Here is a 144,179-nt window from a genome sequence, read left to right on the forward strand (position 1 = left end):
CCGCAGGCACAAACATCCTCCACTGCAACCACTGAACATCCAAGGTATGGACATCGAGGCTGTGGACAGCTACAGGTACCTTGGTGTTCATCTGAACAGCAAACTGGACTGGACTCATAACTCAGACGCCCTCTACAGGAAAGGGCAGAGCAGACTGTACCTGCTGCGGAGACTCAGGTTGTTTGGAGTGGAGGGCCCACTCCTGAAGACCTTCTATGACTCTGTGGTGGCCTCAGCCATCTTTTATGGTGTGGTCTGCTGGGGCGGCAGCATCTCTGCCGGGGACAGGAAGAGACTGAACAGGCTGATCCACAGGGCCAGCTCTGTTCTAGGATGCCCTCTGGACCCAGTGGAGGTGGTGAGTGACAGGAGAATGGTGGCTAAGCTGTCATCCCTGATGGACAACATCTCCCACCCATGCATGAGACTGTGACAGCACTGAGCAGCTCCTTCAGTGGGAGACTGCGGCACCCACGGTGTGGGACGGAGAGATTTCGCAGGTCTTTCCTCCCCACTGCTGTCAGACTCCACAATAAAGACCTTGACTGATCTAACACACACATCCACACATGTGCAATAATCTTTTCTGGCATCGTTGTATTTTTACTCAGTTGTATATAGCATTTGTATTCTATTTTTATCTCATTGTATATTTTATTCTATTTTATTCTGCTGTATATAGTATTTTATTTTATTCTATTCTGTACAGTTGTGTACTGTATTTATTCTTATCTTATTTTATTCTAATTTTTCCTTCACAACTTTTGCACTGTCCACTTCCTGCTGTGACAAAACAAATTTCCCACGTGTGGGACTAATAAAGGTTATCTTATCTTATCTTATCTTATCTTATCTTAACTTTCTTTTCGTTAAGGAATTGAAGTTTCCACATTTGATGTTGATACAGGTTAAGTGTATTGGAGATTTGGCTATTGCAGAAGCTATCACTGTTACATGAGTATGGGGCTAAGATTCAGAAAGTAAATGCACAGACGTACATAGCTCAACACACTTGCATGCTGTTGTTCAAGCATTACTGAACATTGTGCATGGTTTTATATGTGTAATGTGATAGAGTTGTGGGTATTTCGTGATAGCCTCTGATGTAAGCTTTTCAGTTGATTAAAAAATAGACGTGCGAGACAGTTTGGCAATCTCTTGCTAAATATATGATAGCAGTCCCACCTTCTAATAACACATATTTAAGAAATATTAAGGGCCACAGTTTCAAATTGTGGTCAAGTCAGCTCACACGTGGAGAAGCAACAACCTCAGTTTGTATCTTAAGGCAGTCTCTGCTGCAGCAACAACAGGAAACAACATCTTCTCCCCTCCTCTCGTCTCGCTGCACCCATGTCTTCCTCATTTTTATTTTTTATTTTTTCCATTGTGCTTTAGTAAACACCTCACTTTATAACAGCTGCTGGAGTCCCACACAATGAGGTTTATCAGACCAGTCGACAGCTGAGGCTGGTTCTGTTATAAGAGTGTAGGATCTACTGTTTGAATAAAATCTTTATCAAATTTTGTGTGATGGTAGATATTAATAGAAGCTCAAGCTGATTCAGTTTTGGTCGTCACACCAAAAATGAAAATTAGCAAAAACGTTATATTATCAGTCATCAAATTTCACAACAATCTACTAGGCCTTGTAAGTCCTGCGAGTATAACATATTATATGAAAGGACATGGAGAAAGCTTGCCCTTTGGTGCGGGGGTTGCTCTGTGTAAGTAGTCTTGTTATGGCTGAGCTCAGCTCCTGAAAAACAAGCCCCTGTAGCGACTGACTCTGCAGAAAGTTGGCAACTTCTGCCTCAGCATCCGTTTACCCCACTCTGTGGCTTTACAACTGTTCATAGCTGCAGTGCTGTCGTTCCCAATCACTTCTACTTTGTTAAAATTCTGTTCCAAGCTGGAATTCACTGAGTTCCTGAGAGTGACCCATTGTTTCACAAATGTTTGTAGAAGCAGTCTGCATGCCTAGGTGCTTCATTTTATACACCTGTGGCCTTCGGAGTAACTGGAACACATGAATACAATGAATTGGAAGGCTGAGAGAATACTTTCTGCAATACAGTGTAGGTCAGAGTCGCTAACAAACAAACAAGCAAATTAAAAAAATAAATTAGTGGTCAATGAAAATGGTCTGGACTGGACTGAAAGTGAATGAAAAAGCAGCCACTGTCCAAAGAATTTCCTCTTCTTTTTTTTTGGCTTGTGTTTTACCCTCAGAAAGCCAGGAGAACTATTCTGCTAACCGCTTGGTTAGTTTGTACTTCCTTTTGTTTGTGTCTTGAGGTTTGAAGGTGGGGCTAATGAAGTTTCACATGGTTTCATTTTCAACAAATATAGTTTTGAAGTCCATTTATGAGTCCTGCCATCTATACTCCCATAATTCTCTCCAGATCTTATTAACTGCTTTGTGGTAGTGGACCAGATGTCTGGGATTCAGTACCTGGCTTACTTGTGGGTTTTTGTCATCACACAGACTGGTTTTGGTAAGTTTTTTTTTTTTTTTTTTTTGGGCACAGGCTGGCAGTTTGATCGTTTGCTTTTTTCTGTGACGCTGAACCGCAAAATCACTGAATAACTTCTGGGCTAAGCCACTTTTTAAAAGTTCTGGTGGATAATCTCTTACATTTGTTATAATATGATGTTAGACTATAGACTGTTCACTGCTGTTTACTGTTTATTTATATGTATGTACTGAATGTATACCATTGTATGCTGTTACTGTCATTCCTGTTACACAGCCCAACTTTTTTGGAAATGTGCTTCGTATTTAAGTAAGTAAACAGAGTTTATTTATATAGTGCTTTTCAAGATGAGGAACAGTTACAAAGTGTTTTACATAGGTATCAGTAAAAATCACTCAGGAAAGTGAAATGAACACACACAAACTGTGCAAAAGGTCACAAAACACAACCACAACCCAAATGTCTATTGAACAAAAGTTTTGAGCTACTTTTCAAAGGAGGCCACACAGTCACGGGTGTGAAGAGTGAGTGGTAAGTCGTTCTAAAGTTTTTGAGTGAAGTTTTGTCTCTGTATGTAGAATCACAAGAAGGACCCTATCTGAGGGCCTGAAAACCCAGCTTGCTTTGGTCAGACGAGTAATAAAAAAGTGAGAGGAGATTAAAACACAGATAAATTACAAATATATTTGGGCTAAAATTAAATCACGTGTGGTTCTTCTCTGTTTGTGATGCTTTTCTTTTTTTTCCTTTTTAAATTTTTTTATCCAGTTTGCAGTGAGATTCACTTCTTGAAGCAGTATGAGGGTGAATCCGTTGTTCTTCCCTGTGAGATTGAACAGAGGTACCCAGCGCCCTGGGGAGTCTACCTCAAACGATCCTGGCTGGTTAAAGAAGACGTGCTGTTCAAGCACACCAATAACAATTTCACAAGTAAAGATTCTGACAAAAAACGAATTAGTGTCAGTGGAGATCCAAGCCTTCATTTTGTGAATATCACCATCTCTCAGCTGACGGCCAACGACACAGACCGCTACTACTGCGAGTTTGTCGTGGAAAATATTTCCTCTGCAGATAGCCGCATACGTGGAAAGACAGAATTCTTCCTTCTTGTTGGTGCTGGTGAGTGCAATTTTGTTTTTTATTTAGACCAGAGGGTTTTTTTTGTTTATGTCCGGGCAGCTACTTTCTAAAACTGTTGAGTATAAAGGTAAAAATCTCTCTACTCTTTTCCAAAGGAAGTGTGCGGTGCTGTTGTATTGGGAATTGGACTTGTTTGTCTAGCACATCAAATCAACACGTCAGCTTCGTTGTTGTGCTCATCAAACCTTTCCTGAACCTTTTTGCTTTGTGGCAACGGCACTTTATCCTGTTGAAAGAAGCCATGGCCACCAGTGAATACTATTTCCATGAAAAGTTGTACATGGTCTGCAAAACCACTTAGGCAGGTGGCATGTGTCAAAGTAAGATCCACATGGATGCCATGACCCAAGGTTTCCCAGCAGAACATTGCCCAAAGCATCACATCGTCTGTGTCATGTTGCTTTCCACTTCATCCTGGTGCCATGTGATGTAAATGAAAACGTGATTCATCAGACCAGGTCACCTACTTCCATTGTGTCCAGTTATGATGCTTTGGTGATTTTAGCAGTCGACAGGGGCACTCTGACAGGTCTACACACAACCAGCATCAACTTTCTTTTTGGCCAATTTGAGTTATAGTACCTGTCTCTTGGAGTACAAAGCATAACACGGTGTCTCAAACATCTTGAAATTTCAGGTCTGAATTTAATATTTGAGTTGCCCAAGTTTCTTCTTTTTTCATATATGCAGTTTTTATCCATTTTTTGTGTAAGAATTTGAAATCAACGATAAATTTGCTCATTAACACATGGTGCCAGATTCATACACAAAGTAACAATATCAAATGAAGAACCAAAGTGTAAACCTAGCTTTTTAAAAGTTTAGAACAAACATCCTTATTGTTGGTACCCATGTGTGTTACTTCACGTTGTTTGCCTTTCCCTCTGGAGATGGAGCTGAGGACAGAGGTCAGCGGACATGGAGGTGACAGAGATGTGTGGCTGGGGTTCAGCCATGCTCCCCTGCCTCCCCAAACATGGAGAAAGGCTTGGCTTGGGAGGGATGACTCTAAAGAGGCAGTCCTTCTCCTCTTTTCAGTTCCCAGAGGGTCCTGGATGATTTTTCATTGATTAGATCAGGTGCTACGGAGCACTTAAAGGCTCTAAAACATAACCTCTGTATTCCAACAGCACTGTTCACCTTTTCACAAGTTAGTCTGTGGGCATGTGGACAACTGACGAAACAAAGTCTGTAAATGACATCAAATGAGCCAGTGTTGAATGTGAGAGACAGGTTAAATAAGTAACTGTACAAATACATCCGGTGGCACTGCTGATATAAATGGGGATGTATGACTCATTGCCTAGAACAGTATATAGTAGTGAGGGATTTTTGTATCAGTGATGTGTGAAAGTTAACCTGATTACAAAGAATGGAATATGAAATAAACATTCAATAATTGTTCAAAGATGCACTCACCATTTTTCTTAATGTTATTACATTTTTGCAGATGGCAACAATGAATGAGAAATGATCTATAATGTATTCACAAGTCAAATGTTTGTGAAGGTGTTTGTGTCATTTTGAGACTTGGAGTATCAATCAAGAATTGTGCCAACTGTGCGATAAGTATGATGTTAGCACAGGGTCAGAGGTGCTGAACGTCTCTGTCTGGTTCCTGGCAGGATGCTTCGACCTTGTGCCTACAGGTGCGCAGCGTGGTGGCTCCAGTAACTCCTTTCTGGTGTACGCTTTGTCATCAGCTGTGGTTGTTCTCCTTCTGCTCTTCACTGGATTTGTTGTGATTTCTAAAGTGAGTAGCTTTTTATGTGCCACTTTGAATATACACATAGACACGAGGCAAGAGGTGGAAATGTGTCACAAGTATTTCCACCTACACTGCCTGTTTGTTGCCTTCAAGATCCTCTGCAGCTAACCACAGAAACCCCCACTGGTTTCAAAACTTTGTGCAGCCAGTTGGCACCTTTGTGTTAAACCCCCACCTCTTCTTGCTAGTTTATTTTAGTTTATTTAAGCACTAATAAAATGGTATTACAGGACTTTTCTAGCCGAGTAACTATAAGTCATGTCTGAGTCAGGTTAACACTTGCTCTTAAATCTCCACCGAGGATGCTGCATTGAGAGAAAATGATACATTTTGATTTCAACACAGGAAATTGTGAGTGTATGAGTGTGTGTTATGTTATGTGTGAGTTAATTCTGTCTGTCTTTTTTCTCCTCCTTTCAAAATGACTGTCAGTGCAAAGGATCTCAGAGTATGAAGTCACAAGTACCCGATGTCTATGAGGAAATGGGTAGGGCAACATCTCCCAGTCAAACACAAGCCCCTGCCCATCAGAGGGAAATAACAGAAGCTTTCCAACAAAGTAAACCTCACCTGGGGAACCCCTATGAATTTTAAGAGTTGCTATCATCAACATCATAAACTAGAGTGTCCAAAAACGCTGAACTCCAGCTAGTGTGCAGAATTCTTTTCAGCACATCTTATGTCTTTTAAATCTCCTGCATATTGCTAGACAGCTTGTATTCTGCCATTTTTATTTTTTTTTTTACCTTATTATAAAATAACTTTGGCTGCTTTTGCTGTGATCATAGTGATTAAATGCTCTGTACATTACTGAATTTTATTCTGCACTCCGTTACATATCCCAATATACATATTCTTTCCAGATCCTTAGCAGTTGTCTTGGTTTGGCGTAGATAGTGGTAAGTTGATGCGTTTTAGCAGACAAAGAGCCAAATAATCTGTCAAAGGGCTTCATTCTGGTGAGCGTTGACTCAACTCAGAAGAAAGCCCGAGTTGACAAAGGAAGTAGATAATCAGTGTTGCAATACTCGTTATCTCTAACTGAGGTTTTTAGGTTTTGTGAAGACGGCTAACACAAAGATATACTTATCTTGTAGTACATTCACTCACTTTTTACATGTTAAACTGAACATGTGGGTTACGTAACAGGAAGAAGGAATGACGAATGCATGGTTACACTGCAAAACTGGTTCTTTAAGTAAGTAGACTAGCCAGTGTAGGTGGAAGTAAGCTGTTACATATGGAATGTGAGTGAGTCTCTTCACTCAGAGAACCAGCATTACATTTTATTATTGTATGGTTACATTGTAACATTTTGAAGAAAACCAGTAAGAAAATGTTGATGGAAAATAATCAGACATGAATGGAATCTGGCAAGGTGTCATCTACACCCTGCCCTGCACCAGTCCACCACAGAGCACTTTAAACATCACCACAACACAGAAAACTAAGCAGTTTAGCCTAAAGCAAAATGTACCAAACTGCTAAGTACTTTGAACCTTTGAACAGCAGAAAATTATTATATTTCAGTTAGCTCAGAAACTCAATTTCAAAAAAACTTAAATCAGCAAACGTAATTTTCTTATTGGGCAAGGGAGGAGAAAAAAAGGAAGACCACAGAGAAGATTCATGATATCTGTGAGAATTAATTAACTACATGAATAAATAAGACTAACAATTTAGACTTACAGTAATTAACCGAGAAGGAATAAGTACAAAAACGTACAAGCAATAACTGTTTAAAAAGGTAGAAATCTGTACTTGTTGCAGGGAGAAATGGGAGAAATGTTTCATCACTCATCCAACTGATTTCTTCAGTCTCAGTTGACCGCAAGTTTCCCAGCTTTATAAACCGAGCAGTTGCATAACATTCGAAACTAGCATCGTTGCCTAACAATAAGCCATAAGATCGGTTTTGCTTTTATTAATTTGTAACTGTCATGACCGTTAGTGTTGTCATCAATGGTAAATACAGTTAATGCAAACAGTCATGGCAAATTACATGTTAACAATAAGAAACTGATGCAGCTCATTATTTGGCAGTTGTGCTGGTTTTGCAACTTCATCTATACTACTGTATTGTTTATAGGGTTGAGGAAACTTGCGATGAAAGGAAATGCTAACAACGAATCAGAAATTTTATCGCCGTTGGGACAAAGTTCACCAACTGTGTCATATGTTAATATGTCATATGTTTTTACGTGCTGCATCATGCTGTTTTCTAAATGTTTATTTGCTGTGATTCACTGTAGCTACCACTGTTTCACTTACTATCGCAGATTTGTTTGTGTGAGCATTGTGCTGCAGTTTGCATTAAAGTCATTTTAAAGAAAATGCAGTCTCAGTTTCTTTTACTATGTTGCGGGTTTAAATATCGTTTATTCCTTTGATCATAGATTTGTTCTGAGACTTCACGCAGCCCCTCCGAAGCCTGATTTCTTTTTTAATAGCAGTTGTGATGTCATTTCTGACATCACTGGGCTAAATCAAGTGGAGGTGGGGTTTTTTCTTTAGAAATTTTTTCTTTTGTTTTATCACTTAAAAAAATACTTTGCTATGAATATTTGTCTCTGTATGGCGCTATTAAGTTATGTAGCAGTCATGAGTTAGTGAGTGTTATTTAATTGTAGGTTTACTGGCTTTAGCTACTGGCACCAGCTAAACTAACTGTGTGTGCGCAGACGGCAATATATACACACAGTCAGTGGTTTCCTCAGATCAGGAGAAGTGAAGTGAGGCTGTAGTGCCCAGAATGTGTTTGTTTCCAGTTACAATGAGCTATTTTGGTCCAAGTTTCACTTCATGGACAACGCTCACCTCTGGGAACTCAAAATGTTTGGTGAGCCTGGCTAACCTATCACACTCCGTGAAGTCGTACATTACATCACTTTGACAACCTTGACTTTCAGTCAAGAACTGAACCAAATTAACTAAGAAAAGAATATTCAAGTTTATTTATATGGTGTCAAACCACAACAACAGTTATCTCAGTGTTTTATACTGCAAGGCAAAGATGGGCTGGTTCCTGTATAGTGCCTTAAACAACATGCCTTGTTCACTTATTCATACAAGCATGTTTTGTCTGCACCTAAGTTCTAACATTTTCAGACATCCATACTCCAGAGAGTGAACCGACAACACCAAACCTCCAATTAGTGGATGACCTGTTCTACCTCGTAAGCTACAGGCATCCCTACAGTTTTAAGATAGCATTATTGGTAAAAAAAATAAATAAAAAATTAATAAATAATAATAATAAAATAAAAAAATAAAAATACAGTAAGTAATATTTTGAGATTATGTAATAGAAAAAAAATGATGTACTCATAACTATACAATGATTAGTGTGTGATTACAACAAATTGATGTGCTCATAAAGTAAAAAACCAATTAATGCATTAAAAATACACAGGAACGAGCACCGGTTTGTGGAAGCTGCCATGTTGTCCTGCTTTATACAGCGGCTGAGACGGACACGTTTTGCCTGATCTTGTTTTATGTATATAACAGGAGATCAACCACGTATGCAACTATTGTACACCTTATAAGTTTTTTTTTAACTGCTTTCAAACTATGTATGATCATTTAAGAATTGTACATGATTATTTTCATCCTCATCATCAGAGCTGTAACACATCAAAACATGCCTAAACATGATTATTACTTATTGTGAGACATGCCACCCTTCCACCTCCAGACAGCTGAAAAGTGAGCTAGACAATAACTTAAAACAGCTGGTTTTAAGTTATTGTTATTGGTGCTACATAAATAAAATTTAAAATTTAAAAGCGCTTACTAACAAACGTTCAGGATACCATCAAAAGCAGAAGTGAGCTTCTGCAACTCATTAGTTTTCACGCACTTCACCCGGCATTGCCAGCTGAGGTAAACAGCGGACTAACAGCCTGCATTTATTACAGATAAACTACCAAAACTACCACAGTTTGTTTTTCCCTACAGCAGCCACTGTAACTAGGATTACGCCATTAAATTGGAAAGGGTAAGAAACCAGAATTCAGTTGGGTGCAATCTAAAGGTGGTGAGATTTTACACATGTACCTTCAAAATACCTCTTGGCTGTTACTTTGGAGCATTATAAAAATGTTCACCAGACCATAAAATCTGCACGTATGGAATCGCAAGTAAAATATGCTAAAATCAGCTTTAAAAAGTTTGATTTTAGTTGCCACCCAAAAAGCAGTTTTTCCTTTTACTATTAAAAAACAAACAATCAAACAAAGAAAAAAAACAGGACAAGATACAAAATAACAGACAAGAAAATTTGCAGTTTATTAATATAGTCCGAAAGAAGCTCCATAATCCATGGAAACATTTTTTTTTTTTCGGTGCATGTCTTTAACAATCACATTCTATGAGGAGAAAAAAAGAACAACATTAAAAGCCACAACTTTGTATTTCAGTTACAGACAATTTTACTTCTTTTTTTTTTCTTCAAAGTAAAGAGAAAGGCAAAGGCAAAGTACCCCCACTCCCACAACCCACCCGCCGTCCTCCCCTTAAAAAACAGACAGCCTTAAAAGTAACGGGCTTCTTTTTGTTTTTTCCTCAGTACAACCCACAGTGCTTTAGCAGAAGGATAAGCGCTCATTGGTTAAGGATTACACAGCATGACGACGCAATGTAAAATTTGCTAAAACATTAGATGACAATGGGTGGGATGGGAGTGGAAGAAATTTCAGCAAAAAACACACAAAAAAATGAAAACCCTCCATCAAACCCTGAACCCCAGAGTCTGAGTCGACAAACGCCCGCAGTACAGCAGCAGGGTTCGGACTCCTCCCTCCCACTTGTGCATAGATCATGATCCATTAAAAACCAGCTTTATTCCTCCTCTTCAACATGCCTCTGAAAATCATCTGTTACATGTTAAGAAATCTCTCAGCTATCGAATACCTGTCACAGGAACTGACATGTTAACAGGCAGGAGAGATGATTTTAAAACAAACAAACAAACAAAAAGTGTCTTGCACGTGCTCCTGAACTACAGGATGGAAACTCAAAGTCAAAACATACAAATGCATTTTTCTGTCATTGTCATAATGACAAACCACTGATCGCGTTTAAATGTAAAGCAATTTCTACTTCAAATTTCACATGTAAAGCGCTCCACTTTTCTCAAAGTTGATTCTTAGTCTTATTTGGTAAATATGTGACTTGCTACGAACATTTTTTGTTGTTTTAAAGAAACAATGGTACTCTCTATATTCTGTTAAACTCATAAACTTCAGTGCTTTCTTGGAGTTTAATAGTTCTCAGTTGCTTATTTTCACACGAACATCAAACCTAGAAATGATGGAGTTGGTATCTGGAACCCTGGCCTTCCTGAGACAAAATCCACATCTTTTTTGTTTTTTTTTAATGAGTGTGCAAGATAGTGAGTAAACTGCGTCGCAGTATTACAGAAAACATAAAATCACCACGTAACACATACAGAGATAGTCCATCGACACTAAAAGAGAAATTAAAAATTGAAATATGACAACACTGATCAATCCCAGAGTTCTGAAAGTAGCATAAATCTTCATTTTGCAAGATTTTCATGTCCATATTTGATGGAAGATAAAATTTGTCCTTAAAAAACAAAACAAAACCAAAAAACATTCCTGTTTTAAATTCCTGTTTCCTTGAACTCAGACAATGAAATGCTTTGTAAACGACAGGTGGCTTTTGCAAAAGAAAAAAAGAAAAGATAGGCACCTCTGAAATGAGTCTTATAACAAACTCACCTCCCACACTTTATCCCTTTCCGTCTCTCCATGAAGTTAAAATCGGGATTACTAGTCCTTCTACAGCTATCTATGGCCACAGTTCTTTGTTTTTTTGTTACTCTTTTTTTCTTTTATCATTTTTTTTGCACATTTTTCTTTTTTTAATTTTTTTTCCTATTTTTTTTTATATAATTGGAACAAAATGGTGCAATACTCAAGATAATCCTTGTATTGGATTATTCCACAATAAAAGCCACTATAAGGTAGATAAACTTTTTACAGAATGGAAAAACAAAGTCCTTGAGTAAACATGTACACATGAATTGTCACCATCGCCCCTCCGTACTTAGACTCGTTTAACTACGATTAGCTGAGTGAGGGGTAGAAGACACTCAGTGCAACGTTAGAAGATAACAACGTCTATCAGAATAGTTTTTGACAGATCATCAACAATAACAACAACGAAAAAAAGAAGATATAAACAGACACAAAATATAACGTACTGAGTGGAACATAACAGCAGGCCATGTGCCCTGTACACACAGTTTCTTGAGCACACATTCATACAAACATCTGACTTTCAAGCACACATCGAAGATGACTTTGTTTTTTTCAAAGATTTTGTATTTGTAACTTAATGCAATACACATCTGATATTCTCTAAAAGCCCCTAAGTGTACCTGTCAGATGGAAAGAACAAAAAAATAATAATTACTGACTTCACATTATGTTATTGGCGTTCAATGATTCAAGTATTTCTGTTCAATGTTTTGTTTTGTTTTGATATGTTTGTGATTTCTTTTTTTTTTTTTTAAATCAACTGGGTAAAATATGCATTAAACCAGGTGATTCAGGTTGGGCTTTTAGACAGCCTAATTAACAAACAAATAACACACATATACAGTACAAACACTTCATAGTACTGTAATATGTCATCAAAACCAGAACGTGCATATCTGACTCCGTACAAGAAAGACTTTGCTTTCAATCAGTCAAGTATCAGTTTACACCCGACCCAAATTCTTTCCTTTGTCTCACTTATTTGCGGGGAAAATACATATTGCTCATTTTCAGCTGTGTTAAACCAAGACCTTTCAAACTAAAATGAAAGTTTCAGAGGTTACGATCCAAGAAGTCTGAAGAGGTGATACCACACACCGTACTCACAGTATATATATATATATATATATAGATATATATATTTATATGTAGTGTATACATATACTGCTATCTAGAACAGAGCTGTAGAGAGGAGAGCCTCTCGATGCTGGTGCAGCATGGGAAACCCCCTTCACTGTCAGGGTTCTCCAGTTAGTACAGGATGCTGGGAGGTCCTCGGCTATTGGGTCTGTCTGAGCTTGGATCAAGGCAGTTACAGAAACAGGCAATAGTGATTTTTGCTTGTGTGCTGAAGGACTGCAAGTCCTGAAAGGTAGCCTTTTCCCGTTTTCTTATTTTTATTTTTTTAATATATATTTTTTAAGCTTTTTTTTTGTTTTTTTGTTTCATTTTTAAGACTTTGTACCTCTTGAAATGTGCCTCTCTGCTCCTGCTGATGCAGAATCAGAGAGTGAGGCTGATACAGTGGGCCCAAGCCATCTGGGTCTGTGGAAATGTACAGTTCAGTGGGCCTGCTTTGAGCAGGACACAAAACGTAAAACGAGATAAATACAGCATCCACAAAAAAAGGCACCCCAGCCACCGCTCTGCTCCTTTAGATGTTGGTAGCAGAGGCTGATGACCAGAGACGTTTCAGCTAGAAGTGCAGAGCTTTTAACATATTATAGATCTTTTTTTTTTCCATTTAGATTTTTTAGCATTTTTAAGATTTTTATGTCAAACTTCATAAAAATGACGTTAAAATGCGATTTCATTTTTGGTTTTTAAAAAAATATGTACCCGGGATTACCCATCATCAACTGTGCACTGTAGCAAACTGGAACCCCCAACTGAGTAAAGATTTTCTCCTTAGCTTGGGGCATTCCCCACAAAAGCATAAAAAAAAATCTCAGTCGCTTCAGGGTGTGATGCTGCCGCCCTTTTGTTTGATCCCTCCTGTCCCCCCCTACACCCTCTGCAAAGGTCATCAAAGCTCCTCCAAACAGGGAACAGACGTGCTCTCTATAAATATACAGTATGACACAGCAAATTTATATTGGCACAATACATTGGCATCTTTTTACATGCAATAATGTCTCCCCAAACAGTAACAAGAGGCCATCTTTTTGGGAAGAGGATTCAATGCGAGCCTCTTCCCCCTACAATAAGGATTCAGTTTCGAGGCATGAGGTCTGTACGTCCTGCTGCGTGCAGATGGCCTTCGAAGTTTTAGACTTTGCTCTCACAGTAGAAAGGACAGATACGGAGAGGTGCATCTCATACTTTGTATCATCAACTCCCCTACCCTGAGATCAAGCTGGACAGAAGCGTCTTCAGCTCAGAGAGAAAGGCCGACCTTTTGATAAAGTGTTCTGACTTTTAGGTACATGACAGTGTTCTGGTGGCTGAGCCTGACTTTACAGAAACTGCGGCCAGTTTGAAGTGCTGACAGGAGCGCGTGGGGGACAATTGTTAGGATATGCCAAGCTCTGGGAGGAGTGCTCATTCCCAAGACAGCTTTGGCGTGCTGTAAAGGGCCCCAGCCTCTCGTCTTTTTGCATAGAAACAGATATGAGGGCCTGTAGGTGCCTGGTCAGGGGAGGGCTACTGGGTCTTCTTGTGGTGGAGGAGGAGGAGGAGAGGAGGTCATAGCATAGCAGCTAGGCAAAGGGCAAGGGGGGACAGCCTGCGGGCAGGCGGAGCAGCTTGGAGCGGCAAACACCCACATCCCCGTCTGAGACACCTTTTTTTTTTCTTACACATCTCAAGATACTACCTGGAAGTACTACAGAATACTGTCAAACGAAGAAAGCATGATCAGTTAAAAACAAATAGACAATCATTAACGGTCTGTAGTATTGATCCTCATTTTGCATTCAATACACAGGATGAACATACAGAGGCACCTCTGACCAAAGTGTTTCTGCATATGAACAGTGAAGGGCTAGTTCAGCAGCCAGTACTTTGTAGACCACTGCATGTAGATAAAAATAACAATATAACACACTGGAAAAAAAAAAAGTCAAATGATCTTTTCCAAAAAATACAAAGTACACTGGCAAAAATTCCAGAAATATGACTATTACATCTTCCAGCTAAAGTGATCTTTGTGTCAAAGAACTGAGAGATGGGAGGTGGGGGAGAGGGCAGGATGACAGCAGGGTCGAGTGGTAGTGGGCCCCTGTTGGAGATGCCGTGTGTGTGGCAGAGAGCCGTGATTGGCCAGTCCCGGAGGATCTGTTTTTCTTGCCAGACTGAGAGACGGTCAAGTGGAGCCCAGGAGGAAGTGCTGCGCTGTGGGGCTGCCGCTCGACATCCAGAGGACCACAGCAAAGAGGCACTCAGTGGACACTCCCCCACCTCACCCCACTCTGACTCAACCACCGACTGACCGGATTGGCTGTCCAGCGGGTGTCAGAGACCACTGACACTGCAAAGTCTAGAGCCTCCAAAGAGAGCAAGGCTAACAAATTTTGGAGTAACAGTGATAATCACGTTGATATAGTTCAAAGAAGGGGAAAAAACCAAGAGTGAAGTTTTTTTCCCCCAAAAGTCCAATGGTACAGTTCAGTTTTGTTTCCCTTCAGCCTGCTACCAGAGGAACAACGCCAGACACGTTTCCATGGAATAGATACAGTACATAAAAGAGCAGTACTTTTTTTGTTGTTGTTTTCATCGTTTTTGCTGCTCCTTTTTGATTTATTGGATTGCAGTTGAAGCGATTTGCTCTTCATAAGTGCTATGATAAAACCCTTAGAACTCAAAAAAAAATCTTAGTCTCTTCTGTTTGTACAGTACCAAACGCAAGGAACACTCGTAGGTCTACTGCATTAGGAGAAACCCCTCTTATTTGGTATTGTGCCAGATGCCCAGAACCATCCAATCCCGCTGTGGTTTCAGTCTCTGTTGGGTGTGGCTGTGGCACGCAGAGAGGAAGTGTGCATTGTTGTGTACCCCAGTGTCACTTTTTAGTACAATTTGCTGCATACACAGTTCAACAGCTGCTTCTTCCTCTTTGCAGAATTTTCCCAACAGTTTCAAGGGGACTGGTGGTCTGGAGGGAATCCAAGTTTTGAAAAATGGGGGTAAGGTGTTTTTTTTTTTTTGAAGTTCCAAAGTCTTTTTGCTGAAATCAGCAACATTCAAAACAAAAAAGACAAACAAGAAAACAAAAATATTAGACAAACCAGCTCCGGTGGACATCGAGTGTGGACGGAAGAAAGGTCTATGGTGTATATTGCACAATGTAACTGTCACTTGAAAGTAGAATTGAGTTTTTTTTTCCTCCGAAAATTGGCCGACCATAAAGGCCGCTGGGCTTCATAACAAATCTGTCATTAGAAAATTCGACAAAGCACCAGAAAGCAACTGGGTTCCGATTTTAAAGGTGACCAGAAGGATCCGGGCTCACAGAGGTCAATGATTAGGTGCCACCGGACATACGTATTCATAAGGAAACGGACAAACGCAGCAAGGCTGACAAATAATCTTCTCTCAGCTTATTCCTTGTGATGGGTGTCAAAACTTTTGCTTGGATTTAGGCCTACCAAAAAAACTAAACAAAACAACAACAACAAAAAAAACAACTGTGTCAATCCCTTTAAGACAAATTAAAATAATACATAGATGATTGGTAGTGCCAGTCACGTGGCCAGGCCAGGCCTTCTTACTGCCTGGCGACAAAGTCAGTCACCAGTTGTGTCCTGTACCGCTCGCTGGCTCAGAGGTGAAACTGTGCAAGATTTCAGCTTTTTCTTCAGTTACAAAACAAAAAAAAGAACAAAAAACAAAGACGGCTTGGGAAGGACCTGGGCCAGAGAGCACTTAAGGCTAATATTAGTGCTGAGAAACAAACATTAACATAACTAGTAAAGGTCTTTGAACAACATCATTGGCCATGGATATGCTGGGAATGGTTGTTGTAAGTCTTATTTTGGGATGATTTTTTTGTTTGTTTGTTTTTAGGAGGGAAAAGGAAAGTCTCAGATGGCAGCTTTGATTGCTTCTCCTAAAAAGAAATCCTCCCACAGAATGCCATGTATACTTATGGAAAAACTATTAAAACAGTTAAAAGGTTTCTTTGTGTTGTGTCTCACTTCAGTTTTTTTTAATATAATGCATTTTAAAAAATACCAAGAGGAAAAAAGGGCTGTTTTTCCCTCAAAAAAAACAAAAACAAAAAAAGGCAAACCAAATGAGAAAAGGACCAAAGTAAAACAAAAGGACTGAGGTCTGCAGTCTGTGGTAATGACCCCAACCTTCTGATTTACAATTCACAGTTCAAACAGTTCAAATTGATACTGATTATCGCCACATGATTTGCTTGGGTTTTGCTCCTGTTCACATTGATTTTTTTTTATTTTTTTTTTTTTAAATCCACCCCACCCTCCACCAATGGCTTACATGACATGGTGGCGGTGAGTTAGTTGGTTGGTTGGTTAGTGTGTCGTGGCATCATCCTACATGGACTCCCCACTCAGCAGATCTCCAGGCAGCAGGGTGTTAATAGGGGTGGGGCTCCCAATCACGCGTGCGTCCTCTCCACTGGGCGGACCCCACAGGCTGGAGTACTGAGGCACACCGCCCCACAGCAGGTCGCCTCCGCTGGCCTTGCCTCCGCCGGCGCTGCTGCTCCACTGGCCAATTGAGTGGGACTGCGCTGCCCCGCCCATTCGGTTTTGATTGGTTCCCGGGTTGGCCTGCCAGCTCGTGGTGTTTGCCCCCAGCGACTGGCCTTGTGCAAAAAAGCGGTTCACTTCCTCCTCGCCGGCAAACTCCGCCAGGATTGTGGTATTTCCGAGCACGCACCTTAACGCACAGAAGAAGGAAAAAAGGAAAAGAAAAAAAAAAAATATGAATGGTTTTTATGATCAGGAGCAAACCAGACATGACATGCTTTTAATGTTCTTCAATTGTTTTTGTGCTTAATACCAACATTATGCTATAACCACATTTAATGCTGCTGATAATGAAAAGTGGGTCACAAGTCTTGCATTTTGTTTCCATGGCAACAAGCTATTAGCTAAACCGAATCAGGGAACTCTCATGACACTCACAGAAATAACAAAGCGAGCGTGCAGCGTAAACATGCGTCTCCACACTGCTCTTTTCCCATGATGAACTAATTATCACAACAATCTCTGTAATTTTGCAATACATCTGACCACGGTGTGACTCCCCACCCCCATGTGACTATCCCAGACACAAAAATAACACTGCTTGGAATTACTGAGAATGTTGAACTGTTCTATTCATGAGAAAAGATACTAAAGAAATCAGGAACACTGTGTTTTCCCCCAGAATTTGTCATTTTTTTCACTGTTATAGTGGCTCAGCTTGGGGACAAAATCAGTGGAAGTTAAGAGGAGAGAAAAAAAGTGAGAAAAGTGCCCTTTTCCCCATTTTTAAGTCCACTTTTGCTGATGTAAGAGACTTGTGCTAAACGCTTACATGTGCAGGGACTTCTGGGCCTTGGCAGCCTCGTCCTTGGAGCTGTAGCGCACCACAGCATTCCCCTGGGTCAGGTTGAGATGGAATGTGATCAGGGGGCCATGCTGCATACACAGGGTCCGCAGAGTTGAACCATCAATCTGAAGCAAAGAACAAGACATTAGCACACAAAAGTTGCAGTCACAACTATCTTACCATTTTATCTCTAACATAGTCTACCTTCTGCTTTTATTCCTTTTTCTTTGTTTCTTCTGTCTTTTGTCATTGCAACTATATAAAAAAAGTTACACCAGCAGAAATCTACAACTGCAGATTCGAATGTGAGCAGACCAAACTCGAATTCCTCATACTGGCCCGAGACATCAGCAAAAAACTAGCAAACAGAAAAAAAAGAAAGAAAAAAAAAAGCATACGTACTTGTGGGGTGAGATTCCTCAGCACCAGCCAGCTGCTGGTTCTGTTGGAGCTGTCTGTACTCCATGTGGTTCCCTCTGTAACACCGATGCAGACAGAGTTAAAAATTAAGAGTTTTCTTGAAAAATGATTTGCAGAAATACTTTGATTACAAGTTATTTGACTCAACGTCAAAACTGAATCTTGGTCAGGCATAGGCACGCATTGCAAGAAGCCTAGATCCCTTCTTTCTAAAGATAAATCAATCATGTCTTAAAACATATTTATTTACCTTGGCTTTCAGCACAGCAGGACTTGTTGATGTCTCTTAATATGTTTTCTTATTAATTATATTATTTTTAATTTTAAGATATTTTATATGTAATTTAAACTGTTTTCTCTCTGTTTTATATTTGTAGCACTTTGGTCAACATTTTTGGATATAAAGTGCGTTATAAATAAAGATGCTATGCTATGCTATAAAGTGAGTGTGTATCAAAGTGACAGTGCCCTTGTAACAGAAAGAGAAAAAGGGCTGTGTTCAAAATACAGCGCCCTCTGATATTATGCGACTTTTTACGGAGCCTGGGCCTTGAGGTCTAAGAGCTCAACTACTAAGGAAAACATGACACCAGTTGCTATCTATTCCACACACTAAATTTATTTCCTCTTTGCTGCATATAGTATAGATCTGTCATGTCAAAACGAGGTCACGCGAAAGCTGGTAAACCTCAAGATGTCAGTTTGGCAGGGTGTGTTCAGGCAACCTTTACAATACCAAGAGTTGAGTTGAGCAGAGTCGCAGCTGTGAACACCACACCTATGCATAGGCAACCATGTCTGTGGCTTGCGTGAAATACATCATAGAGATGTATTCGCCTGTATTCGTGGCGACGGCAATCTGCTCATATGTCCTGATTTGTCCTCTGTAAATTACAGGCACTGTACGCGGCTTAAGCTCAGCAATTTCAGAGAAACTGTTAGAAGCAACCTGATATTTATTTGTTCATGAAGTAAATAGCCAATATTGGAATTATGATGATACACTGTTCTTTAAAAAAGCGGTTTAACCCACATGATGATCGTTAACTAAAGCTGAAATGAAAATTAAAACTAAAACTAGGCATTAAAAACCATTTTAGCCACCTGAAATAAATATAACTGAGACTTTAGAAAAAAAAGAAAATTACTTGAATTGATAGTGTGTTATTAAAAAATAAAAAAGGAATAATGTTTTTACTTTATGTTACTATAATCAAATTTATAAACACAACCAGTCTGAGCAGGCTTTGGTGAATCTGGTTATTGAGACTGTCTACATGACTGTGTTTGTATAGCTTGAAAAGAAACGTCATATTGTTATAAACTTTCTAAATCACACAATCTGACTCTTCCTCATATAGTAAAAACAAAACTAAAACTAACACTGAATAAAAACTAAACTAAAACTAGACACAATAGATACTGAAATGAGAAGTCTCACTCAGGAAACTCATTGAAACTAAAGTCAATTCAAAACAGAACGACACAAAATAAAAATAAGAACTGAAGAAAAATGCAAAGTGGATTAACTCTGGCCTGAATCACACACTAAACTGTCAATACTCGTGTTTTTTTTCTCTTTTTCCAATAGTATGCTTATTTTCAATGAAAACTCATAAGTGATGATGTATCAGATAGTTTCACATCACTATTTCTGATAAAAAGAAATTGAATGCTCACCAGAGGAGTATGAGCCGCTCCAGCCTTGAGACAAACCCAGCGAATTGCCTCCCCAGGTGGAGGAGGGCTTGGTGTTAGTGAGGCCTGGCGGAGGCCGTGATGGGGCTGTGGTGCTGCGTGGCCCCTGTGGGACTTTCCAAAGCTCGTGGGACAGAGAAGCTTGACTCTGAGAGATGGGCCCTGGGGACCAGGTGGATTTCATGTCAGACAGTTTACCTTTACATGGAGAGCAGAAACAGAGAAAGAGAAAGAGGAGACTGTTAAAAAATGTTTTTTAATTAATTAATTTTTTTATATGTAATATGACCGTTCAACTGGATCATCTGGAACTTCTTTATAGTAGCTTCAAAATGTGGAGATGAACAGCAAAACAAGTCACAAACCCACCTGTCTTCAGTTACACCATACTTTGCAAAAATGTCTACAAATAAAAACTTCAAACATCTCTTCTTAAGATTTATGAACACGTAGGGTGTGTACCAATGTCACAACCAGTTAGGTGAGGCTTGTTTTTTTTTTCTTTGTGGGTTTGGTCAAAGAGTTTTGGCTGTCTAAAGGCACTGCAGGAACATGTTTTTAGGTGTGACTGAGGTAAGGACATGTATAAATAAAGTTTAGAGGTTAAGTAAGGTTGAAGATAAGGAGAATCTTTTCTCCATTTGGGCAAGGAAAGGTCAGCAGGTCCACACATGAGGGGGAATACGTGGATGTGTACCTGAGGCATCTCCATCACTGGACGACAGGCTGAAATATCTAGAGTAGCCACTGACGGGCCAGTCGCTGCTGATTGGAGACAAAGAGCCATTCTGAAGTGGAGAAGCTGTGGCTATATGGTTGTAGAGAACAAGTGTTGTAAGCAGACACAAAACCCCAAAAAAAGGGTAATTTCATATATGCTGTGCAGCATGACGCTGGGGTCTGTGGTGACGCAGATATGGTAGCGTGGGTGAGCTTGTGGAAGTGGTTACTAACGTATATTCATCTAACTTTAGAAAGCACGGTTTTTCTGTGGGGCTATTGGTTGTACTGATATTTGGGCCCTTGTCTGTTGTCATACCTCCATTCCTGTCTCGCAGCAGGTAACGGTTGACGTCGTGGATGTTGGTGTTGATGGTGGGACCGCTGGGGACGCTGCCAGGGGTCATATTGGGGTCATTCTCAGGGTCGATGTTCTGAAGGCCTTTCCATGGCACCCCTGGGCAGAACTCTAAAACACAAAACACATGCACACAATGAAGGACTGTTAAAATTTGAAGGTTAGATGTAAACAAAGGTGTGAAGCGAGGTGTTAAGCTGAATTATACGTGGTGCACTGCAACTGCTGCAATTGGGGTACATGAGATGAATTGCAAGATGGCTTGCAGATAGAGATCCACTCTGGACAGGCTAAGTTTAGCAGTAATACAGTTTAGCCTACTTTATGTGAGAGCTGCCATGTATATGTGTAAAATGGTATTGTGGTAAACCAACCCGAACTAATGCTATGCTTGACAGGATTTGTATTTAAATCTTCCTCTGAATTTTGTAGACTGAATACCTGCTTCCTTAGCAGCAGCCTTAATTGACGCAATTAAGCAATTACGACAAAAGAAAAGCACTGTTTGTGTTTTATTAGTTCAGTGAGATTGCACTGTGTTCTAGATAAACATCAGACACGTTCATAAATGCCTTTGGTTCCAAAGATTCAGAGAACTTTTCACGCAATTTAAGGAAAAACACCTGTCTGTTCTACACCTTTATATACCTGCATCTCATTCTCACCTGGGGGCCAGTTAATGTTGGTCCCATTGGAGATCTTTTCACTGGGACTCTTGCCCTGGCCCCAATCAGGGGGCACGAGGGGGCTGGTGGGAGACTCAGAGCTGGAGATTAGATTGTAAGGGCTGTATGAGTCCTCCAGCTGAGGAGGCTTCCCAGGAGGGACCAGGGTCGAGGCAGCAGATATGGCACCTGAAACAAACAAGGAAAAAGTAAGAAAGTCACCTGAACCTAGTTCAACTTCGTATGAAAATATACACATTTTTGCAAGTATTAATATTATAAATGCACATTTAACACCTCCCTAAAAATGGTGTCTACATTAAGTCTATTTTTAAATCTACTGATGCTCCTAGTGAGCTTCAGTAGACATAAGATTAAGATCTTCAATAAACATTTCCATAGTGGGAGAAAAAAGAAGACTATGAGCTAAGAATAACTGTTTGCAGTCCACAGATTGTTATCTACGTATAAGCTGGAAAACAGATCATGTGTATGAAATGCAGACCCTGACGAAATCTTAAATGCTAAAATGAAAGTAATGCAGTAGTTCACAAGTCTGCGCCAGTTAACTAGTTTCTCAAAACATTACAGAAATTGTTTTTATGGAAAGTAACTGACATGATTTCTGAGTGCTTTGTGTACTTCAGTGGTTTCAAACTGACACAAATATAAAACTGCATTTTTCTTCTCGGAAATCACCGAAATGTCACAATTATATTCAAGGATGTGAAATTTCCACACACTTAAGCAAGGGAAATGCAGTATAGAAAGAGTTTAAACAACTGCAACACCTGTCATTGTTATTGGGTGGAATTATGACACCTCAGACTCAGGGATTCTTAATGAGCTTGCAAAAAGAACATGCAAAAAAAAAAACCAAACGTACAGTCGAAAGTCTTGCATGATACAAGTGGCAAAAAGCTACTGTCAGTTGTTGAGTTACTCATTGGGAAACAAGTCAACGAGTCCTAAGTGTGTTAGGAGGTGTGGCATTTGCAATAGTGCCTTATAATCACTCCTCAACAAGTGAAGCATGTCTGCACAAAAATCTCAAGATTATTTTTAAAAAGGCGTTGGAAAGTATTTATGCAAAAAAACAACTTAATATTAAATGTCAGGCTGGTTTCATCTAACAATTTTCTCAAAGCCTCTGCATTATGTGAGCATGCTTGTCTGTGTTATTGTGCAAAGTACCGTGCTTATTGAGGTTGTTCTCCAGATTTGAAGAGTTGCCAGAGAGGTTGTCCATGGAGTTGGAGTGTGTCCACTGGGACAGGCGGGATTGGGGCTGAGGGGGCTCCTTAAGGGACAGACCCCCAACCTCCATGCAGTTTACATTCATGTTTGGATTCAGTCCAGCTGAACACAAAACACAGGAATCTTTTGTTAATATTTGCACAAATAAAAAGAAATATTTCAAACACACAACACAACGATACACTGTTTGATACATGGTGTTGCACATGCAAATATAAGACACAAGATGCAAGCATTTTAGCAATTGCACGATCATTTTTTTTAAGAGTTGCTGATTTATTTTTACTTCACATGACACAAAATCAGGTGCTACACAGGCTGTAACACACAATGAGGGTTCTTCTTTTATTTCTGTGTCATGGGAAAATTTTAGTTTTAAACAAAGTGACCATAGTGATGTTTTTTTCAGCCCTGTGTTGTTGCTAGAGCAGACTCACAGAGAGGATAGGTGCTGTAGGCGCTGGGCGACGACGGCGGCTCTTTGGTGTGCAGTGTATCGGCGAGGCTCGGAGCCTGGTGAGTGCCTGTGAAGGGGTCCAGGGTTGATTTGCCAGAGCCGGGGCCTCCGGCAGGGCCACCGGGGGGATGCAGACCAGCGGAGGAGGAAGAAGAAGAGGAATGAGAGGGAAGTTGTTGCTGCTTCATCAGCAGTGCTTGGTACAGCTGACGCTGGTGCTGCTGGATCTGCTGCTGCATGTTGGTGATTGTACGTGCAACCTGGGAGAGAAAAGGAGGACCGTCATAATTATGTATTTCAAAAGAAAGCACTGGGAAATATAGGCCAGGAAATCAACAACATTAATCAAATTATGGATGGAAATAATGAAACAAAAGAAAAACAAAGAGGAAGTTCAGGCAAAGTAGAGAGTAGAAAGGAAAAGCATAAAAAAATAAAATGTTTCAAAATGTGTTATAGAGAAAGATGCACAAGCAAAAACAAAATAAAAGAAGATGTAGGGGTGGTTTGTAAAGATAAGCTTAAAGAGAAAATGTTAGATAAATAAGATATATCTATATCTCTTGTATTTTGTGGGAAATGTCTAACAAAACATACATTTTTTACAAAAAGGAGAACAAACTCTATCGCATTTTGCAAAATGGAGAAGCTGTCAGACAATGGGAAGTAACAAGTTCCTGTGTTATCTAAATGTTTAAGCAACTCCTGTTGTTACAAAGCATATTCTTTTCGCTATTGTAATGATGTGACAAAAAATAAGTGAGAAAAAAAAAAGGAATAAATGAAGTTGGGTCACAGTACGATGACTCATGGCCCACATGTAGTCACACACATGAAATTTTAAAAGACCTTCACAGTCATACTTTATTTGTAATGACACATTTATTGACTCACTTGCTGCTCTTGTTGTCTAATAGGGCCGGAAACATTGCGCTGCGCCTGCATCATCTGGTGCTGGATTTGTAAACGCTGGTACGCCTGAATCGATGAAGACAAATAAAGAAATACGTTGATGTTGAACAATAAAAAAAATATAAACTCACTTTCTCATGCATTGTTAGATATATGTCATTTTTAAAAATGACGATAAGTAAAATCAAATTAAAAAGTAAAACCAAAAATGAAAATAAAAACCAGAAGACATATTCTCCTGCTCAAGCCGTAAAAGTTAAAGCTGCGCTGAAAATCCAATGCAAAGAGCGATGGCACCTCACCATTTGCAGTTGCTGAAGTTGGTACAACAGGGTCATTTGTTGAGGGTTTATTGGTGAAGTTAAAAGTGCAGGGTTCAGACCAATGTTTTTTGCTGCAAACTGCAAGAGCTGTGCTTGGACCTGAAGCGAACAGAAAAAATGGAAGTGGCACAAAAGAGAGATGACAAGTTAGTCACTGCACATCACAATAACTGTGCATAAAAGCACCTTCTGGCAAGATGAAACTAGCCACTGCTGCATTTGTGCAACGATGGAAAAGAAGGGAGGTGAAAGGTCTGGGAGGCAATCTTGCAATTTCAAGAGTTATGGCCACAGTATGTCAACCACATCACTGAAAATGCGCATGAGTTTTTAAGTGCGATTTAAAAAAAAAAAAAGGTAAAAAGCGATCTATGCTGTGGAGATTTTAAGAGGACAAATACGACATATTCAAGAGAATTAAAATGAGGTAAAAAGCACAAAATATACATGTGGGGGAAGAAAAAAATCATGTTCCTCAGCCATATCACAAAATCTTCAAGCTTTAAGCGATGGTTTATGTGTGTTAGGACTTGACATAGTAGCACATAATAAATCTAATATGCGTTATCATGTGTTTGACTACCTGAGGGGAGAGAAACTGAGGCACTTGAGCACGTAGACTAGGCTGGGAGGAGCTGAGAGGTGGCACTGGTGGCTGAGGAGGCTGCTGCTGCATGGCCCGGGTTTGTGCTGCTCCACTACTGCCAAACATTCCACTGGGTATCTGTATGCAGGAATCAAAATGGAACAATTAAATATTCAAGAGTACTGCCATGTAATGGCATGTAATATCACTTTCAAACAAAAAAACGTCAAAACAAAAATACATAAATAAAAAAAAATCTGAAATGAAGAAAAGAAAAAGGTGAAGTGTCTGCAATATTGCAAAATATTATTAGGTCTAGATCACATGTTTACAGCAGAGCATATACTGAGGGAAAAAAGGTGAGAGCAACCATTTGTTTGATCATAAAAATCTCACAAATTGCATTTTTTTAAATTGACCAAAACAATCAGCCTGTAAAAGCCACTTGTTCACATTTCTAACCCCATACTGCTGAAGAGGGCTTTCCTTTCAGTTTGAAAAAAGGCTGCTTGCAGTGCCTTTGTTTGGACTTCAAGGACATCCTGTAGTTTTTCTGGGCCATGCCTGCCTCTAGGGGTGATATTTGATAGAGCATAACTATCTGGTTTCAATGGGCTCTTCAGGCAAGGTTATACACAAAAGTGAGCAACAGAAAAAGGGAGATGTGAGAGAGCGTGTGAATAGAGAGATGTGTGTAAAACAATTTAACACATCTTTTGTTGCAGCTACTGCAATCTGTATATTGAAATCCCACAGAGAGCACTGCAAATTAGTGGTTGTGTTCATCACAGTGCAGATGCACAATGTTAAACTTTGTCTGTATCAGCTGTCCAAGTGTACAAAGCCCCAAACCCCCCCTGCCCCTACTACATATGTAGTATGTTATACTACATATATATTTTTTTTTTTTTTAAAGAAAACCTGCTTTACCTGTCTGTTCAAGTTTTGCATGGCCAGCCCCGGGTTGCCCTGTCCCAGACCCTGCCCAGGAAGGCTACTATTGGCCAGGGGGAGCTTCAGGCTGGGGGAAGGCAAAAATGGTGATGGGGGGGTGTCATCTGACAGGACACCATCCTAGACCAGAGGAAAATAAACAGTTAATGGGGGAATAAAGGCAGATGAGCGCAACATCAAACATTACATGCTGTCAATGTTAATGATGTATGTGTAAAGACATTTCTTGTACTAACCAAGAAGTAATCCAATCTAAAAACCTTCCAATGTGATGTGTTAACATATCATAACAGCTACAATCTAAGCATATAATCAGAGAAAAGCCTAAAGTTACAGTAAGGACTTAAACCTTTCCTTTTTGCTAAAGCATATAGTTAGGGCTGGATCAGGTGACCCTGAATCCTCCCTTAGTTATGCTGCAATAAGTGTAGGCTACTTGGAGAGTCCCATGATGCATTGAGTGTTTCTCCTTCGATCACCTTTCTCACTCACTATGTGTTAATAGACCTCTCTGTACTGAATCATATTTGTTATTCATCTCTGTCTCTCTTCCACAGCATGTCTTTCATCCTGTCTTCCTTCTCTCACCCCAATCGGTCGCAGCAGATGGCTGACCCTCCCTAAGCCTGGTTGTGCAGGAGGTTTCTTCCTGTTAAAAGGGAGTTTTTCCTTCCCACTGTCACCAGTGCTTGCTCATCGGGAGTCATATCGTTTTCTCTGTACGTATTATTGTAGGGTCTACCTTACAATATAAAGCGCCTTGAGGCGACTGTTGTTATTCGGTGCTGTATAAATAAAATTGAATTGAATTGAATACCACCATGCCTTTATATCCGACGTACCTTGTCGAGGAAGGCGGTGCGTTCGGAGGGGTCTTTGGAGAGTGCGGAAGGCCGACACACCAAAGGCTTGTTCATGCCATTGCTGTAATCAGACATGCCCATGCCCCGCTTGTCCAGGTCTGTTTTCTTCTCTAAAAGAGCAGCTAGAAGGAGAAGAGGTGATTGCAGAGGTTATGAAATCTAGCAAAATAAATACATTGTGTCACTATAAAAGAGAGTTTTATTTAATCTCATAAGTGGTAAAAATATATATTTTAAAGAAATAGGTCCCTCAGTATTTAACCAAGCGGAACTGAAGAGAATGAATTGATTTATTCAAATAAAAACAAACATCTCAGAACGGCATGCGTAAAGACAATGTCGACACACAAATACGCTGGTGTACTTACTCATAGCCTGGTCAAGGTTCATATTGTTGCTCTTCAATGCCTCCTCAGCAGGGTCTCTCTGTTACACATGAGTACAAAAAACTTGTAATCAGCATAACCAGACTGGGATTAATTTGCCAGAAGAGCTGATATTTCATCATTTGATAGTTTTTCCAGCCTGAAAAGGTTTCATTTATAATGGCCCAAAATTTTGTTTAAGGTCACAATAACCTTTGACCATTGAAATCCAATTAGTTCATTCCAGAGCGCTAGTGCATGCTTGTGCTAAATCGTAAGAAATTTCTTTCTCTGTTGAATAAATATCAAATTCCTGCTTAGAGGTCATAGTGACCTTCATCTCTGAGTATGACTTTCAGAACTGAAAACCTAAATAAATGATGCCTCGCAGCTAAATCTGCCACCAGCGCAGAGGCATTAAAACAAAAATTCCGGAAGAAAGCTTGCGAGTGCTTTGAGTCTGCATTGACACTTAATTCTAAATATGCAGGGTTCATACCGGAAAGCCCATGTCAGTGAGTTGTTTGATGAGACGGTTCATAATCCAGGCCTCATCTGGCTTGTTGCCCATCTTCCCCTGAAAACACAGAACCAAAAATATTATGAATTCAATATTACATGATGTTTCCAAGGTCATAAATGCAACTATAATTGGTGAGTTCACTGACCTTGTTTGGGCACTTCTTGGGTCCATTGCTCCAGGAGTTACAAGAAGAGCTGCTCTCCTGGGAGGTTGGGCTGTTCCATACATCCCCATCCTCAGTGTCCCATTGGCTGGTAGACATGCCCATCTCTTCCCCTCCATTTCCCCAGCCATCTTGCATAGGTTTTGGGCCTGAAAGAAAAGGACAGGAAATATAGGATTAAGTTGTGAGGAATAAAAGAAAAAAAAAAAAATCTTCAATGCGTTATTCTATGCTATTTCCTCTATATTCACAATACCATTTCAGAAGCTGAGTAGCAGGTAACTTTAAACATAGCCACTTGGTGCCACTGTTGCTACATGCCAGTTTGCACTTTCTCCCTACACCGTTTCCAACATTTAAAACCAACAACACAAATAACCAAGCTCCACTGAGGCGTGGAATTGCTTTAATCCAAGCAACACTCCGGCAGCACTAACAAAAACTTTCAAAACTGGCACAAACGGTACAGTTCTGTAGAAACTTCCCGTTTGTGTTCCTTAACTGAAGTGTGCTGTGCAAACATATTTTTGAGCTAATGCCATAAATAAAATAGTGAACCCAAAGCAAACCAGTGCCTAAGTTGACAATCGTGTTCACAGGTTGAAGCAGAAAAACAGCAATTTTGTAATCTGCGTCACAAAACAGTCATGACGTTTATATCTATTATTCTGTCACCAGCTCATTTGGTATATATAACCACAAAAACCAAACTGAGTCAGAACTAATTGATGGTACTGAATATAGCACTGGTGGTATCAGTTAATCAACTCCTATTATTAACATCCAGCATTAACAATAAATTCTGAGTGTTACCTGGCTTGCAAGGTGCAGAACCTGGGGGTCCACTTCCCCTGCCATAGGGGCCAGAGGACTCATGGCCACCGTCTCCCCATCCTCCTACCCCACCTGGGGGCTTGCCCCAGGCTGAGGTACCATTGTCCACAGCTGATGTTGGAGCTGCTGGCTCTCCCCAAGCAGGCTCTGACTTGGGCTGAACACTTGGAATCTCCCCCCAGCCTTGGAAGAAAAGGGCAACGAATTAGTTAAACGAATGAAATGAGCTTCACTACAGCAGAAATTTCCATCAACTTTTTAAAAAATCATTAGTTAATCCTCTTATGTGCTTCCCTGAAAACGAATGGAATAATACCACTGTTCCCATCAAGGCCAGCTTCACATAGTCTCTTTAGACCTTCATGCTAGGTCTTAGTGACATATCAATAAGTGATAGTAAACTTGTCTATTGTATGCTGTGGTTTTATATAATTATATGCCTTTCACCACCCCAGCCTGCCAAGTTGTGTCTATGAATGTGTAGGCGAATTAAACAAGACAAAACATAGCAGTAGATTAGGAAAGGTCTAAGTTAATGACATCAGCAGAAATGGGCACCTATTTGGCTTTAATGTGTTTTAGGAGTGTTCATGATGCTCCTTAGTCAGTGCAGAACAAATTGCAGACAGGAGATGGCAGTGGTCTCATTCACAATTAAAACTGTTTGCCATTAAAGCTTTGGCAAATATCTATGCTTCACATGGCTTTTGTTTTTACAAAGACTTACTGGATCTTGTTAAAGTGCGAACTTAAAAGCTACTATTAAATACTGACGATCACTGTGAAGTTTTTAACTTCTCTGAGACCAAAAACTGTCACTTTGTGAATTCTTCAAAGAAATTATTTTTGAAAGGAAGGACCATAGCTCCTAAGCTTGTTATAATTTTCTCATTTTATGGGAACAGGTGAAAACAAAATCTCTTTTTGTCTTTGTCTGTCTCCCTGGCTTGTTAACAGACAAGAAAATCAGTACCCCTTGAATAAAACACACAAATGCTGTTAGAAAGAAATACCCCCTTTTTTTAAAGTCAGTTTGAAATCTTTAAACATTTCATTTAATATAGTATGGTGGGAGATGACAAGATCCGAAACTATTTTTTAATTCATTTTTGAATTTCAATTACTACTTGAATTTTAAGCACAATAAGATTTTAGGTCATTAATGTCTTTAAGTCTTTAAATACCTGGGTTGGAGAGGGTGGGTCTGCCTTGGGGCCCCACACTTGGATGTGATGCAGCATTGTTGGGCGACCCATTGTTGTTTCCATGGTGTTGCAGGTGAGTTGGGGGCTGGCCATGATGAGGATGGTGGTGCATGTGGTGAGGGTGAGGGTGATGGTGATTGTTGTTGCCAGGTCCAACGGAGTGATTGTTGTTGTTATTGTTGGGAATAATCATTCCGCCATTCTTACTTGGAGGGGGGCCGCTGTTGCCTGGGTTACTATTGGGATTGTTACGATCCCACATGTTGACTGTCTTGTTGTAGGCACTGGGATCCCCCCAGGTGGATGTTCCATCGTCAATCTCCATCTTCCTACGAATGGAGGGAGGAGAGGGCTCTTCCCAACCAGTAGGCTCCATACCTTGGTCCTGTTTGCTGACATTACCCCAGCTAGAGTTGTTCTGCTTCACAGAACTGGGACCTCCCCAAGAACCAATACTTCCACCTCCTCCACTACCAGTGCTGCTGCTGCTGCTTTCTTGTGGCTTGGAGGAGCCCCAGCCACTCTGCACTGGGCCATTGGCACGTGAGGTCTCCCCCCAGCTGCTATTACTCACAGCAGGAGTTTTGCCCCAGCCTCCTCCATTTCCTCCTCGAGGACTTTCCTTCCATCCACTATTTCCTCCATTATTTCCTTCTCCTTCCCACATGCTGCTAGAGGAACCATTATTCTTGATGTCTGGCTCTCCCCATTCCCCTGTGGTGGAGCCATTAGAACCACCATTACTATTGCCCCACCCATGGGCATTTTTGGGGCCTTCTCCCCAGCTAGTAGGCTGGCTTTTCACTAGGCCATTGTCCCAGCTGGATGACTTGTCCTCTGAACCCCAGGATGAGGTACCCCCATTTTTGGGACCATTGGAAGGCAAAGGATCTCCCCAGCCACTAGTAGTGCCATTTGGAGCTTTACTGAGTGACTGTGGGGGGTCACCCCATCCTGATCCTGTCTGGACTGGCTGAGATACTGGAGCTCCCCATCCAGAAGACGAAGAGCCTTCACTGTCACTTTTCCCTCCAGATCCAGGCCTGGGAGCAATGGTAGGAGTTATGGTGCCATTGGTAGATGAGGGTCCGCCATTAGAGCTGGAGGCGCCTATGGTGTCTGAGCTGCTACTGCTCTTTCCATCATCAGAGTTTGCTTCTTCCATCTCCCATACAGTGTTCTGTCGGATGGGGGTCTGTCCCCAACCTGTGTTACTCAGGACTCTAGGGTCAAGGTCTTGCCGTGGTAGCAAAGGGGCAAATTCCATGCTGGAGGATCTGTCTCTACGATGGGATCGACCTTCACTGCTGTCCCCACTGTCCTCACTTGCTGGGGCTGTTCCAAGCTGCTGGCCCCAAGAGCTTAGTTGCTGGTCTTGGCCTGAGCCAGAACTACCAGCATCTATGGAGTCCCAACCTTTAGATGCTTCTCCACCGGCAGAGGATTTCCCCCAGTCACCCCAGCCACCACTTCCACTACTCCCACCACCACTGCCTTGGCGACCCCAAGCAGAGAGGCCTCCAGATGTTGTTGAGTCCCAGCTGGAGTCCTTGGGGGAGTCAGCTGCCTTGGTTTCTCCACTACCCCATACAGAGCTGCCGGTTGTATCCCCATTGAGCTGGGATGACTCAGTGGGTGACTGGCCTCCCCAACCAGTTAAACCATGGATTGGGCTCATAGGCTCCTGAGCTTGTTGTTGTTTAGTGTGGTTTGGTCCATCAGTGTTAAGGTTAACAGGCTCCATATTGAAGGACAAGTTTGTGTTGGTTGAAGGGTGCTGTTGCTCATTTTCTGTAGCACTCATCATGCCAACCCAACTTCCCCCACCGTTATCAGCACCTCCCATGTTCCCATTTCCTAAATTTCCATTGCCATTTATGCCTGGTGGAAGGGATGAAGAGCTGGACACCCCAGTGGTACCACCTCCAACACTCTCATGGCCCAGAACAGGCCAGGCTGAAGGGTTGGCATTTGGGTTGAGATTCAAGTTAAAATTGGAAGAGCCCCAGTTATTGGGCGCTCCAACTCTGCCACTATTCATACCATCTTGTTTACCATCTGAAACCCAGCCTCTATTACCTACTAATGCGTTGGTTGATCCAGGTCCTGTCATCATGTTATTGTTAGCTTTGAGAGAGGGGTAGTGGGCCTGCTGGCCTGCTGCGCCTGTGGCCATACTCACAAAACTACTCCTACAGGTAGTAGTGACAGCACTGGTGTCTAGGTTAGAGCTGGTGGAGCCCGAGGGGCATTCTGTTGTTACAGGGTTGCTGGGGTCACTACTGCGGCTGATGGAGGGCCAAGCTTCTGTATCACTCTTGTCAATAATCACTTTGTCCCAGCTGTTGGCACTTGATGGGCTCTCAACTGGTACAGAGGCTCCCCAATAAGAGATCTCATACTGGGCACCAGGGCCACACTGGAGGGATATGTCTAAAGACAAAGGGGGGGGGGGGAATAGGAGAAAGAAAAAAATTCATAAGTTTATAGTAAGGAAAATCATGTAATGCAAGTTCACTACCAGTCTACAGTTAGCTTCCTGAACCAATTTTGTCTTCTTGGTTAGTTAATGCTAGCTATCAGACTCGGCAGGATGAGATGGTCACACTTGCACTTTTCAGGATTTAATACATAATCAGAATGCACAGCCAAGCGTGCTTGGTGTCATATCAGCTTCGGCATATCCATATATCCTTGCTCTGGTGCAGTCAGCCAAACAGAAACACTGAGATGGAGCCTTTGCTTTCTTTTTACATCGTTCTTTCCTTCTCTTTTTCTCCCCAGTTTTCACTTCACTTCCATTTCCACTTCTTAAACAGAGGTTTACTGATTTACTCCATTTATTTATTATTATCCCACCTCTCACCTATGTCCTATTATACTCATGTCTCCCTCCTCCATTTCCCCCCACCACTTTCTCCATCCTCTCCCTTCTGCACTCCTCCAACACCCAGCAGTGAGAGACCCATCCGTCTCCATCGTGGCTTCACTGGCTGGGACTGTGAAAGGAAGCCCAAGTGGAACGCCGTTCATTTATTGGAATGAAACCAGGACACAGTCTCATCCATCACTCCTTACGCTCTACTGGGCCTACTCCTCCTTCAACTGCACTGCAATAAGAAACCACATAACAGTTCCTCCAAGCTTGTGTGAATAAGTGTGTGTCTATTTGCTTCTCACTACCTGCATATACATAATACTGCACATGCGATTCTGTATATCTAGGAATGATCTGTATGACAAAACTGAAAACAAGGGATTGTCCATAGATTTTGTCCTTCTACTTAACCTTAGGCATGATCTACAAATCTCTCACCAAGCTACCAAATCACAGCTTTTTACAACTCTGATCAAGATAGAATCACGCACAAGCAGATTCGTTAGGCACAAAAGCAGCCACCATCGAATGGTGAACTAATAATAGACTGGGTTGATGCTGCAAAGGGGTAATCAATCTGTGGGAGGCAGCTAATCAATAATCTTATTAATGTTAGTGGGTGAGAGCAGAGAGGCTATTGATCCAGCATCCAAACACTCTAACCAATAGGGTAGCCTCAGGCAAACAGCAGAAAAACTAATGAGAAGTAGGAGCTATGAATATCACAGTTGTGCAGACCAACTAAGCTTATTAATAATTCTGAGAGGCGTATCATAATAATAAAAATTTACACATGAAAACTAGACATCTGAGTTTGTTTTTCAAAATGTCACAATAAATTTAATGTGTTTCTAAAGTAAAACTGTATGCATTGTATTGTAACAAATCATTCCAAACTTGATATATCCTTTAATGTATAAGTTTATGGTATTAACATACATAATGCACTTAAAGACCAAACACACAGTTACTGTCAGAAAGTACAAAGCGCTAATGGACACAATACATTTCAGGCCATCTTTAAGCCAACAGCTGTGCTGTTTGGCTCACTAACCTTACCTTTTGGCCATTTCCAAAATAGTTGCTTTTTTTTTTTTTAAGGTTATCTTCTTTGGTGTCTTTAGCTTCTATCAAATTGTTGCCATACTAACAAGAAGTTATACAAGATATAGAAGGAAAAGTCCATTTATTTGAGGCGTGAAAACAAAGACACATATTCTGCCAGATGTATGACTTTTAGATACTTTGAATGTGCCACAGAGGCTGTGAATTACATTTTCACTTATCTCCACTCCCCAGGCGGCCTTATCGTTCAGGGTCATCAGACTGATGACACACACATGCACACCAACATTAATCTACAGTCAGTTTGCAATCAGCTGAAAACAGAAATAACCAGTGAAACATCACAACAAAAGTAATCCCTATATTTGCTGTAAGTGTACTTTTCTTTTTAAGTTCAACTAAAAGAGGCAGGGAAAAAAGCCGTGTGTGCCTATCATCAGAAAGTTTGTAAATTACACTTGCCATGAGTTTTCTGACTTCTGACAACAGCTTGATATAAGAAAAAAGTTTGGGGTCGAATCTCGGAAGCTGGTACTGTTGTGGAGAGCTGCACCAGCTTATAAAGACATAAAATTAATAATAATAACTTTATTTATATAGGACTTTTCAAAATAAAGAGCTACTGAGCAGAACTGAGTTTAGCTTATTGATGCAACTCTCCACAATAATCCCAGTTTCTCATCTGGCCCCTTAGAAAAGTTTATTGTGCACTCCTAGTATAAAGTGATCTAGACTGCAAAAGTAATTGTCCTTACATGAACCTATTCAAAACAACTTTTTGCTACTAGTCAGTAGAAAAAAAAAATCCTGATCAGAAAAGCCCACTGATTTACTGTTTTCTCTTTGTCCAACTGTCCGTGGTCGATTTCCAAGCAAAGAGGAGCACTACTTTATCACTCTGTGGACCCTATCCAAGAAGCTCAGGGGAAGGCAGTAAAGGTAAAATTTGATTTTGTTCAGTCATTTTCTCACCACTCAGCATATCTTCCTCCTTCATTCGCACAATTTGAAAATAAAAGATTACTTAACAAACGAAACTCTGCAAGGCAGTCCTCTATCACATTCAACACCTTTGTCACAGAGGCAGTGTACAAAGCTAATTTTAAACAAGCCCTCAAACCACACACATAAAAAAAAAATATGAAAGAAAAGGTGAATGTCATGCACATGATAAAAGAAAGGAGGTCAGAGAGCGAGAGAATGGAAAAATACCTGAGGAGAAGTACAGCAGCCTTAGTCTTAAGAGTGCTTACACAGATCCACGCAAGAATAAGAAACAGCAGACATCATTTTAGTACATCTGCAACAGGTTAGTCAGTGAAGCAAAAAAAATCTTTGCAGAGGCAGCACATGTGGACATCTACCTCAACAAAACCGGACCATTATTAGCTCCACAAAAGGAGTGTTTACAACAGGATTACAGGGTTGCATTACACTGCAAAGGTTTTAATGCTTGTGCATCTTTGCCAACATGTACAAGTGGACTAATGCAAAACAGCCTCCCTTTCTTTTCACCTTAATGTGCCTCCATTGTTTCCCTTTCAACTCCCTTTCCAGGCATTCCAGAAAAAGGTACTGCTGATTCTTGGCAAATCATTGATTTGCGGGAGGGGCGTGAAAGCAAGCTGAATATGAAAAACAAAGGCAAGGGGACAATTATTTCCATCTACCATTTGCAATCATATGTCAGTAATGTGTTGCTTTCATTCTGGTTGCAATTAGGAGGGCAGCCTGTGATTATGCCTTGTGAATGAAAAGGGTCAAAAATGGAAAGGAAAAAAAAGTAGCATCTCTGTAGCTCTTCATGTTTCAAACAGAAAGAAAGACAGCCTTTTTGTATGTGTGCATGTGGAGACTAGCTTATTCTTACCTGTACTGAACTACAGAAATAGTGGACATCAGTTTAATAATAAAAACATCGTAATGTAGGTACACAGACAGTGCTTATTATAAAACACGGACAAGCAGCATCAACAATGCAGTGGAGCTGTGTGATACCAGCCTGCCAGAGTTGAAGCACAAATAAGCAAGAGGTGAATTCCTGTTACTGAGACTAGCTGCCATCAAGGAAATGGGCAATAAGCCAAGAATTAAATGCCTTTCCTCCCCATTTGAATGAAATAAAGGCCTGGGTGACAGAAAGAAAGAACAGTGCGGTAGGGAGAGATGGAAGACAGTCTGTGGGGGTGGGGAGAGGTCGGTACATACAGTGGCGAGGGAAAAGAAAGGGAGACAGCAAAAGAGAAAGCATGAACAGAATGAGAATAACTGCAGCGACAAAGTGATTCTTTTAGTTTGAGTGTGAGCAACAGAGACAGCTCGGCTTCTCGGTTAAAACTATGGGATGACATAAACCCAGAATCAAAGGAGGAGGGAACATTTACTAGTCTTTTGTCACCATACTGACCCTCTCCATCTCTCTTTGAGGAGAACTTTATGCTCACTCACATCCAGGACGGCATGCACATGTTTTTCCGGAAGCATAGAGAAAAAGAAAGACAGAGGGGACGGTCTCTGTGGGGTTTTAAAAGCTCATCATTCATGTCTGTTTACCTCTGCTGAGAGAAGAGAGAAAATAGAAGAGCGAGACCATAGTGACTTCTCTGGTTTCCCTGAGAGAGGCTGCATTAATGAAGCCACTAGGGGTTTTTCTCACTTCTGCGAGCCTATGTGTGTGTGTCACAGCTTGAGCATATGGGCCAATCTATACCTCCGTGGCTTCTTTGGGGCCAAGTGATCTTTTCATTTGATTTTAAAAAAGATAGAAATAACTGAGATCTATTTTTTTGATGATGTCAGAAGAGATAAACAACATTCTTATAAGATTATATCTGAAGAATGTAAAAATGCGCAACTGTTCTAAATGTGTCTTTTGTTTTGTTTTGTAAATAAAGCAACACCAACACCTAACAGTTTACTTAAGATGTGTTCAAAATCTAAGCTAATTTACCTAAAAATCAAAGGAAGCGTTATGAAAGGGCCAAGTGTTTTAAACCGCACCCAACAGAGTGCCTTCTGGCTACGCGCGCTGTCTGGGTGACCGGCAAACAGCTGTTGGGCTACAGTTCCCACAGTCTTAAGAGACCCCATTCCAGCACCTGCTACTGGGGAGTCTGTCTGGCTGCTGGATGCTCCGGACTACTTAATGGTCCCCAGTCAGCTGGAGAGATGGGAATGGTGGGTGTGACGGGGGATGGAAATGGGACAGGGGGGGTCTCTGTCTGGTGGGACAATTGAATGGGTTGGGAAAAGAGGTTGTGTGGGAGGGTGGTGTGTCAAGAGCAGACTGCATTTTAGACACTGGGGATGGAGTGCTGTGATAGCCTGTTGGAATCTCAAGCATTACAGATTTACACAGAATTCATATAGATTCTACAATAAATAAACCTGACTTTCCAAGCCAAATCTGGAGTGATCAAAAATGGGTCAAAGAAATAAATTTAAACTGCTTTACAGTGTACTGCTACTAACTACTAACTAAAACTACAGCGTGAGTACACTCCTCTTTAAAGTGTGAGGCAGATTGCAAGGGAGACGCATATCTGAGGGGACACAACTAGGTCAGACTAGTGTATTCTCACTGCTGCACATTCATTATATCTGCATACATGTGTTAGTGTTTGCATGTGCGCAACTACAAAAGTGAACCATCACATCACTGCCGCCCTTAGGGCCTCAGTAACCTCACCAGAGGTTAGAAACACTGTCCTCGAAACAAAATAGAAACACTGTCCTCGGAACAAAGTTCATCTCTAACTTGCAAAATGAAATTAAACTTTACCTCTATATTGCAGACAATGTCTTTGAGATAAGCATTTTGACTTTAAAAAAAAAAGAAGAAGAAAAAAAGATGTTCTCATGATCAGGAAAAACTTCATATTAAATCTATCACAGTCAAGTATTAACTTGTAAATCCAGCAAACATACATGTAAAAGGTGAGAAGTTATTCAGAATTTTCTGTAGCAAAAGTCATGTTTGAAATGAAAGAAGCAACAGACTTAAATAATTGCTCTGCATTGTAGACTTAACTCCAGTGTCCAATCCCTAAATTATGTATCGCAGACACACTGCAACAACTGGGTTACTGGCTTCAGGCTATTAGCTGTGCAGATGGGAAAGAACATGTTGTGGACTGGATGCCCTCAGGACAAGAACATGAGTGGAAAAGGAGGTGAAAACCCAGCCAATGGCTACTTCTGCCACAGGGTGTTGTACAGAGGGACTCCAGGGAAAACCAGAGGTAGGTAAAGGCCAATTAGGACAACAAGTGCTGGACTAGGACGATAATGCAGCATTACAAGTTAACACACTCAGCCAGGGCATCCTAACGTGTCCAGAGCTCAAAGGAGAAACATATGCTTTCAAATCTGAAGGTTTTGACTTAATGTTTCTCTTCAGAGAGTTACGCCTGCAGCTAAATTTTTCCTTGGCCCACAGCCAAAGAAACACTGCAGTAAATAGCTGTGCATAGAGGGAAAACATTATTACCAATGTAACAAAAAAGTAAATAAAGAAAGAAATTTGTGCCAACAGATTGAATCTGCTGATTTTTTGCCACCAATTTAATATATTTACCGAATTTAAAAAATACAGTGATGCAGTTGCCTTGAATTTACTTCCTGTGAATTTTCTGAAAATTCTTTAGACAATATTAAAATTAATGCATTTTATAAAGATTCTGTGTTTTTATATTATCATGTCATAATATTAGAATTATTTTGGATCTTCTTATTTTCCTTTTTTTTTTTTAGATCAATCAGCTCTATTATTATATTTTTAAAAACAATACATTAAAAAAATAATTAAAAAACTAATAACATTATGCAGGATACATATATTTGTGAAACATCATCAATGTCTACATAGTAAAAAATAACATCCAAACATAGTAAATTGACTAAATGGACTAAAAAGCACAATTTGTGGCTGCATAGGCTTAAAGCCTTTGTTTGATGCTGTGACTGGTGGCACAGACTGGACTACAACAACAGCAGCAGCAGAGCATAGAAAGACCAGCTGACTGTAATGCAGAGGACTGTAGCCTCCTGGCTAGCTAACCATACACCGCAGCAGCTGCAGATTTGTTTACTGAGTATCGGTGTTCGCACAGCAAATTTAGAGACAATAATGAAAGGCAGCACAGAGCAGCATGATCAAAAGCTAGAGTGGAAAAAAAAGAGACAGGAGAAGAAGCTCAACAAAGATGCAAGCAGATGCTTGCGCTAGATCCTGCTCAAACAATGTGTGGTGTTCTACAGAGGTAGCCTCACATCTGTGTCTTCAAAGCTATGGCGTGTTACGTTGGGGGATGAGAAGTACCCTCGCTTTTGCATCTGTGTACATTAAACAGATGGGTAAGATTCTTTTAATAAACAGAAGAAAAATAAAACCCTTTAAAAGGAATTCAAGGATATCTTCAGGAAGCTACAATCATGAGTGTCTGTATGAAAAATGCTAATGTCCAAAACCAGAGAAATACAGTTGTAATATTGATATAAATAACCCATAGCCATGATTTAACAACAGATGACTTGCTTACAAATACACACAAACCACTGTATAATGAGCCCCTCAAGGAAGGTTCAACATTAGTGAACTTCAGGGCCAACAAAGAGTTTGTTAAAAGCCTACCGCTGGCTACAGAGGGCTTAGTGTTCTTGTGATTTTAAAAACAGTGCACAAGGCTAAAACCACTTAACCAAGTTCTTCACACACTAAAATATCCCAGATGGCCTTTGATTAAACAACAACAAAAAAAAAATGACATAATTGTCACTGCTATAAGTATCATTATTCACACTAATACACGTGGAAAACACAGACATGCTTTGAAAACATGCACCCAAGTACCAGAAACCTTTCTGAATAGCCACAAAGGGAAATGGGGAAAAAAAGCAGCAATCAACTAAAAAAGTCTGAGGCCTGTTTTAATAAGGTCAGTCTACCCACAAAATTTTAGGTGGCGAGTCTTGTCATTACATTTGCTGACAGAGAAAGTGCAATTATAATCACTGTTTTTACCGTATTGCCAGTACTGCTTTTCTTATGCATCTCTAACAAAAAAAAGGGATGCAAAGTTTGAAATGAAGCTACATCTACAGATGCAAACATCTCTCTCTCACAATCCATCCCAAGATGGATAATGATTCCTGAATGCTTTAAGAGGTTTTTTGTATATTATGTATATGTATTATGTTATGTAAACTCACTAAAATGCACATCCAACAAGGACAAAAGTCACAGCATCACCCTGAAGCAACCACTAAAAAATATATATATATTTATATGAGAAAGCCATTTGGCCGCAATGTTTTTTTTACTAGACTGACACAAACCTTGGTGGCGTTTGCTCGCAGTGGACGTGGCAGAGTTTGTGGTAGTGCTGCTGGTACTCGTAGAAGAAGAGTAAGATGCTGAGGGTGAAGAGGAGGAAGAGGAGGAAGAGGAGGAGGAGAGAGTGAGAGCGCTGAGGGCTCCTGCTGGCAGTGGCTGGCCTCTCTTCAGTAGCTGCTTGTGCTCCTGCTGACGGAAGCGCGGGGGCACCTCTCTGGGTGGGTAGCGAGCACTGGCAGAGGACAACTGGCACTGTTGCTGAGGGGGAGTCTGAGTCAGGAGCTGGCTACTGCAGGAGGCGCGCTTGCCATTGCCAGAAGAAGAGGAGGAGGAGGAGGAGGAGGAGAGGGGCAGCGTGGGGCTGGCAGGGTGGTGGGATGGGCCGGGACTGGGCTTAGTGGGAGCAGGCTCTGGCACTGGACAGATACAATACATGGGCACACAAGCATTCACACACAGAAAGACAGATGCAGGTAGCAAGGTATTAATGTCGGGGTTAAGTCACTATTAATACTACACAGAGCAGAAGATATTTATTTGTCTGGGCAGTACCAACACAGAAAAAGGCTGAAAATATAGAGCTATTCTTTTATAAGAGAGTTGTCAACCTTTTGAACAGAGCCATATGTATAGTCCACAGCATGCCAGCACATAAAACTTGTCATCTTATCAAATTATATCCTAGCATATTTGATGGTCTTAACTACAATTAATGACACTTGAAGTCTGATGAAAAGAGCTTTAAAGACAGAGTTCACTAAAAATGGATGTTCATGCAGTTTCTGTAAATTCAGTGCATTTCATTTTATTTATGGTACTATCCAGGTATTGAGCAATCTAACCTTTTCTCTGCACTGCTCCTGTGGACTGTCACCTTAAGTTAACTGCCTCATGTAGCCTGTTGTTGAGCATATGTTACCGACCCAGATGCAATCTATGAAAAGGTCAGATTTTTCTGCTGGAAGAACACCAACACGCAAACACGACGAGATACCTCCTTTTCTCCTAATTAAACTCGCCTCTCGATCCCTTCTTTTCCCAGCACAGACACGCACACTTACACACGTTTCCCTTCCCTGCTGGTTTGGCCTCAGCCTGAACCTTTCCCTGTGGTTACACTGACCAGCCAGCCATCTAATTGAGTGTTAGCCTGAAAGGTGTTATTATTAGTAGGACTTGGATAGCCAGCAACCAAACAGATTGGCTTTGCTAAAGTTTTCTCTACAGGGTGCTGCAAGATTACACACTTCTTTATCGTCATGGGAACCGAGCAGCTTGTTGGTGTGAGTTTGTGGCTGTAGCATGTATAAGTACTCTACCTCACAATTTCCTGCTGCACAGAAATATTTGCTTTCATACTGACATCAATAGCTTGTAACTCAATAGCTGCTGTGAATTACAGTTTTTTGGTCCATGGGAAAACACATGATGAATAGTTGATGATGTTATTTTCTATAGTCCCTGGATAGACAACCATTCTACACAACAGCTGAGACTGCCTTGACTCAAGGGAGTGGGAGAGGGACAGAAAGACAGTTCTTGTATTTGTAGAGGTAGGTTGGCCAGTTTGTTAAAATGAAAAATAAATAGAATAGAAATTAATTAGTCCAAGCTGCAAATATCTCATTATCTGTATTTACATTCTCTTTCTTTATTACTTAGTTAATTAAATTAGTTATGAATTTCTTATTCTTATCATTATTGGCTGCAAATGTCTATCTACTTAAAAAGAATTGAGTGATCTCATCTTCTTATATTGTGCCCAAGCTAAGAAAAACTATACAATAATATTTGCATCCAAACATTTTCTTTTAACTATCCGGTGTTTAGAATTTAACAGGAGGAAATAAAACAAAAAGAAAAATGTGCATTTTTGGTTACATTAGGCCAGAGCTGTGGCCGCAACTCATTATCTGAGATCTATACTTGGCAACTAATGTTATATTTTTATATTCGTCAAAGAGAACAAAGCCATGTGATCGATTTACTAATGGACAACACCCTGGCATGTCCCTTTAAAAGTTCACTTGCTATTAAACTAAAAAATATGCTGTGTCCTTCCCTGCCTTTGCATTCTCTCTAGTCAGGGCACTGCTGGGGAATTCCCCCAATATCACTCAGCTCTTTGCCCAAAGAGGGTCTCATCCCTTGGTTCTGCTACTGAGATTTGCCGTGAACTAGAAGGCCAGTGCTCCAACCAAAGCTCACTTTGGTGGCAGAGCAGAATAAGGCTTACCAGTTTGCAGTTGCAGTCTAAAAAGGTGGAAATGGAGGTCATCCACAGAGGCAACTGCTTTTATTACTCCGTTACTTGTCAAAAAGTACTTAGCAAATAATATATTTGTAGAGGAGAACTATTTAAGACCTACATTTTCAATATTTAAACATAAATTTAAATACACAAATAAACCTATAATAAACTATAATGCAATAACCCCACCTTATGTGTTGACAACCATGTTTTCGCATTGGTAATTAATAAACATTTTCTATAGTGATAAAAAGATTCAAGGTCCAGTTTGCCAAAATACTACACATGTGAATTGGTTGAATATGTTCAACTTCAATTTAAAATTAAAGTAAATTAAATTTCAACTGAGAGGGAAGAGCTCCAGTGGGGTGAGATGGTACTTTAAGGTCACTCAGATAAGATGGGGCCAAACTGCCCACTGAGATCACCAAACGCTTGAAGGTTATTGCACTCTGACCATAGTTGCTTGCAGCTATATTTAGGGGTTCAGTCTCTCCGGTATGAGAGTCTAAACTACTCCTACAGCAGGCCTATACTGCAGTGGTAGTAATTAACCACACAGTGACATGCACACACCAGCCAACATTACCGCATAGGAGGTTAAAATAAATCAGAGTGCAGAGGTATTCGCTGTGGCTGCCAAAAGCTTGTCCAAAAGCACAGCTGAAAACAGAGGCCCTCTCAGGGTGCCTACCTGCTGAAACACACTAACAGCAGGGGAATTTGCATTTATCTGTATCAGAAAGAAATACAAATTACAACCACTCACTAACATATTTTTTTCCTGTAGAAAGTATTTTAAGTATTTGTATTCGTTTTATTTGAAGTCAAAACATAATGATCTTTTTAAAAAAAATATCCACTTCTCAGTCCCAGACACAAAGAGTGTTATTCCACAGGCATACAAATGCACATTTAAGGAAAGAATTTTATATTTTGCATAGCATTTTACACATACAGGCAAAACGACACTTTCATAGTTGTTTGCATCCAATTCAATTGAGTTTTTAGAAAGAGAGAAAGAGGGAGACTGTGAGAGAGAGAGGGATAAGAAGAACCTTCCCCCTTCCAGCAGTATGTGGTTGGCTGTTGGCTTGGAACTGCAGCTGGTGACGCACATCTGATTTAATTCAGCGCTGCCCGCCTGACATTGTCTCAGCCAATCGTACATCGGTACGATGAATACACGCCGCCCTGCCCCCTTCCCTTTCTGTTCTACCCACTGTTTCCACCCCTGTTTCTCCCCTCATCTTCCCACCAGCAGGTTGCTTCGTAGTCCCAGTGCTCACTCATTCTCTTGCCATTCCTTTTTTCCATGCCTCCCTGTCTTTCACTGCTCACTACGTTATTCTCCCTCAGGGCCTTTATCCATCTTGATCCCTCATCTCTAGCCTTTCTGTCTCTTTTCTCCCGTGTCTTGTTTCTGTCTTTTTTCCTTGCCATGTTCTTGTTTCCACTTCCTTATCCCCCCACTCCAAATCTCACCCTTTCATTCAACCTGCCTTTATGCCTTCTTTCTTCTCTCTTTGGTCTCTCTTCAAACTCCAGCCCAAAGTTTCTACTGCACATCTTTTGCTTCAAGTTCTCCACATTTCTGTTACAAAAAGGGAAATCTTTTATTTTTGTCTGATGAGCTAAATCTGTAATTCTCTCTCTCTCACACACACACACACACACACACGATACAATCTGTTTGTTGTGATAGTAACGAGGGTACTTTAAGACAATAAATGTCTTTCACACATATATAATAACTATTAAACTTTTTTTTTTAAATCATGCTGTCAAAATTTCCTTGCAGGGAAGCTTAAAAAAAAAAAAAAAAACACCACCAACCTCTGCTATAACACTTCCAAGATGGATAATGTGTAACCACCCTTAGTGTAATCTGTATTTAACAAGTACATCAGAATTGAGAATGAGAATTAATGCTCTCCTGAGAGAGGTGTGTGTGTGTGTGTGTGTGTGTGTGTGTGTGTGTGTGTGTGTGTGTGTGTGTGTGCACAGACAGACAAAAATGAGACAGCAAAAATGGCTGTCTGAGTACGTAAGAGGTGAGAAAAATAGTACATGCGGCAGACACTGTTCCCCTCTACCCTGCACAAACATAAATACATTTAATGAGACACGTCTTTCATTTTGCTCAGAGAGATTCCTAATCCATGATGGATGGTTAAGTGCTTTTGAAGAGGTGGGGGTGGAGTTTACAGAAAGAGGGCCAAGGAGAAAAGAGAAAAAAAGAAAAAAAGTGGGGGGGGGGTGTTCCCTTGGATAAGTGTATAACTATAAAAGATTAAAAGAGGAAAGTGAAGCATATGCTGGTTCAATGAGAATGGCAATGAAATTTACTGAATAAATTTATGCAGTTGAACATTAATGCATTTTAATTCAGTTTTGCATAAACAGGATATTTGCTGGGCATTTACTATCAAACTACAACTTTTCCATAATATCTCGATAAGAAACTAATTTTTAAAACTGCAAGGAAAGACATTTTGGACTATTGGAAATAACTGTTTTACTAACAATTGTAAATACAAAACTATCTGAATCTTCAACTAGTGTTGTGAAAACCAAATTTAGGCTTTTATGTTGTGGTGGTCTGGCCTTAGTGCCTCTAACTGAACCTGAAAATGAGAGCCAATTAAGTAAGCATCTGTATCAAGTGCCCTGCAAATTCCATTAAACCCTCCAGCTCAAGGACTCTCTGCAACCCCGCACCGAAGTTTTAATTAAAACCATTCTTTTCACTAAATGGTTAATTACACAATCAAAAGAATCAGTGGCTTAAGAATAGTCTGGAAAAAAAACATTTAAAAAAAACAAAAGACTTCAGCTGCAAACGGGAGTATAAAACAAAATCAGATATAGAACTGAAAATCCACGAATGAAGCACAAAAAAAAGAGGGTATCTGCTATTATAAAGAACTGATTTGCTCCTTGAGCTTAGTGCCAGGCAGTGCAGGTTCACACATCTCTTCTATTGTCTGCTGAGCCACTTTATTATGCAGCCGTGTTTATAGATGGGGGAGGGACAGACGCAACGTACAGGCTTCTATGCCCTATGCTTTTATGCTAAAATTCTCAATGCAACAACAGCCAACAAGCAGAAAAGGTAAAGAAAACCCTTGGAAGGTTACAAAATGCATTATACACAATAAATTTATACAAGCTGTGTTCAAGTGTGTGCGCTGCAGTGTTTCCTCTTTGCATATGTAAACAAGGCAAAGAAAGAAAGCATGTCTATACCCTAGCAAAAGTAGAGACTAAATCTGCAGGCAATATGTAGGCAGAGGCACTAACAGACAATCACCACATCATCAGAGTCAAGTCCCTCCCAAAAAATCTCAAGCAAAGCAGATCTGGACTTCTCTCATTATACTGCTCTGTGCACTTCATCTACAATTCTCACAAATGGCACAATATTCTTGTTTACCTGGAGATGCCAGTTGCTGTAATTGGTTACTTTCTATAGCAAGTGTAATAAATGTCTAAATATAATCAACGAGCATTGTGAGTATAAAGCAGATGGCAATGTTCTCCAAAGAGACGTTGGCGCTACAAAGAAATGCAGTTTGGCTGTTTCGATGAGATGACTCTTCGCTTACAGGCAAATGTATGTGCGTGTGTCCGATTATGCACTCAAATGGTCAAGTGGGTGTGTCTATAGAGAGCTCCATCTGTCTGTATAAGGAAAAAAAAAAAACAAAAACAAAACACACACACACACACACACACAGGAAAAAATTCTCACCCCTCACCCTTCCTATAAAAGGACCACTGTTATAGAGACTGACAGTTGCCTAATGCACCTCCATGTGCCTGTTGTGACCCCTTCTCCCAGCACGCCTCTTCTACCCTCTCTCCATAATTAGTGCCCCCACATTCTGGCTGTGCCAAGTTCATCTCAGCCGTGTCTCACCTGCTTGTTAGTATTATGACAGAGTGGCCTCGAGAACCCCTTTTTGCTTTTTAACCCTAATACCAGCCAACTTCAAACGGGGTAAAAAGCCTTAACGAGATCGCACTACACCTCTATCTGAGGTCAGTGCCTGAGGGCAACAATCGGCTGTGAATCCCTTCTGGCTCTGATAGCTCCATAGTGTGATTCAAGGTTTGTAAACTTTTAAAGGTTGATAACATAAATGAGGAACAAAGTCTCCCGCAGTTACAATGTTAGGGTTATTAGAGTCAAAGGAGCTCAATTTGAGTATTACTTTAACAATCTGAGCAGAACTCATTTGGGGTCTACAAAAGAATGATTTCATACATATGTCTTTTATGACTACAACTCCTAGGCATTATTGCCTTACATTTTATACAAAAGACCACTTACATGGCTAAAAAACAAGTCAATCCCCATAGACTCCTATGCCCAACTATCTAAACAATTAAGTACAGAACCCTTAATTATTAATTCTGCATGCATGGGAGGCACCCATAAAGTCTTTGGATGCAGTATTGGCAGCTGATGATCACTTTTTCTTCATAAAACCAAAATGGGAGGGCCAAAAGGCTAATGCTGAGGACTTAAAACTGGGCTTCCCAAACCTATGGGTCACAGTGATTATGGACATCATTGAACTGTATCAAGTCAAAGTCAGCTATAAGTATAATTTGCCATATGGACAATATCACCTCTTTTTGGGAGCTAGCTGCCATATGAGGGGGAGAACAGACAGTTTTACAATTGGCATACACCTTGCGCTTCAAAAACAGGCTTAAGTGTCATTCATATCCTTCTCGCTACATCCTATTAATCTGCCTGGTATTTGACATAAAGCAGCTCTCCGTTGGGGGAGAACGACATGATGGGGGAGGTGTGTGAGGTTCTCTTGTCAGCAGCTTGTGAGTGATCATACAACATGAATACGGAGGGAGGAGAGCATTGTTTAAGTCTGAGCGTCCCCCTTGTTTTCCTTTATCGCTTCCCTTGGTCCGTTCCTACATCCCTCACTTTCCCCTAACACTTGACATGCATGTGGGGTGAGCACACAGGGGGTAAAGGAAAAACAATTATGCTTGGCAGTCATAAATCCACAGGACGTAATTCACAAGCTATTCACTATTAATTCATTCAGTGTTTAGAAATGTGTTTAACAGCGGAAAAAAAAGCAGCCCAAATGTTAAAGTAAATTAGCCTCTAATTAGATTGCAATTCATGAAATTCCATTTGAGCTGTGTTGACGCAATTAATAGCATGTGAAATTGCCAATGAATCCAATGCGGTATTAAAAGGACACACTTGTGTTTATGTGTGTCTGTTGCCACTTTGAAAACATAATGCTGTTACCACCATGGTGACACCGTGTAAATATGTTTCTCCTCGGATGCGGTCGCTGGGACACGTAGAGGGTAATGAAACAGGCGGAAGTAACAGCATGGTCAAAGAGGAGAGTGAGGAACAAGGTACTGACAGGCAGCACATTAAATTTCCAACCTTTCATCAGTGAAAAGCACACAAGCAGGAGAAACAGAGACTGCAGATTTTCTGATTATCGGGGAGTATGAATGTAAGAGACACCGTGTGGTGTTACTTGTGCCTTTCTGTTTTTGAGTTCCGTTTGTCTAACTTCCTGCTTGGGCCATGTTTTCTTACAAATTCAATCATATTTGTGAGTGTGTCCGCACATGTGTTTGTGCATGCTAAGAGCAATCTTGGCAAGGACATTACTGTCTTGGCAGTTTTGCAGTTAAACAATGTAAGCATTTGCTTCCTTCACTGAAAACATATTGAAAGGCTCCAAGTCGCTACAATGAGCACATTTTGATGGCTGTGGGCATCAAACTCACTATGTACCCTGTGTCTCTGTCTGTGTGTGTGCACATGCTTTTGTCAAGGTTAGCAGATATGTGTAGCAGTCAAATCGACTGATTGTGATTGCAGCAGGAGCAAAGATTGTGATGAAGGTGCGTTTGTGCTGGGGGTGAATAATCAGCGTCTCTCTGAGGTACTGGGGGACCAAGAGGGGGGAGGATGGAAAGGCTCTGTATAGGCAGAGGTCCAGCCTGTGTGTGTGTGTGTGTGTGTGTGTGTGTGTGTGTGTGTGTGTGTGTGTGTGTGTGTGTGTGTGTGTGTGGGAGGGGTGGGAGTGGGTTGGGGCAATGGGACACTGCCTCCTGGAACCTTGCATTCTGTGAAGCTCCATGCCTAATAGGGGGCAGAGAAGTTAATTCCAGTGCGCTGAAGCTTTATCTCATTTTCATACATATGAACGCGCCAGGCCGAGCTCGATTACCGCAAACAAATTGAAATGCCTGGGACCAGGGAGGCCTGCAGAGAGGAAAGCAGAAAAAGGCAGAGAGGGTGGGGAGTGGTAGTGTGTATGTGTGTGTGACTATGAATTTCTGAAAGTGTATAAGGAAGACAGAATGCACTGATATGGATGGAAAGACACAAATCACTACCGCATACCGATTTCCCCCTTCTTGCATGCATACGCGCGAGCAGACACACACACACACACTTACACCTCTATTATTTAGTGTCATGCATGAAAACCCATCTCATTCTAGTCGATGCCACCTTCCTTTTAAAAGGTATTGCAGATGGGAGGTTATAAGCAAACTCACAGAAGTCCTGATTTCTCGATTAGTCTTCTTTCACCTACTTTCTTTATCTGTCTGTTTGCATGACTACCCACTACATAAACGCAATCAGTTTCTCATCCCATGTCCTTTTCCCTCTCTATCTCTCATTAAACACACCATAAAATAAATCTCCATGTCATTAGTCCTCTGCTATATTAGTGTCGTCATTGACTCTTGACGGTCATTTTTGGCACTTGTCTGCTGCTCGCTGCTTCATTACTTCCCTTCCTCTTTTTCCTTTCTTCATTTTTGCTTTTATCTGGAACCAAAACAGCTCGTTACACTTCCTATTTCTTCTCTCTCGCTCCCTTTTTTCCCTTCGTAACTGTGCCCTAATCCATGGGTTTCTCTCCTAAAAAGAGTTTTTTCCCCTTCCCTTCTTGGCATTTCAATTGCTGCTACTGCATCACACATCCAACATCCACAGTTCATACAGCGCAGCAAAAAAATATGTAGACTGTGCTATGCTTTTCATTATTTAGACATTTATTTGGCACACTGGCTTTCAAATCTAACAATGGAAACATCAGTGTAGCAGGATGTGCTTTATATATAGTGCCTACATTTTAAAGCAAGTCAGTAAAAAGGGCTCCTGAACTGAGCAGCACAGTGAAGATGGCTGTAAAACATGCTTTTCAGAGCACCACCGGTGGCTATAGCACATTTCTGCTCATGTATATAATGCATCTAATTACTTTCAGTGCACTAAATTGGAAGGTTTGGTTTAAAAAAAAAAAATAGCAACAGCTGCAGATTTGCAGGGCCAAAACACATTACTGGTCGAAAGGTATTGCCTCATGTTTAAATACAAGATCTCTGAAGACAAATAGGAAGATGCACAAAGAAACAACGCAGGCTTTCACAAGAAAACAGCATGTGACACGTATTGTTGGCCGCATTATCTTGTGGTTATGTGGACTGCTATAGCCTAACATCAACATAATCTTTTTCTTGCTCCTTGTCTAATGCATTATGCGGGTCGTTGGTAAAGTTTGAGAAAACAAATAAACGTGCAGCAGTCCTGCTTGCCTTTAATCAAAATCAGTGACCAAAACAAACATTTGCTGTTGTAAATGCCAGCATACATGTGTGAAAGTAACGTATATTAGAACAAACTGTTTGTTTCTGGAAAAGATCTCAGTGAATTTGTCCTGTGTACACTCACATTGGAAAAAAGAAAACCCACTATAAAATGTGCCTCTCCACTCCTGATGTTCTTTGCTAATATTTGTGACAAGCACCCATCTGAGTACTATGCAAGCAGAAGTCATACAAATGTTGAATTGAATTGTAGCCCTGGAGGAGTCTGATATTTTAATCTCTCACTGAAGCAGAAGAACAGTGCCATTAAATGCTTATTGAAATTGGATGCATTCAGCTTTGTAGGCAGCTTTGAAACTTGGTTAATAGGTCAAACTCACAGGCAGTGCAGTGAAACACAGGGAGGGTAATTAAATAGGCAGGTCAGAGTGCAAGGCAAGCTGTGGTGACCTTTGTTAAAGCCTCACAGTTTCACCCAGATGGCCAAGCTGCTGCTCAAACTGGCAAAGCGCAGGTGCTAACAGACACACTAGGCCGCGCCCCCCCCAAAAGAAACCCCACACAGGATGAAATCTTCTGCCATCTTCAATCCAACACTACCATGCATTAACAGAACCTTTTAGTTTAGGTATTTAGCATTAATGGCATCTATTTATGTGTCAACACAGGAATAACCTCACTGTGTTGCTAAGTGACAACAAAGCGGGAGGGTGTGCTTGATAATTATCCTCGTCCATGATGTATGAAAATTCAGGTTTGAAAGCAGATATGACGATCGCAAATTATGGAGGCAATGGAGCATTTTAGATCTTCTTAACTAACAATTGTTCATTCCTTTTAATGCAGACAGCTGGGACACAACACTTCCATACTTCATTTTATACTAATATGCATGTGGATGTAAGCTACTGCATCAAAGTTAACCCCTTAAGTCCTGCCAGCAGATTTTAAATCTATTCATAAAACAAAAGCATGCAAATGTATTGGCTGTACAGATCGTTATACATGTCTTACTTAAACAATCCAAATTACAAACTTATAACAGGAACAAGAACGCTGAGAAACTCTATTTTAACATCTTAAGAAATCGCAGAGGGGATATGAGGACACTGTTCCTTTAGTTTTGCATTTCAGCTGAACACCATTTGCTTCTTTTATCCCACTCATCCTCTCCCTTCTTTCTATAGCCCATCCCCCCATCGCTTTACCTACAGCACACTCAGTGAGCTGTCTGGGTCCCCTCACGCCTCACTGCCTGGTGCTCCTGGCATACTGAGCGTCACTCTGCATTAAAATGCCCCTGTATTTGCTCTAATGAGCGTGTGCATGTGTGCGTTCCGAGTCAAACAGCACAATTGTGCATGCATGTGCAAAATGTGTGTGTCCATCTGTGTACAAGAATGCTAAATGCTACGTGTGTATAATGCATAAATAATGTGTGTGCCTTTATGTATTAATCAGAGCTGATTAATGCACATCAGTGGCTGGAATGTAGTGTTAGAAAATGAAGTATATGAGAGGGTGTAGTTTGTCTGCTCATGACACTCACCTTTGGGTTTCTGATCAGCAGCCTGCAGAGGAGAAGAGAAACTGATTTAGGAAATGAAGAGTTAAAGTATGATGTTCACAAATAAATCAAACGACTAGTGCTACCGAATAAAGTGAGCCTATCGTTTCAAGACATCAGTGAATAGAAGTAGTCATTTGGTCCTTTAATGGAAATTTGCTGCCTACATTTCAACAAATCAACCAAGGCTGATTCCATTTATTTTATTACCATTAAGCACTTACAATAAAACCACTCCATGCACAGGGGCAACTTAAGTGAAGGCTAGTATCCTATCTATTTTAATAAAAGAAAAGTGTGTGTAATGGATAGCACTGAGGTTTCTCACATGACATCATGCACACACTGTGCGAGACATATCGGACATGATACAATCACTGGTTGTTAGGTCCCTGGATGTTTGGGCTGTTGCTTGGCGAAATCAGTGATAACCAAGGTGGTACTTTGGTTGTTCACAGATGGCCACGGTTGCCTAGAGTTTTTCATGTTCGTTTGCAAATACTTGCCAGCTAGAAGTGGAAGTACTTTATATACCAGAAATGGAGAGGTTTCACCCTCAAAGTAAAAGCTGTACTTCAGGGCTGCAGCCAACATGTTTCAAAGTGTGCAACTTTTACTGTAAGGGCAAACTGTCCATTTCCAGTGTGCATCACACTTTTACGGTTTCAGCACAGCTCAGAGAGTAGCTGGTGAGGCTACAAGGCTGCCACTTCCACTCAAAACAAGAGTGCAGCAATACGCTAGCAACCACAAGGAGGTTTTTACCAACAGGTTGGGGAATATACGTTTCCCCTAGTGACAGGGGGTCACTGACTGGTCTAAAGGCCTGTCTGACTTGCTGGTTATTAACTTGATCATCACAATGATTGTCACATGTCCAAAATGGTGGACAAGTTAGCATCACTTGATTAGCACTCACATGTCTGCAAAGCCTTAATAGGGGTTTTACATTCACCTTTTTCTGAGCGATTTCCTTCTTGGTCTTTTCTTCTTGTTTTTTCTTTTTCTTTTCTTCCATCAAATGGTTCTCTTTCTTCTGTTGCTAGCTTCTCTCAGCTGTTCAACAAGAAGGGGAAAGAATGATGAGTAAAAAAAAGAAGAGCACAATTAAGGAATACTACTACACATTATAATTGTTATGATCTGCATTGCAGACTTTAGACATCAAGAGTTATACAGAAACATCTTGCCCCCCTACTGTAAATTGCTTATTTTGTTTATTTTTAAACTTTAAATGCACTTAAATGGTAATGCAATATTACTGTTACTTTTTTTCATTTCAGAGGATTTCAAGCATGTTCAAAAGCACACATTAACTTCTAGTACCTTCCGTATGAGCCATTTATAAGTCAGGGCCAAAGTGCACTCAGAGAATGTAAAAAAAAAAAAAAAAAAAAACCAATTTCCATCTACAAGCATCACTGCATACAAAAATCATTCTAGGCACTTGTGAAAAACACTTTCCCTCATGATCAGAAACTAAAATGTAGAAGGTGAAAGAGGAGGACTACTCGAGTACAAAAAGGAAAGGGACAGAGGGGGAGATGAAGTGAGTGTGAACAAGAAGAACGAAGGTCAGCACAAAAAGGGTGGCTTAAAAAAAACACCAAATGAGTCAAGGGAAAAAAAAGAGGAAAGGATTTAAAGGAGCAAAAGGAAGAAAACATGAAGGCCAACAGACAAAATAAAGCACGAGTTCTTCTAACGAAGATCTCCTTTTAGTGGGAGTGTGGTTCTAGTGCGAGTCAAACTAGCTAGATAGCCAGCCTAAGGGCTCAGGGGAAACTAAGTACTTCATTTCAGTCTCCATTTCCTTTGGCTCAGCTTTAGTGACAGCTCCTGGAAACTATTAAAGGCATGAGCTAGGACACAGGCAGTGACTGTGTGCATGCTTTTAGGCTTCACCAAGTGCAATGGACATCAATGCATGTGTCATATCCAGTGAAGGGAAATAACGGTGTTAAAATAAACTGTGCTGCTAATGGCATTACTTTTTTCGTATCGTTACAATGCTGTTACCATTACTAACAAGAAAATGCGGTGTGGACGTGTTACCATTTTGCAGCACACACACACACACACACACACACGCACGCACGCACGCACGCACGCACGCACGCAAATAACACATGTAAAGACTGACATTATATCTGGTTTAGTGAAACAATTAGCACAATAATAATCAATATGATGAAAAATCATTAGTTAAAACCCCAATGTTGATAAATGTGTGTTATCTACCACAACTGAACAAAACACTAAATATAAAACATGCCTACATAGCATGGATATGAATCAAAGTCTGAATATATGAATGAATCATAACTCTCCTAACAGAAGATTAATAGAAGGCCTGTCTCCCACTGTGTTGCCCACTGGCAGTGGGAGGGAGCTGTCAATCACAAAGACAGGAGAGGCTTCAATGAGACAGTCTGATGGTGCAGTGATGTCTCTATGGCAGCAATGGAAGAGGAATCATATAAAGGGGTTTGGGCAAACACACAGATCTTGCATTACTGCTCCTTCAACTGTATTTTAGCTTCCTCGTTCCTTTTGCTGCTTCATTGTTCTTCCCTTCTCCCTTACATTCACGCATACACTCAACACAATCCTATTTTTCATTGTGTTATTTCAGCAGCTCACTGAATGCTGCCCTCAGGGAATAAATGGGGGTTCCATTATGTGTGGATGTGATTGTGTGCTCCAGTGTGCATACAGATAACGGTATGGAATATGTGCACTGTGGATAGGAGTGTTAAAGTTAGAAATTCCAATACTGGGATTTCTACATTTGACACAATACCAATAGATTAATGATATTCTATTCCTTTTTCGTGATGTTGGTAATGCTGCATCGATACTGTGGAAAATGACTACTGAAACCCCTTCAAATAAATGTCCAACAAAAAAATTATATTTTGACAACAGTATACTGCGTGTGAAGTAATCTTACTCTTTATTAATTCTCTTCCGTATTTGAGTCCATTATTAAGTATAGTATTAAATCTCTTTCTGGCCACCTAACAAGAAAATAATAGAAAATGCTGCACTGCTATGAACATCTAGAATAGGAATAGGAAAAAAGTGAATGAAAAGCTTTGCCGATGGAGCAAATTGGAGCGACTGGAGGAGAGAAATGGACAAGGGGTTTTAGATGACAGAAACTATTTTTGTTGTCCTTTCATTTGCTAGTGACAGAGTCTCTTCTACTACATCTCATCCTGATAGTCTTTATACACAAAAGATTGCACTAGTGTCTGTTTACAAGTACTGCTGTCACAATGAGGGTTGGACAAAAACAGGTCCAAGTATTAAAACAACAAAGTTATTATCCTGATTTCGTATGTGTCAAACTCTGTATTATCGTTTAGGGTAATGTCCTACCAGCGTGTGACTGTGAAATCAGAGAGCGGGCAGTTGACTTTTGAGCTTATGTAGTCATCGTCAAAGTTAGCTTCCCTCCTGACCTCTGCTGACCCCACATATAGCATTACCTGCCTCTCTCCCCCTTCCTCAGTACTGCTGACACCAGCACTTCCTCAGCAGTGATTCTGGGCTGTATCTGCCGCACTCCCCAGCATCAGGTTTACCCCCTCTGGCAGTATGACTCTGCAATTAGGGAAATATGTCCCATTTTGACATTAATGACCTACAAAGCCAGCGTGCGTCACTTAAGGTTCTCTTAAATTAAAGGGACTTGCAACACCACAGCCAATAACCAGCAATCAGCTCATATTCTTGCCCTTAAAAGGTATGGTTAAATGACATATGGAGATTTGCAGATAAAAAGACAAAAATTAATGCAAAGGTAGTTGCATGGTGCATTTAACGCCAACAAAAGAAAAAGGAAAAAAATGTGTCTCCATGTTGTAACTACAGAGCTCAATTGTGTATTATAACTATTAGTTGCCCTACTCTGATGCCAGAGTTGAGACCAAAATAACCATCATCCCCTCACATTTATTAAAATAATTCCACAGGAAATAAAAAAGGGAAAGGAAATTCATATCTCATCTGCCGCTGACTGTTTCTTTTTTTTCTTTTTCTTTTTGTAACTAGAGATTCTGCATTGGCTTGGTGGTTTGTTTGTTTTTTTTTTACAAATGATAAATGTATTTTCTATCAGTTCAGTCACTGGAAATTCATAATTTCATATCCAAGCAGGATCCCCCTTTCTTACTATGCTAAATACAACTGCTCCATATCTCTATATATGGGGATAAGTTACAGAGGAGGAGACATGACAAGAAACATGCTATTATACAGGAAAGAGGTTAGAAACTCACTACACACACACCAACCTTGCATAAAAGCACAGACACACACACACACACACACACACACACATGGAAGCAGACAGTCTGATGCCTGTCTTCTTCCGCCAGGGATGCAGAAAAGAGGGAGGAGGGAAGGAGGAAAGGGAACAGGCGGAGGATGAAAGCAGACACAGAGCAATACCAATTAAGAACGACAGCCGCCAGAGAACTAGACAGGGCACACAGAGAAAGAGAAAATACTGCTGGAAAAGGGCAAAGACCGAAAGAATCCTCACTGGAGAGGAGTTGGAAACAAAACTGAATGAAGCTCTATTGAGGCTGGCAGACCAAGGAGAGACTGGAGGACAGGGGTGGAGTTGGGGGGGGGCTCAAATATTCGTACACCTTGATCACTAGTGTCAAGAGAACCAGACAGAGAAAATAAGGTTGAGGGGAAAAAATAATGCAAGGCTGGCAGAGAATGGGAAAAATGGTGGATAACTGTGCTAATGTTATTCTCTGCGTTACAATGAAAGGGAGACACAGGACTTCAAAAGAAAAAGAAGGCCAATCAAAACATGGAGGATCATGTTTGGAATGGCCGCAGACAACACCACAAACACAAGAGTAGGAAGAGCAGTTTCCTCTCTTGGGGCGGGGGGAGAATAACAGAGTCAAGACTTGTGACCACAGATTGTGGTAAATCTGCCACCACTGCCATTCAGAAAACCACCCATTCCTGTGGTATTATGGAAGCTATGGGATTCTCCAGAGCCTTATTACATGGAACATTATAGGCAGCTTTTACCTGGGGAATAATTCCTCAATATCTGCTAATACTGCAACACACCCCAACTAATCTCCACAAATGTGTGTGGGAGTGCATTTGTGTTTTCTCAACCTGAACAGCTTGGGGAAAACAAGCCTGTAAATTCCACAGTTGGTAAGTGCTAATAACAATCTTCTTGTGTTTTCTATCCTTCAGCCTCAGTGAGTGCTCGCTTTGTAACCATCCTGTGCATACAGTGCATATCGGCTTTGCTTACAGCCGGTGGTCAAAATGGTCTGTGAAAATATACAGTGCACTTTATTACTATTAGACTAGGCTTGCTCAGTGAATTGTGGAATACATATTGTATGTTGGTAAAACCTGTAAAGAAGAGATGGCCTCTGGAGAGCAGTGTTTTGGTTCGGCAGGGGGAATACTGGGGAGGAAGAAAAGTCAAACAACCACATATTAGGAGAGTTTCACTTGTGCTATAAATAACAGCTTTGAGGTTTGCTTCGAGAAAATTCTCTTTCACAGTCTTGGCTGCTGCCTCTGCCAAGCAGATATGAAACTTTAACACAGTGGCAGCTCATTAAACTGAAAAACAGCACAATACACAAGACTAAGCAAAGCCTGGTCCCTGCCATCGCCACTGCTAAAGCTTAGTGAATTCAAGAAGAAGCTGTCAAGCTGAATGTGTTGGTGTACGTGTTTATTTTTGAGTGCTTTCTCTAGCTTGACTGCACTGTCGGCATGCCAGCAATTCTACCATTGCCAGTGGCACTTGTCTCTGTCAGCTAGTACATCTGGCTACCTTACCCACACCTAGAGCTGGGCGATATAAGATTTTTTCATATCACAATATGTTTTTTTCATTTCAGGCGATAACGATATATATCACGATATAAGCCAAATAACTATATTTGTAAGATTTAAATGTGCCGTTGCTCACAAGTAAAATGTGAAATAATCAGCAGCTTGTTTTGATTTAAATATTTATTTCCCATAATAAGTTCAACAGGGCAGATGTACTTAAAGAACATGAGACTTCAGTTTCAGATAAATAAAGGCAAATATTGCAAACTACACAAAAGGTAGCCGCTAAAGCATTTAAGTTTCAAAATAGAACAAACAAAACAGACCACTAAATTGTCAATTCCACTTAGAAACAAAATATTAATTCTAAAAATAAATCTTAGTTTGTTTTACAGAAGAACAGACAAAATTGACTAACTTTTGTCAATATCAAATAAACTGAGAACTAAAAGGAAATTCTCAATCTCTCCTTGTTGTATAGCTTAGCTATTACCTCAATTAGCTGCTTGAATCCTTCATTTTCGACCGTGTTTATTGGTAGCATGTCTTTAGCAAGACGGTAGGCTATGGCATTCGTTATGTCGCTATGTCTCTTAGCTTTTTTGTCATATGGTAAGACGCTGGAGAAAGTCGACTCAATTGACTGTTGTTGCTTCGCAGGGATTCTCCTGGTTGTTTTCGATGACGAATTAGCGCTTTTAGTCTACGGAACTTCTCTGGCCCTTCCTTTCAACAATCTCTCCGGCATTGGAACCGTCATCTGTGTTCTCTTCGGTAACCTGGTCACCCAAGCTCTCGGTTGATTTTTCTCTAGCGGGCAAACTCATTTTCTCCATTAACCGGCCGGCACGGCGGCTGGCTGCTTCCCAAACAAATACACATGTGCGGCTGGGCACTTGTGCTGTACGTAACAAGTCACGTGACGTGACGCTGCGGCTGTGATTGGTTCGGCTATGCGCTACTTAATTTCGATTGGCTGTTCTTTTTTTTTTTTAAGACAGGAAGAGAGAGAGATGAGGTCTATCGCAATAGTTTCATTTTTCTATCGAGAAAAAGTTATTTCGCAATACATATCGTTATCGTTCTATCGCCTAGCTCTACCCACACCTAAATGTTATTCTAACCTGAGTCATAAACTGAGACTTAACCATCAAAGAGTCCTTTGAAGGTATATCAGGAAGTGAGGACTGACCAAAATTTCCCTACTTTCCACCAAATGATCACACACCCAAGGCTGAAAAGACAAATTTCTACTCAGAAAAGATTGATGTTTAAGCACATGGGCATACACAATGTCCCATCAACAATTTACTGACTGCCAGCAGTATAAGCAATCAGTCAGTCTCTGAAAGTGAGAAGCAAGCCTGCAAAGAGATGTCGGAACAATGCCTAGAGGAAAAGAATAAAGGCAGAAAAAGCCACAACAGCTCCTTCTGTTTGGACAGCAGATGAGATACAGATATTACGACACAAAAAAAGCCTACATTTATCAAAGTGAAATAAAACATTAGACCTTTTTTTTTTTAATTTAAAGTAAAAATTGGCTTAACTGACCTAATAAGAATAAATAACCACCCTAGGTCTATGTGGCCAATAACAATCCTCAGAAATGTATTGCAGCTATTGGCTGAAAAAACAAAAAAAAAAAAAACAGAGAAAACTACTAATAAAGATATTTAAATATGAAAAATACTTGCAAAATGATATTCCTGCTGCCTTAAATGGTTTGTGCCTACTGTACTATGCTAATTTGCATATCAGCTATAATCTTGTTTTATACGTTTATTTTTATTCTTCCTACCTTTTAATACTGTTCTTGTTGTTTTTGTGTTGTAAGGTGACCTGATTTGCCACCAACAAACATAATTTATTTTTATTTCCTATTGTTATAATTTGTCATGTACTGTAGTGCAAATGGAGCTGTGACCACTGTACATCCATACATCAATAAAAGTAAAAGCAGACGGATAAAGTTCATTGATTGTATTCAAGTTCGTGTTCAGGGGTAAGAATTGACGTGGATTATCAACCAAAGCCATGACCCCAGTGAAGGGAGAGCCAGTGCATGCTAGTGCGATTTACACTGCCTTAACTGCAAGCTTTGTTAGTGCTGTAGAGACCAAGTCCTGTTACATAATGAGTAAGGATGTCTGTTGATTTTGAGCAGGAAATAGGAATATTATGGGGTTGCTTGTCCTGCATATTCTCTGTCAGCTTCTATCTGATGCCAATCTCCTTCTGTCCACGTCTCTCCAATTAGCTAACATGAAGTAGAGGGAGGGACCGGGGCCCCAACCAAACCTCGGCACATTGAACATTCCCCTGGACCCTTGCCAAGACTCTCAGGCAGCAGCTCGATGGGTTTCAGCTTCGCTTCCCCCATCCCCCTGCTTCCACCCAGTCCTAGCTTACCCTTGGTGGGCCCCTAAAGCCCCTGCCCCCTCAATTGGCACAGAAGTTAGATAAGGAGGAGGGGACAATTACACATCCACCTCCCTTTAGTTTGTATGTGCGGCTACTAATCACAAGAAGATTCCTTAAACTGCCACCTTTTACTCACAACTTAAACTAATTTCACCCTTGACTATTTAGAATGCATCTTTAATTTTTGCAAATTCACAATCAAGAAATGCCAGATATGGGTATGACAGTGTAAGACGATGAGATCACATCTATCATAACATGAGATCACCATGTTATACCAAAACAACAGTAAAGCCTGGTCTACACGATGGATGGATGTAACCTAAAAAGCTTTGTTTTCTAAGTTACATCCATCAAAGAACACTGTAACCATTTATGGCTTTCTGGTGCTCTGTTATTACAACTGCAAACACAAAGTACAGACACACTCCCCCCTTAGGGGTGTGCCCACATAAACACTACTCATTTGGTACAATGGCCAAACCAAACACCATTGCTTGGTATATCTAGATCCTGCCCCTCTTGACTTTAAAATAGCAATACAGTGAGCAGAGGAAGAGGTTAATGGCTTTTGGCAGCCCCCTATTCAATCCAGCTGATTCTACTGTCAATGCACCCTTACTTGAGGAGCACCCTGCGGCGGTGTTAAGCGTGTTATCTATCGCGACTGTGCCAGTTGTTTGAAAAGCCTCATAATCACAGGCTCAGTAACTACCACACTAAGGCCTGGGATAGGGTCAATGACAGGGGGAGAGGACTGACAACAGAAGCCACACACAAGTCCAACTACAGGGGGCTTCACCAGGGCCACAACAAAATATCTGACAAGGAAAATAAACTATTTTACCACTTTACAGACAAATGCATGGTGGATACAGTATATTTACACTTGGCCCTGCAGTGGAAACAAGGCTAATGATAGTAACTTACACTAGTGTTCATGTTTTGTCTGCAAAGGGTCAACTAAGGATAAGCAAGCCTTGGGTTTCCTTTTAAATAAATGATCCTGCCCCTTTAGTGATAAGGGGCTGCAGATGGAGTTACTGCCAAGATTTGTCCTCCCGGCATTGTTACAATACACTCTAATCAAAACAGTGTGTAGATGCCAACAGCCTAAAGCCTGGTTAGATCCAGAGCCAACATGGGTAATGTGTTTCCTGCCTACAATGCTGCCAAAAAGGCAAAAGAAGTAATACAATTCATTGAGTCTGAGCCTCTGTGAGACAAAATTTCTCATTTTGAATACTTTTGCATTTTGGGACTAAGGTAAACGTCACAAGACTGAGCTAATTTAATTCAGAAATGTTTTAATGACAATAGGACATATACCAATATTTATACCAGACTTTCTGCACATTTAATACATTTCAGTTATTTTTATATTACAACTGTTACATTAACAGTGACAGTGGGCTAACCACTTTCCACTCATAGATATAGTTCAAATGAATTGAAGTTTATTTTTAAAAAGTAAAAAAAAAAAAGAAAAAAAAAAGGTACCAATCAAATCTTTAATATTGTTTTCCCATCAGCAGTTCAACTTATAATGCTTTGCTTATGTTGACTAATTACAGCAGGGCAGGCTACATAATTTACTGCTGCATGTGAATGACGTTAAGCGTATTTCGATACATGTTTCGATACTGTTGGTATAGTACTTTCTCTTCATGCTGGAAGTAGGGAATAAACTCCCCAGAGTGTTTCTCTCTGTCTGCTTTCATTAGCAACAGTTGCTAGAGCTGCATGTACACAGAGACTGCACTGCTCCCTCAGTATCACAGTAGGGCAGGTGGACAGTGGCATGCAAAATCAGTGCTACACCCCCAAATACTCCACACTGCTCCTGACTGCTTCTGGCAGAAAACCTGCACCTTCATTGCAGCATAACATGCACTGCCTAAGGAGTGACCCCATTAATGGTGATCTAAGGTCCATGTGCAATCCCAAATTTACCCTACTGCCTTCGAGATGAGCCACTTGCTGTGGTTTTAGTGCTAGTTACAGTTCTGTCTGGTAATGGTAAATGTAATTGCATGGTATTTAAGAAAAACTAAACTCCCTCCTCCTTTTCCTTCCACAGTGAAGAGCATCCTATTCTCTCCACTCATTTTGGACACCCCCCGAAACATCTTTTCAAAGCTATCCCCTTACTGCATGCTCATCAGCCTTGAAGGACCCTTAGCTCTGGGTAAAAAAGGGCTGTGTGTGTGTGCCTGTCTGTCAGCTGGCCGTCTAGGGTGCGCTCAAGTCCTGATTAACAACTGGAGGGCATTACTCATGGCAAAGGTATTGAGCTAGACATAAATAGTCACACAGTCCCATGGCGAAAAATGAAAGGCATTGCACATGTGCAGACACTGGCTGAATATGCCACAAAAATATTTACATTCACAGACAGTGCATATATCCATCATACACAAAAATAAACCATCCCCATCTGACTGCAAATGTACGGTGTGCCACTACTGCTTGGGCACATTTTTCATTTCATCACCTCACTGATGTGTGACGGTAGAGATAAGACAGTGGTGACAGAGATGTCAGAGGAGGGGTGGAGGAAAAGGGGGTTTGAAATTGAACAGGAAATTATGTACTTCAATTAAGACACGCGGTGGAGATATTAAAAGCTATACTCCAGTGCCTGGGGACAGGATGCACGAAGGGGGGAAGCAATGGAAAGCGACAGTTCAATCCGAGTTGGGAAGGAGGGGTGTGGAGGAAAGGAGGGAAGAGAGACAGGACAGCTATGTTTAATAATGTACTAAGAATTAGTGTAGTGGAATGTACAATGGTGTACAAGATACATAATGTGATACAGTTGAACCACAGACTGAAGCGTAGCGAAAATTGGGAACAAATGGGACTGTGCCTTTGCCACATTTAAGGAAAGTGTAACTACATCGGATAGGCACGAATTAAAACATTTAACGAAAATATAAAAAGGTGTTACAGCCCTAATGCAACTCTGTGCTATCTGCAATCAAACTATAACTATAAAATTAGCGCCCCATTACCTTCTAATAACCACACAGACATCGGAAAAGGCAAAGCAATTCTCCCAGTGCTCCAAGAAACCATCACATTACACACTCACATGTACAGAGTGTGCACCAACGCAGTCAGCCAATCATAAAAGGGCTATGATATAACACAAAAGTTCCCAACATATTCAAGACCCTTCAAATAAATACACTAAAATTAGTCATCAAACCCGTGTCTAAAGGCACATGGAAGAATACCTCGGCTCAATCAGTGTTTTCCTTTGCCGAAGAATGCCCTGCATAAACAATGTGAGCAGAAATCTGGGCAAAACAAACACGCTTAGTAAACTGTTAATGGATGTTTTAATGATGTAGTACTTGAGTGTTTGCCGGGGTATTACCGCTGTTGTTAACCGGGCTTAGTCTGTATGTCAATGAGACCAGAGCTGAGTGATATACTTTAGCTTAATTATAGAGGAACACGGCTATTTCCATTTTTCGGCTGCCGCTACGATTTTTGATTGTCAAACGTTGATTAACATTATTCATCAGTTTGCCAAGAAACTAAATAAATATATAAATAAAGCAGATGTATAAACTTACCTTGCTTTAATCACAGCTTTGGCAGCTTTCAGTTAAGAGTCGATGCATGGCAGGGGGGAAAATGCATAAAAGCATTCTCCGATGTCTTTTCTAAAGTTACCCGTAAAGAGATGGAGCAGAGATTTAGTCGTAATTAAAGTCAGACTTGGTAGATAAGCCGACTGCTGCTGTAGCAGCTTGGTGACAAGATACCGAGGTAAACAACGGCTACTCAGCCAGATATATACACAGCAAGTACGGTAATTTATGCTTTGAGCAAGAAGAAAAAACATTAAAAAAATAAAACCCAAAACACATACGCTGTGAAATTATTTTTACCAAAAACAATTTGTTAAAACGTCACGATTTAACGGGGGAGGGGGGCGGGGAAGCGGACGAAGCACCACTAATAACAAAAACAAAAAAAATACGAACACGATTAAAAGGACTTTTAAAAGCAGCTAAATTATGTAAGCTAACGTTAGCTGGTTGGCGTCGTAAATCGTCGACCGTTGCAAGGTTTTGCAAACCAGAGAAATCAGGCAGTTTTCGTTAAAAAAAAAAAAAAAATCGCCGATGACTTCTCGCGGAGCAAGCCGACGGCCGTCAGCCAGCCACCCAACTTGTTTTAAAGTGCAAAAGATTTTTGTTGTTTTTGTTGTTTAAGTCGTCGGTTGGACGACTAGCGACGGACTGGCTACCGCAAATGCAAAATGAGTAGCGACTCCGGGGAAATACATTCTGTGTTGATCCAGACGGCGGAGCGGACACTCATGGTAGGCGTTCAGTGAGCTCTCGTTGACAGTGGTCTCGCAGCCATTTTGTTCAAACTAACAACACTGCAGTCTCCCTCTCCTCCTCCCAGGGAGCAGACAGACCAGGAAGTCGCTCCGGATACGTCACTCCCGACCAACCAAAACACTAACCCCGCCCACTCGCCCCGCCTTCCTCCTGTCTTCAAACCTCCCGACTGGCCACCGAGGATGGACCTTTTTAATACATCCATGCGATGGACAGCCAGGGAAAAAAACAAAACAAAAAAGGGACAGAGGCAGCCAGCTCATATTTCCAGAGTAATTGCTGAAGCGTGCAGCAAACACTGTGTGCTTGAAAAAAGAAACAAATGTGAGACTTGTCATGCTGTGGAAAGAATATACATGAAGAAAGTATAGGCATTTTGAATTATATACCCAGCAAATTAGCTATTTAAGTCTTAAAGTTGCTCTAATCAGTATTTTAATTTTATGAATGGATCAAATTACTCAATATAATAGCAACGACAATTTTTGTAGTTCCAAACCTACTTTTGTTACTGTAACCATTTTTAGCCTCCTTTTAACCTATAGTTTTTGTTTAAAGGTCCACATATTTTACATAAGATTTCGTATTTTATCTAGTACAATTCATTATGTGACGCATAACTAAAATGGTAAATGTGTATAAATTCCATGAGCAACTGGCAGTTACACTGTGAACTTTATTTAAGCAAGTGAAAATAAACCCCCCAAAACTGGGGTCAGAGAGCCAGCCCCAGGTTGCTCTTACCCAAGATGACCTTTGTCAAGAATCTCTTCATCACATGATGTCCAGAAACACTGGGCGATAATTTTAGGCTATTCACAACATGATGGATGAGGTCGCCCTTGTGCACCCTCAGTCGCGTCTGCAGCCATCTCACAGAAAGAAAACGCAGCCCCTGTCCATTCTCTGCACTCCTTTCTCATGGAAATGACCGCTCCATGCACAGACACACACACACACACAGACAATGTGTGGTGGGAACAGGTCAAGACTGTGTTCCACAAAGAGGAGGGCTGACCAGTGAGAATGCTCCTATACATCGCAGGGAGAGACTACTAATGAGAAAGCCAGGGGCCCTGGCCAAAAGTTTTTTTTTTCTTCCTCCTTTTCAAGGCAATATGCCCAGAGCTATTAAATCAGCAAGCTCCAACTGAATGGAGAAAGCAGATGCTCCATGCTCAGGGGTTAAGAGAGGTGAGAGCAGAAGGGAATGCCTTCAGAAACGCCTTAAGGGAAGTGTAGTTCAGGCTATTAAAAGGGAAAATGCAGGAATTTGCTTGTAATGTGTGCCATTTGAATAAACTGTGTTCCTAGTAATCATTTTGTCCCAGAATTAATATAATACGCCTACTTGAAGCATCAATTCAGTGATTTATTAGGTTAAGAAAACTAAAGTGCATTACTTAGGAGTTATCAAAGAGACACGGAAATGTATGCGCCACAAAGGACAGCTCAGGCTTGAGACGAAGACTGTGGTTTGACATGATCTCAGCCATCAAAGGCAAGAGCTACTCAGGTGTGTGTGCATTAAGAAAAAAAAGACAGGGAGTGTGTCTCTCCCTGAGTGCAGACATTCACATGTATTTTATGTGAGTGTGCGCTCATCCCTCCCTGTTCCACATGCGCTCTCCAACTCATCACAGCTATTCTTTTAGGTGTCTTTGAGATGTTTCTTTGACTTCGCCAATTTCCCTAATTGCTTTCACATTTAAGAAGACTGCTGACAGAAGCGAGTCAATGGGAAAGGTCTGCCTGACATTCTGATAAGAAACAACCCAGACGAGCTGTAGTACTGCAGTGGTGGCAATCGCTCACTTCTTCTCTTCTTAGACAATACACCTCTCCTCCTCCTCCTGCTGCTCTCGCCACTCTCCTTCTCCTCTTCTCCTCTCCCCATTTCTTTTTTTTTACTCCGTGCTCTTCTGGCTTTTGTTTTAATTCCAGTTCAATCACGAGCTCTGTTCCGCATAAGGTTTTAATTTCAAGCCTGCTGCCAGAGTCTGCCACACGCACACACACACACACACACACACACACACACACATGCACATATTCACCCAAGAATGCATGTGTATACACCAAACCACAAATTCCTATGCTTACCGCGCACACTTACTCACATCACAAGCACGCATACACACTTGTATGTTACAAGGCGACATGCAAATTTAATGCACGTGCTCTCTGGCTACGTCTTATCGAGACAAAGTATCTCCTACTTGAGACTTTAATATGCGCACACACACATTAATAAAACGCAGGCGCATCAGACAAATTACATAACCAGAATCCCGAACTGTATTTTTCCTTCTGAGATCAAAATCTAGTTTATGAAAGATCAGGTAGATTTATGGGATCATTAAATGAATTCATAGCACTTGCAGTCTATGTTTTTTGCCTTACTCAAAAATACAAAGCACCTCTTCAAATGTACTACCAAGAGCTTTCATTTTGTGGAATTAGCCAAACATAATTTGAGGATTTACCAAGTCCAAAAGCAGGTCTCGGTGTTATGTTACTCACTACATAATGCAGAAAAAGAGATTTACAGTTTGTTGTATGATGTGGGGTAACTGATGACTTGGTGATGTCAGTATTTTGGTATTGATTATGAATACACAATCCTCTGCATCAGTCTGGACTCTATGTATGTGAGTAATCAAAATGCAGACGGCGAGCTACTGCCGCTTCTCTCAAAGTGACATTTCCAAAGGCATGACTTGACATATGCAAAAGGGCCGTCATGATGATAATTCTGACAGGAAGAGACCATCTCCTAACTGCCCATAAAAGAAGAATGTTGCACAGTGACTCCTCCAGTTCTGCCACTTCAAGGCGAAATTTGCAAGTGGGTAGCTTTGTGGTTGAACTGAAACATTCATTGGAAGCTTTTCTCACTCTGATTAGCAGTGTGATTGAAGTGCCTATCCATTAAATACCAGCACAGAGTGGTAAAAGCATGCTGCGTTGCTCATTACTCATCTCCAAGGTCTGCAGCATTGCATTGGGAGATAAGGCAGACTGCTAGTAGCTAAAGGCATGCTAGTGCAGGAGAAGAGGAGGAGGGATCCTTTTCATTAACTTTCATTAAGACTAAAGAGTGAATTAGCGTGAGAAGAGGTCTGATGTAAAAAAGTCGTGCTCATTTTTAGCTGCACTAAAACAGGCGTGCATGTAGCCACATACAACATGTATGAAGTTCATGAAGACACACAAATTCAGTCTAAGCATTGGCAGCAAGTGTCTCTAATCCTCTGTACTGCTCTGTACCCATGTACTGCTTTGTGTAGCATAATAGCAACAAAAAACAGAAAGCAGCATCTGGTAAAGGGGTTATGCATGGGGTGGGAAAGGGGTTATGCAGTCTTTGTGTGTATGTGCTGGTGCTTTTAAGTGCATGCCTGTATTTGACTGTGTGTCTGCGGTGCATGTGTGTGTGTATGCATTTGCGTGTGTCCATATGTGTGCTGTATGCGTGGAGGGAGGGAGGCAGAGCAGAGCAGAGCGTTGCAGTGCAGGCAGTAGGACAGCATTTCTGAGCTGTGGTAATTTCCCCCGAGACAAGCGAGCAGGTAAAGGCCAGCAAAAGAGGGAGGGAGGGAGAGAAGGATAGATGAAGGCTGGGATAAAAGGGAGGGAGGGAGAGCATCAGCAAGCAAGTATGTCAGAGAATAATAAGGAATGATACAGCAGTGGCGGAAAAGAGGGCAGCACATTCGCCCAATCGAATGGGCACGGACTGCGTTAAAAACGTTTCAAGGTTGAATTTAGCCGCTCTGATTGTCAACACATTACCGTTAACATTTGTATTTCCATTTCAAATGCCTTATCTTGTTAATGAGTGTTTCTAAACTGAGTCATTGTTTTTGTAATGAATTCATCTATTAATTACACATGCGCCGTTTTCTGATGACCTTGCTTTATTTTGTTACAAGCTGCAGACCTTAATATTAGCATACATTAAGCCCTGCTTATCTTTCATCCCCAAAAGCTAATACATCAAATTATCACCCGGAAAAAAAAAATGCATCAAGCACAATTGTGTTTTGCGCACCAAGGTTTGTGTGTGTGTGTCTGTGTGCGTGTGTTTGTGGGTGAGCACTCTCACTTATTAGCCCCTTCCCCCTCCCTACTTGCAAACTCATTACCAGCATATAAGACCTGCATGGATTTTATGGTGTTTTGGGAACTGACTGGTTAATCAGATTTATTGCACACTTAAGCTTAATTGATTGCCTTTATGGATTCAAATGAATAATTAAGTACTAACAAGCCTAGTTTCTGTTTCATCATTCTGAAATGATGATAATGACCCACAGAAAGGGAAGGTAGTAGAAGTGTCAATCACAAAATGCCAACATCACAATATTTGCTTTTCAGCCTGTGTAATCTACTGATTATAATAATGCTGTCAAAACACAGATACAAGCACGTTTTCCACTTAATCTCATACTAGTGTTGGCCCAAAGCTGGAGATTTATTTTTCTTCACCTTTCACTTTGTATTTAAAAATGTCTACTACAAAATGAAGTATTATAAGCAGTTATACAGACAGCGAAAAGACAGCCAGCGCCTCACGATCAAGGCGCCCCCTGAACAAAGACAACATATCCTGACCTTCAGATGATCTTCATCAGATCAATACTATCATCGGCACAGACAAGCGGTCACAGATTAACCCCAGCTCTCAACGCAAACACGCACGCACACACTTTTCTCTCCTATACACAACAACAAACATGCACGCATCTTTTTTCGTAGGGCCCTGGGTGTATTGACTGGTTCGTACTGACTGACACACAGAAACACCACACGTGCGCGCTTGTTGATTATACTATTCTGGCTGGCTTTTATTGCACAGTGTAAAGAGTGAATGGGTCCTAATGTAGCTGTATCTGTCTCCAGCTACAGGATGGGGCGAGGGCGATCTAACCATTGCTGCCCTCATCTTTTTATGATTGCAAACATGTTGCAATAAAAAAAAATCAAAATAACTGACTTGCTTGTCGATTTAATATTATATGGATGACTGTTTCTGTATTTACATGCGTGTTTGACATTATGGAAAAGGGCAGAATAAAGCCCATATGGATATACGGGGCTGAGGTTTGGCACTGGATATCATTTTTCACACACCTCTGTACAAACATTACATTTCCAGACACAGAGAAGAATATGCATATTTGACACCCCAACAGCCATTTACACAGAATATGTACCAATGAGCAAAACAAGCAAATTGATATCTATATGTCTGCAAGTTGCCAGAAGGCAACTGACTTAATCCCAGAACCAATGTAAATGTTGGTGGCATATCTACAGGCAAGAGCTGATATTTAGAAGTCCATTAACACAGGGTGGAGATGGGTTAATTCACTGTGTGTAGCTGGAGATCCGGAGGGAGTTTAGGGCATACAAAGAAGAAGGAGGAGAGAAATGATAATGGGAGGAAAAGAGAGGCAGAAGAAACGAGGGTATAATGCAAAAAGAAGAAGAAAGAATGAGAGGAAAAATACAAATAAATGTGGAGGGAGGTAGATGTGTATATGAGCACTGGGGATGGCAGTGGCTGAGTGTGTATGTGTGCATAGTTGTTGTGAGCATTGCTGCCTGCTATCATCCGCCTGAGTCTGGGCGTCAGTTTGATTAATGCTGCTTTCCTCCAACTGACCTCCAAGGTCACTGGAATAGTAGGTACTCAGCCGCTCCCATTTGCTGCTTTACCAGAGGGGGGTAAGGGCCATATAATATGCTCCTCCAGAGTTTCCTCTGTTTTTCCTGTTTCCACTTTCCTCTCTGTCCCTCATTTAAGCTCTATCTCTCTCTCTCATCCTCGCAGTCTGTCTGTCTATCTCTTTTTTTGCCTCCCCACCCTCGTTCTGTCCCGCCTCTCTTCGGGCTCTCTCATTCTGGTCCTCATCCATCTCTTTCTCTCTGCCACCATTTCTCTTTCCCTCTGTTTGACTCTTATGTGCTCGCCACCAGCACTCTCTAATCTGAAATGCAATCAAAAGTGGCAATAATGCAATGTGTTTGAAGATGCTGGCGAGAGGGAGAGAGAACAGGCCGGGAAAGGGTCATTAGGCCACCGAAAGAGGTTTAGATAAACACATTCACATTTCTCACACATACTCACCTCCACACCACCACCACTTCCTCCCCTCTCTCCGTTCACAGAAAGACTGCCAAGGTGAAGGCATATGAATAGAGTTGTCCTACACCAATAGACACTTGGCACTGACACACTTCCTCTGGCAGAGACGCTCATAGCAAATGCTACTTATTGTGCCAGACGGCCTTTCCTGGCATGAACCTGACAAGAAGGGAGCCATGTACATACAAAGAGAGGGAGAGAGAAAGACGAAGGCTGAGACATGAGGAGGGCAGGGGAAAAGTTAGTTTTCCTTCTACTCAACTCCCCAACTCTATCAGTTGTACGTTTTTTGTTAGCCCCTGATTATCCTGATGATTTCCCACCATTTTCTTCTAGTTTTGTTTTACTAATCTCTTTTTTTCAGTTATTTGTGTTGACATTTGCCTACCCATTGCAGTTCTTTGCCCCATCTATAGAAATCCTCACTACATATAATATATTGTCAACACTTATCCTCTGGACACTACACAATATGTATTTGTGTGGGTCTCTGTGTAAGCTTTGTTCAGATCAGCTTTACTTGCTTGAAACGTAGCCTGTTCATTCATTTCTGTGAAACCTGTGGGTTGGCACAGTGGGGAGTCCCGATGCACAGGGCTCTTCTAGCTGTTTTTTCTTGGAAGCCATTTCTTTTTCCATTGTATTATAAACCTATGTTTAGTGTTCTTGTGGATGTATGGGTCAAACTGAACCTCTAGATTGCATTTCATCTCATGAGAACTTGTAACAGTGCAACTACCCAAACACAATGCTTGCTTTTTACCATAGTGCTATTTTCAGACTGAGCACCTGTACAGCTCTGTGAAAAGGAAACTTGGCATTTAATTTACGGGTCTTTTTATTTGTCTGTGTGCACTACATGGCAGATCTTTGTAAAAATGTACATCAGATGTCTTTACTGGTTCAGTCCAAGACCTGACTGATGACTTTAAATCCACATCACAGGAAATCATCAGGCGTTGATGAGATTTATTGTATAAAATGATGACTTTTGCACTGACAGGTACTGAATTGGTTTGAAAAATATTAATTTCTGTCTATTAATTGTTCAGTTGTCTAGAGAATATTTCATTCTTGGATGAAACACTAGACTTTTAAGGATTTATGTAAATATGTTTTTGAATACATAATGAATACATAATACCTAATTCTTAGTTAATAATAATCCTGTTAATGCACTTTCTGACTATGGCTGCTTCTTAATTGATAGTGCATCGCGCAGCTCTCTCTCAGTCTGTTCAGACAAATAGCATTTTGCATAAGGTCTCATTCTTAGACAGTTATTACATGTATTCACATTGGCACTGACTATGATAGGGTTTTATTCCAATCACGTTTCTCCTGTTGAAAATTCATTCATGTGGCTCATGTTTGGGTATTTTCCACCAGTCCAGTCAATGCAGTTTATTTCTGTTCCAAACTTTTGTCATCTGTAAGACAGACCTGACTAAGATGGCGTCCAAAAGTGTGTACAAAGAAGCCAGCAGTATAATCACAGCCTGGAGAGTTAGCCCTGGTGTGCACCATCAATTTGTCTCACACTCTGTACCCTCCATCCCCCCACCCCCTTTCCTTTTTTTCTCTGGCTCTCCATGTTCCCTTTTTCCAGTCAGTGCCTGAGCGTAAGCGACACACACACACACACACACACACACACACACACACACACACACACACTCCTGAGCATCATGAATCTTTCATGCGAGCGGGCTGTATAATCCCTGAGGCGTGCTCTCTGAGACCCATACACACCCGCCTCCATCACCTTGAGAGAGGGAAAGCCATCACTGGGAATGAGGGAAAGAGACAGAGAGTGAGAGAGAAGGCAAGGGATGGAGATCGAAAGATAGATGGAGGGACATGGAAAGGGAGGGGGGGAGTGAAGTGGAGAGAGGAAAGAATGAGGAGGAGGATGAGAAGAAGGAGGAGGAGGAGGGAGTGCAAGGCTGTGAGCACCAAAAGACAAATTGAAGGTGTTAAGTAGGACCTGGCTGGAATTACCTCCCTTCTTTTGACCACTGAGGGAGGGATAAAAGAGGAGAGATAACAATGGGGAGGTTGGTTCTTTTTCGTCTTGGGTGCTGAAGGCAGCAGTGGAAAGTCAAAGTGTATCATTTCAAATCTTTGTCTGATGGAAGCACAATGGAAACTGAAAAATGGATGGCATCAGGATCTATATGTCTTCTAAACTGCCTTTTCAATAGATGCCCACATTATAACGACACAGGCCACATCCATGCATACATACAGTGTACATACACATTTGTTACAATACACCTTTTTGAATGGAAAAGTTTAGGCACCCCAAAAAACAGTATTCTTAATGCACAGTTGGTTTTAATCTCATGGGCTAAAAAACAATTATTGTTGCATGTGCAAAGTTTCTTTAACTAGTCTGACCTCAGTTGACTTTTCAGAAGTTGCCAGGCAGCTGAAGAATTAAGAATTCATTAGGAATTGTCAACAGATGACAATTCAGAGCCTGATACTCTTTAACCTTATGCTAACACTCAACAGCCATGGGCTCCTCTAAACAACTAATTGGAACATGAAAATTAATTGATGTTTAAAAAGCCGGGTGAGTCTATCAAAAGAAGTTAAAGCACTTCCAGCTTGAAAGTGGCACTCTTCAAACTGTCTTTAGAAAAAAAACAGTGGGTACATTTGGAGTCGTCAAGAAAAAAAATAGGTGCTAAAGGCACAAAGGGGGGAAGAAATTGCACACTATCAGACACAAGCCAGAAATAGAGCCTGTTTATTGAAATGTTGTATCCTTTGTGAGAATATTGAAGCTTAAGAGGGTGCATAATGTTGCAGTTATGGAATGATCTAAAAGACCAAGTCAAACTTCAGATAAGTTTGAGTTTCTGCCTGCTGGGCAGAAAGGCAAAGCTAAAAACTGCAGAGAATCCGCAGGAAGCTTTAGCTGAGACAGGACTGGCAGTGCTGCTTCAACATATCGTGCCTAGCAACGATACACAAAGACAGCCTACATGGAAAAACCATCTGAAACTAACCTTACCTGCAACCGCATCACAAAAGTTGACGACACGGCTCTGCAAAGCAACATCTGCGTACGCCAGAAATGGTTTTGAAAAAAACAACTTTTGTGGACGAGAAAATGTTTAGAGCAGCATTTGTTTATCAGAACACCAAGCCAACTGTTCAGCATGCAGGTGTAAATACTCTGCTTGTGGTTATGTGGCAACGGCGGTACAGGAAACATTGCAAAGATAAAGGAACATCGCTCCTCCAAACACCAGCTAACTGTAGACACAATGACTCACAGCTAGCTGCAAGTACTAAGTGGTGACCACACTTACACATGCTACATTTACAGTTTAATCTCTTTAAGATTGTGCAATAAAATGTAACACACTTAACATAAACAAAATATGGAATTCCAAACTATATTTGAAATTCAATCTGAACATGAGAAATAAAGCTTAACAATTTTTATATGAAAATATCAAACTTGTAATTTGATCTTGTTCAGTTTCTTAATGCAAGAAAAGCCAAACCCACTAAAAAAGAGAAAATTATGTCCTCCTATAAGAATCTCTGCAGTGGTAGACAGCTGAGGGAGAAACACAGACAAAAAAAGGAATGAGATGTTGAAATCTGTTATTATAGTCCCTTTTCCCCCACATACAAAGACCAAGGTCATCATAAAGTTTCTTCAAAGTCCAGTTTTTTCTTTAGCTCACTCTCAAGAGAAATATCATCAAACCCAATATATGAGAAAGACTGAGATGCTATCAAATAAAAATGGCTTAAATGACAACAGGGTGTTCATCAGTTGGACATCTTGCAAGTTTGAATGAATCTTTATTGTTAACACATAAATTCCCTGCCTGCTACATGCTTTATGATATAACAACAGCATACTCACAATATACAGTTTGCTTACCCTAACACATGGGATGATAGAGAGCATTTTTTCCACCTTCTCTTGTGTTATGAAAGCCATTTCTTGTTTGCCATCCCTTTTCATCTTAAGCTTTAGGATGTGTTCTAATAAATACACCATATTAGTCCCTGCAATAAACTCCCACCTCAGTTTATCAGCTTCATATTGGCTTGCTTTGGAGTGAGTCGACCCGACTGCAGGTTGTCTCGGTAAGTTCCTAATGGAGTGACAATGGAGAAATCACAGAGACTGGACAGCATAGTTGTGGATGTTGCAATAATTACCTGAGATGACAGTCAACACAGCAGCGGTAAGCACCTTCTCACTGGCCTGATGAGTTTATTATGCCCCCCAACCTTCACACCCCACGACCCTGATTTAATTTGACACTGATTAATAAGGCTGTACAAGACAAAAAGGTGGCTTGTGCATGTGTGTAGACACGTGTTTGCAAATACGGCTGTCTCCGTGCATATCACTGAAATCATGCTGCAGACAGATAAGCATGTAAGGAGAAAAAAAATGATACTAATGATACTGATGCATGTGAAGTTCCTTATATCTCACTGGGATGGCTCAAGGTCAGAATGAACAAACAGCTGAGGAAAGGTTGAATAGAGGAGAAGAGCTCCTTCATATACAAATGCATGCAGGAACAACTAATAATATGAATACCACGTCAGGTAAATGCGCAGGTGTTGGAGAGTTTTGCCTGTTTTTATGTTGTTGATGCTTCAGGGTGAGCATGTATAGGACCTATACTCATAGGTCTTCCCTCCTTCCAGTACACACACACACACATATATATATCTATATATGTAGTCAGTGAGAGACAGCGACATAGACCCACACACACACACACACACACACACACACACACACCATAGTTGTCCCTTCCTTGGTGGAACAGAATGGAGGGGGCAAGTAGGTTGAGACTGAGGGGTGGGGGCCGTGGGTGGTGGACAGCGCAGCGCCAATTTCACGCCTCCACTCCTCTCTGCCTCTTTCAGCTGCATGCTGTATGCTCCTTCTTCTCCCTACCTCAACTCTCTGCTTCCCCCATCTATAGACCTATGCACACAGCCTTTTCTCCAACGCCTGTACCACCCATGCCCATTCCATCCATCCATCCTTCCTTGCTCCCTCCAGCCTCTCTGCTTAGGTTGGTGTATGACAGCCCAGTTGCTTAGAGGATGCATGTCTAAATAATAACCCAGAGAACAGAAAAGACCAAAACTGTCATGGTTCTGCAGACCCAGTGTTTTGAATGTTGTTTAATCATTATTGTTGTATTCTTAGAGTGACTTTTATTTCCTAGTTTAGTTTTCTTGCGTTTATGAGTTTTCTGATTATTGTCTTTATCTCTTGTGGTTCCGGTTTAGTTCCCTTTAGTGTTTCCCTTTCTCTGTTTCTTTTTCCTCAGTGTCTCCTGTGGAAGTCAGTGTCTTGTCTCCATGTTTATTTACCTCCCTGTGTCTCTCTGCCTCTGTGAGTCCACCCTCTTCCCCTGTGTCTCGGTGTCCTGTCTTCCTTACCGGTTCCCATGTTCTTCTCTGTGTTTCATCCTTTGTCTCCCCAGTCTGTTGTGTGTTTGCATGTTTGTTTATTCCCGTCTTAGTTTTAAGCTTGTGTCTCGGTGTTCGTGCTACTTCCTGTCTTATTTTGATAGTCCTTGTCTCATGTGCATTGTATTCAAGGTTTGCTTCCCCTGTCTCGTTATATCTAATTTGTTCCTGCTGTGCTCTCATGTGTTTCCACTTCCCTAATCATCCCTCAGTGTATACATCGTCTCTGTTTTCCTCGGTCCTTTGTCAGAGCGTCTGTCTATAGTCCTAGCGGTCCAGGTTCCCTGGTGTTTTCGCAGTTTAAGTTTTGACAATTAGTTCCTCGTTTATTTTGGTTTTCTTATTTCGCTCTGTTTTGACAATCAGCCTGGATAAAGGGCTTCATTTCTGCCTCCGCTGTCTGCATTTGGGTCCTCACTCTCCACTCCACATGATCTGCCACCCGCAGATCTTGACAAAAACAGAGTTCCCTTAGAAAGAAACAAGGTAGGAAAAAAACAATATCACCAGTAGAGTAAAGCACCACATGAGAAACCTTGTCTCAACTCAGCCCTTCAGCACTCACATCCAGCTCTCAAGATGGATGCCTCGGTGCATTCACTTCTCATGCTTGGCAGCACAAGGACAGAAAGAGGGCACGAGAAAAAAAAAAAAACAGCTCAATTTGCATTCGCAGAGGTAACATTTGTTTATCACATGTATGACACCCCTCTTAACGATCCCACCGCTGATTGAGGCAAGCTTGCTAATTAAGCATTAATTACAAAACAATAGAAGTGGCAATTAGATGGTAGCATTTCAATGTGACATATTCCCACCTGGGCTATTGTTAACACAGCATTATTACCATCACCGCCTGCTGTGGTTATGGTTATCTAAACAGTCATAAACATCATCTCACGCATACTGTACCACCCACAGTTACCGTACAACTAAGTAATATGTTTTTTCTCTCTCTCTCTGTCCCTGCCTCTCTTTCTCTTCCTCTCTGTCTGTGTGTCTCTTTTTCTAGTGGCAAATATCAGCCGTTTGTTTCGTCACTGGGTTTTAATTGGTGAAAGCAGTGGGATTTACACAGGCACGCAGGCGGCAAGGGTCTTCCCTTTGTAGTGGCACAATGTTTACAGTCCTGCTGCAGTGCAGTCTGGGGCTGTGCGGACGATACCTTTGTTGGTGCCCCATTACATACAGGCAGAAAGATAAACCCTGCTGCTCTTTTGCAACACATATAAATGCTGATATACAGGAAAAAAATAATAGAGACAGATGTGGACAGAAATACGTCTAACAGTGATGAGGAATTCAAAAGATACTGCTAGAATGATTGGAAAGTGTTGGTTAAGGTGCACGTGTCTGTGTGTGTGAGTGCCAGACAGACATGAACTCACTCTTGTGTGGACACCTTATTAGAAGATATAACCTGTGCGGTTCATGAACACAGCAGATTGGAGAGAAGAAGATTAACAAAAGTGGAAAAGAAGATGGTCGGCTGAAGTGTTTGACTGGAATGTTTTTGACAGCTGTAAGCACAGCAATTTGGAGATATGGGGGGTGTCTGTGTGTGTGTGTGTGTGTGTGTGTGTGTGTGTGTGTGTGTGTGTGCGCGCCCGCGCGCAGTCATGGCATGATTGCAAGTTGGATAGAGCAGAATAATCACTGAGCAAAAATACCTATGGTGCAAAAAAATGTCAAGTACAAGATTTTCAAAGTAAAGGAAGCAACATCGATTAGACACAAATGTATAAGGCTGCACAGCAGCTGCTCATCAGTCTAAATGATTAGCTTGATTAAAACTGAAAAGAAAATGATTCATCCAGTTAAATAAAAACACTAAAGAGAGATGCAAATTGAGCAATAATTTCTAAATACATCATTGTAAAACATGGAGAAGCTGTATTCAGTAAACCTGCTAAACTTCATCTCCTTCATGAAAGAAAAACCCAGAATGAGGAATTCACACATGAGCAAACTTTGCTTTTTTCCTCCATCCCCAAAAGGCATGAGTCTGTGCCTGTGGGCTAACTAACCGATGGGAGTATCATCCCACTCCTGATCTGCTGTTCCCTTTGGCCCATTTCCCCCACCCCTAAATTAGCTGAAATTTCACAAAGCGGGAATACATTAGGGAGAGATCAGGGCAAATGGCACATTATGAATACTGTCAGTAGTGGCCTATTAAAGAGGAATCAGACATTATCGACGCCTATGTATCTGGAGAACTATCTCAGTTAAGTTAATAATGTGCAATTAATCATAGGTCACTTAGCGCAGGATGGGGTATAACATACTGCAGTGAAGGCAGGCCTAATCTGCTGTCCATCCGTCCAGAAGAAGAGAAAGATAGATGGAGGAAGGCTGGCAAACCGCAATCTCGAAGGATAGCTGGTTAGAGTTTTTGACAGCTGGCCAGCATGGAAAGATAGAGGCTAGCTACTTATCAAAGGCTTTTTCAAATTAATACAGATAAGCATTTTTCCTCATGAAGTAAAAATATGATTACTTGTGACATTACTGATGAACAGAATCCCATTTGGCTAGTCTGTAGTATTGTGGGAGAGGTAACTGAATGGTTCAGTTATTGACAGACTAAGGATAAAAATTCCTGGAGGTAGTTTGTATTCTCTCCATATTTAGGTAAGTTTTCCTTGAGTACTCAGACTTCCAGGTATGTCTGGCAATGCTTCTGCTGCTTAATTTAGATTTACCACTGGCAGAAATGCTACATCATGACTTACTCTCGTTTACTGACGACTCTTTGTAGAGCCTACTTCAGCTTTCAGAGGCACTTATTCCTGTCTGAAGAACCCACACAAAAGGTAGAGCGCCTTGGGGAGGCTTTGTTTGTCTAGGCTGTGCCTTCAAATAGAGCCAAGCTGATGAATTTCACACAGAATGGCATTGAGTTCAATAATGATGCAGGTAACTACCTACCCCTGAGAAGCCCTTGTCCCAGACACACTGCAAATCCATTTTTCAAATGCATAAAGGTCTGGAACCAATGGTGTTGTAAGCTAATGCCATCACTTTAGCAGATTACTGTTAGCCTTGTATGTTCACTCTGACAGTTTTTTCATTTTCATTTTCAAAGACTAAGATGGCTGTTTTCTAGTTTAATCTAAAAGTGGGTAAACTAATAAAGAAACAACAGAACAAAGCAAAAACAGAATACAAGTCTAATTTCTGTTTATCTGTCTTGATTTTTTTAAGTGATGGCGGTGCTTACCTCATGGGAGTGCCGTGAGCAATAAAACAGAACATGATCAGACGTTTTAATGACTTCTGAGGAGAATTAATGTTTACGACAGATATTAACCTTTACTATCCAGTTCACCAGTGTTGACAGATGACATGTAGCCTGCGTGATAATCAGAACGGCATTCATTGACCACAAATGGTCACAGGCCACAGTTAGCACTCTGATAATAAATCTACAACAGGGATAAATTAAGGAAGAATCTGTTTCAACGACAGGAAAATTTCCGCATCATCACTTAGTTTAAACTCTCTGCAATGATAAAATTTACAACCTGATATTTGATTTTTTTGACTTAAAGACTTGCACAAATATTAGTTTGCACAGTGCATTCTCCTAGCCTCCTGACTACTGAACTCCTCTCAGGACAGATGTTAGCGAGGATGATCAGGACGGTGGCGATTTTGATCACGTTTTTCTAACTCCTCCCGCTTAACTCAGCCCCAACTTAAATCAGGCAGTATTTTGTTAGCTCTTGGCAATTATTTGGTGGGACTGTTACAAAGCAGCAATCCCAGCATGGGTTATTCTCGTCAGCCATTTTTCTTATTTGTCGTCGTCTAGCTAGTCTCACGCCATTTATTGTAGACAGACCATTCATACCTCATAATGAACAGCTCGACCAGCTATGCTTCTATTCAGATTTTCAAAATGATCACTTTTGAAACATTTCACTTTTTCTTGTGATAAAATCCCATTGATCTTGATTGGAGAGCGAGGCCTGTTTCACCTTGTCTTTAGTGGTTCAGTGGCAAAGTCACCACTTGCTGACCTCTCCTGCTGTATGTTCAAGGTTGTGAGTTAAAGTACAACATGGAATATTTTTTACGATGACACTTTTTTGTCATTATTGTGAATTGGATGGATGGGTGTATATGGTCTTTAACTGTTAAAGTGCTATATAAGTAAAATTGAGTTATATCGTATTGAATTGAACTGGATGGATGGACGGATGGATGGATGGACTGTGCATTATAATTAATGCACAGGAACAGTTTCACTAAAGTGAGGTAAATGTTCCTGAACAATGAGGGTGGCTACACTTCAAATACAAAAACTTGTATGACAGAAGTTATTTCAACCACTCAGAGCAATTCCATTAGATACAGAGTAGCTGATATTTCAGGTACAGCACACTTGTGGCTCATTAAAGTAGCTGCCCGTGTGTTTATGTGTCTATGAGCCACTTCCCTTCAACTTTGCTAGCCAACCTTTTTACCTCCAACTTTTCCACTGCACCAGAGGCAAGCTACAGACTGAGTAGCAGTAGCAACAATAACACTGCGATTTCTTCAAAAATTGCATAGTGTAGTTACTAATGATGCTGCTTTGACAACATGTAGCCAAATCAAAGAATTAATTAAGGGAAGCAACAGTATTATTATAATTATATTAATACTCTCTTCAAGTTTTGATTAAGCTACATATTGTCCTGAACCTGCAATGACCTACATGACATGATAATTGTTTAAGCATTCAAATTTAAAAATACAGGTGTGTTGACAAAAAGAAGTTCTTGCTAGAAGGATCTTAGTCATTAAACCAACGAGGTCAATATTTATGTGGGTTTCAAAGGCACATGGCTACTACATTCATAGCAAACTCATTAGTGATTGACAAATGACAAGATATACATCAGATAATTCCACTAGAATAATCTAGAAAGGACAAAACCCCACAGAGTTCAGGGAAAAGAGCTCCCTGTGTCATACTAATATCCAAGTGGATGCGTTATAAAAATATCCATGCCTGGTATAGTTGTCATGAATGGTTACTAATGATACCTACAGAGACAAAAATGTTCTCTGACTGGACACCTCTTAAGGAAATAAACATCTCAGATGCTTTAGACGTGCAAACCTTTTCTACCTAAAAGGTGGGAAAAAAAGGCCCAATGAATTACATCAGTCTGTCTACTAATGAACTGTTGGATGAACAAATGAACTGGTGAACTAACCAGACAACTCTCATTAGTGTTCTTTGGGCTCTTTTGAAGGACAAAAAATGACATTAACGAACATCATAATGTAATTTCAGATGTTTCTTTTTTCAGACTACAGATCAGCAACACTGGAAAGATATCAGTTCATTTATTTTGAAAGGCTTTAATTATGAAAATGGGCTCTTATGAATTATGTACTGTAGGTATAAGAATATGGTTACATACAGACAGGAGATACGGGAGCATAATCTGACATCACAGTAGGATTGAAAGAGAAATTGGAATTGAATCCACTGGTCAGTGAGAGGCAGTAAGTGATGAGGGATTGGGAGAAAGTGTGAGTGAGAGGTGGAGGAAGAGAGGCGGTGAGAGGAGACAAGCGGGGGAAAAATTCACTTCCACAGCTGGCTGATCTAGGAAATCCTGCAATCTCTCAGAAGCCAGAAAACAGAAGCAGATGAGCCATGTCTCTCCATCTCTCATTCCCTCCCTCTATCCATCTTCCTCCCTTCTTTTCCCCTCTCCCTCATTCTCCAGATGAGTTGGCTCTATATTTTTCTTTCTCCCTCACTCCTTTGTTCTCTCTCCTCTCATCCGCTTCTTCCTTTTGCCTCCACCTCACTGCGCTCACTCTGCCTCCACCCCATCCCTTTTCTTCTCTCATGATGTCCTGAGCGGTTTGACTAGTGCTCAAGCCAGACTATAGCCCCCAGTGGGCTCATTTCACACCTCTGGGCATGATGCCAGCCAGTCAGCCGCTTGTGGTGTTACAACTGACAGACAGACGGCTCTTGGCACTCTGCTGGCCCTGATTAGGATGCATACAGTGGACTGTGAGGGGAAAAACGGGGGTGAAAGAAATACTGGAGTGTGGCAGGTTAATTTTCCCCCCATTAAATGAATTGGGTGGGAGAAGGGTGAGCATGTGTGTGTGTAAAGCAGAGTGGGTTCAGTGTTTGAGTGAGTCTTAAAAATTGTGCATCTAGACATGTTGAAGTGTGTTTTGGGGAAGCGTTTTTGTCAGATTGTGTCTACCTTTGTGCATATGTGAGTGTGTGTGTTTTGCTGCAGAATACCAAAAGCCAGTGATACAGCCAAAGCCTTCAGACTCGCTCAATGTATTTCATAGCAAGCCTCCCATTACCAGTGAGAGCTCACTACTCTCCGTGAAAACAATAAAGACAACTCTCTCCATGCTTGTAGAATAATAACTGAAGGGGGATGTCACGTATTACATAGCAGGTCAAGTATGGATGAGCATGTGCATTGTATAATGGCAGGAGTAAACGGCGCACAACAAGGACAAATTGAGATGCTCTAACAAAGCAATTACATCTTCTAATAAAGCTGTAATTGTGTTTCATTATGGCGAGACGACATCTATTTGCATCATCTTTTATTCCCATGCTCGGTGAGTGGTGCCTGCTCACTAACCTCTGGCTGTCTTAAACAATGCTTATTATGCTTACGGTGGTGATCACACACATGGAAACAACAAACATGGGCAATGCATGCATGCACACACACACACACACACACACACACACACACACACACACACAGACACACACGCATAGAGAGAGGCAGACAATGAAGTGAGGGAAGCCTCTAGCCTCACAGCGTCGATTTCTCCATTGAGAACCTGTAATTATAGACCCTGTCTCAAGATAAATCTATTAACGCCAACATATAGCTTTTAATTTAATCTGTAGCTAATTAAAGTGAGGGGACAGGCGGGAGGGGGGATGTTAGGAATAGGGGGAGGATGGGTGGAGGAGGTGGTAGAGGTGAGACAGTACAGGAGGTGTGTGTAGCAGTGGAGGCAGGGGGATTGTCTCGGTCCCTGGGTTCTGCCGCTCGCTGCGGAGATGATTGAAATGAATTCCGCTGGCAGTTTGGTTTGGCTTGGGATCTCTGATGTTGGCTCAACATTAGAAAGCATCACCTGAAGCTGTAAGACTGACAGGTGACACTTTAATTGAAATAATTTAGCTGCTCATCAAGGGAGGAAGCCTGAACCTTGAAGCAGGCAGGAAAGCAAAGTGTGTGGATAGAAACAGGAGTACAGACGAAGAAGTAAAATAATGGAGCAATTTGTCCAGAAGGAGCTTTTTCTCCATGGCTCGCGGATGCGTGTAAAAAAAAGTAGCAGAATCCTGGAGCTGCTGACTGAGTCTCTTGTTGTATAAAAATGGAAGCGGAGAAAGTAATTTTCGGCGGTACTTTTGCCATGCCAACAACCTAGTTATAAGACTGCTTTGCAGGGAAGCCAAATAGATGCATTTTTAATGACAAGACAGACTAGATATGTGTTAGATGAATCTGATGGAGACTAGATTGTGGATGTATGTCATTTCTTTTGCATGTTGTTTTATTGAAGACTTCGTCCATATCTCATGCATCTCCGCTGGCTGCAATATAAAGCCCAATACTAACTGAGATCACGCCGGTCTTCAATAAAGCCATTGCTGTGGTTTACGAGGCGTATTTCCAGTCGTGCTGATTATCTGCTTTTGCGATCTTGTAACACCCCCACCGCCCCACCTTCCAACACACACATTACTGTGAGCTCCCACCTCTCCATTTGATGGCAGGGGAACCCACATCTCACAGTATGAGAGACAGTAGCACAATTTTTAAATAAAGATTTTAAAAGTACAAGTTTGATTTCTGTTATGTACTTTCGACAGAAGTCTGACGTTTTTGGTGATGTTTCAAACACTAAAGCCGTTTATAGACTGTCTCAAGCATGAAGCACACAACAGGAAATTCACACTAATGGAAAAACTCTGTTCGGTTTAGCACCTGTGTAGTGAATGCAGGAGGCAGAATACATGACACACAACTCCCACTTGCTTTCTTTGAATTCTCTGCATAGTTACCTGCTCTTTTCTTGCATGGGCTCAATTACACATCACACATACTTTGTAGTAGGGAGCTGGCAGGGAAAAGACCAATGAATGTCTAATCCGACAAATTCGGGCATTTTTATATGCAGCTCTGTCAAGAACAGTACATGTGTGACAACCTATGATTATTACTGACGCTGTAAATGGCTACTTCTAGAAATTTCACAGCCGAATATGATTTATATTCTACTTAGTAATGACCGAGAACATGTGTTCAGCATGAATCAGATACACATTATTCAGCATATTCTTAGGAAACTAAAAGTAAAGTTAGGTTTCTTTCAAAAGTAATTTGCAAACTTCAAACACAGTGCACACCATTCCATCAATATTTAGTGTAACCACCCCCTGCCTTTGAATGCTGTGAGAACCATTGAATTTGCACTGCTTGGTCTTCTTGTCACTGAAGACAGATGCTTCTGTATGGTTGAGGTTTTATAATCTCATCAAGAAGTCACGTCTCCAGTCTATGTGTTTCTCAGTCAAGGGTGCCATTTGTCACTTATTCCTACCCTAGAAATGCCCTTCTACTTTTTGCAGAGAATGCAATTTTGCTGACTTCAAACCAAGATGTTCAGCATGTAGCTGAGTGGGAAACTGCTGCAGTTCTATGCACAGCTTAAGTTGGTTTAATGGTCCTGCAAAGGTAGAATGTCCGCTCTTCGGCCCCCTTTTCCAAACAAAATCTGGCAGATGCTAATGTCATCCGCTTCCAGCAATGTGCAGTCAGGATATTGGAGGACTGTGCAGAAGCGCATCTGGGGTGGGTGAAAACCCCTCTCCACCCTCTGTTCAACCAGAATCGACACATTTGTGGTACCATAAAACAAACTTTTCTGACAATTTTGCAGGCCATTATAGCAGCTTACAGTCACTAGGGGGCAGTGTGACAAACAATCAGTCTGTAGGCTACTCTTGCTTGTCCTGTTACAGGTCCCTCAGCCAGCTACGGAGAAGAACAATCTTAAAGCATAACAAAGAGCTAAAGAGTGTTAAAAACTTCTCAAGATGTATTTTTTCTTATTCATTTCAATTCAATTTTATTTATATAGCTCCAAATCACAACAGGTGCCTCGAGGTTTGTTATAATAATTTTATCAGATGTTGACCTCATCGTCCAGGTTGAGATACAGGCTGTTGGTGTTTTTTGTATGTTTGTGTAGACTTTAACATCCTCTGGACAGGTTTTCCATAGATGGACACAAAAGCAGTATTACAAATTAGCCAAGAGGCTACATTCTGTGGGAAACATGCTATATTGCTTCCTCAGGGTCGGGACTGAGTCGCTGTTTGAAGTAAGGGAGTTAAAGTATCTCTGAACCTTGTTCACATGTGAAGGAAAATGTAACAAAAGACTGACAGGTGGATGCGTTGGTGTGACATTAGGAGGAATGTAATGCACTGAAATGTGGTGAAGAGGGAGCTGAGGAAAAAGTTAAACCTTGTAGCAGTTGATCTTGAGCTCTGGTATGAGCTCATAGTGACTGAAAGAATGAGTGCGCAAATAAAAGCTCTGGAATTTTATAGAAGAAATAAAATAATGACTAAAAGAAGAAGAAAAACTACTGAATGTCAGCTCTCTCTACTATGGACTCTCATTACTTGGTCCGAGGACACTGTGATGCTGTGATGTGACAGCATCACAGTGTGTGATTTTTTGCCGCACACACACACACACACACACACACACACACACACACACACACACACACACACACACACACACACACACAGACATAAAAAAGTACAATAGCACATTTTATCCCACTGATCACATTGATCTTCATCTTCTCACTATGTCTGCTTTAACACTGACTGCAATTTGAAATCTGCTCACATTAATGGCTGATCATTAGGAAAATACACAGGAAGAGTGAGAATCAAGTCCTTAATTAAGGCAAACTCATTTTTCTTTATCTCTGTTGTCACTTTCATTTTTAATTTGATCCCATTTGCCAGTTTGCATTTCCAAAACCACTATCAGGATCTGGCAACACAACCATAATATCAAATAAAAATAAATAAAAATAGCATAACATGAAAAATTACTCAAAGTAAAAGCTGTTCATCTATATCACTTTAAAATGATACCCATGTATCATGTATAAATTACTGAAGCTGGCGATTGGCTGGAGGGAAGCAGGGTGAAGCATCGCATGGATATTTGGCTGAAAAAGTTGCTTTTCAGATGTAGTGCGATAATTAAAGTCACAAATGACCTCAATGAGGACATTAGTGACTCCACAAATTTAGGAGAAATACACACACACACACACACACACACACACACACACACACACACACGACAAGTGACAAATGAGAGATCAAAGAAAATGTGAGAAAGAGAAGGAAAATGGGAGAACAGAGCCTCAAACACTTCCAAGATAAACAGAATGACGTGCCATCTGAACCTACTTCAGAATATATACATCAAACAGCTACATTGCTCCTGTGTTCCCAGCAAAGGCTTGAAATACTCATTTAATACCCCTCTGTATCATAATCCATATGGACACAACATATTGAGGGATTATATGTGTGTGTACACAGAGCACATAACCATTCTCGCCAACCCTTTCTGCCCTGGGGGATCGTAAAATGCTCATTAATTCCTTAAATTAGCTTAAATGCCCTCATTGAACAGCACCTTCATGATTATTTTTTGCTTATTAACTATTCCCTAAGTGGGCTGCCGAAGGTCCTATCAGGTCAAAGCATGTGTGCATGTCTGTGTAGGTGTGTGTGTGTGTCAGGGGAGGGAAAACCAGTTCAGACTCAGTCCTACTAAACCCCTCACCCTCCTCCCCTTTCCCCATTTCTCTCTCACGCCAGGCACAGGGACCCATTGCAGTTGCCTTGGTGACGCTGGCTGGCAGCCGACAGGAAAAGAGGCTGGCAAATAGAAAATGTCAATTACTGCTGAAGATATGTAGATCTGAGTGAGACACTGCTGCAGCGAGAAAGGGTGGGAATGAAGGAAAAGAAAAAGAAGGAAGAGAGGATGCAGACCTGAAGAATGGGTGGGAAGAAAAAGAAACACCCAAAAAGAGGTGTGATGTTAGACAGCGGCAGGAAAAAGGATGAGGAGAGGGACGGAGACAGGTTGACGGGCAAAGATAGCAAAAGGTTACAGTGGATTGTTGAAGGAAGGAAGGTGGGGAAGGCAGGGAAGGGATGGTGAGGGCGCGTTAAAGCAGGAGATGAGAGGCTGAACGGAGCCCTGTCTGCTGACAGAGAACGTCTGTCCACATCTATTATAACACCTTTCCTTTTCTGAGGCTGACTGAAGCTGCATGGGTGCATTCATTATTCCTCTCTCTCTCACGCTCTCTCCCAGGCTATCTTCCATCCGCCACCTTCAGCAACAGCCTCTACATCTGGCTGGCAATTTGATTAAGTCTGGGAGATAAGGTCACCAAGGAGAGAGAAGAGCAGAGCAGAGCTGCTGGGGGGCGGGGAGCGCTAGGGGTGTTAGGCCGATTCTGGAGTAATCACTGTATTGATCTCTGAAAGCATGTGGCTGGTGTAGATTATGGGACTTAGTTAGGTCCACGATGAGTTTTGGAGTTTGAGATAAGTGGTTATATGTATACTTACATGTGTGTGCGTGCAGACTGTCTATGTTTATACATTTAAATCCAGTGCAGTTAATTATACATGTATGCATGCATATCACACATGGTATACGTCCACCCTATCTGTATGTGTGCATAATTATCCTCTTTATGTTGGTGTATGCATTTCTGAGGTGTGTATGCGTGTGTGTGTTTGCATGTGCTTCACAGAATGAACATATCCTTTCTGAGTATGTATGACTAGTCCTAAGTTGAATTAATGCATTCCTACCCCCATTCCAATTTCCACTGGAGGTCTCTTGACCTCCCACTCTGCAGACACATAATGGTCCATTTGGGGTTTAGCAGCAGGCATTACCAGGAAGCATGGAGACACTAAGCTAGACCGTATTTCCATAAGACTGGGACACAGAGGCCCTTCTATACATACATTACGTTCTTTGTGTCTGAGAGGTCTCATATGGGGCTTGTCTACACCCATGCAGAAGCAATTGTATACACCCACAGCACTACGTAAACACCCAGGCACAGAGGATGGGATGCATATGCACATGATATGAAAACACATGCACTTCTATAGGAATCGTCTCATATATAGTGTAAGCAAACACAGGCGTATATGCACATTGACATGACATGCACACAAAGATGGCGGCACAATGGGACCTGCACAGCAGCCGTAGAGTGACTGACACTGATAAGATCTGAAGGGCAACAAGCAACCTCTGCTGTCACGTTGTAGCTTTACTATCGCACACAAACATCTGTAGTCTCTTATGCCAGATCATGTTCCTCAGTTATGTTTTGGATTTTAATCTTATTTTCTCTTTCAAACACAAAACACAGCTTGGAGGGAACATTTTGGCATCCATGTGGATTATTGGCTAATTTTGCCCAATTAAAATGCACGCATGCTACTAATGGAGAGGTTTTCTGGGCAACCAGAAAAACGAATGAAAAGTTGCACTCCCACCCTCAGAGACCTGGTGGTCAATGTCATTAGTACAATTAATTATGAATACTTACAGTGGTAACAGTCGGGATAGGATAAAAACTCGGGAATTACAATCTTAATTCATTCATGTCAAAACGTATTATCTCATGAGAGGTGAAACTTCAGCTCTGTGCTTCAGCTATTCCATATAATATTTCCCCAGAAGATGGAAAAAAAGGAAAAGAAAGAAAGAAATAATGTCTTTAACTGAACAACATCACTGAAATCAAAAAGATGAAACTGTTCAATTTGACTTTAGATTTATTTCTTCAGTTTTACACAGTGCCAGGAGGTGCTTAAAATGCCATTAACTATTAGGGCTGGACTGACATCATCAAATCAATAATATGGGTAACTCAGGAGCACCTCAATGAACACATTTCTAGGGCTCACTTAAATCTTTCTCTCTCCTTCTTTATAACACACACACAGAGACATATATACTATATACACAGTGCACATCATGCGCCACAAATATCAGCAAACAGCTGACACAGCTCTCTGTTGACCCACTTCTGATAGTATCATCTTCAAAGAGAAGGGAGCAAAAATCAAATGGAAAGAAAGGGGAGAAAGGAGGAGAAATGGGATTAACATGAATTAAGCGGAGTAATTGACCGGCGTTTCTCTATCTAAGGCACTGTGCAGTGTTGGTGCTGTGTAGGTTAAGGTTGCCCAAAGGCGAAAAATGCTCTACATTCATTTGAATTTACAGGCTTTTGCTGTTTGAAGCCAGCCACTCATCTTCATTTGGGATTCACACACAACTGCCCGTGGCAGATGGCTATTTCATCATCATCACACACACATGCTCACACACACATACAAACGCACAAAGTTGATGAAATAAGGTGGTATCTGTGTGTGTGTGTGTGTGTGTGTGTGTGTGTGTTTGTTTGTGTGTATGCGTTTCTGCAAAATATTATTTTAGCATAATTGGCTGACAGAGCCATTTGGAGTTAATTGGTTGGCTGACAGTCTAAACCCCAGGGCTTATGGGTATTGTAGTACGGATAATGCTGACAGTCTGCTTGGTCACACAGCCTGACTGAAACAATTATCTAAACGCTTGAATGAATCTATTTCTGGTGGTTTTGTTTTTATTAGTGAGGAAAACAACAGTAAGGATGAGCTGTTTTAGAATTAAACCTGACTTAGCATGAAGTCCCTTTGTGTTACTTGTCAGAGGATAGGATAGTAATCTATCTATCTATCTATCTATCTATCTATCTATCTATCTATCTATCTATCTATCTATCTATCTATCTATCTATCTATCTATCTATCTATCTATCTATCTATCTATCTATCTATTGCATGTGTATGTGTCTATGAATTCAACTTTTTGTCTAAAGTTTTAAGCAACCACTCATTTCTTTTCACTTCCAACGAGCCAACCTTTCTGGAGGTCTTTTCTTTGGACATTGGCTGCTTTTTCAATTATTTTTAGGCAATGACCTCAAGGGATGAACCAGTGCTGAACCAATTTTAAACTGTATCTTCAGACACTTTGTTACTAGCAGTCTGACACAAAAACAGACAAATTGTTCCCATCCCTAAAATAATGCTAAAGATACAAAATTTGATATAACATTGTATTTCTGCACCAATAAGGTTAGAAGAATACTTGACATATCTTGGCATGTTGCACATTGTATTTTAAAAATAAACTGAGAAAACAGGATAAATGGATGATAAAAGTAGATGATAAAAAACCCAATCTGCAGCAGATGAACAGTATCTGAAAGTCATGTCCTTCAGAAATAGCAAAAGAGTCAAGCAAATAGCTGATACAGGAGCTAAAAGAGATGCATCCGACTCTTCAGTCGATCCACCTCACTGGCAATGGTTTAATTTTTTTAACATGGCAATGATCCTAAACACACTGTCAGTCATGGATTGGCCTCCCCAGAGCACAAACCTCAGCATGATTGAGGCAGTCTAGGATCATTTGAGAGAAAACAGGACAAAAGGGAGCCAAAGTAGAGCTTTGGAAAGTCCTTCAAGAAGCCTGGAGAAATACTTCTGAAATGTACTCAAAAAATGACAAGAAAGCATGCCTAAGAGAGTTCAGGCTGTGTTAAAGGTTTGGTTATATACTCTATTTCCATTTAAATTTCCAATTCAATTTCCATTTCAATAAATTTCTGCACCTCTTTCCAATTATCCTGGAAAAAATGTACAAATGTGAGGGGTGACTTGAGACTTTTGCACAGTACCGTCCATTCACCTTTTCATGCAGCACAGGAAAACCATATTTTATGAAAACAGTCCTGCCAACACTGAGGTAATAAGTCAAGTCGAGTTGGTGAGGAATAACAGGTGGATCACAAGTGAGAAAAGTTTGAAACAGCTGCCTTAAAAACCCTTTAAACAAATCAGTTTAAATATTTATGTGGCTATAAGGAGAAGTATACGTCACATAAAAAGCAACCAACTATTTAAAGTCTCGTTTTAATCATAATAATGAAAGCATTAAGAAATGGTTATACTGTGAAAGTTACTCCTGTTAGAAAACTACTTTTATGAATTTAGACATTACTCTCTTGAATATCTTCAGGAGATTTAAGGATTTGTTTTGGCAGGCTCTCCCTTGATGGAGGATTGATGTTTAAATTGAGATATCTGCAATAGTGAGTGCAGAACTCTAGGTCAATAGCAGAGCAAATCTGCTATCTCAGAATCTCAGAAATGAAAGTAAAGAAACTCTCACACCAAACTGTGCCCCTGAGGCAAACTTCAACTTTGGCAGGGCTACTGTATGAGAGATGCTGCCACCTACAGCAGAAATGTACCAAGTCTGCGCCTGGTAATGAATTCAGCTCAGCACACAGCAGCAGAGAAAAACCCTCCGGCAAATACAAACAGAGGTTCCCAAATCTGCTGCGATAAACCTCAATCATACGCTACTTAGGCTGACTGACAGCCAGTCAAAACTGAAGCACGAGTCCCTCGATTAAAAGGGGAAACAGAGTTGAAGAAGGTGAAACTGAAGTCATTTGTTTAGTTGGCTTTTCCTTATTAAAACTGTAAAATTTCTAAAAGAACTTCACGTTCACTCATGCTAAGTTGATATGAGGGAGCTAAATCAAATGAATTTGGAGTTCTTCAGTAATGAACTCGTGCCTTTCTCTTTGCTCTGCTTTTCTCACCAGCCATTCGTCTGATCCATTTCACACTTCGTGGGCTGATGGCTGGGGATTCAAGGAACTGGATCAGTGGCTGCTTCATGTTTCTTGTTCAAAACAGCTTGAGGGTGAGCAAGACAGGCGTATGCATGGCAGCTTGAGAAAGTAGGGTTCACCCGAGGACTGACAAACTTTACCGCAATGTCTAAAAATGTGCAGACCCCTGTGACTGCAACCCCGGTCCCCTTAAAACCACAAATGGGCAACTGAGTCCTAAGCCTGTTCACTGATACTGCAACCTTTTCTAGACATCACCAGAAGAAACTGCACGTGAGAACACAGATGAATCAGACATCATCTGGTTTATAGTAATTCAGCTTCCCAGCTGTGATGGTAATATTCCAATGTGATCACAGCTAGTGAGTGGGCATCATGTGGGCTACCTCCTGCATGCTCTATCTAGGAAATTCCTCACCTAAAATACAGAGTGTTCGCTGTAGTGAAAGGACATCAGAAAAAGACTATTTCCTCCTGTGTGCTACATGTGAGAAAGGACAAGTGTGGGAATAATCCCAACCAGATTCTCCCAAAAATGCCTGAATTTTGAGGAGAATTGGTTTCTGCTGTCTGTGATGTTAAGTAGTCTGTGTTGATGTGGGTTAGAGGCTTCCTGTTATTTAATATGAGATTATTTGCTCAGTAGGAGTGCAAGACAGAAGGAGAGAGTATTTGTGACACTATAGCGACTTAAGACCTCTCCCAACCTACAGGGATGCTGGTTGAGACAGTGGGTGGGGGTTAATGTGCACTCTTTAGGGCATTGCAATCCATTCTCCATAATGCTTGCTCTATGTGGCCCAAAGCCACATCTTGTCATAGCGGATGGGCTAGAGAAAGACACTGGGACTTTATCTCCCACTTCCAGCATAAAGCGAGAGACTGTAGGCTCTACCAGCTGGAGAGCATACTGTTTACATACAGCGATAAATTATTTAGTCTAATCTAGTTCATGACAATAAGCATATGGCTATCAGCTGAACAGCTAAAACAGAATTGAGTCATAATCTCTGCCTGTTTTCTTTTTTAGGCTTTTTATAGCACGCATGTACACGCACATCTATGTCACAAGTATTGTTTACATACAGAAAGCCATCATGATGCTATAGGAGGAGGGATTAAATTTATTAGGAATCGAATTAAAATAATTTGATTTGTTTAACGTTTGAATCTGCTGAATGGCTGGGGGTTCAGTGTAGAGTTATCCCCGTTCCCGAACAGGTTTGCTTCAGGAACTCTGGCTTCCTCATGCAGTCCAAGGACATGCATGTCAGGTTAATTGCTGATTCTAAATTGGCCGTAGGTGTGAATGCAACATGAATGATTGTCTGTCTCTCCACATTAGCCCTGTGATAGATTGGCGACCTGTCTAGGATGTACCCCGTCTCTCATCCTACCACACCTGGGATAGACTCCAGCCGCCCACAAACCTTAAGTTGATAAGCAGCAAAGAAGATTGATAGATAGATGGATGATTTAATCCATTCACGGGAAAACAAGGACAAATAAACCACCCTGATTTTTAAGCTATTAGCAATTATTCTGACCATGGTAGATCCCCGAGCTCATCCGCCATCGGCACAACCATAACCTGGATTGCAATCTGAGCCCAGTGTTCTTTAAGTATTGCAGGTAAATGCTGGGAATCAGCAGCGTATTTTGCTGATATAACCTATTCAAAGAGCAATGAATGACCTAAATTAAGTGCTGTAAGTGCTGATTGTGTTGTAAGCCACAATCAGACCAAGTCTCATTTTAGACAGGGACTAAACTGATTAAAAAAACCATCTTTTTCTACTGGGCAATCCAGGCTTCTCCCCTTTCATACACCTTGAAGTGTGTGTACCTTTGGGTTTAAAGGAAATGATTTTTTTTTTTTTTAAAGATGTAAATTGGACTTGTGGCGGGCATTTGTGTGGGTGCGTACGCTTGTGCCCAGTGTTAAGGAAGGCAGTAAATAAATCACTAAGCATGAATGTGAGATATTACCTCAGGGCGAAACAAAAGGACAAAGCAGACACAACGACCAGCGAAAGGTCAACGGGAAGCGAGGAAGAGAGGCGCTGGGAAAAGGTCGGCTGGCACCAGTAAAAATTAGCTAGATGTGAAAAAAATAATGTGGTAGAGCTGGGAACATCATGTTCACTAACCGCAGTGGAAGGATCGGGCACAGAGGCTTACCGATGCCTAAAGAAAAGAATGAGCAAGTTGATGAGGGGCTGCAATAAGTGTGAAGCTGACATGTGGTACACATGAGTGTGTGTTTCATGAAAGCCAGCCTGAGCTACACTTCTCTGTGTGTGTGACTTAAAAAATAAAGAGAGCAGCAGTGGAAAGGACCTGTTTTTGTTTTTTTAATGAGCACAAGTATCAGTGAGCTATACATAGACAACCAGACAGATAACGATAGCTCCCGCAGCACAGCAGTGCAACATAAATGATAACCCAATGGATACACACAGTGCGCTAATGACATTAAATCATAAACACACCCTCAAATTAATCTATCACCTTCATGTTATTCCTAACACACACATACACACGATTAAAGTGCTAACTCGGAACATGATTTACATCATTATGATTATGACTGTCATAATTACGAGCGCTGTTATCACTCTCATTATTAATAGCAATGACACTATTATTAGCCTGTCTGCTGGTGTGCTACTTAGTCTGCAGGCTAATTACTGCGTCTGACTGTCCAGGCATGGTGCCGGTCCACAGCTCCAAGGTCAGGAACCTTTTCCACCTCTCGTCAAGGGGCACTCACACTTACTTAATTCTGCCACTCATAATCTCTTTTAATCTTGCAAATGATAGTGAAAGCTTTAATTCCCACCCACACAATTTATTAGTGTGTGTTTGTGCCGCTGAGACCCAGTAGTGCATTACTGTCATGGCTAATCCAATTAGTGTGGATGCATCTAGCCGGGCCCAAGGGGAAGAGCAGAGGAGGGACTGGGGGAGCAGGTACAGTAGGGGAGGCATGTGGGAAGATGAGGCACCCCGCTGCGATGAGAGCGCATTAGGGAGCCTCCTTTTCTGTGGCTAGTGTCTTTTTTTATCACTGCAATGATGGCCTGTAAATTAGTATGTGATCAAAGGAGGGACGGGGACAATGCTGAGCCCCTCTTTGTATAATGTGTGACTGCATGTGTATGCACTGCATGTGGATGTGTTTTGTACACCTACCAAAGCGTATGTGTGTGCGATTGTTTACACAGCTGAAGTGGTGTGATGATGAGGTCCTTATGGAGCAACACAATTTCACAGACCATAGAGCTGAGAGGGCTTTGGTGCCCATAAATGCATAAAACAATTTGTTTTTCTTTTCTTTCTTTCTTCTTCTTCTTCTTTTTTTTTTTTTAGATCACCCGTAACCACAAAGGTCTAACTGGGATGTAAAGCTCTTTCTTAGTAAACGTGAAAATTACTCTGTGGGATTAAAAATATAAAGACAAGAAGTTTTTAATTAATTTATTTTTTTAGTACATTATGTACTGCCATTGTTTCCCAAGTCCTGATGTAAACCTGGAATAACATGCATCAGGTGATAATTTACAATATTAGCCCGCTATAGCAGAACATGTGTGATTTGAACTGTATTTAAGCTATATTTTAGTAATGTCACAGGTCACACATTAGCTGGTAACTAAGCATCCTCTCTCAAAATAACTACCAAATCAGTTGTTTCAACTACAGTGTGCAAGAAATTAGAAAAAAAAAAGCATAATCCACCAGAAAAAGTGGGTTAAATAAACAATAACAAAGTGAATTTCTTGATAAAAAGTAATTATGATCCTCACATATATGCAGAAATATCCAGGCAAGGTTTCAAGACATAAAAAGGTATTTGTAAAAACGAACCAAAAAAAGTCATTCAAGCCCAAATGTATTTAATTTAACTCCTCCCTGAGTGTTTGCAGCACTTGTTAGAACTGAAGCTTTAATTAATGATGGCAGGAATTGTCCACAGGGGACAAAAAAACAACAGGATGTACGGCATTGAAGAAAGAAAGCATCTGTTTCTTATCCTACTAAATATAACGTGACAACACCCCACTGTGCAATATGCTGAGTGGTTTCATTTTTTTTTTGTTTATTTTTGGTAATGTTGTTTCTGTTTGTGTGGTTTAATAGTTATTGCACTCAAGATTAAAACTTCCTACTTTACAGGGTACAGTCATTTATCTTCTGTTATCCTCAAAACTTAGATTCAATTTTCCTTTTTCAACAAGTACCGGGGGTTAAAAATATACTATTCACAAATTTACAGACATTAGCACTCACTTGCTAACTACCACATTTGTCCTTACTAGTCAACTTGCCTTTTATTTTCCATGTGAAAATGAACAGTAAACAGCTCCTAGGATAGTGCTAAGGCATAAAAAGTGATAAGTGATAGAAGAAGAGAGTGCATTTAGCTCAGGATGAGGGATTCTTGTATGCTCTTTGCTGAAAGCATCCAGTGTGACTGCTGCAGACTCATCTCACATCTGTAACATATATTCATATATTCATTCAAGTGTACTGAAGAGATGAAAATGAAATAAATGAATATGTATACATCTGTATATAGTTAAAAGGTAATTAATTCAGTTAGATGATTAAATGCCAATGTTAGTAAACAAAAGTGAAAGAAATATGTTGGAAGAATCTGAAAAAAACTAGCTCTGAGTTGCCCCCAGACCTTATCGGAGAGGAAAAACCCCTCAAACCCAGAGGACGGAGTCTATACTATAACCTAGACTTATTGCATAGCTCTGCTTGCTAACCTGATTGGTATATGTGCCACTTAAAGAGTGTAAAGTGTGTGAAAAAGTACACCTCATGATGAAGTAGCTTGTAGAATTTCTTTACATAAATAAAGTGAAGTGTGAATTTTCTGTACGACTTTATCGGTCTCTCACATCACTGTGGAAGAATTTTGGTCCACTCTTCCTTAAAGCCTTGGTTCAGTTCTTTGAGGTTTGTGGGATTCATTTATGCACAGCTCCCTTAAGGTCCCACCACAGCATTTCAAGTGGGTTGGAAGTGGCCATTTAAGCACCACAATTCTTTTCTTTTCAGCCATTCTATTGTAGATTTGCTGCTGTGCTTGGAATCGTTACCCTGTTACATGTCCCAATTGTGGCCAGTCTTTAGATATCAGACACACATTTGACTCTGGAAAACTTTGGCGTGCAAAGGAGGTCATGGTTGGCTCAATGTCTGGAAGGCGCCAGGGTCCTGTGGCTGCAAAATAAACTCAAATCATGAGCCCTCCGCAACTGTGACTGACAGTTAGTATGAGATGTTTATGCTGATATGCTGTGTCTGGTTTTCCGCAAATATGGTGCTGTTCATTATGGTCAAACATCTCTGCTTTGGTGGCATCTGTTTAAAGTACATTTTTCCTGAAGTCTTTGCCTTTATTAAACAGATCAGCAGTGAAGAGTAGACAGGAACAGGGAATAAAGGGAGAAAGGGAAGACATGTGGCAAAGAGCTGCAGGTCAGACTCTTACCTGTACTGCTGCTTTTCAGGCTTAAAGCATATGGGTGCCTGGTGACCCAGTGAGCTAGGCTGGAACCCCTGTCATGAACTCGAACATTTAGTCTCAGACGTAGCTTCTTTTTTTTTCCAGAGCATTGCACCGTTTAACCTTGGGGTAAATTTGGAGGACGTCCACTCCAGGGAAGACCCAAGACTTTATTGACTGTTTTCCACTTGTGAATAATCTTTCTCACTGTAGAAAGATGGTTTTAGAAATGTCCTCATAACCCCTCTGAGAGTTACGGCAACAATTGCTTCTCTCAGATCACTGCTGAGCCTTCCCTTCTTGCCATTGCATTAACACACACCTGAATGCTCCAGGCCGGCAAAATGCCAAAGATTCTGCTTTTGTAGAGGTGCTCAGCACTTGCTGATGATCAAGTGATATGATTAGCAGCACCTGGCTACTGAGGCAGTAATTTATCCCAACCACTACTGCAGCCCCATTAAGAGATGACAGGACAGATACTTTGAGAATTTATTACAATTTTATGATGCTCAAAAACATAAACTGAAAAAAGAAGAAGAGTAGTGATACTGAATCTTTACTGTAGGCAAGCTCCCACAATGAATGAGAGATAATATCTTAATTTCAGATGCTCATCTTTAATTGACTTTAGAGATATTAACATTAGTATTTTGCAATGTTCAGATTTAACCACCTTAGGACTAATAGAAAACGAGTTGTGAGACGAGTGCCAAGGTTCTTGTTATGGCACATTTATTCAAAGTAAAAAAAATTAACCTTATAAGATTAAAAGAGCTTCATGTCTAAATAGAGTAAAAAAATCAATCAAGCAAATGTATCTATTTCAGCTAAAAATGATTGTAATATTTTCATTAAGAACTAGTGGCAGTCAGTCTAGAATAGAAGACCCAAAGGCCGGATGGTAAAATCTTTTTTTTTCCTCAAGACTCTCCAGTAAATATTTAAATTGTGACTTTTTCTCTGAATTCTTGGCAAAATCATCATAATGACAAAGATAGTGTAGTCAAAGTGAGGAAACGTGAAAGAATGCGGCACGCACTTTGGCTGATAAAAGACACAACGAAAGAGGGGTCAAGCTGTTTCTTGGCAGACAAAAGCTATTTCGAAAATCCATTAGTGACTCAATGCACCATCATTATCACCAGCTGCTTAAGCATACAATATCCTGGCTTTGACTTTTTTGTCTTCTTGGCATTTTCCTCTGAGGTGAGTTTCAAAATACCACATGAAAAAGGAAAAGTGGAGGAGAGATTTCTTAAATGGAAAAAGCAGAGGTGGTATTAAAAGCCATTTTTATGTCTCTGCTGAAACGGCATAAAGTCCTTCCATTAGCCATCACGTCAGCTTTGTGTCAGGACACATTTTGGAGCTTGTAGAGTATTATGTGGCACGGATATGTCTGTTTCTGGTATGCTGTAATCAGACTCCCACAAAGGAAAATCAGTTTTGACATGTCTGAAATAGAGGGATACAAGGGGCCTTGGAAATCCAGTTACTAAGAATAAGGCATCTGCTGAGAAACAAAAAGCACAAAAAGCAGTAGAGACACATGAAAAGGATATAAAACTAGCGAACACAGAAGCACTACTTTCCATGACCACAGTTATCTAGTAATTTCAGAAATCTCTGATCTGCATCTCAATCCACTTGTCTCTGACACACCATTTGTCTTCCCTCTGTACTGGCATCCTTGAGGCTGTGTGAAGTTGCTTTCAGATGTAATAACTTTAAAACACCATTATGTTAAACTATGTTAGAGTGTTGTAATGTAATGCAGTGTTGTAAGGGAATGTATTGCTCATTAGGCTCCATATTTCTACTACAGAAGTCTATTAGACTAGATTTGCACTGTTTAATATAATATTTCATCACACACACACGCACACACACACACACACACACACACACACACGCACACACACACAAAATATATATTTTTAAATTGTGGCCATGTTTAATAAGAACAATCACCACTGTAACGGTATTTTTACAGTAGTGCTCAAAAGTCTTTAGGCACCTCTCATTTCTTTATTACTTTACTTCCAAGGAGCCGGATTTGTAAATTTTTAAAAGTGGTCCTGAGCAATAGTTCTTCAGGTTATCTGAGAGACCATTCAATCATAAAAAAGGTACCTAACTCAAGTGTTCAACCAGTGTTTTGTTCTGCACATAACAGAAAACGTAGCAAATAACCAATTTTTGTCACCAGCGGCATCTTTAGGCACTTTGTTACCAGCAGCCAGTTGGAAAAAATATGTGTTTTATTCTCATATACAGTTTGACAGGGATAAAATAGTATTTGTGCACAGAGAAGGTAATTCCCAAAGAGCTATTAGCCAAAATCATGGCATATCGTGACAAGGTGTGCAGTGTGTCCATAAAAAAATCTGAGGTAGATAGTCCAAACCAGCAGTCCCCAACCGTTTTTTTCTACCACAGTTTATGTCCGACAATATTTTCACAGACCGGCCTTTAAGGTTTCGCGGAACAACAAACAACATACAACAAAATAAAACCAGTACCCAAAAAAAAGAAAGAAAGAAGAAGATTTATTCATAACACACGGGAAAAGACCCAGGGAAACCAAGTTAACGATAAAAACAATTTAAAAATAAAGCTAAAACCCCCCTGAAAACCATGAATTTCACACCCGAGCCTCAATTCTTGCGGCCCGGTACCGAACGACTCACGGACGGTACCGGCCCGTGGCCCGGGGGTTGGGGACCGCCTGTCCAAACTATTCACAGCAGATGAGTTTAAGAAATAGAAAAGAAATCAAGCAAAGAACTGGCACGGGACCGGAGAGATGCATCTTGTCCTTCAGCAGATCCATCTACTATTCACTGAAGCTTCATCAGAAATGATCTCAGTGGAAGGATGGCTGTCAAGAAGCCATTCTTAACGAAGAGAAACAGGGAATACACTGATGTATGTCAAATTAATTCAATTCAATTTTATTTATGTAGTGCCAAATCACAACAACAGTTGCCTCAAGGCACTTTATAGTGTAAGGTATAGACTCTACAATAATACAAAGAAACGTGAGAAATCTCCAACAATCATATGAACCCTTTGGAGACAGTACGAAGGAAAAATTATACAAGAACTGGACTGAAAATCAGTTTCTATTAAAATCTATTTAATTCTCACATTCAGTCCGTACTTTATAACAACTGCACATTTTTTGTTCTTACATTTTTTCTTACCTAAACAAAAAAAATATATAAAATTGAGGTGCCATCTGCTTCTATGCTTACTTCTACATATGGCTCTGGCAGTAAACAGTGGATTTATTTAATCTTTTTGCGGGAAATAAAACTACACCAGTGACCTAAAAACAAACAAGAAGTGGGGTGGTGATTGCTATTGTTATGAGTGACTATATTCATTTAAAAAACTTAATCTAAACCTTTGTTAACATAAAATTTAAAGGTAATAATGTTATTACAGCAAAGATAGAGAATATTTGAATTACAGTACAGAACTGCGGCATACTAAAAGATGTTGCAATGATGGATGTGGTTGGTCAGGCGGGGTCATAGATACCTGGTCTGAGAGAACACAGGGACTGACCTGGGGGAGTTAAACTCATGCTCTCTTATGAAGCCTCGCTCTGGAGCTATTTGTGCTTTGTGAGTCGAGGCTTATTAAAAGACTGCCAGACTCTCTCAGGATCAACAGATTGGTGTTGAGAGGGGCCAGTGCGAAAACCCAGAAGGTACAGGCTTCTGATTATCACATACAAAGAGACCATATCAAAAACATACACATATTCACACATGTAGACACATACGAGCCTAATCACATAGCCAGTATGTATTTCTGTGTAGCTCTCTCAAAGGAGTTTCTGTGCTGGGCTTACAGTTCGCCTGTGAACGCCAACCCAATGTGTGCATGTGTCTTGATCATGTCTCAAATCACAGCGCCAGGTGCTGTCACACACGGGGATCAAAAAGGATCAAGTATCAAGAAGCTACAGGACAGGTCAGACGAGAAGAAAAAACAGAAGAGAAATAGAGGAATGGAAAAGTGAGACAGGACGAGAATAAAACATGAACAAGAAGACTTTGTTCAATCTTGAAACAGAGACACCTGTCAACTCAGCAGATATTTCTTCATGTGTGTGAAAACAGCCAAAAAGAATCAGACAGTCAGGCAGTCAGGCACCACTTAGGTGCCTCAGAAATGTTAACATTTGTTCAGCCTGGATAAAAACACACAAACAATTTTGGGGGGGGGGGGCGCTGAGATACTGACAGAATGAGCAATGACACACATGCGTTCAGCCTGTGGGCTCTCACACGCTGGAGACACACTCCTATCAGAGACACACGAAAAACACACATATACAGACATACCCAGACACAACCTCATTTCACTGCCCCGTGACACAAAATGGGATTTCTGTGTTTGAGCAGAGGGGGTCCAATGGCTACAGAGGGACACATGAAGAGGTGAGCGCTTTATAATCACTGATGCCAGATTGGATGTCAGCTGCAACATAAGTGACTATCTATCACCAGCGCTCCACATGTGAAGAGGCCTCTTTATAGATGGCTAGACTTCAGACAGCACAGAAAAAAAAGCCTCCTCCCTCCAGCCCACTCCACTGCCCTGCAGGAGGGATTGCACACAGAGGCTTGCATTCATGCATACATGCACAAGGCAGACACACACAACATTCACCCATATGGTTGTAAACATTCATGGGCATGCGGTGGAGCGGGAACGTTTAGAAACACACACTCATTTGCATTGCAACCCTCACACGACTCCTTCTTCAAACACATCACAGATGAAGCCTTGGGCCTCCTCTAAGCGCTCACACACAAACACAGCTTTAGTTCTCGGGTAAGTGCTGAAAAACTCACTGTACTGCTGACACTTGCAGAGAGCTGCAGCAGAAATGTCATCAATTTAGTGGAAGCTGATTAAGTATTTTTCTAGAGCTATAGTGATTAAAGGCAGCAGAACGTCTGGATCCCGTGAGTTGCAAAGTAGGGGTCTCCGTGGACTGGGTTTGTCTCTGCAGAAGCTTAATCTGATTGGGATCTGGGCAGCTTAGAGGACAGGTCAATGCCTCAGGCTCTTTGTTGTGTTCCTCAAGCTGTTCCTGGGCTTTTTTGCAGTGTGGCGAGGCATATCATCATACTTGGGAGGAACTCGGGGGCATGCAGGTATGCTGTACCCCCCAAAATAATATCCACATGAATTCTAGGAACCAAGCAAGTATATAAGTAAAATTTATTCATATAGCACAACAGTCACAAAGTGCTTCCCAAAGGTATCTAAAAACCAGCACGTGTCACCTCAAACATGAAACGCCTGTCTGAACAGCTACTTTGTAAAGGAAGCCACCTAGTCAAGGGTGCTCTTCCAAAGTTTTGGAGCTAAGGTTTTGAATGCACAACGTGTTAGCTTTCAGACGTTAGCACGCAGAATCAAAAGAGGACCACCTCCCTCCATAAGACCATTAAAGTAAGAACCAAGAATTAAACTGATATCGAAGCCTGGCAGGTAGCCAGTGCAAAAGCTTTAAAAATGGAGCGATATGAGAAGATTTATGAGAGTGGATCAAAAGCCTCACAGCAGAGTTTCTGGACAGGCTAGAAGCAATTACTAGATGCTTTAGACAGACAAGAAAGTGGTTTTTCCAGCTGAGCATTTACCTGTAAAAAGAGAATCCGTGTTAATCACTTCACCTGTTTTAATGCCGACTGACTGGTGCGATAGTGACTTTCAGTTCAGACTTTCAGTTCTGTGTTTTTGTTTTTCCTTTAATGTAGCATCTTGGAAATATTTGACCTTCCCTGGACAAATTTCACTCGCAAGTGTCCGCATGTATAATACGTGAGTGTGCGTCTAGCAGCAGCAGCAGAGGTGGCGACAGATGCTAATCTGTACGGAAAGTCATTATCTGCATTTCCTGGGCCATTAGACTAATGCTAAGGGATAACACAGAGAAGTGGATGAGACCTGACGCTAACAGGAGCTAATCATCGAGACCACCTCTCACTGTGAGTTCAGCTATGACACTAAATATCCCTCAGAGGCAGGAACCTCAGGCGCAGGCAATCAGATAATTACGGGAGCCTGGAGCATTATATTAATAAAATTTCAATAAATCGTCTCAAATATTTGAACTAGCCGCGGTGTGTGTGTGTGTGTGATTTGATTTGACACACGAATGGCCCCAGAAGTGCTAACACCCCTTTTGTCGTTGTTAATTTTCAAGTCTTATATCAACCTTTCTAACGGGGTCTTTTTAATGTGCTCTTTTTAAACTAAAAAAAGGAAGGACGCCTTCATAAATATCACAGCTTTCAAAAACGGGAAAATATCAAATGATGCACAAAGCCTGCTAAAAATGATGCAGGTGAATTCATTACAAGTCACAGCTCCCCCAACCCCCAAAAGTTCCCCTAGCAACAACCATTTCAGAGTATGTGTTTTTTTTTTTCTTTGCCAGGCAATGGAACAGCACGGTAGCTCTAATCTGCATATCACCTGATCTGACCAATGAATCGCTTCCTGTTTAATCATTCCATTTGACCTGGCAACCAAAAGCACCTGGTGAGCTTTTGACTGCCGATGAGTAAAATAGAATACATCCCTGGGACCGCCGAAGATCAAATATTGAAGAAAGAGCTAATGAGGCAGATTTCTCAGCCTTTTTTCATTTTTTAATGAGCCACTACCCAATGTGGGTGACCCTGCTGCTTCACACTGCACCAAGGTTATTGAACGCACCTCCATGGATTCATCAAGGCTACAATTCAATATTAAACAGTCACAGGTATATATTTACCCAGGGTAAATTCACTGTCTGGCCCCCATGAGAAATAAACTAAATTGCATAATAAAAATAAAATAAAAAAAGCGGGGGGAGGGAGGGAGCGCAGACGTGAGGGGGTGAGTGTGTATCAGGTATTTCACATCTGATAAAAACAGATCGCTCATCTCTGTCTGTGCCAGTCTCTGTGTATGTGTGTTTGCCACCTCCTGCTTCAAACAAAAAAAAAATGTAAAAGATGATAAAACAGCTTCCCCGTCTTTTGTCATCCCTGCATAGCTGAGTCTTGGCTTCATTTCAAAGCCAACCTGACGGATGGCGGCCCGGCCAGAAAGCGAAGGGAGGGCCGGGTATGACTGAAGAAAGTCTGAAGAAATATGGTGAGCTTGCACACACATCCATACTCCCAAGCACGCACTTCTCTACTGAAGGAAGCAGTGGTAGGCTCCAGCACGAGGCTACAAAGAGACCCCACTGAGGCCAAGCAGACAAACAGAGGTGGCCTTGGGCCGAGAGAAATGATTGAACTGATGAGGGAGAGAAATTTCAAACAACCTCCAGGAGGAAAAGATAAAGGGATAAGGAAAGAAGGATGGGGAGGAAGAGGAGTGCAAGCAGGAGGCTGCAGCTCCTGTTTAGCATACCAGTGTCTTCATTAGACCTTGCAGGGCTGACTGAAAGACTTATAAATAGATGGAGGCAATGAGGAACTTGAAGAAGAAAAGAGGAAAGAAGAGGAGGGGTAGGAGGGTGGAGCAATGGAGAGGGCCCTTATTAGCAAGGTCCGTCACCTTTTGGCCTGCCCGCATCTCCTCATCTCCATAATAGGCTGACCCCCTGTGTTTCAGGCTCATTAGAAAAGCAGACAGCAGGGCCAAGCAGACACACGCCTGTCACCTCTCCACTCCCACCGGAGACCTTGATGAGACAAAGATAAAAGAAAGATGAACGGAGAGATGGTCGGACAGAAAGAGCAGGATGAGACGGAAGGTGGGACCCCAGGTTTTGATCAGGAGAAGAGAAGCCAAGCCAAACGGCTAGACTGTTTTCTCTGATGGAAACACAATGGGGAAACAGGGAGGAGCAGGAGGGTGTGTGAAAATAAATCTGCCTAGAAACAGTATTTTGGTAGGAGTAGAGTGCACAGAGAAAAAAATAAATAAATAAAAGTCTTGTGTGATTTGTCACCGTAAGCCAAGCATACAAACCCAGTGAGTTCAGTTAGTGCATCACTAAACAGACAATCCGATATAAACCCAGAATCATGCCTGCATCTGTTAAAGCGTAGAGAAAAGTTTGTTGGAATGAGACATGAATGAGTTGCATAAAGTGCTTTGAGTGCTCAAGTACAGTAGAAAAGCACCATACAAAATCACTCCATTTACCAAATGTGCAAAAAGGCATTGCTTCCCCTCTTTTTTTCGTCTAACACATTCTTTAAGAGACATTTTTGTTTTCTCAGACTCCCTCTCTGGCTTTCACTCACAGCAGTTTAGACACAGTCTGTTTAAGACTTCAGCAGGAAATCTTTGGAGGGTCTACAATGTAACCTGCGTAAGTGGCCAAAGTTGCTGCCGATATTTATGTTTGTCCTGCTGTGTTACATTTAAATTACCATCCGGTCGTGTCCCGGGGTTTTATATTCGGTGCCAGCTGACAAAAAACAAATGCTGGGGCTTTTTCCCTCCAGGGTCTCCACTCTTTGTTGTGGTCATTTCTTTCCCCCTCTAGTTTTTCCAGTTCTTTGTACAAAATATTATAACAACCGTTGTGATATTTTCAGCAATCTCCCTCCAGGAATTTGCTGAGATTTGTGAACCCCTATATTGATGCTATGATGATGATTCCTTATACTGAGGTGATGACTGTTATTCTCTCACTGATAAATTAAAAAACTACAGTGAAAAAGTACCAGAAATGTGCAGGATACAGGCTCCTTCAACCTGACGTCCAGTTACATTCCTCGTGAGGTGAAGGTAGGTTACATTGTAGATTACGGTGTAGGGTTCAGGGGGGTTTACAGTCACATCATAGATAAATTGATGCATTAGATTTACCAGTAGATAAGAAACTACATTCAGGATATCTTTCTTTTTGGTTTAACAAATACACACCCAGTTAGCATAAAATTATAGATCAGACAGAATAATCTGACCATATATAAATCATCTGAAACTGAAACATTTCATAGAGGAAGTAAGATGTGACCTTGACTGTGAATCCTTCCTGGTGGGAAGGATTCAAGCAGAGGGAGGGAAAAGCCACAGCAGGAGAGCCATATAGTTTAAATTTTTTAATCCTGGCAGGATTTTTTTGTTTGTGCCTGTACTGCCTGCTGCAGCCTTAATGGCAATAAAACAAAGCAAAAGAGTTTCCGAAGACTGTTCTTGACAGAGGAGTGTTCCCCTCTGTGTATATATACACCCCTCCTGCTGCTACTGTTAACACAAACAAGCCTGCAAAAAAGCATGATGCTGTAAATGAGATAAAGCAGTTGTCTGACAGCCAGTCTGGTCACTCAGGACACTGATAGCTTGTTTGGGATCCTCTCTGGGGAGCCCTTGTTTTATTACATGCTGCCCCTGCTATTGATTAACCCAGCATCCCTACGCCAGACTCCCACCACAACAGAGCCAGAGGTCACGAGGGCAAGGTCGCAAGGTGACAAGGTTGGCGACCTCATCTAGCCTTTTCACTCATGGCTGGCGATCAGTTACCCCACAGCTGATTGACCGGTGGGTTAAATCATTGCTACGTCTTGCCTGCAGGGAAATCATGTCTGATGAAATCCCAGCTGCCACACAGGAAGAAAAATTAGAGATGATTGATCCTAGAACAGCATTAGCATCAGGGCAAAAATACTTCCTAAATAGTATTTGAAATAATAAATGGAAAACATTTATTTATGTAAAAGAGGGTTTTTTTTTTAAAAATAAGAGCATAATTTCCTGCTAGCTTTCTTTGTTCACCTCAAAACTTGATCCATTTCTGAATCTCTTGCTTCCATCTCTCCCTTATCAGTGTGCATCATTTAAATCTCTGTCCTCCTTTCCTGTGTAAGTTCCCTGCAGCCCTCCCTCATCCAACAGTCTGCTCATGTCTGTACCGTTTCTGTCTTTCCTCGCCTGTCATTTAATCCCCATACCAACCCTCTCTGTGTCTTGCATTATGGCTGCTATGCACACACACACACACACACACACACACACACACACACACACAGGCTGGGATCCCTAGAGAACCTCCCTGGCTGTACAGTGTATTGACTGGCTTTGAACCGTAGGTTGTTTGGGTTTTCATAGATGTGAGCGACGTAGAGTTTCTTAGAGCTCTAGCTTCTCCCCACAAAAGTGACTTTTCAATAATTTAACATTAAAATCTGCTGCATTTTATAATAAAGAAATACAAGAAGAAGAAATACAAGGAGTTTTTGAACAAAACAAGTGTAATATAGAGCTGCAAGAATGCTCTAAATTTAATGTAAATCCATCCACCTATTGTCTTTCACTTCTAATTCAGAGTTGGGGGGGGGGGCTGGCCCAGCTACTATAGGGCAGGAGTCGGGGGAACACCCTGGGCAGGTCGCCAATCTGGCACAGGTCGTGATATGACCTCAAATAAAATTTTTATCTCAGTTCTGAATAATGAAAAAGTAACAATTAAATACAGCCATTCACAGACAGACAGACAGAGAAAAAGCATTAACAATTTCATTAGACCATCTGTCATAAAATCAAGAAAACCCAAATATTTTAAAACTTTTTAAATCTGTTAAAAATTATTTTATTGAATTCACATTTATAAACACATTTATACCCAAATTTGAGGTGACACATATGAACTTCTCTGAGAAGTCAGAAATTAATAAAGCATAACATTCAACCACACAAACAAACTCTTCTGTTCAGTAATGCAAGTAAATAACCGTAATTTGGCTTTTTAATCCAAAAATTATGATGTGCTTTAAAAACATTTCTGCTTTTTTGCACAAAGTAAATGTAAAAAAAAAATATGGATAACAACAATAATTATTTTAGCATTAACAATATAATTTTATGATTTCATAGTTTTTAATTTTCAGATACGGTCTTTCTGCATGTTCTCCTCCTGTTCAGGGTATACCCCGCCCCTTGCCCAATGACAGCTGAGATAGGCTCCCAGTTCTGAATGTCAATTTTTTATTCATTTTCAATTAATTGCCCAGCCCTAATTAAAAATATAATACAATCAAAGATGAGTGGTCCAAGAATGGTGTTTACTTAGTTGGTGCAATGCCATCTGTGTCCAGAGTGCTTTTAAATTGTTGTTCATTTCAGATTTAGTCTAATCATAGACTAAGTCAAAGACTGATGTAGCCTCCCATCATACCACCCAGTGGGTTGAGACGTCCCATTACGAAGCCTGCCATCCCTAGCTTAGAGTTTTGAAGCCTGATGTGACGAGTAAGAGCTACATCTGACAGCAAACCCACAAGCTTTGCGGTGATGACATCCTGGATGATCCTCCTTTCTGACTTTTGGACCATAATTTACAAAATGGACTTAATCTTCTTTTTTAGTATGACTCCAAAAATGGTAACTGAGCCCATAAATTCAACAGTAAAGTGTTTACTGATGTCACAAAGCCGTGGGGATACAACTTTCCGTACAACTGAAAGTCTTTTTGCTCCCACTTGAGCTGCCCCCTGGAGGCCATTAAGATGAGTGCAAGTTAAGGCACTTCTGTGTTAGCTTCACTTTTCAGACATGGAAGCTATGTCTATTGTTTTTTTTATACTGTCCATATGAGACTAACTCATGGGTGGCAAGTTAATGAACATACAGTGAAATTCATATTGGTCAGGGATATAGAGTATATACAGAAAACATAAATAAAATATAAAGTTAAATAAGAAATGCCAACCGGTTTATATTCTCTATAATGGGGAAATGTTTAAAATCAGTTTATTGGTCAATGGCCACTATATTCAACATTGTAATACGGGGATTTTAGGGTGACTATAGCATTATTAAACATTTTATAGCTACGTTAGAGTCAGGTAGCAGTTGTTAAAGGTCAAATGAAGGTTTTGCTTTAATATCTTTCTCTCTAGAGCCCCATGTTCCTCTGTAACAATGTCGCCCTTCATGTCCTCACTACATCCATGAATCTCCTCCAGCTCCATATTCAGCATCCTTTGTCTAGTATACCCACTATCATTCCTCTGTACATGTCCAACCCATCTCAGCCTTGCTTCTCTAACTTTGTCTCCAAAGCTGCACCTCTGGTTTCTAATCCTGCAGGTCGGTCTTCTGTCTTCTTGTCAGTGCCACCATCTCCATCATTGTTCCACCATCTGACGTCATTGTGACCACCTGTTACTGTTTTAAGACTAAACTGGATATAGTTTTGTTGGGCTCCAATTAAAGTGCTGTAGTACTGTTTACATGTAAAATTCAACATATGTAGTAAATATAGTAATGAATCAGTACCACATCATATCATCCTTCTGCATAATACCTACTAGTGCAAATATTTTGTGTATTTGCAAGAAAAACCCACTTTTGAACATCTCCATCTTGTATTGTCAAACAAATAATGACAAGAACTTCTTGCAAAATCTGCTATGCATAGATCTGCATTCATACATAGTAACCAAATACAATAAACCCTTTATCTACACACACATGAATATGCCTCTCCTTCACACCCACCCAACGACACACACACACACACACACACACACACACACACACACACGCACACACACACACACACTTCAAAGCAATGCACACAGAACTAATTGAGTGGATTTCAGATTTCACTTCCTCACAACTGATACACTGGAGATCCCTAAACAAATTTATCCAGCTTTTACACAAATCTCTCCCCGGCGTCTTAAATCCATGCCCCCGCCCGGCTCTCCTTCTCCTTCTCCCGCTCTTCTCCCCCCATCTCTCTCCCTCTCTCTTTCTCTCTCTCGCTCTGTCTGTCTGGCTCTTGAGAAGCTCAACCATTTACACTAGCTGACCTCATTGAGCCACTGATGGAGATGGAAGGAGGTAAAGAAAGGAAGACAAAAAGACATATCTAAGTATATGTGTGTGTAAGTCGCCTCACCCCTTCCCCCTCTCACTTGGCTGTTTGCTTTAATTTGCCCTGCTGGCCGTGACCGTGAGCTCATAGTTTATTTTGATAAATTGAAGGGGAAGCCCCACTAATAAATCAGGGCTCATGATGAAGAAAAGCCTTAAATAGGGTATTAAGATTTATATCAGACTCCAGTAGTACACTGACAACTACACAATTGCTCCTTCTTCTACCTGTCTCTCTTTTTCATGAGCACACTGATTCCATCTTCCTCTCTTGCTCTCTCTTGCTCTCTCGCTCAAGTCAAATTGTCCTTGCTTCTTTCATGGCACTGAGAGGATGATTTGTCATCAGGGCTCTAGAAAGTGTAGGAGTGAGGGAGTGGGGAGCAAAAAACGTGAAGCAAAAATGGAAAGGGTGAAGGGGAGAGAGGGAAAAAAATGGAGTTGGAGAGCAGAGGGGGGTTCTCTGCTGCAGTCTTTCTGTTATTGGCTCAGTGGCCAAGTGTGAATGCAACACACCGGGCTTCATTACTGGAGCGCGAGGACTATCTGTGCAACAGAAAGAAGGATGGGGAGCGTGCGTGTCTGTGAGGGAGCATATATGTGTGCGATCTACATTTGTAGCGAGATGCAGGACTGAATTTGTGTCCCTGCGCTAGGAAGCATGCACATATACGTGTGTGTGTGTATGTGTGTGTGTGGCTTCCTTAGATCTGCAACGTGAGCACACACGCTCACAGTGACTTATTTACTCCAGAGGCGAGGCTCTAACCCCAGGTACAGAGCCCTGCACAGAATAATTGCTTTTTTTCATCCCTCTGCATCACGCCGTCTCTTTGTTCCTAACCACTCACACGCAAGAAGCGAAATCTATTTGTGAGTGAGAACGTGCCAGCATGCAGATGAATAAATAAGAGTGAGTCTGGCTGCCTGCGAGTATGTGCATCTGAATGAATATGAGACCCAGTCTGTGTTAGTGTTTAAAAGAATATTCATACATTTCAGTCTTTATTTGCTGTCTCAGCCAGAATTAGATGTGCAGATAAATATTAATTTGATCTTTTGTGTAAATATGCAAAAACATTTTGAAAGGCTTAGCAGAAAGACAGTAAGTGGATGGGAACCAGCTTACCTATCTCCCAGAGTTACCTCCATCTTTACATTGCACACAGTGTTGAAATGGATATTAATCTCAACTAACTCTCAGTGAGACATAATAAGCTGCTTTGCTTGAATGTGACACTTTTCCTTTAAGCTGCATTAGTGCCGTCTGTGTTTTCAAATATGCTTACATCCTCTTTGAAACCATGCAGCTATGCAAATCTGTAACAATTACCAGTTCAGCATTCAACCATCAATTCATTCAGTTTAAAAAAAAAAACAGCTCCGATATCTGGTCTATTAGACTGTTGAGTAATGCTTTTAACTCCGTTCCCATAATTAAACCCAGTGTACAATTGAACACTCAAAGGCGGGTTACTTGCGTTGTGTAATGATTGCAATTAAGGGTCACACACAATGCTGGGGCTGCTTTCGGAGTCGCCGCGCGTGACGCTGGCAATTAATTGAAAATGCAAATACACAAGCTGATGAATGAATAGTGCTGGGTCTACACTGCGTGAAAAGACTATCCGCAACACTTCACAAGGCTGGGGGGGAGGGGGGTGATGCGCCTTCTATTCCTTCAGAGAGGAAATCAAACCAATTGGATATGAAGCATTGCCGTGCCGCTGGGGAAAGCGTGTTGTTTGCTGAGACAGCGTGATACCGAAGACCTCAGGCGCAGACACAATAAGAAGCTGATTAGACAACAACAGCAGGGTCATGGAAAAATGCTCTTTTTAGTTTAGATTTGCAACTTACAAGAAAAAGAGAAGCTCCTTTATCTTACTGATATAAGCTTCAGCAGAAACTCCTAGTTTAGTAGTTTATCGGTCAGACGCAGCCTTTTTGTGATCGGTCACGCTGCTGCTGGAAACTGCAACCAAACACTGCTCTCAGTTTGCAAAGTACTTGGATGTCTGAAAAGTACCACACTAATAAAAATAGACAGGCGGGCGCGGGCAGACAGACAAATGGACACACAGGCAGAGCCGCTGTGTGCGGTTGTCTTGACAACAGAAGAAGAGCAGCACCCTGAGAGTGGATGGAGATCGAGACATGAGGAGGGATGGACAGAAAAAGCATTCCTAAACCCCCGCTAACACACACGAACCATTAAAAAAAGAAATAAAGTCTGTGCTACAGCATCCAACCTTTGCAGAATAGTCGCCTCTATTTGTCAGGATCCACTGACAATATGAAATAATGGAGACTGGCTATTTTAATCAAAAACTGTTCATTCAGCCCATTATGTTATCTACACTGATTTCACCCCAACTGCCTCTCTAAGAATGCTTAATGAGCTACCAGCAATGCACTGAAAAGTTGCCCATTATCCTTGATTGCTGTAACATCCTGATCATCATCCTACCCAACATGAACCCTGACATTATTCTAAGCTGCAGTCCAAAATAAGAAATCCAAATGTGAGCTTCAAAATGAGTAACTATTATGTTTCTGCTCTGAGTGTTACTGTGCAGCACACCGATGTACATGTGTGCTATTGAACATGTCTAGATGCATTCATCTCTGCATAATACTGCACCGGAAATAACACTTAAGCCGTCTGTATCTTCTCGAGTGGAGAGGCTCAAGTATCTCAGGGTCTTGTTCACGAGTTAGGGAAGAAGGGAGCGTGAGATTGATCGATGGAGTGTTTTTAGTGATGCAGATGGTGTACTGGTCTGCGGTGCTGAAGCGTGAGCTGAGCATAAAAGCAAAACTGTCGATTTACTGGTCGATTTGTGTTCCTACCTTTGATCACAAGGTGATGACAGTAACCAAAAGAATAAAATCCCACATACAAGCTTCGGAAATGAGTTTTCTCAAATGGTGTCTGGCCTCAGTCTGAGAGATAGGATGACAAACTCCATCACCCAGGAGGGTCTCAGAGCAGGGTTTGCCGTATGGTACCACAGTTGTGTCCAGTTGTGTCCAGGCTCTAGAGAGGGATTTCCAACCTACGCAAATGTGCTCCTGTGCAACTCTCTGAAGAACAGCGACTGTATCTCAAACGCAACAGGAAGCAACATCAGCGTTCAAGTGCAAAAAATCAAAGATGAAAAAATACAGTAAGGCACAGACAGTGGACACTTTTCATTGTTTTTAACACTCGGATCCTTTGCACTTCTCCACAGCTGGCATGGACAAACAGAAGCACAAGCAACAGTAGCCCACAGACTGTTTGTACCCCATATTTTGGGCACTTCCTCCTTCTGGCAACAGTCATTCTCTACAGATAGATGGCCAGTCCATAGCTGCCCACGGACTGCCAATAGAGAACCATGTTGAGCCCATAAATATAGTTTTTGTCATTCGTGCATCTTGCCAACACACCTTCTGGACGCCTCAATGAGGTATTCTCAGACATGTCTAACTTGGACATGCTCAGGTTCAGCATCCCCCCAAAACAGCTGAGCTGTCCCCAAAAAGAGCAGAGTAGTGCCTTGCTACTAATCTCCTAACTAATTATTCATTTGCAAAGTGGTGACTGAGCATCTGATAACGCAATCAGACATGAGCAACCAAGCGAATGATCCCTTTAAAGATAACTTTCAGAGTTTAAATATCTCATTTTCACTAATAGACTTCATGGTATGCCTCCTTTTCAAAATAAGATAGCTGGCCAATGGAGCAGTAAAAATAATATGTATTTTTAGTTTCTCTTGACAAACTGTCCTTATTATAACAAACCAGTGTAACATTCACAAATAAGTTAGGTCATCTACAAATGGTTCAGTACAACAATAGCTTCATAAAGCTAATTATTTTTTTAGCTGTTACCTTTAAAGGTTGGATTATCTAGACTCTGTAGCTTTTTTTGATCTGAATGAAATTCAGTCTAAATTATAATTTTAAACATGGTGGTAAAAACACAACTACATGGAAACAGCTTGAAGACTTCTGCTCCGCCTTTCCTCAATGTGGCATGGCACAGCACGGCACAGTGTGGCTGGGCCTGGCACAGAGAGCCAGACCACCTGGCTGATGCCAACTGTGATGTATAGTTCTGCCTTGGCAGGGACCCCCTGCACAGTGACACAAGAGCATCAGGAGGCTCTGATGAAGAACAGGCGCTTAACATCATGCCTCTCCATCTCTGTTAACCTCCTCTGTGCAAAAGGGGGTGGACCCTCTCTTATGCCAAGCAGCATACACACAAATGCACCAAATGCACACACTGTGCATGTCTTTGCGCACGCATGGTGACAGATGGGGGATGAAGTTGTCAGACCCTTGCTCGGTGGTGCTGTAGACCCTTGTCGGCTGGCTGCTGCTTGTTAATGTGTTAATTAGACTACTTGCTCCTCCTGTTAGGTAATTACAGTCAGTCTGGGCCAGGCCACTCATCAGGGGCCACTGAATGCAAGACAGTCGGGCAGACAAGGGCGAGTGAGGAGACATATGGCTGAGATGGTATGTGTGCATTGATTCACCAAAGAGTGAAGAGTGTTGCAAATGGCCAACACTAAAGATTATAAAATAAAGATCTGACAAAATTAGTTTGTTAGTTTAACATAAAGGATCACAGGGACGTTTTTAAATGTTGGTGGATATCAGATGCAAATGATCAGTTCTTGTTCCTTTATTTCCTCTTATTTAAGAGAGACTTCACTGAAAGTAGTGCCATCTTTTTTAGAAAGGCTCCCAATCTGTAGAACCACATTCAGATATAAGTCAAAGCAGTTTGGGGTTAAGAGCCTTGCTCAATGGGAGCACAGTGGCAGGATGAGGAAGGGTTAAATGCTGCCTATTACTTCCCCAATGAAGATTTATCCTGCTGGTCTGGGGACTGAACTAGTACCTTTGATAAATGCTTTAGGGTACTTACCTGTATTTTCCTACAGATTGAGAAAAAAACAAAAAAAACATATTGGTCTCCATAAAGTCTGCATAAATTCATGTGAGCGTTACAATATCACAGAGCGGTAATGCAGTTTTAGCATAGATTCATTTTAAACGTCTGCATGTCTGCATTACACCACAAGAACAACTATGACAATAATGTATGCAGATTTGATTGCCAACGTGATGGTTTTTATATTTCTTATGGAAATGAATGGAAACCAGGATATCCGAGGTCAAATTCATGAAACTTTGCATAGATTCATAGCCACAACTCGATATATGCAAAAAAAAAAAAGAAATATGCAAAAGTGTTCTTTTGTCAGATTTACAAAGTTATCCTGGAGAAAGCCACAAATGGATGTACATCACCTGTTTGCAGATCAAACCTCCCGATGCTCGTTAGACCTCAGTCAGCAGAATGGCAGAGAAGGAGAGCAGTTGCTAATTAAGTCTCGTTGGCGAACACCTGTGATTATACACAACTGTTACGCATGAGTGTAGTTATTTAAAGCGAATTCATGGCATATACTTAGAAACCATCATTAGGCTCATATTTGAGTCATTGCTGTTAAAAGTCAGAAAGTTGATCAGAAATGACCTTAAATTTAACTCTGACTTAAACATACTTTAAAAAGTTCTTCAAAACTCTGGATGTAACTGTGTTTCTACAATTACAATAACCACTCTGGGAAATATTTAGCAAACTAAAATAGAAAAAAATCATTATACACAGAGCCATGGAGAAAACAAACAGCTTTTTTTTTTTTACTGTGAAGAAGGCAGATAGGGCAATAAATGAGGTGACAAAGGGGAGAAAGATAGAGATAATTTGTGTGGTAAAAAATGAGCAGGGTGCAGGAGAAGGTAAATGAAAAGTAAAAAAAAAAAAAAATTAAAAGCACACTGAGTGGACGTCAGATAAGCGCTAGGAGGGGTGGAATGGCGCCGGGGTGTCGTCATCTTTGCCGTTATCTCTGGCTCTCTCTTTCCCGCTCCTGCAGGAAGCAGCCAGTTCATTTGCCTATGAGTGCCTGACAGAGGCGATTAAGAGCAGTTTGTTTTATAGACGTGGGCTAATTGAGTTGGCTAGATTGCCGTCGCTCGGTTTGCTCTCTCCATATTGGAGATTACATTTCTTCCTTTTTTCATATCTTGGTGCTGCAGCCGCCCAACCCATCTATCTCCATTCCTTCTCTCTTCCATTCCTTCTCTCCCCCCATGTAAAGTGAGAAGGGGCTTTGGTCCTATGTCTAATTAGTGCTCCTCTCCATCACTCTTCTTCTGCCTTGCTCACGACTACATCCTTGCCCCAGAGACCTTGCTTCGCCTCTTCTTTCTCTGTCTCTGACCCCTCATTCTCATTATCTACTCCTCTCTCTCCCTTCTTCCTCATCGTTTCCTCTTTGCACCACTCCATCCTTTACCCTCTCCATCTCTGTCATTATTCACCCACCCCCTACCTCTGTTACGCTCTCGCTTTCTTTTCCTCACCCCCCACAACATCTCTCGCTCTCTCCTTCTCAATGAGTTAATTAGGCTCATCTCTGGCACCCTCTTGCCGAAGCCTGTGCCCACAGGGCCAGTTGCAGAACTCCGCTGATGATTGGGGAGCTCTATTTTTAGAAGACAACAGAAAGTGGAGAAGCACAATGAAGAAGAGAGAGAGCTGAAGGTCATTTGGTACTTTCATTTTGAGCCTCTCTATCTGAATGTGGGGAAGGAAAAGGCAGAAAAATAAAAAAGGAGGATGACGAATGAAGCAAACATCTTCTGCGTGGATTGGATAACTTAAGGCAAAACTCTGCTAATGCTGTTCTTTTAGACCATTTCTTTTAGAGGAACTACATGAAAAGCCTGTGATTTTCCTTTCCCTTTTGAAACTAACTGGAAAGAGTAATGTTTTTGTACACCTCAAAAGTAGATGGCACATGCTGAAGTTACAGCCCACTGTGTGCAATCATAAACTCATCTCTCTAATGAGCCAAGCCCTTTGAGAGCTCTGTATGCATACTATAGCCTAAGTCACGCCGTCATTTGCTATTCATACTAAAAACGCACATCTTCTTGTGATATACTTTGTTAAATTGCCCGAGCAGCACATTATAACGCCATTGTTGTAGCAATAGACAACAGAGCTGCACCATATATAAAGATTTCTTTATATGCAACCTCGTAATCTCTCACAACTCATTGCCGCAGGGATAGAATGAGTAATCCCTCGAAATTCCCCAAACCTATAACAAACTGTGGGCAGAGAAAATTACAAATCTAAATATGTGGGACGATAAAAGCATATGCAAATGCTGCACCATATATCACAGCAAGTGCTGCAATGTGTTTTTCCCCGCTTTAGCCATGGTAGGAAGGAGAACAGTACAATGTTGTGATGTAGACAACAGCCACATGTGCAAATTAACTGGATTACCTTTACTACAAAACAAAACAGTTTCATGGCAGTTTGGGAAATAGACACAAAAATCCGAATCAATTCTTTTGTTTTTATTGGCACCAAGTTTTCCCTGTTTTTTGTGTACAACAACACAACAAAAAAACTCGCCATGCAGACTGCAGGCAAGCTAAGTACTGAATTCTGGCCGAAAGCATCCGTTGGCCCTACGAGTTTCTCAAGAATTTCAGCTCATGGCCTCCGTCAGGATAGTCCAGAAGCCCACGAGCCAAAACGCATTCGTCAAACAATAAAGTTAATCTATAAACTACACGTGTTTGTGGAGACTTCATGCTCTTCGTGGTGCATTTGTGCCAGAAACTTCTACTCTCTGTTTTCACAGCCCAGAAAATGTCAGAGGAATTACCAGAAGGTGAAACTCTAGAAATTAAGAAACTCTTGCGAATGTCCTCAGCCAAGAATCAGTTACATGGAAATATTCACCTTGGCTTAGCCTCCCAGAACTCTTTGGATTTACATACAGAATCAGTGTTTCAGATTCTGTTTTCATTGGCCTTCAATTTTTACTGTAAAATTTGACTTTCAGTTGCTAGTTGGTTACATTTAGGGTTCAAACATGCTCTGTTTGGATCATGATTTGGGTTAAAATTTACTAACTGATTCAAAGTTTTTCAACTTTTTTGATTCCCCGGCTCATATACATATTTGATGATGGCACTAAATATTTCTCCCATACTGTTTTCTTTTCACTGGCTCTCTGTGAAATCCACAATTGAATTTAAGCTTTTCTTACACACATTATTGATCTCATCTTATCTTAAAGACCCCAGAGCACCGCATCACCCCAATAGAGCACTTCACTTTCAGACTGCAGGCTTGCTTGTGGTCACTAGGATATTTAAAGGTAAGCATTCAGCTCTCAGGCCCCTCTTCTGTGGAACCAGCTCCAAGTTGGATGTGGGAAACAGCCACCGTCTTTACGTTTAAGATTAGACTTAAAACTTTCCTTTTTGATAAAGCATATAGTTAGGGCTGAATCCTCCCTTAATTATGCTGCAACAGGCAGAGGCTACTGACCACTTCCCATGATACACTGAATGTTTCACCATCACTCACTCTTTTTCACCTTCTACTTCACTTTGCAGTATTATGAATCTCAGGCACTCTTCCACAGTGTAATTTTTTTTGCTGTCTTTCTCCCTTCACCCACAACAAATCACGGCAGATGACCGCCCCTCACTGTGCTTTGTTGTGCCTGAGGGTTTATCCTCTTAAAAGGGAGTTTTTCCTTCCCACTGTCGCCAAGCGCTTGCTCATAGGGGATCATTTGATTGTGGAGGTTTTATCTGTACTATTGCAGGGTCTTTACTTTTCAATAGAAAGCAGCTCGAGGCAACTATTGTTGTGATTTGGTGCTATATAAATACAAAAGAGTAGAATTGAAATAACTGAACTAATTAGAAAAATAAATATAAAATGTGTCCATGCATGCTAGGTATGCACAAATAGGTAATTTTGTGATTACTTTATGTTTTCCCATGAGATCTGAATAAAGTATGTGCTGCTTAAATAATTTGTAGTGAACCAGCAAGATTTCTAAATTGTAAGTCTGACTGAAGACCTGCTGGATGTTATTTGAGGCCACTATAATGTTCTGAATCTTCTCAGTTCAACACAGCTTCACGGACTTGATACGGCACAATGACAGGTCTACCTCTTCCGCCACTATCATGCTGGCTGGGGTTACATTTTTTAACCACTTTATTAATACACCAATTGCCTACTGTACCTTAACAAACAAGACCCCTTGGCACACTTTCTTAATGACAAATATAGACAGTAGAAATAGCGGAGACTGTATGAGTGAAACCACCCGGAGTTCATTTACCCTTCTCCCTCTAATAAACAAAGCAATCACTGATAGTAAGAGACACAATTATGAGGTAATTACAGAAAATAACAGATTCTCCCTCTCTACCTTCCACGCTTGTTTCACACGGGTACCCCCACAGATTACAACAGCCCCTATCATCCCCTCCCCTCCTGCGCCACCCCACCCGCACTCCATAAACACACACACTCACACGTATGCTTGCACAACATGCGAGTATACACCCAGATACACAAGCACAAAAAAACCCAACCACGCACGCAGATTTATGCAAAAGGTTATTCATGCGAGTGTGCTCGCTCCCTCACACGCAGTCATCCCATGCCCTCCCAGAGCTCGTCTTAATTAGCAAGCAAGTCGTCTCATGGCAACACACTCGTCAATCTCCCTCTATGTAGCCTCATACTAATTAACTGATTTAAATGGGAGTATCGAAGTGACACAGGGTGCAGGTTCTAGTCCCTGAACTGCCTGCCTTTCATGAAAACCCTCCACCAGCTCCCTTATTGGGGCGTATTTTTGTCACCATCTTTTTTTCCCTCTACTCTTTCCTCGCTCCATCCCTTTTTGCTTTTTTCTTGTCTGTCCTCCAACAGACCCGCTCACTTGTTTGATTACAGTTATCAACCCCAGGCAGCCTTTTCATCCTGCCAACTGGCAAGTCACCGTGCCCCTGTGCCCACATGGCTTGCTGGAAAGGGCAAAACATGGTCATTATCATGGGCAGCTCCGCGGGGAGGAGTTCCTCAAAATATGTAAATGAGAGCAATGTTGAAAGTGCCATACACCAAGGATGAACAGGGAGACTCACAAAAAGAGCTGCTGGCGGTGTCTCTAAGTTTTTTCAGAGTGCAAAAATTACAATTTGAAGAGACTGTGGTACATCTCAGTATCAAACTGAGCCAACAGCCACAGGATAATGCGTAACAGCAGAAATGAAATCTCATTTCCATAAAATGAAATGTGACTAAATCTGAGCAACCATTTTTGTTTCAGAGATAGTCCCGCTTCCAGCAGTTTTAAAGCAGGCAATTTCTTCATTGTTCTGAATGAATTTATTTTGGTTGCCAAGTATTTAGACAACATGAAGCAGAGTTTTTTCTCTACCCCACTGACTAGCCAGGTTTTGCCAGGAAAGGATCTATTTATGTATATAAAAAAGTCTTTATGTAGAGCCCAGGCACAGGCTCCAGTCAGTCCCTGCAGAGATGGACTTAGCAGCATTTGGAAGATAAATGATGTCCAATTAATATGAGATACAAAAGTCTTTTCCCCACAATTCTCTGTTTCAGTCTGGGAGGCATCATGGGAGGTCCTTGGCTGGAGCAGCCCAATAGCTGTTGGGTCTTGCAAGCTGCCCTGAGGGTTTCTCACCTACTGCTCAATTACAGCTGAGAATGATAAAGCACTTGGTGGTAGCTGAGCTACAGAGCTGTAAGCTCCATGTCGGGCCCTCATCAATATTTCAGGACTCTTTCTTTATACTGTATTTCCCTTTATCTGGACGACGATAGCCCACATCACACCTCAACTTTTCCTACCCTCAGGCAGGGTTGTGTTGGGAAATGAGCAGTTAAGCCTGAATTAAAACAAGAGCAAATGGACACAAATGAGGTTTCATTGAAGTATGTGTCTTATTTGTTTTGGCAGAGGTAGGTGACAATGTTTCATACAGAGTATGAATTCAGTGGCAGGTTTCAGTATTTCCAGTAAGCGTCTATCTCTGGGGATTTTGCTGGTAAGACACAAAAAGACCCCCACAGGCTGTTGTTTTTGGATTTTTATCAGCCTGGCTTGTTTTACAAATCTACTTTTTTTCTTATTAGTCTTTTTCTCGTCTCCTCTTATTGTTCTTCTTCCAAGTCATAGAGTTCCATTGCATGGAAACTTTGGGTTGAGTTCAGGTCACTTCCATGTTAAGGAAGTGCCTCTGACATAAAATGTTGCCTAAATCAAACATTCAGATCACCATCAAAGAATGAAATTTCCTTACAGGATCGCTTGCGGACTTGGTTAACAATGACTGCCTTCTGTGCTGTTGACAGAAGAGGATGCCAGAGATGATGGGTGAGATGATCTGCTACATCAAGTAGCAGATTATCCCAAAAATGGAATTCCCCTTTATTCCCGCACACAGAAGTGTTTTTATATGTTGTTCCAACGTGCAGGAAGACACTGTCAGTCTGCGCCCTCCAAAATCACTGGAGGCAGAGATATGCTTCCATGAAATTCAGGAGAAGTGCTAAAATGGCCAAAAGAAGTCTCGGAAAGCATTATGGTTAGGTTTAAAATGATTACTCAAAAGGTTTTGGGGACTTCACTATCGTTTTTAACAGTAAAGATTTAAGAGTAGGGAACATTCGTGATTGAAAGAAGCTGACACTGAGTATTTTCTGGAAAACCAGTTACATCATGTGCTGCTACTCTTTGTGAAGACACCACTTGACTTGCTCGTTTTGGGCCATTTACTGAAATGGAACTAAAATATAATAAGAAGAGCTTAGGCATCTACAGCGACAGATAAAGAAGTCAAAACATAAAAGTAAGGGGATATGAAATTGAATCAGTGTGCAGCAGTGAGGGTCAGTATCTGCGAGCCTACTGAAGCACAACCTAAGGGGTGTTGTAAGGCCATTTTTCTCACAGGAATCCAATATTATCGGAACAACCACCACATCAATATACACACAGCACACACAGCACACACACACACAGTGTAAAGCTGCGGAACCCTCCCTCCTGAAACCCCCTGGCTTCCCATCACGGCTCACAGTGCCCGTTTTTCACAGCAGGTAGCTAATTCTGCTTTTATCCCCAAGTAATATTGGCCTTATCGCTCGCGCCACTGCATCTATGCCGAGACTCGGCGAGCCACGGGGTGCGGATGGTGTGGGGGTGAGGAGAGGAGAGGCGAGGCGGGTTCTGGTGGAATGTCAGCTTGGTGGAACTGATTGTGCTTTGCAGTCACAGAGCTGTTGCTCTATTAGGTATAAACGCACACACTCACAAATACACACACACAGCCTTGCTTCCGTGACTGCAGTGGACAGCAGTGACTCACACTGACTTATATTTATTTCCTGGTTTATCTAAATAACTAAATGCAATGTAATGAACTCCTGTCTAGTCTTTCCTTAACCTAAATCTGTTCTAACCACAAACTGATTTATGTCCTCAAAACACCAGAAATATGGCTGCACACACAAAGAGAGAATAAGAGAGAAACAAACTCCCCCAGGTCCTGCTCACTGAAGCCCTTCGTAGACCACCAGTATTGCCGCTGATATTGCCTCGGTGTTACATCATTCAAGATTCACACACACACACACACACACACACGTTGCATTCCCCTCAGTGCAGCCCACTGCTATCACACACCATCCAGTAATCTCAGGGAAGCCACAACCTCTGCTCTAGCCACAAGGCGAAAAACCATTTCACATTTCGCCCACAGCTGTCCCTCTTTGACCATTTTCACTTTTCCCGTTCACATTTTCTCATTCCACTACTAAATTATAAGACCTGGAGCTCCACTCGTGCCCCCCCCCACCCTGAGGATAAAAGGTGCCTCTCTCTAAGTGGCACCTGTCAGAGTTTACAGTAGACTGGTAATATGCTCCGATGCTATACCACGCCATACATCACACTTTTGCTTTCACCTTTACACATGCAGACAGGTTAACACAAACATACTGAGGAAACTTTGCAGTACTGAACACCAAATGCCACTAATAGGCTGATTCTACACACACAATGAATTCAAATTGCCTGCTGTACACTGTTGTACACCACACCAAGCTTAACGTGCTGCACGTAAGCATTCCCAGGCAAACTGGGGACATATTCCCATGATGCCTATCTGTGCTGTGTTAATGAAGATATATGGCACAGGTACAGTGATGACAATTTCATAGGCAGCAGACATCCTCCATCTGTCCTGAGGCATCATTTCATACGATGGCTGTCTGCGCTGTGATTTGGAAAGTCCATCGTTTCACACACAATGAGAAAAAAATACCGTGAAGAGTTTAGGGAAATGAGCTCTGTGTCCTGTCAGATAGAAAACTCAATCCAGATTCTGCCGTGCTGATTTAAGTTATTGTTTTCATTGACATTGAAAAATTACAGATCGGTTGTTACGCAAAAGTTGGCTAAAGTTTATCCACATAAACCCCTTTGCACCACCTTTAAACATCATTTTTCTCTATTAATGTTGTGAGGTATCTTGACTTTCTTCACTGCCAACCTCTAAATTTGTGTCCTTAAAAGATGCCTTTTACCTCTCAGTGTGCAATAACACCATTCTCAATAGAAAAAGAACAGCAGTATCTGAGTATCTGACACCATGGGATGAAAATACATTAGCTTGTTTTCATAAGCACAGTCTTCACCACAATAATTGCTTAGAACTAGAAACACTACATCGATACACTGAAGTTAAGTTTTTTTTAGGTCACTTTAATTCAAAGTCAAATCACCTTCGAAAAAATGATATTAATAATGCTGCAGGAAATGTAGCTGCTGAGTATGATAGCTAAAATGGACAGCTTTGGTAAAACTTAGGCAAGACTTTTCTAGCTTTTTTGCATAAATGAAAAGTTATATATAGTTATATATTATGGGATAGTTAGATAAGCAAAACAGTAGAGTGGAAAACTTAACGATACAGGGAAATCATTCCCAGGTGTATACAAGTACCAACACTGTTACGTAAACTTACTATTTTGATAAAACTCATTAGCCATTAGACTGTCAACAAAGGCAGGTAAATATAATGTTTTTCAGATAAAGTATACAAAACTTGGCTTTCTGAATATTTGCCAACCAGAAGACAGTGATTTGTGATCTGCTTGGATTTTGTTTGGCTTGTTTTCCCTTTATGATTAGTTTAATTTGCACTCCCTTTATATTTTAATTCAGTAGTTAGGTTTAAGCGCCAAAAAGTACTGGATGAAGTTTAGGAAAAGACTGTTTGTTTGTGTCAAAGAATGCCATTGAACCATATTAACCCTGCACATTGAAAAACTATGCATACTCAGTGCTTTTAAGTGCAGAGAGGTCCTTTTCAAGCATCCGAATGTGACAGGCCAGTAGCGAGAGACCCATCTCACTATTGCCATGACCCGCTGCACCATGCCACAGACGCCAAAGGAAAGCTTGCATCTGCGAGACGCCAGCGGCTTTAACAAAACGACAGTGGTTAATGCCCTGGGAATGGGAACGGGTTATATTATTACAACATGAATGGGAAGCCAACTGTGACAAAATGTGTTTGTTATGGAAATCGTTATTGTCTTTCTTTGAGGAGTTTCATCCTCTACCCTCTCCACTGATGCACTCCAGCCCTTATTCTTTCCACTCTCCCTATGTGTGTCTCTCACTAGGTGGTTAAAGCTGGGAGGGCTGAGGTGGTAGCTGACTGACGGATGCGGCGGAGCGCGTTGCCATGGTGCTACCTGGCGGGGAATGTTCCTGCAACAGGAGGCTAGCAGTCTGCCAATGGCAACTCGGAGAGAAAGAGGAGGGTGGTGTTAGCGGTGTGTGCGTTTATATGACTATTCATGTGTGGAGGGAGGTATTGTCTAATTTCAGAACCACATTCACATACGAGCTCAAACAAAACCTCGCAGGCATGCATGCATCTAAGCAAGTGCACACACTTTCCAGTCTGCAGAATTAAATCTCACCACTTCCAGAGATGGTGCAGCTGAATTATTTATGGCTGCCCGTCTCCGGGCCAGGCCGTAATAAAGTTACGGCCGAGACTAATTTGCAGTTTGATGAGGTGGGCTTTTAGCAGCGGATCTTGGGCCAACATTAAGTACATATTGTTTTTACAGATTTGATTACCTTTTTATTGTTATTGTTATTAATGCACTGGGTATGTGCATTGGGTTTTTGTACTGGCTACATGTCCTCGTTTGGCGTAGCCAGTACAAAAACCTGACCAGAGGAGAGAGCTGAAACTGAATAAGCAGTATGTAGGGAACTATTAGACATATTCGGAATGTAATCGCCTCACTTTAAAAATCCAATAAAAGTGGCAGCTCAACACCTTTTATTGCAACCTGGAGGCAATCTGCTTCTAAATACATAAGCCTCAGCCGTGAATCAGCTGTGAATTGGACCTGAGCCATCTTCCTGCTCACACATATACGCACACACAGGCGTGCACGCAGTCAGATACACAAACACGCACACAAGTACCTCCATGAGGGCCTACAGAAAAGTATCAGGGCTGGTAAGCTGATGTCGGCACTCACAGCCAGTACATTAAGGCTAGAGTGGAGGAGCTTTACAGTAATGGGATGATGGTGTTTGGAAAAACAGATTTTGATTTGCGATTTACCCAGGCTAAACAAAATTCAATTTTACCCACTTTTCAAAGAACCCCCCACTTCGCCTGGAAGAGACGACACACAGTAAACCCTGTGCATAATTTGATGGAGTGTTGTTGGGTTGTAAAATAAGTACTTTCAACAGCTATTAAAGGCTTAGAGCCTGTAAATATGTTATGGTGATTAAAATACATAAAGAAACACAGAGTTATGCAACACCTTGTGGACACCAAAACACCTCACACTGCTAAATAAGAGCAAGATGCAGCGCATTCCCTTCCCCTGAATACATGATAATCCTTTGATTAATGACGCCCAACATATTTAATGCCTAATACGTAGAACGGGAGCTGACAAGCCAAACAATTAGTTCAATTACTGGATGACAACTATGTTGTGCTGGGTTAATTACTTGAATCTTCCATGGTGAGACACATCCATTTGAGGGCCAATGGCATGTAACAGAGTGCACATGCAAATGAGCTCACCTACAGGACACAGCTATGCCCATGTGATCTGGGTTATGAATAAGGATCCGTATTGAGCTGTATATGCATTTTCTTTTGTATCTTTCCAGAGATAGATGAAGGAATTATTTGTTTCACTGTAATTTATCAGTATTTCAAAGCTGTTTAGGCTGGGGTGGAATTTGTATATCTCACCCAACCTGTCTAAATGTGAATATATTACCCTGAACTAAATATTTATAGAGAGGAAAAGAGAGGCACAGAGACTATATGTGTGTGTGTGTTTGTGCGTGTGTATACATATATATATATATATATATATATATATATATATATATATATATATATATATATATATATATATATATATAATATACATATATATATATATATATAAGTTCTGAGTCTTTGGCGTGCTGGTAGTTTGATCAGGAAGAGATGAGAGGAGGCCCATTAATGAAGGTGCCACAGGCTTTTAAGTATAAATTAGTCCATTAATATTATCGAGAGGTGTAAAATTAAAAAAAATCTTTAACATGTAACAGCTCTGTCATAGGCTACTTATGACTGTTACTTTAACTTTGCATTTTCAACACAATAATAGCATGTTTTGTTTGCAGAACTAAAATAATTAAAAGTTTTTTCTTACTATTTTCTTATGTTTCATTACCAACAAAATCAAACAGTTGGGAAGTTGACGAAAAAAACCTCTAATAGTATCTATTTGAAATAAAGCTGCTTTAAAGCTATGCAGAATCCCACCTGTGCCTGTGCAAATGAATCAAATTAAAACAGTTTACTTTGATAACAATAAACAAAACACACAGTTATGGTTTTATTAAAACACACAGTCGAAGTAAAAACAGACGAGCCACAGATCAGACATAATGATAAGCTAGCAGCATTGGTGCTGAAAGCAAACAAATCTGCCCACACACTGTTAAATTCACTTAAACACAGGGTCTGAAATCATGTTAGCATGTTACATGTTAAAGATGATGTCAGTACAATTAGAAAAAGTGCACTGCACAAGTATGGCTTGTTTGGAAGGGTTGCCACGAGAAAACCTCTTCTCTCTAAAAAACAAAACATGGCGTTGCGGATTAGGTTTGCAAAGTTGCATCTGAAGAAATCACAAGACTTCTGGAACATTGGTCTCATCTCTCTAAAGGACAAAGTGAAGATGTTAGATCATAATGAACAGAACCACATCAGGAGAAGAATAATTTATCACATCAGCACAATGCCTCATGGTAGCAGAGGGCTCAAGATTTGGGCCTGCTTTGCCTGGGACTTGGGCACTTTGCAGTCACTGCACTAATACCTGTGAACACCAGTAATACTCCAAACACAACAACAAATCTACAACCGAATGGCTAAAAAAGAATCAAGGTGTTTCACCTTCAGTGCATGAACTAAAGAGAGCTGTGCATCAACGATTGGCCACAAACCTCAATGAACGTAATTGTGAAGAAGAGTGGGTCAAAACTCCATGATGTGAGATCATTTTATACTTCAACTTACTGCTGATAAAGCTGATTCCATAAGTTACTGAAGTTCTTATTCTCTTATTCAAATAAAGCTAGCTTTTTTGTTAAAACCATGGGGAGTCTGTCTTCAGATGTCAACCAAATGTCACCATGTTCTTTCTCTTTCTTTCCTGATATCTTTTCTTTCCTCGACAAACTCACACACACTTCTCGAGTGCTATAACCTAACTAGAAATGTACAGGGGGCCTCTTTTAACGCCTTGTCGCAGACAGAGAAACAGGACATACTCATTTGTATCACGCCGCTCTGTGCATTTAGAAAGGTTGGCGTGGGAGCAAAAGAGGATGGCGAAGGTCATTTACATATTCACTTAACAGAGTGTTGCCTCTCTCTTTTCTGCACTGTGGCGCTTTAATCAAAGCAGGCGGCGCTGTCACTGGCCCTGGAGCACCTTTGAAACACACTGACACCAGTGTCATGCTGAAAAGGACATGCTTTATATCCCCTTAAATAGCTTGCAAAAGGGTCCCATTGACTACACAAGCAGCCAACACTTCCATGCCTCTTCGTTCTGGGCTCTATTGTACTTCCAAGTGAATGTGTCAATGATACTGGCTGAACACAGCGCCCTGTTTAACAATATCTTGTGGGTTTTTTCTTCAATAGGTTTGTAGCATTAGTGCATGGCGCATATTTATATTGATATCCGTGAGATGGTCTTTTGTGATACTTGGGGAAAAACGACGCCAGAAAAAAGAAAGGAAAAAAGGAGAAAACTTCTTATGGGGATGTGGAAGTTTGTGATATAATTTTAGCTGTTTCCTTCTGAAAGGGAGGGCTACACAAACACTGATACAGAAAGTAATGACATGCAGACATACACATTCAAACCAGAACACACAGCACACACATACACAGACTTCATCACACACTAACATGTGCACATACAGTAAACCCCTTCAGCACACGCAACCTAGGAGCGCGGCAGTACAGTATGAAGGCTGTCATCCATCAAGAGGTATTGCCTGTCCTTATTAGAAACTCCTAATCCACTTGTTTCTGCAGTCTATTCTCTTGGTAGTCACCCTGTACTACCACTTTAATGGGCCCAGAGAGCTTAGCGCGCGCACACACACACACACAGACACACACACACACACACACACACACACACACACACACACACACACACAGAAAGACACAAACACATTCTCTCTCCTTCTCCTCCTATAATGGTCTTGGAGTGCTGAGAGTGAAAGAAGAGAAATCTTGGGCTGTTGCTGTCAAACTATGAGTGTGTGTGTGTGTGTGTGTGTGTGTGTGTGTGTGTGTGTGTGTGCCAGAGAGTGAGAGAGAGAGAGAGAGAGAGAGAGAAACAGAATTATAGGGCGAGAGAGCACCTAATGTTTTTTTGTTCTTTTTGAAAGAGCAAATCCAGTATAGTTTCTACATTTTCTGCCACTTATCCAGGTCTATAGGTCATGGGGGCAGCAGTCTCCTTCTCCATCGCCAGCTCCCCCAGCTCCACTGACACATTTTCTCCAGGGTGTCCTTGGACTACAAGGGGGCTCCTCCTAGTAGGACATGCCCTACACATCTAACCCAGGAAGCTTCATGGTCAGATTCCCAAACCACTTAAACAGCTCCTTTCAATGTGAAGGAGTAGTGGCTTTACTCTGGCTTTACTCTTCTTCCTGAATAACCAAGCTCCTTACTATATTGCCAAGACAGACCACTGATGTCCTTTGGCGCAAAATCATTTCCATCGCCTGTATCCACGATCTCATTCTTTCAGTTGCACAGCTTGTGGCCTCTGATGAGGGTGTGAACACCATGTCAACTACATAAAAAGATGTATTCCTCTTCCATCCAACCATTTTCATTGTTGTTGATCAGGATACCTGTCTGTCGGCCAGCAGTATTACACAAAAGCTACAGGAAACATGGTGCAAAGGTGGAGTGTGAGCAAAGGAAGTAAAAAAAAAAATCTGACAACTTGAATTTTCACAATAAAAGTGAAACACAAAAAATAAAAAAAAATAAAAAACCACAAAAACACGTAAGTATTTCTTGAGTAAATAGTGGGTTTCAAACTCAGGACCCTTCACATGTTAGGTGTACCAACCACAGCTCTATGAAAGCACATTAACATTTACTTCCTATAGCCATAGTTTAAGAATGCTTATATATGTGGTATACAGCATTGTACACCACTGAATATAATTCTCCTAAAACGCATAGTGAGTTTCATCTGCTTCAGAAAACTAAATCAGATCAAATCATTTGTTACATCTTTGGCATTCAAGCTCCCTTTGCCTTTGAAGATTAAAAAACATTTTGAAGTAACAGTTGTTAGCTGCATATGCTGTTGGCTTGTAACAATTCTGAAACGTCTGCAGTATCACATTTTAATTTCGTACATTCATCAACTCCAAGAAAACAAGAGGCATCTCCACATATGCCATTTTGTACAGTCTACATACACTTACATACGACATACAGTTATAATCGATACAATTAAGAGCTTGTAACCAGCCATGGCTTGCATTACAGTTGTATCTTGGTGAAAAAGAGAACCAGATACAACAAAATATTGTATCGACAATGTGGTTTTGCTTTGTGAGGCTCCTCAGTGCTGTCGGATTAAGTGCAGCTGAGGTGAGCGGTGTGTGTGTGTGTGTGTCGTTGTTACACATAAAAGGGATGAAGAGTGGCTCTATGAGCACTATTTGCTCCATTTGTAATGCTTTATGCTGCTACATGTCTGTGTTGGTGTTTACTTGTGAATGCGTGGAGGTGTTTGGGTGTGTTTGTGGATATATGTGTGTGTGTAAGCGAGCCGGTGTAAGTGCGGCCCTATCACTTCTTTCTTCTCTCTGTAGTCTCTCAATTAGGCAGCGAGCGGGCCCATGGGGAGCCATTGTTTGAGCAGCTGGAAGACAAACAAGACCGCTACCGCACACAGGAGCTCCCTGGGCAACACTTGAAACCGCCGCAGTCATTCACTCACCGTCTCCTGAACATGCACGCATATATGCTAACACTATATTTGCATATATTTATCAGTGCATATAGGCAAAAATCAAAAAAAGCATAAAAAGGAGAATAAAAAAATAGAAAACAACCAGAAACACACACACAAATAGCAAAATCTGACACACAAATCATAAACCACATGTACGCATACACACATAAAGAGGTTCATACCACTGTGCTTCTTGGTAAATGGACCAAAACCACAGATCCGGGGGGGGAAAAAAGAGGCCACACATGTTTACGCACAAATTACACCCTGTGGAATCACTTAGCCCTGTTTCTACAACAGAAAGCCACAGAGTGTTAGATGATAATGTGAACATGGATATGCCCTTATGCCAGTTTACTTAAACTTAATTAACAGCAGCTTTGGCGGTGCAAGTAGCCATAAAGACCACAAGGATTTTGCTTTCAAATTTCAGCCCACTTACGGGAGAACAGAGGCGAAAGGGAGCGCGCTCCCCTCTCTGCTTGCTTTCCATCTGTCTCCATTACTCCCTCATCCTCTCATCCCTTAATCTCTGCTTTTCTCTCCAGAGAGCGAAATAGAGGATTTTCAAGTCATAAAAGTTTTATGGGAGTCGTAAAGGGTGAACATGTACAGTCGGCCCTTCTGAACTCTCACTGGCGCTCTTTATATCCACCTGAGAGGAGAGGTGTTCAGTCAGCTAAAGAACCTAGTCTAACATTAACTTATGTTGAGTTTCTGGTATTGTCCTGTTTTATTTCACCTCTTCTGATTTTGCCATGTGAATCAGGTTAATTCTGTGTGTTTAGTGGCCCGAGTCTATGTTCACACTAATGACCACATTGCTGAGGAAAGGCAGAAAAAATAGCTCCCTGAAAAATGAAAACTTTTCATTCAGCTTCAAGCCGCAGACACTATTACTCCGCATTACACTCTGAAGTGCACAGATGCACTTCAAGGCCTCATTAAAGCACAGGTATGTTTATTGCAATGTCTACCAGTGTGGATATACACCACAGCTTCTATTGTGGGTTTGTCTATCTGTCTTTTCACAAAATAAGGAAATAACTTCCACGCATAACACGGACTTGCAAATAGAAGATGACAGTCATTCAGCTGAACAGGGAGGCAGCTGTTTTTTTCCCCCTAACCTATGTGGCAAGCAGTAAAATAGCAAGCGAGCAAACAACAAGAGAAATAAATGACTTTCTGGACAAAGGCAGCGGCAAAGCAGAAAGCATTTCTCCTGAGGCTAAGAGGGGCAATGAGAGAGAGATGGAGAGATGGAGGAGGGGAGGGGAGGGAGCGGGGATACATCACCTTGTGCAGCGCTCCATATCATTTGCATGGTTTATACTCTCCAAGGCCCCCACCATGCAAATGACTCATAAAGTAGAAATAGAGAGACTTTGGAGCTGGTGTCAGGAGTGAATTTATATATGATTGCCAGGCGAGCCCGGTGTCCTAAATCATTTTCAATTAGATGACACTTTCAATATCGAGCAGCTGATTTAGAGATATTAAAACTTCTTCTCCCTTATCCTCCACAGAGTTGAAAGCAAGCAAGCTTATCAGCCACCCCTCCTCACCCCCTTCCTCCCTTGCCTCTTCTTCTTTTCATCCACATTTTCTCATCTTCCTCCTCTTAAAGGTATATGTCAGAAATATCTTTCAGAGGAAGGATCCAGCTCTTCAAAGGATGAGAAGCCCCCTGCATATAAAATGGGGGCGATTTGAGTTCCCTTTTAAATTTACCATCCCATTATCTGGGCAGGCAATTACAGAACTGAAACAAATAGGATTCCCCTCCACACACACACACACACACACACACACACACACACACACACACACACACACACACATTTGTCAGACTTTGGCAATAATTCAAAAGGTGGGGGATAGAATACATTTTAGATTTGTGATGACATGGGACTTAATTGTCGTCAAATTACTGGCAGTTGAAGAGATACAGCTTTAAATAGTGAAGCAAAGTAAAGTCGCCTTGAAGTGCTTGTGAACCAGCGCATTTTTTCAGTGTTTTACCCTCACAAGCAACCTTTATGTGCTGCATCTTTGCTTTCACATCATCAAGACAAGCATTGATCCTGAATCTCTTTAATAGTCGTCCCTCATTCACATTCTGCACACGTGGCCCTCTCGACCTTTCTCAAGGCTGCCTTTCAAGCAGTCATTGTACCGCACTTAACTCCGGTGCATCTGTAAACCTCAGCCTGAAAGGCACCTACATTTAACCAAATGCATCGCTCCTGGTTCATCGTACCTTTCTGGCTGAAATTGGCCGAGTGGGGTCCATATCAGAAGCTTTACCAGCCAGCTCAATCGCCAACACCCTATTTTGTCAACATCGAATGCACAGCAACCCCAGCCCATTCTGAGACAATATAATCTATATCTTAATGGACATACTCCAAGAGAATGTCCCACAGTAATGCATCCAAATGGCACTGCCACCCCCATCATTACAGTCAACCTCTCACATTTTGTCTAACTTATGCTCAGCAACCCCACCACTCCCCCTCAAATCACCACCCCCACCCTTTTTAGAAACAATAAAACCGAGGCTTAGATGGACATCTCCCATTTCTTTTCTTCCCTCTACATGCTGCCCTCCACCTCGTCTTCCTCTTCATCCAATCCCCTCTGTCCTTCCCCTCTCCTCCCCCACCCATCCCTGCCTGCCACTTTTCCATGTCCCTCTTCATCCCAGCGCCCGTGCTTTCCCTCCCCTTCGCCGTCTTTCTGTTTCTGTGTCTACCCCACCTCGTCGATCTCTCGCTCCATCCTATCAGCCCCACCCCCGCCCCTCTTCTTTTACTACTCTCGGTGCGATTGTGTATGAGGCAGGTCCTGCTGACAGGCCTGGGCAGGGCCGATAACGCAGGGAGCTGAACAATGGGAGAATATTGTAAAGCCTAATGGAAAGGAGCTAGAGGTGGAGGGGATCAGGGACATAAATCAGCATGCCTGGCACTGATGGGACTTTTCAACAGCCATAAGAGAGGCAATACCTCTCAGAAAACCTCAGCAGAAGAGAAGAGAGGACCTACGTACTCTACTCTGGTTTCAGAATATGAGAAGAAATAACATGAGGCGCAAACACAGTCACTAGGGAGCATATGCACGTTTTCATGCAAACACAAACATTCATACATGAACAAATGTCTGGACCTCGATGTACAAACACACAAGTACACCATCTAAAAGCACTTTTTGAAGGTCTATGTTAAGTGAGCACTGTCAATCTGTGTGCGGATGGATGGGAGTGGGGGGTGCAGGGTTGACTTCCATAAGCCACTGAGTGCGATAACCAGTGGGGATGGATGAGTCACATTTTACTTTTATGGTGTTCTGCTATTCACTGTGTAAAGATAATGGACGGAGCCACTTAGTAATCAGAGGAAGAATTAAAGAGCTTCTCTCATCTCCATTCTGACTCACTACAAAGCCTTTCTTATTCCATCGCTTCTTACGCTCTCTCTCTCTTTTTTTTTTTACCTGCCATCATTTCTAATTATCTAGAAATAAATGCATTGCTTCTGCATTAGAAAAAAAGATGCTGTGTGTGCTGTTTTTATCCAGTCGAAATGAGAGTGAAGGCAGAGTAGGCAGAGCGGCTGTGTGTGAAGAGGGAACAGAGGTCTGGAGAGTCTAGTGAAGTTGTTTTCAGAGGACAGAACGCTGTCATTGTGTACAAACATGATTAATATTAACCATTAAAGAAAATAAGTTGTCAATTCCTCCATTCTTGTTGTTATGACTGTGTGACATCTCATATTTAGACCATTTTTAGCCACGTATTTCTTAATACCTGCAATTATGAACTAAAAGAAATGACTGCATAACTTCAGTGTTTACTGTAATGTGCTAAAGTCTTCAAGTCACCCCTGATTTCTTTACGCTTTACTTCCAAAAGAGCCAGCTTATAATTTTTAAAGTGGCCTTGAGGAATAGTTCTCCAGGCTTTCATAATTTTTCAAAGTTTTTCTTCATACACTTTCAGTCCACTCCTTGTAGATTTTCAGAGGAATTTTTTCATTTTTTCCATTTTGTTAGGCCATTTAACACTGACCTATGAACCACTGATTTATCCTTAGCAACGAATTCAGTGCAAATTAAAAAACACATTTTGCTCACATTTCTTTGTTTGAATCTATAAAAAATGCCAAAAAACAGTGCGAATGGAAAAAAAGTGGTATTTCGGAACCAACAAATTTGGCATTGCCAGGTGTGCAGCATGTCCCTAAAAAATGGGAGGACAGAAGAAGAAGTGTCAGGCCTTAAAAAAACCGCAGCACATGAGAGTCGTGTCTTTACGAAACAGTTAAAAAGTCCAGCAAAGACCTGACACAGAGATGTCTCTGGTACATGTTTGTTTTTAATGAAGCTTGATCAGGGATTGAAATGACAGCTGACAGCAACAGAAGACTATTTAAAATTTGACAGCAACGCCATAATGAGATGTTAAAAAAATCTGAACGGCTTCAGTGTTTCCTGAATTTTTTTATGTCATAAAATGTGTGTCTTCTGTTAAGGCAACAGATCCAAAACAAAAATCACAGAAGAGAAACTAACCCTAGTACTGAAATACTGTTGTTAAATACTGAATACTAACCAAATAAAAGACTATTTGGTGGATGAGATAATATTTATTTAACATGTTCCACATTATTAGACCAAGCGCAATAATTTTAGCCGATTTTTTTGTGACACAAATGTGACTCTGTGTGGAATGACAAGTCAGTTAGGCGTCCTTCATAGTTCTTAAATATCCATTAATCATTTCCCCCCTATTCATATGCCTGACTCTCACACAGATAAGGGCTTTGCATGAAAGAGGAACTGGATAAGACAGAAAGAGGGGGGAAAAAAAGACAGGGAAAAGGGGGAGATCACAGACTTGTTAAAACTAATAAGCTGCTACAGAGCCACGTGGAGAGGCCCTGGCGAGATGGGAATTGCTGATTAAATTAAAGGCTCATTAATCAGCCCTTGACCATGACTCCCCATTCCTCTTGTTCAGTCCGTGCCACTGACTTCCCCCATTTTTTTGTCTTGCGTTTCTACATCCTTCTTGTCAAGAGAGGGATCTCCCGCTGAAGGGTCAGGGTTAAGAGTCAGCAGGAGAGGGGAGGGGAGGATTAGAGGGGAGAATACCTGGCAAGCCTTTTTTCATGATTAGCCTGGAAAAATAGCAGTCTGGCCTTCTGCCTACTTGTCTGCCTCCCGGTGAAAGTGAGTACATCCAGGGCCATCATTTTTTGCAATGCCAGCAGTCCCAGCAGTCTACCACCTCACATTTACACACAGCCTCTCACTTTCTCTCTTTTTCATCTAAACTCAGACAAACAAAGCTTTGCTGGCAGCCTGCTAAATTTCTGCTTCGATTTGGCTGCGATTCTGGCAGCACTGCTGGTAATCTGTTTGGCTTACTAAGTTAAAGAGGAGCAAAAAGTGAATGAGCGATGGCTGTCGGGATGAGTAGGCAACACTCTGATGATGAAGTGGTTTAGAGAGCAGAGTGCCTGTTTCATAATGGTGGTGATTATGCTGAGGTCATTAGAACCTACACATTACATCACGGCTGCCAGCAAGGGGAATCCCCTCTGGTTCACCTTAATGGAGAAAAATGTGTTTTCCCCTCACCGCAAAACCAATCAATTAGTCATTCAGTCAGCCAATCAATCAGTAAATCCATCAGTTAGTCTTGAATGATGCCTTCCTTCCCTAATATGAAACATGCATTATGGATGTTGTGTCTCCTCTGATGTTCTTAGTGGAGAAAAACATCATGTCCTCATTATGGCTCAATCAATTAGTTAGTCAGATAATCATTCAGAGAGCCAATCCATCAATCAGTATTTGAATGTTTCCTATATGAAAGACAGCCTTTGTGTGTATGTTATTGGCATGGTGATGCAGTATTCATTTTCTGTCTCGGGTTTTGTTAACTCTTTTGTTTGTGTGTGATGGAGGAAGTATTAACAACACTGTCGTAATATTTAAGCTTTGTCATATACAATCATGACTTGTAAGAGTCCTGCAAAAAGTTTACTGAAAGTGCATTACATTAGTGATTTATTGTTTTTTGGATAAATTACCATGACATTGCAATTGGATTTTGGACTAATTGTGGTGAAGAATGTGAAAACCAAGCTGAAGTGCTAAATTTGTTTCCTGAAATTAACATGAAAAAAAAAACTGATTTTACTTATTTATCTTTTATATGATATGAATGTTTGACATGAAGATGTCAAACTGTGTCTGTTCTTTGGATCACTATGATTAAACTTCTGCAGCCACCGGCTACACACAGAAAAGTCACCAGCATCACAAAGAGGGCAAATTTTGCTGAATGACTGGCCAGGTCGTACCTCTGGGTCTGTGTGGCTACACTGAGAGAGGGGTTTCCCCTGATAGCTGAGAGGTTTCCTGGACAAGGATTCGGGCCAAAACAGTGCATTGTTTGTTTGCAGATTTTACAACAGAAACTGTTGCTAGCTATGGATTCAACACAGAAAGAAAAGAGGTTGCATAAGAAAATTGATGTTTTTCCTTTTACTCTTAATTTTATATTTGAGTCATTTTCACTAACATGGATATTTCCCCAAAGAAGTCACAACTTTTCTACTTAAAAAGGTGTAAAAACATGTTGCTATTTTAGTTTTGTAATTAAAAAAAAAAAACACACCCCAAAACTGCAATAAAAGTACAAAGGGGCAGTATCAAATAATCATAGCCTGCAGAGTAGTCACATGTGGTAAAGATTTGAATTATTTTCAGCTATTAGTGTAATGTTGTTATTTACAACTTCACACAGATTTCTTTGGTCAAAACTTCCTTAAAAATAGCTCTTCTGAGTCACGAGTAAAAACTGGCAAACTTCTGCATATTTTTTTGGCACTAAACTTAAAAACATAGAAAGTAAGAATGAAACAACAGTAACTAAAAACTAAAGAAAGTAAGAAACTAAAATGGAACAAGAACCCAAGTCAGGGGTGAAAATCCTAAATCCTGAAAATCCATGCATAAGACTATATTGATTACAGTGCAAACCCCTATAGCTGTCCTGATTAAGCAGGCAACCCCTGTATCAGGGGCTATTTTCCTTAATGCAGTGACATGGATTTGAGAATGCTGATTATAATAACTGTCACTCTCACAGCTGAAGTTAAGGTTTTACACAGAGGTGACCATAACATACCAGAAAACTTTATACATGCTACAGTCTAGAGGCCTTGACAGATTAACACTACTGACAAGTGTTAATCTGTTTTCCATTGTTATCGGGTGAATGCTTTTTAAAAAAGGGGGGAAAAAGCACATAATCGTGTATTAAAACAGCTATACCTGTATTCTACCTCTCGCCCTGTCAGGTCCCCCTCAGGATAACCTGATAGATTTAACAGGGCTCCCTGACATATTTGACAGGGTCCCTTTCACTCCTTGGTTGCCCTATCCTTGCTCACTCCACTGTCCCCCACTCGCTCCATCCACCGCAGAGCTGGGAAGTAATGGGATCTGTGGGCTAACTGACCCCTATATATGAAAGGCGCTGACATACAAAGCAAAGAGGGAGCGGCCACTTAAAGAGGAAATGGAATGAATAAGGTGGGGGAATAGAATAGGAAGGTGTTAGCGAGGGAGAGCGAGTGAGGAAAGCAGACGAGGACGATAAGAGGAGCATAGAAAAAAAAAAACAAGTGCCCAGCCATGTGTGAAAGACATAATTGAAAATGTCAAAAGAAGTAAGGAATGACAGCAATGAACTGGCTGAGCATGGCAGTGCAGGCTGTCAGTGATCTACTACCTCTATCCTGAATAGATTCTCCCTTTCTCTCTTCTCCTATATATCTCACTGTGGCACGTGCACACACAAGCACAGTTAAATAATATGCAATATTCTCCTTTACTCATTTGATTTCATCCATCTGCTTTTTGTCTCAGCGTGACTTCACGTGTGTCTGGCTGGTTTTTCCCAGCAGAGCATGTGGGCGTGCAGCCACACACGGCTAGCTAAAGGCTCCTATGTGTGTATGTGAGAATATGCATATAGATGGTTTTAAAAGGGAAATGTGAACACGAGATCAGCACTTGACCCTAATGTCAGTTTTACCGCTTATCCTCACTTCTGCCCTTCTCTTCTTCATGAGTCCACCTCCATTCTTCAACCAATCATCTTTTTCATCTTTCAAGATGAAGACCAGATTTGTGTCGCCCACATTTGCCATTGATGATGATATGTATGCACGACTTGTAATTCAGCAAATCTGCCCACCCTCAGGTGTGTTTTATCTTATAATAGAGGAGGTTGGGGGGTCTTAGTGGGCTTTAGATGTGTTGTGGGAGCCTGTAAAATGCCACTTAAGCAATATCATACAAGAAGTGTAGGTGTGCAGGTATGTGTAAGAAAAAAACCTTAGTCATTTAAAGTGCTTGTCACATTTAGCCGTGAGTCTGTAGTTTTATAATAGAATGAAGTAGAAAATATATATTTTTAAATCTATATGAATATTACACCAACAATATTATTTATCAGCTAAATTAAGAGTACTGGCAGCATATAAAGAAAATTTCCATTCTTCCTTTTAAAACCACATTACACCAAAGTTTCATGTGCGAACTGAGCTAGCATTTGGATTAACAGCAGGGGAGCATTTAAGTTCAAGTGTGTCTCCTAAAAATGATGAAAATACATTTAGAGTAAACAGGAAACATACCCAGCTTGAAATCAGACGTTTTAGCCTTCATCCAAAATCTTTGTGGTTCAATGCCAAAAAACCAGAATGTGGTTATAATCAGGATATCCAGAGGTCCAATAGCAGTTCAGCCAGATCCTCTCGTACAAAGCAGGAACTATTCATTATATTATTGCCAAAAACGCAAATGGTATGTTCTGTATTTTTTAATACAACAATTTTATTAAGTTGTGCTCAGCCAGCCACAAGACATCCACTGAATATACAAAGAATTACATCTTTTAAAATGCATTAAACACTTTTATTCTATTAAAATGTACATCTACATATAAATTATATTCCTGTCTCATTTTGTATTGCAGCTTATTGAACATATGTATAAAGGCCTCTGAGTCATAATGGTACCAACAGTCATCCCTCTGCCCTTCCAGTGTAAGCAAAACATAAGCTTGCAAGGTATTTATGAAATGCATTGCCTGTTAGTTCAGTAGGATAAAACAGAATGACTGATAATATGTTATGAGAAGTTTTGAGAAGTTTCTAGAAAGTGCAGCATGGCTGATGTTTCTGAAGGACATTGAACACACAGCGAGGTAAAATACAGATATTTGAGGTTTGGACGACAGCACTTGACCCTAATATTCTGGATATTTAAGCTGCCAATTGCATAGACACTAATGCACCCACACACCATTGGAGAAGCAGACTTTTGAACTGAGAGCTGATAAAAAGCTGGATGGCCTATCTCCTCTTTAGTCCAGAAGACGCAACGTCCATGTTTTCCGAAAAAGAACTTCAAATTTTGATTCATTTGACCACAGAACAGGTTTTTACTTTGCTTTACTATATGTTAAATGAGCTTTGGTCAAACACAGATGTGCTCACAGATAAAAATTTCTGTTAGTGTTTTTGAGCTCATGCAGCGAACTCCATGTCAGAATCCCGTCTGTTTTTAAAGCAGTACAACTCGAAGGACTAAAGATCATTCAATATCGATATTACTTGGTGATACATTTTATATGTGGCCTTACACCTTGTACACAGACATTTCTCCTGACTCTCAGATTCTTATGATGATGTGAAGATGATTTTACACTGCCGAAATTGTTCCACAATTTGTAGACGCAGTTTTTTGTAGACTGGTGAACCTCTGCCTGGCTTTACTTCTAAGAATCTTGGTCTCTCTAAGATGGAAATTTTATAGCCAATCATGTCGCTGACCTGTTGCAGATTAACCTAATTAGCTGCAAAACAGTTGTTTCTTTTTAGTACCACTTTTTTTAGTGGCACTAGTACCACTAGAGCCTTTTGTTCAACTTTTCCTAGTTTTTGTTTTTGTTTTGATGTGTTGCTGCCATGAAATAAAAAAAATGAATGGACATTTTGAAATGGTAATGAAATGGTAAAATGTCTCACGTTTGTTCTATTGTGATTAAAATATGAGTTTATGAAATTTGGAAATCAGTGAATTCTGTTTTTGTTTACATTTACACAGCATGGCAAATTTGGGGGAAATTATTTAAAACTACCAACAGATTGTAAAGAAACAACAATGTCAATGTGCTGTGTTAAGAAGATATCAACTGAAGTTAAACAATTTTTTTCACTGTTAGGCAGCTTTATGTTTTATTTTTGGAGCCACAAACATAGATAGGACTTAAAATACTCTACATTCTTTCATTTTGTTGGTAATGAACACATGCAAATAACTTGAGTTTTTGTTTTTTCATATTAATTGCATTATTGCATAAATAGAACAAAACCACGGTGTTATCGAGACAAAAATGCAAAGTTAAAGCACCAAATAATCATAAATAGTCATGAAGAAAGGCATTGAGAGCACATTCTTATTCACAGTGTTCAAAAATATTTCAGCATGCCCACTGGTAAAATGCTGCCCCCTGGAGGTGTTTGTTTCAGTCAAATTCTGTAGAGGGTAATTACAAAAAGTACCTTTAAAGTTTGTATCTTTGTGAGATCAATTATAGTAAATGCTGACCATAACATTTCTCTGCTGTTATCTTTCTTTACTTAAGTTAAAACATTAAGTATTGTAAGGGGAAGGGAACAAAAGATGCTGTTACTGACGAATTTCTATATGGTATGTTCTATATGAACATTTTGCAACCTGGCAGGTACTTTCATGTATTGTTAGAAAATGGATTTGCTACTGCAAATGAGCTCTACATCATATCAATTTGCATATTTGATTTGTCAGTTAATTAATACAAGATGAAGAACTGGATTATAGATAAAGACTACAAATATTTAAAAGACCATCCAATCAGACATCACCATGAATATTCATCCCGTATAGGGTTCAAGAACTTCAGTTTCAGGACAGCAACATAAAGATGTGTGGCCATTTAGGGAACGTGCGGTTTCTTCAGTCATCAAAGCAAAAACAAGTCCTGAATTATCACTTCTCATTAATATCTGCACCAATTCCATCTTGAAGGAGCTAATTTTTCCTTGGAAGAAAAAACATTTTCTCAGCACCATTAATTAAAGAGAAAGAGGGGGCTGTACGGTCGTATGGAGATGTGAGGATGTAATTTGCATAGCTTGATGACATGGGTGGAAATCACTATGATACATATAGGCTTTCCGAACAGTCATGAATATTCATTTATTCCGTACGCCACCAACACAGCACATCAAAAATAGATGTGCAGGGTGGAAAACGATCTTATCAGAAAATCCACGGGTGACATCCAACGTTCGGCTGCAGTCCTCCACCATGGAGAATCTGCTCAGTGATTTTAAGTTCATTGAGTTCAGAGTGTTGGTGTAAGCCGGTTTACACAGCCATTTGATAACAGAGCTCAACAGAAATGTCATGTAAGTCTTGTGTGAGAGATATTCAGACCCCCTGCTGTAAAACATGAAACTCCAAAAGACTCACTGCAGAGCAGCATACTCTAACTCGCCCATTTAGGGAAGAAGCAAATGCCACTGTGGCTCTGAGAGACAGTAACGGACTATATCCTGCAGCGAAACTGAAGGTGAACAAGGTAGCTTATCCTTGTTTCTTTTTGTTGCCAGTGGGAATTAGTTTTACTTAGGTTGTAATGGCGCCCTCTGAAAAGAGGGAATGAGAAGGAGAATGGTGGAGGGAGGGAGTGAGGGAGGGAGGCAGCGGCCAGGCAGTGAGGGAGCATGAGAGGGGGGAGGAGAGGAGGCAAAAATGGCTGCAGGGTATGGGGAGTTTATTTAAGACTCAAATTAAACATCCAGAGCAAAGGCGCCAACAAAAATTAAACCTTAATGACAAATTATTACCCCTATATTAGCAACTCACAAAACAGAGGGAGAGGGAGGGTAGTTCAGTGTGTGTGTAAGGAGGATATTTATCTGTGGTCTTTTGTGTTGGTGCTCAGATGATGTCAAAGACTGTTATGACCATATGAAAGATGAAAACATTACAGAAAAAATACAGTTTGTATTACTTTGCTTATGCAGCTTGTCTTAAATGAGTCTCAAAACCCACATGGAACCAAATGAAAAAACATGAAAATGTCAGTTTAAAACACTGTAGCTGGGATTTGATGCAGAAATATTTAGTTTTAGTTTTCTTTTCATTCGCTTTCTTTCGGTAATCCTACATATATCTCATGCTATAACTGGAACGCACTATTGAGAGTAGTATTATGTATGTATGCAAGGATGTGTGCTGGCATGCGTGTCTGATCGTGTGCCCAGTTGCATCAAGTTCACCAGCATCCAAGCAAACACGCGAGTGCATCGACACAAAACAGAGGAGGGAATGAGCCAGGCAGCGAGGCAACAAGAAAGAGTGCCGACACAGCAAACAATGCTGTGACCAGGGACAGCCGGTAATGGGATAAGTGGCGGCTTGCAAATGTGTCAACTGGAGTGTGAACGCCATGTTAGGTATGCAAATGAGGAGGAAAACCTATTGACTTGGCATGCATGGCCCATCTATTCCGCAGCCGCCAGCCACACCGATACAAGACTTGTCAGAGATGGCCTGTGGTGGTTCCAGCAGTTTACACTATAAATTCAAGTTTATGGGTTATTGATTCCACCCTAGGAAAATCAATTCAATATATCACTTGCTGTAAACTAAATGATAATAACAATGCCCTTCTTTTCCAATATATACTTTACTGTTCCTCCACCTCCAAAGGGAAGTTTTATTAACGCAGGCACCATACAAGGCAGCAATAAACCACAAAGCTTAGGGTGCTCATTAGCCGACTGCATAATACTGCATCTCAGTTCAGATGTGGCTGTATCTCAATAAACTACAACTACTGATGAAAACAAACATACAAACAAACATGGATGAGTACGGAGGGATCTGGCTGAGAGGCTGAAGGGACCAGCATTGCTGCACGGCTTTGCAGACAGTTTTCTATATGTTGTAGCTGCTTATTGTCACCAGGGGGCAGTGTCAAAAATAGTTGGAACAACCAGTTTGTGGGAGAAGAGCTAAGTGATAACACACGAAGTGCTGAAGTGAAACACAGTGAAAAGTGTCGAGTGCAGCCACTGTCTGTGCCTTTAATGCTGTTTTTCTTGCACTTCTGTCTCTATGTGGTGACTTTACTGTCATCCCCTGACACTTTTGAACCAACCAGCTTTTAACCTTAGCAGCCCCGCTCAAAAGCATGCCATCTTTGTGGTCTTTTTTTATTAATTAAGAATCATAATTAATAAAATAAAAATCGTG

General features: G+C 41.0%; 2 protein-coding genes and 1 long non-coding RNA gene across 7 annotated transcripts; 2 read left to right on the forward strand and 1 right to left on the reverse strand.

The window, feature by feature from the left end:
• Positions 1 to 2,291: 2,291 nt before the first annotated feature.
• Positions 2,292 to 8,334, forward strand: LOC102081387 (uncharacterized). Of its 2 annotated transcripts, none has more exons than XM_013272982.3 (4): positions 2,292 to 2,498; positions 3,246 to 3,596; positions 5,267 to 5,370; positions 5,818 to 8,334. In XM_013272982.3, the coding sequence occupies exons 1-4, from the start codon at positions 2,438 to 2,440 to the stop codon at positions 5,977 to 5,979; spliced, it is 678 nt and encodes a 225-aa protein (XP_013128436.1). In that variant the 5' UTR covers positions 2,292 to 2,437; the 3' UTR covers positions 5,980 to 8,334. The 2 variants fall into 2 exon arrangements, with proteins under 2 accessions (XP_013128436.1, XP_005470024.1); XM_005469967.4 differs by having other exon boundaries at positions 2,300 to 2,498; positions 5,243 to 5,370.
• A 1,317-nt stretch (positions 8,335 to 9,651) lies between these two features.
• Positions 9,652 to 64,388, reverse strand: tnrc6c2 (trinucleotide repeat containing adaptor 6C2). Of its 4 annotated transcripts, none has more exons than XM_005469963.3 (23): positions 63,558 to 64,388; positions 55,203 to 55,317; positions 52,664 to 52,764; positions 51,691 to 51,712; positions 40,261 to 40,674; positions 29,961 to 32,414; positions 28,756 to 28,959; positions 27,925 to 28,091; positions 27,756 to 27,833; positions 27,260 to 27,317; positions 26,871 to 27,013; positions 26,005 to 26,148; positions 25,072 to 25,212; positions 24,468 to 24,587; positions 24,148 to 24,231; positions 23,234 to 23,513; positions 22,734 to 22,898; positions 21,540 to 21,728; positions 20,836 to 20,985; positions 19,779 to 19,994; positions 18,081 to 18,154; positions 17,664 to 17,803; positions 10,273 to 17,021 (listed from the first exon to the last, which is right to left on the reverse strand). In XM_005469963.3, exons 3-23 carry the CDS (start codon positions 52,724 to 52,726, stop codon positions 16,673 to 16,675), a joined length of 5,655 nt encoding a protein of 1,884 aa, XP_005470020.1. In that variant the 5' UTR covers positions 52,727 to 52,764; positions 55,203 to 55,317; positions 63,558 to 64,388; the 3' UTR covers positions 10,273 to 16,672. The 4 variants fall into 4 exon arrangements, with proteins under 4 accessions (XP_005470023.1, XP_005470020.1, XP_005470022.1 ...); XM_005469965.3 differs by lacking the exon at positions 55,203 to 55,317 and adding an exon at positions 57,115 to 57,169; XM_005469964.3 differs by lacking the exon at positions 55,203 to 55,317 and having other exon boundaries at positions 63,558 to 63,647; positions 64,275 to 64,373.
• A 38,829-nt stretch (positions 64,389 to 103,217) lies between these two features.
• LOC102081470 (uncharacterized) lies at positions 103,218 to 105,302 on the forward strand. The gene is made up of 3 exons (XR_269299.3): positions 103,218 to 103,368; positions 104,424 to 104,524; positions 104,993 to 105,302. It is a non-coding gene; the product is annotated as an uncharacterized LOC102081470 (long non-coding RNA).
• The last annotated feature ends 38,877 nt before the right edge of the window (positions 105,303 to 144,179 follow it).

The sequence above is a fragment of the Oreochromis niloticus genome, linkage group LG6, assembly GCF_001858045.2.
Source record: "Oreochromis niloticus isolate F11D_XX linkage group LG6, O_niloticus_UMD_NMBU, whole genome shotgun sequence".
Lineage (NCBI taxonomy): Eukaryota > Metazoa > Chordata > Actinopteri > Cichliformes > Cichlidae > Oreochromis > Oreochromis niloticus.

Excerpts from the sequence above, each read along its gene's own strand:
- LOC102081387 (XM_005469967.4), top strand. The coding sequence starts at position 2,438 with ATGTCTGGGATTCAGTACCTGGCTTACTTGTGGGTTTTTGTCATCACA. Across the intron at positions 2,499-3,245 it reads CATCACACAGACTGGTTTTG|TTTGCAGTGAGATTCACTTC; the intron begins GTAAGTTTTTTT and ends TTTTTTATCCAG. Across the intron at positions 5,371-5,817 it reads GATTTGTTGTGATTTCTAAA|TGCAAAGGATCTCAGAGTAT; the intron begins GTGAGTAGCTTT and ends AATGACTGTCAG.
- tnrc6c2 (XM_005469963.3), bottom strand. The coding sequence starts at position 52,726 with ATGGAAGAAAAGAAAAAGAAAAAACAAGAAGAAAAGACCAAGAAGGAA. Across the intron at positions 24,588-25,071 it reads CTCAGTTTCTCTCCCCTCAG|GTCCAAGCACAGCTCTTGCA; the intron begins GTAGTCAAACAC and ends TGTTCGCTTCAG. Across the intron at positions 17,804-18,080 it reads TGAGGAATCTCACCCCACAA|ATTGATGGTTCAACTCTGCG; the intron begins GTACGTATGCTT and ends TCTTTGCTTCAG.